Genomic DNA, 144,179 nt, shown 5'->3' on the forward strand with positions numbered 1-144,179 from the left:
TGAAAAAAGCACAGCTCTACCCGTTCATGTGATTCAAGGGCTAAACCAGTCCATTTTTCTATGCTTCCATTTGTAGTGTATTTGCTGATAAGATCAGTAGTTTGACATTTTCTGAGTTCATCACTGTTAACAGATGGGTATGGGGGGATATTACCCTGTGCCAATCCACTCCTTAACTGTGGCTCCTAGTTTTAAGGGAGTAGTAGTTGTAGTGATCATCAGAAACTTGTGGCTGATGGACGTGAATTTCTTCTTTCAAGGGAAAAGAACATCTCCATGTAAGACATACTTGTGTGCACAGGAGAACTCTTTCCTGAGGATGTCATCTTGCTTCTTCCCACCTCTTCCTCTTTTTGACGTGGTATTCTAGAGTCTGCAGCTGGAAAAACAGCAACTGAAATGTGTGCCAGCTTTTCACCAGGGTCATCCTTGAAAAGACAGCAAGCACCTTTCCAATCTGCACCAATACATAATTACTCTTGGTTGGATCCCACATGCCTGAAAACTCACTTCCCCTTCCCTCCTAGACCATCCAATTCCCTGCCCTATACACAGACACTTCATTACAGTTCTGCAGAACTAGGCCAGGAGTTGCATTTGCACAGTGAAGCTACATGATTTTGTGGACCTGGGTGAGCATGGAGCAGCTCTCCATGTTAGTCACTGCAGACACGGAGCAGAAACAGCTGCTTCACTTCAGCTCTGATACAAGTAACACCTAGGGCAGAGGCAACCACATGCAAAGCAAGCAGAGCCTCACTGAGCCTCAGCCTCCCTGTTCCTGTGAGGTCTGAGGAAAGGAGTCCCTCATCCCAGCTAGAGGGTAACAGAGGCAGAACGAGATCTAAGTGCTGCTCCAGCCTGTGATCACAAAGACCAGAGGGCAGCATGTAGAGGTGCTTTCTCATGTGACTAGGATGTAAATCACCTTGAATTTTACTCTGGATTCTGTTTACATCAATCCTGAAGCACTAAGAACAACACACAGAATGTTTGAATAACTCCAAGCCACTGCAGTGTGAGAAATGCAGGCCCAGCTATCACACGGGTATTCAGCAGCAGCCCAAGGCACAAAACGATCACAACACTTGTGCCCCCTTTAGACCTGCTGCCTGTGCCCTGCTCCCCAGAGGCCTCGCCCACCTCTGCAGCCAGCTGGCTCTCAGACACACCTAATGCTCTCCCAGCTGCAGGAACCCCTGGCACTGAGACAGCCAGTGACACCTGGTGAAGACAGAGATGAGTTATCACCACGTGCTGAACACACACCCAGCCTGTGGCTCCTTGCAGTGAGTTACAGCAACACAGCCTCAGGGTGTATCTCTGTAGCAGTCAGCACTGAGAGCAACAAACTACAGTTGTCAAAAGCTATACAGTGCCCGAGTCAAGAACAGAAAACTGTATTGAGAACACTTAGTGACTGAAGAAAACTGAGGCCATCTGCACAATCTGACCATTGAAATTTAAGTCACAGCAGTGTAGCTGTGTCAACTTTTAAGGTTTTCATAAATGCACATTTACATTTTAAACGTGGTACATGATGACACAGGGTTGTGGTTTTTTATTTTTAATGCAGTTCAGTAGGGATAAAAAGTATTAGGGAAATAGTCCTTAAGCAAAGACTTGAGCTGCCATGTGATTTTACATATTTGAAATGAACAAATGACAAAGCAGTCTGTTCCTCCAGTACTCTTCATGTGAGGTTTGAAATAGTGGAAAACTTAAATTTCATACATCTCTGCTTTCCCAAACCCCAGGATATATTCAGGGACCTCTCTTGGAATGCAGATGCCATTGTAAGCCTGTCTTCTCAACAGAAAAAGCAAAAAAATGTTTCTGCAAGGCAAGTTATGACTAATAGCGAGACAGTCTTCAACTTCCTCTGCTATTCTGGGCAAGCCTCCCACACCCCTCTACTGCCCCCTCAGCTGTTAAACTATATATGGTGCTGAGGCTTGCAGATGAAAGCCACCTCTCCAAGCAGGATGGATACTAGCTGAGACCTGGATGTTACTTCTAGCAGTATTGAAGAAGCATCAATTCAGATAATAACAATGGCACAGACTTTTTGATGTTAGCTAATTTAGCCCTCTGCAGCCTTCCTGGGTTACATCCAGTCCTTGCCCACAGAAACCTCTTCCTCTGCAAACTCAAGTATATCAAAAAAATAAACACCACATTGCTTGGAGTCTGTAGAGGTATTAGGTTTACAGTTGGACTCAACGATCTTGGCAGGTATTTTCCAACCTATATTACTTTATTACACCTCTGTAGGGAAATGGGCAGTGATGGCAAGCTAACACAGATCTTTTGGGAGTGCTATGAAGGTCACACATGGTTCTGGAGACCCAGCTGCTCTGCAGGTTTCTCTCAGTGGTCTGATCTCAGCTGAGCTGAAATGAGCTGATGCCAGAGCAAGCTCTGTGGTGTGATTAACCCCTAATGCAGATGCCATTGTGAACCTGTCTTCTCAACAGAAAAAGCAAAGAGCTGAGAAGTTACCACATAAAACTGTGACACTGTAAGGACCAGAACTAGTACTACTCTCCTTTCTGAATGCCCCAAGAACCAATCCTGAGTCCCATTCCCCTTTTCCAGAAATCTCCCATTTCTGCCATGTAACAGAAGGGAATTAAGGAGCAGCCAATGCCCAGCAGTGCCTCCAGCCTCATGGACAGGAGCCCTGCAGGGATGAGGACCTCTGCTGGCAGAGAAGTGCTCCAGTAATATTGTCTGTGCAGCTCTGGTCATCCAACCACCTTCCACAAACGGAGTTCCCAGTTTCTCTTTCATGAAAGCTGAGTATTTACCCTTTTATTTTCCTGTTAGCTCATGCCTAACCTATAAAGAAATGATCTCTCCCATGCCTAGTTAAGAATGCACTCAGAGGAAGATCAGCAATCAAACCAGTGTCACCAGACAAAGGCTGGACCAGATGTGCAGTAAAACCAATTGAGCATGTAGTGAGTTTGGAGCAGGTTTCTGAACTAAAACTCAGTTGCTCAATGTCCCACATTGCAGTAGGTCCTACAAACTTCTTCCCAGAGTGCTGTACAATGTGACATGGCTGCAAAATCTGGTGTGGCTGTAGAAGAATGGTCCACACTTGAAAAAGGATTATCAGAAGCTGTTACATGAAGTTCGAGTGATTTTAGTACTTTTTTAACCATAGGATAAAAACATTTGAAACAAGGCACTCCTTCGGGCACTGAGTTCAGCCAATCCTACAGAAATCTCCTTTTGTATCACTATTAAGTGAGAGGGTAAGGGGAGGCACTCTTCACTGCATTCCAAAAAACAATGGGCACAGATATTTGCTTCCTGCTACACAGCCACAGTCAATAAATTATATAGATAAGCCTACTATAAATAAAAAGGTTTTCTAGCAATTCCTTTAGGTTCTGTGGTAATGGTTATTCCCCTACAGCAGTGACAGGCAAGATACAAGTTGCAACATAAACCCAACAAGAATTACTTTGAAATATTTTAATTCTAAATGTGAGATCTGAGAGTATTTTTCTCACACACACACAAAGGCACAAAGCAGCATGCATACCCTTGAATAAAGATACCAGAGAGGGTGACAGCTTGGAGTTACCATCTTGGAATAAAAAATACATACATACAGCAATAAACAGAAAAGCATGTATCTTTTGCTTACGTGTATATACACACACACACATTCTGTATGGCTGTACATACATTCTGTAAGTACTGTCATTGTCGTATGTGATTAAGTTATCATGAACATGGAGAACACATCAATTCTTCTATGCATCTTCATTTGTGGCATTCATTTTCTTCATTGTGTCCACAGGTTCTGATGTCACACCGTCCTCTATATTCTGTTACATCTTCTTCTCCTCTCCAACCCTTTCCCAAAGGCTGAATTTAGAATTATGATACATTTTAAATACAGCTGAAAAGTCAGTAGAGGATTAATTAGGTATCCCCTTAACTTACATGTGTTATAAAAAAGTGATTCAGGTACGATCACTGGGTCAGTGATAAAAACCTGCAGGTACTCAGGAGTAAAACACAGTTCTGAAAAAGGTCCTTTCATTTCCTGCCTTCTTTATTATAGACTACATAGACTGTTAAAAAACAGTCTACACTGAGCCCTGCAACAAGGGATTGATCCCTGCAACAATGGGGATTGAGATACAATTTCAGTTCTTGGTGTGGTCAGTCTAATAGAGTCAGTTTTAGAAAGGAAAAACCTAGAAAATATGATTTATCTCCACAGCATCATAACAATTAAAGAAAAAGATTTTAATGTCAGAGCTCAGTCAGCACTGGAGTGTGGCTGAAGAGAGAAACTCTGTGGAAGGAACCAAGAGCTTAGCATCAGGGCAATGCATGAAGCTGTTCTGGATCAGGCCACACCCCTGTGCCTCCCCCATCTAACTCATCCAATACGGCAGCTGAATCTTAAGAAGGAAAGGCTGATGTCTAACATGCTGATTATTACAATGCTCAATTACAAGAGCTGCTAGGGGTCATGAACTTCATACCAACCTAGCACCAAAGGAAACTGCTCCAAATTGTGACTGTCTCAGGCTTTCTTACTCAGAAATAAAAGCAACATGCTGCTTTATCAACGTGCTTCATGCATCTGTGCTGATTGACATTATTCCTATTTGCTGCATCCTCTTTTCAAAAGATTTTAAACAGCACAGGGAAGCCAGAATCTGTTCTTGTGTATTGAAAGTCATCACATTTTATCCATTTAACCCCTGAGCCCAATTCCTCTTGGGTGTCCTGATCAGTTAAGATATCAATCTTGATGTGAAGGAACCAGAGATCCAGTTTCATGCTTGTGACATTCCCACAGATGAAAACTGATGCCTCCCATCCACTCAGCTTCCTGATTTCAAGAAATTGAGTTTTATGTGCCAGAAACTGGAGATTATTAAAAGTTTCTCCATTACATCGCAAGCACTTCAATATTAAGTACTCTGTTCCTGTTATTTATTGGCCATAGTATGATCACCATGTTGTCCCCTCTGTGCTGGGGAAGTCCTCTGTCCTTCACAGGTAAGCTTGATAACCTTTAGAGCTGTGCAAACTCATACTGCACTACAGCCCACCAAGGGAAGAGATAAATAATCCAGCAGAGGAGGAGACAGTCCTCTAGCTGTACCACCCCTCAGTGGGATAAAGATCCTCCCATCATTCAGCAGCTGACCTGGGATTTGCTCAACACATTCTCAGGACCCCTAACTGCAGCACCAAACATCACCATTACCATCTGGGTAATGCATTTTACCTTTTTTTGTTCCCAGTCCTTAATAAACCAAAATGTTCTGTTCTACAACACAATTTCCCAGTCCCAGTCTCACTAATCAGACCTCTAGTCTCCAACTCGTGAGAAATAATTCACTAAGGAACTCACAGCTGTATATTAAAACAAAGAAACAAAAAATTAGGAGATGCTGGCAAGGAAACAAACAGAGTGCTAGAAAATACCATATAGCCACCTCACTTCATTGCAAAAAACAGTTTCCTCCCAAGGGAACAAGAAACCATCCAAACAGAAGCTGCAATAACCTTGTAAAATCTCCAGTGATGGGAAACACCTTTCCACTGTGCACACACTAGTAACTTCTGAGCCTCTGCTGCTGCTTAGATGCATGCATCCTTGTTCAAAAAAGAATTATGACCCTTAACCTAATTTACACAAGAATCCAGGTCAAACTGCTTCACCCATGTAAATCTACTTATTGCACATCTTTTTCTGACAGAACTTCTATCCCTTATCAGGGAAATACAAAGCAGAGCTGCTAAGGGAAAGGCAGCAGATGGTGACAAGACAGCAAAGGTTATAATGAGATCTCTCAAAGTAAAAAAGAGCGTCTATCCAAAGCCTAAGACTGCATTTTTTTCAGCCTCTTTTCCTAGCATTGGCATGTAAAAGATTTCAACAAATTCCAGTAGTAAAGAAAAAAAAAATCCAAATATATGCATATACATGAAAAGTTCTGAAAAGGCAGGTTTTGGTGTGGAGTTTGGGTTTGGTTGGTTTGGTTTTGGGTAGTTGTTGGGTTTTTCTTTGAGTATTACAAGCACCTGCCCATTAGCCACCTCTGGTGACAGCTCTTGCCAAGACAGCATGCTGCTGCACTGCTGCTGCAGCACCCAGTGCCTGTCAGATTTCTTTCATGACTGCAGTAAAGTGTCGCTTCCCATCTAAATACAACATGGACTCTGAAATGAAGTGGAGAAAAGAGAGAACCACATTAGTACCTTAGTATCAATACTGGGCAACTGCAACTAAACAGACTGGCAAAATTAAGAAGTAATCCACACTGTCACCAAAGTACAAAATCTATGCAGTTTGCCATGAAATCCTGTTAAATTATTTAAATGCCAGTGTTCCAAGAAAAAGAAATTAATCTTTTTTACAGAGTTATGATGACAACATATTAATGGAATACTTGCCTCCATATGTCTTAGGTACAACTTGTGGGACCTCATTTTCTGATATAAATGTAAAATGGAAAGTATTGGTAGTATGGTGCTCTCTGGTATTTGCATTGTAAACTTCACTGTGTACTCGAACCTGGATGTAATTTTTTTCTGTGTAACAGACCTACACAGTTAAAACATGAGTTAGAGCTTGAAATTTGTCATCAATACTGAAAACTGTCACAGAATTAATTACACCATTTAACAAGAAAAGTCACACACTCTCCTAACACATTGTTAATTATCAGTGACTAACACTGGTGACAGTAAAGATAAGATCTGCTCTTTTTCAAAAGGAGATCAACTCCTACCTGTCCAGAAAGCAGCAGTAAGGATCCAACTTCAACTGGCTTCTGAAACATGATATCATCAACAGATACAATAAAGGGTCTGGAACCCCTGAGGAAGCAAAAGAGAAATTTCTTCTCAAAAATGAAAAGGATGTCTGCAGAAATTTAAACTATCTACTTGTCAGCATTTTAATGAAGGGTTACTGGAGAATAAATCTCTTCCTTAAACAGAGGCTACAGGAAGTGTTAAGGAGTTATGTCATCACTGGAGGAAATCTCTCACACCAATGAAGTACACACTTTCTAAGGATACATTATTGCACCATTATTGTATCATATGGCTTACACTTGCTAGACAATCTTCCGTTTTCAAGCACTGACACAAAACCACTCAACTTTGTATCAGGCTTTGCATACCCCATTAAACTTACATATAGACCTTTGCTGGGTAATGACTTCAGTCACACTTCCTAACCTCAAGCAGTTAATAGAAAAAGTTTAGAACCCATTCCTCTTGTGTACTGAATGCAAAGATGTAATATTTACTTGATAGAATGAGTGTGAAATATGGTTGAAAAGCCCATCTCAATAGCTTGGTAAGATAAAAGAAAACAGAAAATGGATGTATTTTCTATCTTGACAAGTAATGAAACCCAAAGGTCCATGGAGCAAGATGCCAATCTCTTTGTAGATATGATAGATGCTCCAAGGAAAGCAGCACTGTGCACTAATAGTGCATGATTCTACCAGATATCTTTTTTCAACTCAAACTGTCATTTGGTTGGTTAGCTTGGGTTCCCAACCTCTGTGTATCAGCAAAATGCCCTGGATTATATAAATATTGCAGGTCCACAACTCACCCATAGCTGCAAGCAGTTGCCCATCCCAGTTCATATGCCTTTCTCATGAGAAAACCCCCAAAGATCCTATTGAAGATGTTCCGTTCCTGTACATAGAAACAAACACCAAATTCTTTTCACAGGCTTATGTTGAAGTCTGCAGTTCAGTTCACAGTATAACAGAAGTCCCAACACATGAATATAGAAAAAGCACTACTGAAATACGTATGTAAAATTCAAAATGCCCAAGGCAATTTTACTTAATAGGAGCTCATCTGACTAATTTGACAACCTAAGATAACAACTCAAAATTGTATCAGCAAACAAAGGCCAAACATTTTGCAAACATTTTGCAAAGGAATTTCTTTGCACAGAATGAACCGTCTGGTAAGAAAACAAGGTCATTAAAAATCATCCATTTTACAGTGGTCATCCATACAAATAACAAAAAACTAGCAAAAGAAACTAGGCTCTAAATTGCAAAGACAGCAGAAGGCAAACAAAATAATGGTTTGACTAATCTTAGGCAAAAATTCATAGTCATAGAATGGCTTGGCTTGCAAGAGATCTTAGAGACATAGTTCCAACCTCCCTGCTATAAGCAGGGACACCTTGCACTAGAGTAGGCTCTCAGAGCCCCACCCAGTCTGGTTCTGAGTATTTCCAGGGATAAGGCATCCACAAATTTTCTGGGTAATCTGTTCCAGAGCCTTACCACAATCCCAGTAAAAAATTTCTTCCTAATACCTATTCTAAACCTCTCCTCTCTCAGTTCAAAGCCGTTACCACTTGTCCTGTCACTGTGTGTCCCTGTAAAAATTTCCTCTCAAAGTTGCTTACATCACTTTCTGTAATTCATTAATATTTTTCAAAATACCTCAGGATGGCAAATATCCAGGCCTTTTAGCTTTGCATCTTCCATCCACACTGAATTGGGTGGTAATTTACGACTTCGGAAACTCACTGTCCTTTGGAAGAGACAATAAACTTTATAGTCCACAGAATTAGCAGAATTCAGCAAGCCAAAAAAAGAAGCATAAATAGCAAATGCTAAAAAAATCCACAAAATCACAGAACACAAAAATAAACCCAAAACAGAAATGGTATCACTAAACACTGTTCCAGCTGACCTTGAAGCATTATCTAAAGCTGTCCTTTGATTTGCTATTGCAATAAACCTATGCTCCTGATCTTTAATAAGCTTCTGCTAATGTTAAAGTTTATATGAATGAAGAGGCTTGAGAAAGGTACATGAAAGAAAAGATGAATAACAACCACAAAGTACACACTTTGTCAGAAAAGCCTTGCTCTGTTTTTTAAGTCATAATAGGAAATAAAGGCACAAAGTGAGCTAGTAGAATAATTCAACATCAAACATGCAGACAGTTTTTGAAGTTTTCAAACCCAGACAGAATGTGTACAAAGTACAATCGCTAATTTTAAGGGAAAGCAGGTCTGCCTTTGGTAAACAGCTTTAAAAACAACAATTGTATAGGCTAATAAGTTAAAGAAATTATAAATCATCATATATACAATACTGCACTAATGTAATTATATATTATTCTATCACTGTTGCCATCAGATGACTTCACACCAATCTCAAGTGTAAGAGAAGTATACTAACAACTCCCTCAAATAATATTGTCAGGTATTGTATTTAAAACACATTGCAAGGTTATTTGGTTAAAAGATGGCCAGTTCCTGCCCACACAGTTTTTTAAATTAGGTATCATGGCAGAAAACTGATTGTGCAAGTCATGACAGCAAAACTATTCCATTCTCTTATCTGGCTGAACATCATTAACCTTTTTCCTCAAAATTATTCCTAACAGCTTGTTTAGAACAACAGAAGACTGTTCTAAGAGCTGCAGATGTCATATTAAAGTTTGTACCTGCATTTCAAATAAACTGCCACATAATTTAAATGTGCATTTATTCCAGACTACTCTGTTACAAGCACCCACTCAAAAGGCACTTTTCTCTTTCACAAGATGTCAGTTCTTCTTCACCCCTCCCCTTCTTGCCTTGTGTCCAGTGTATTAAGGAATATGTCATGCACAATGTTTCTTTCTTCTGCAGTGGGAGCCATTTTCAGTAAGGAAGCAGTGCTGAATTCAATCCTCTTCAACTTGTTCACTGAATGTTAAAAACAAAAACAAAAACTAAAACATAGTATTAAAGCTCAAAGAAAAAACAAATAATGGCTCTGAAGATTTTAACCTGAAATCAACTCTCTTTCCATTTTCCCTTTCCCTCATAAGTTAAAAGCTGTAACTTCTTGGTCCTATAGATCCAAAGAGAAATTTGGCTTTTGTAATTGACTGCAGTGAAATAAAAATAAAGCAGAAGTTCACTAGTAGCTCACTAATGTGACGAAGAACTTCTACACATATTTTATGACACCCACACACTGTTCTTACAGAAAACTTGAGTACTGCCCTCAAAGTACAGAACACATCTAACAAGAAACCCTACAGAACAATCAGCTCCAGGTTTTGCCAATGGTACAAGAACAGAAGTTTATGACAGAACTCATTACCACATGCTGCAGTGATTGAAATTTTAGCTTAAAAGATCTCCTGTCCAGTTTATACAGTCTTCAGTGTTTTTCTAATTCTCCATTTTAAAACTCCAGCTTGAAACAAATGGGATGGAGCTACATGCTCCTTCCCCTGTTCTCCCACTTTTCTTTTCCTGAATTTCTTTCCAAAAGGAACATGGGCACACAGATAGATGAGGAGCTGTGATATCCTGCAGGCCCACCATGGGGTAAGCAGTTGGCCAGAGCATTAGGAGCCCCTGTGCTGCAATCAGATCCAAAGCAGAAGGAGTATCCTGACAAGGCAGAAGTCCAGAGGGTGTGCAGAGCACCTCAGGAGTGTCTGTCAGTTCAGCCAAAGAGTTCCCAAGCATGCAGAACTTTTAAACTTTTAAACTCTCTTACTCTACTGACTCAAATGAGACAGAACAAAGATCTGATTTAAAACAAATTAGGAGCATTTCTAATTAGCAGAACTCCTGGACTTTGCTTCCTTACAGCTATTAAGTTGAAACTGAGGCAGACGTGCATACTACCAGGAAATACAACATACATTCCCCTTGCTTGAAGACTTCTTCCTCCTCAGGGCTCTCAGGAATGAGTGGATTAACAAATGCTGGCCTATGGAAAGGAAGGTGTTTTTAAGTTACAAACTTCAGAAGAATTTGTCCAGTAAATACACTATAAGAGCCTTCCTTTTTTGCTTACATATACAGTACAAGATGAAATTACATAATTCAGGTTATAGGATAAAAATAAATATGGCTGCCAACAGAATATCACACTAGTTTTAACTCTGAGGAAGCAGTTAAGTGATCCAACCACTAACTAGTGCAATCAGGAAAGAGAGTGACATATCTGTAGTTCTTAAGAAGTTAAAATTGTAGTCATGAATTATGATGAAGATTGTCCAAGAAGAACCACTGAAACTCAATCATTAATTCAAACAACTAGTATAATGCAGGTGGGTTTCTGACAGACTTATTCACTTCTCTGTTCATTCAGACCGGCCACTCAAACACACAGAAAAATCTGTTTTTAAAAAAGGGTCAGATCCCAAGACTAACAGCAATTCCTGCTTAAGTAAGTCTGAAGTTTGTCAGGAAAGTTAACACTTGCCAGCAAAAAGCATCAACTATGTGGTTTATTTACCACCTACATTATATGACTGCTACACATTCAGAGCAAGCTGCCATGTTTGCCATTTTCAGCACAGCAGAAGTCAGGAAACTTTTCCTGTCCTACAAATTACCGTTTATTCTCTGGGTCCCGGGCCACCATGACAAAGGTGGCATCTAACACAGGGTGGTAATTACCATCATGAAGCTAAAAGAGACAGGAGAGAAATACATTATTGAACTCGAAAATTGGAAATGTGCTCAGCAAGCTATTTAGTTGACATAAACTCATACTGTTAATTCTGCTTACTTTCACATTCTGTCATTCCTTCCAACATCTCTCACATTAGGTCAAAGATAAGGAAATAATTAAAACTTTCATTTCAGGAACTCTGCAATGTAAACATTTACCAGGGAATAAAACTTTGAGCTGGGAGGGGAGGAAATCAACACAGTCATTGCAAAAGGACCCACTTAACCTTTACTCTGAGAAATGCCATAGCTTTTTTTTTTATATATGTATATATATATATATATATATATATACACACCAAATTGCCACTAATACCAGCATTGTAAGGAGTTCAGAACAAAAAGGTGTAACATTATCTTCTACATCAGAGACTTTATTTAAGGAGAACAATTGAATAAAAAAATATTTCCTGTTTACCTGAATTATCACAGTATCACAGAATTATTTGGGTTAGAAGAAACCTTAAAGACATCCAGTTCCAATCCTCCTGCCATGGGCAGGGACACCTTCCATAATCAGGTGGCTCAAAGCCCTATCCAAACCAGCCTTGAACACCTTCAGAGATGGGACATCTCTGCTTCTCTGGGTAACTTCTCCTCACAATAAATAACTTCCCACTATCTCATCTCATCTCATCTCATCTCATCTCATCTCATCTCATCTCATCTCATCTCATCTCATCTCATCTCATCTCATTCTCTGTTTGATGCCATTCCCCCTTGTCCTGTCACTACACACTCTTGTAAATTCCCCTTGAAGTACCTTATGCCTGTCATAAGATGGAGAGAAGTCACAGGAACTAACCTGAAGCATGTGCATCTTCACTTCCATGGAGGTCTTCCCAACCCAAGAAACATTGCCTGTGAATTTGATGTCACAATCTGGATGTATAATCTTCTGGCACAAATCTACAAGAACAACATTAGGGGTTACTGGAGACAGATCACTCACAACTAATACCAGACAGGCCAGATTCTCTAGGACCTTTACGTGATTTGAAAGCGGCAACACACACAAAGACAACCCAGAAAAAACAGTTGTTGCAAGGGACCATGCTGCTCATCTGCAGTTTCTGCCTCTGCAGATTTCTGAAGCCAAAACAGGAGTAGGAAGCAGTCACACAGGTGGACAGCAGACCCAAGGGAGTGTTCAGCTGAACAGGCAACACAAGCAAGGTCCAACTCCACCATACCAAACACTGCTCAATAATGAAGCTAATAATCTGCATGCCAAAATAAAAGTAAACACAAAAGTGCAGGAACCATGGAAGTTGCATTTTGAAGGGAAATGACACATGAAATGCTGAAAATCATCTACAAAACCCTCTTCCCACCTCGTGTCAACAAAAGCCAGAAAACTTCAAAGCTAAAACAAGATGAAGTGAACTGAACAGGATTGAAAAAGGTATCCTCAATAACAACCATGGGAAGACAGTAGCTGATGAAAGAGTAAGACAAGCAGATGAAACTATTTTATTAACTGAATTTTCACTTACTGATTTTATCCACCAGAGCTGTAACTATGGATAAAGGAGACCTTTGCTGCATTTCCTGCTTGGTGTGAGTGTAGCAAATAAGAACTGTGAAGAAATCAAAAATGGAGCCAGCTCTTTAACAAAAACATAAGTGGAGCTGATTAAAGTTATCTTTGCAAAGCGTAAGAGGTACCTGGAAAACACAAACTAAAGTATCCCACTATGCAAGAGCACAGCTTCCACATCTTTATGTATATAACACATGAGATTGCTATAAAGGAAACAGCAGCAGTGTCTCAGTTTATGTGGGTATTTACTTACTACAAGGATAAATTTAACTAAGCATTTTAAACCAGCTCATCACTTGACTTCCAATCCCACATAATCTCTCAGCTCTACCTCTGCAGCTCCCTGTCTCAGACTCTTCCTATCTTCTATTTTGATTTCATGAAGGCTGTTCAAGGATATATGCTATCTGAGGACTTTTTAAATACTGATTCCTTTAAAGAGGTAGAGATTAAATAAACTGTGCCTTACAGGCATGAAACCATAGTCAGAGATATTTATCACACTGCAATTACTACTAGCCAAACCACTATTTAAACTAATTAGCTCTGTTCATAAGAGCACACCCAAGTAAACAGACTACTTGGAGTAATTCAAGGCTACAAAGATATGGCTTTTTTCTAGTGCTCATGTAAATTTTCATTCAACTGATCTTCATTATCAAAAATATCTGTCATGTACTTAATGAGATAAGAGAGAAGGAATCCCCATGTGGACCATTCACTTCAGAGTTGGAATTGACAAGACTTGTGGGGCACTTCCAAAGCAAAATGTTCTGTGATCTGTGTTCTGGAAGATCTCTAACCTTCCAAGTAATCTAAGATTTTTTTCCCTATGTTTACTGGAGTCACAATTCTAAAACCTGTTAAGCCTATCAACTTATTTTATCAATATGACCACCCTGAATATTGTTACATTTGGATAGAATCTTGATTAACCCAAAACAATGCATCCTGAATGGAACTGACTGGAGCCCAGTATGCCTGCAGACAAGGAAAAGACATTCTGTCCTTTCATAGGCAAAAAATTATATCTTCACAGATTCCAGGTGAAATTAAACAAGGCACAGAATGAAAAACAGGCTCATCATATCTAACAATGCAAGGTAGCCAACAGTTTGAAGTCTGCTTTCCTAACTTAGGACAGACACTGAAACTAGTATCTTCCACCTCCCAGAAAGAAATATCAGTCATGCAGCCATTTCGTCTATCCTCAATAGATGTCAATAGACATGCATGCATTTCTTTCTCTGCCTTCCTCAATTTTGTCCATCTGGAACTCAGAAGGAACAGAAAAAAAAAGATATTCTATTCACAAATTTCCTTTAATAAGCACTTAATTCTTTGTCAAAAACCTCCATCAAAAAGCTCCCAACAAGCTGTGGAACTTGAATGAAAGAGGAAGTCAGCTGGTGATGTTTTATGAAAAAGTGTCTCCAGTATCTCCAGTTCTATTAATAACCTCACACTTATAATACAAAAGGAAAAGATGGTGAACTTTTCAAGACCACAAATAAATAAAAAAGAGAAAAAAATTTAAAAAGGTAACCCATGGAACAACTGAGTTGGTTTTACCCTTAACAACAATTTGCAGAACTCAAAACCATTTTTTTTCAATTTGTTCTCAATGGATACATTACATGTTTTTCATCTTACTCTCTTCTCCCCAAAGGGAAGATTAAAATCTTTGCATCTCATTAACTACTGGCATTTGTGGCCATTTTTGTTGAGGCTTTTTTTTAAGATTAAAAAAACCTGTAAGTTTTCATTTTCAATATGCACTCTGCAAATTTTCTGTGAGTTCACACTCAATGCAAATTCATAATCTAGGATCACTTTTCAGTAAATCATTTGTGTCGCTGGTCCTTTAAAAATCTGACAGAGGCAAGAAGCTGAACAATTTTGCTTCCATCTGTTCTTTATCATCCTTCCTTCTCTTTCAGTACCAGCATCTTCTTTTTCTCCTTCCCTTCTGAGGTGGCAGAATTATGAGTTTCCCTCAAAGGTCATACTGTGTCATACCAACCAGAGCTCAGTAGTCATCAAACTCATGCTGTGCAGCCTTTACAAGGGCATAGGTACATACCTCCTAAACTGTCAAGATCTTCAAGTATCCTTCCAAACCTGCAATAGAGGGTTTTGACAATTAAATACTTACATACATGGCAAACAGAAGTTAAGAGTTTTCTGTAGGTGTAACATGGTTGCTTTGTTACCTTACGCTGTTGTGTACATTCAGGTACTTTTCTCTTATTTCAGGCTGACTTCCTAGAGGTAGAATAACTTCCAAGTAGCTATCCTTCATTCTCCTAGGAGGGAGATCTTCCTGCTGTTTTGCCAGTAAAGTATGAAGAGCTTTTCTTTCTTGCATTGCTTGCACATGATCCCTGGTAAGAAAAAAACCTTTGTTCTGAAGTACAACAAGAGAACTAAAACCCTAACTAAAAGATGTCACATCAACAACTATCAAAGTTAAAACCAAAAAGTAGTAGAAATAGCAAGACACAGTGAACGTGCCTTTAAAAGAAAGTGAAATGCACAAAATGAGAGATGCTAAGCAAGACTATTGCAGAAATCTTTGAAATAGTTTGTGTACAAGTGGAAAGCACATACTTCACACTAGTGAGATAAACAAAATGCATCTAATTCTGAATGCTACCAAAATCATTCCCCTTGAAAAGAACAAGTCACACATAATTTAACCTATGGGGTTTTGTGCATATTCATGTCTTCCAGAGCTATAGTATCACAGATCTTCCCACACTGCCAATTTTGAAGGACTGACCATCAATTTACAATCTCTCCCAAGAAGTAAAAGATGTACAGTGTTGGCTAGCACTAAGGACAAGAGAACTCATCTGCTAAGATTTGCCATCATCCATAGGGGAGTTCCCCCTTTGCAGCATCAGTTCTAACAGCAAGCTAAAAGACAAAGAAAACTAACCTACTTATCTTTCTTCCTACCCAGACATCTTAAAATCATACAGGAAAGTTACAGAAAGAAACAACGCAGAAAAAGGAGAAAAATTCCTTCAGAGCTGCTTTTCCAGCACCACCAAGTCAGAGGGGCTGCAACTCTCACAATGGAGAAGGATGCAACTTACTGTCACTTCTTCCCAATCTACCAAATTGATTCCTTGCACAGATATCTCCAAGATGTAACAGTCTTGCACAACACACTCTCTTACCTGTTCCAAAGTCCCCTCCCCTTAAAAATGCAACCTGACTGAATACAGCAAGTATTTCATAACATCCCTAGAATCAATACCCTTCTATTAAAAACCCAAGGGTTGAACATGCAACAGTTCTGGTATAAATCCAAGGCCAAGCAGTAAACAAAAATCTATTTCATAGAGCAAGAGAATGCATAAAACACTAAGCAACCAAACTTAATGGTAAATTTCAGGATGTGTGCCATTCCTTCAAGTTGTGCTTGCTCTATTGCTGGGATTTCAGTGACACTGTGTTTAACAAAATCAATAACAAAAAAAAAGGAAAAAGAAAATAAGTAAAGAAAACTACAGAAAAACTTTTCACCAAAAAGAAATTTTGTCTTAAGTTTTGACTTTGGATGAATTCTGGGTATTAACCACTAATTATGAAGGCTTACTTGGCTTGAGTAGTATTTCAGAAAGTCAAGCTTCAACATATTTATATTCCCCCTTTTCTGTTTAATATGTTTCGGGGAAATACAAATAATCCATGACCAAAGAGAGTGAAAGTCAAGCCAAAAACTTCAGTTAGTTTCATTTGTTTATTTGTTTTAAACATGAGATGAGGTTTACTTCATCTGGGCAACATGATTACCATGGAGTTCAGAGGAAACAGAAAGATAACAACCTCCTGCAGAGGGTTAATGTTTAAAGTTATGCCACTGCATAGAAATGGAATATTACTGGATGACTAAAGAAAGATGCAAGGTCCAAGATGATGCATATTCATGCTTTTTTAAAAAGTTTTTTCCAGGTCTTTCAGTGAAAGGCTTAAAATAAATTAATCAGAAAATAAAGCAGAAATTTGTCTGAAAACATAAAGAAACCTAACAACAAAAATGCAACCATATTCTGTTTTCACCAGCTCCATCCTGGCTCCTCTAAGGTCAGCAGCAGAATTCTTCTTAACTTCTACTTCAGAATGTGCTCTTCGATATGCAGAAGTATTAGGCTCAATGCAGACAAATACTGTTACACACTGCAGTACTAGTCATACAGTAACAATAATTCATCTAAATATTAACTAACACCTGCCCTACATTCTAAGGGATGTTTACATATTTCTGAAATGGCCACAACTTCATCTAGACTATATTTAACAATGAACAGATTGATAGTTTTAACTACAGTTTAAGTATAAAACTAAAATAAACACATAAGCAAGATATTTCTTTTTAATAACTAATGCAAAATGCCACTGGTCTTTACAAGAGAAATCACAAACTAGTCTCCTTTTAGCAAAATCAATGGTTAAAGATGTTCCTCCAATATGCATGCCTCCTCTCTCCCAGCATTCCAGGCATGTGCACATCAGTCCTTCCCTAGCTCCCTTTTCAGGACCCCTATCAAGTTGTCCCTCAGATTTGTTCTCTTTAGTCATTCTCTGGCCTAATTCAGTTAAATCCCCAGCTGTTCAGTCTCCACATATATCAACTCATTGTCACTCTATTTTTAAAGTGGGCTCTCAAAGGCTACACAATCCATGTCCACTAAACCTCTCTGTATTAAACCTGTCACTCTCAAGCACTCCCATCTCTGGTCTCCCTGGCTTTACTTCTTCATGGTAGCTAAAGGATTCACTACTCTGCAAACCATTTCTGCTCTATTTTGTACAGCACAAGAGAAGTCCTGTCCAAGAAAAACACTGCTGTGGTGATCCTGGCCTCAGTCTGCCCTCCCTCCAGGATGGAAGCAGTGGAGGAGAAAATAGATGGAAGATCAGATTTGACCAGAGCCCTCTAAAATCTCAATTTTCAAATGGTATTTCCATATGGCATCGTTCTTCCTCAGCTGTTCTAGGACGTAGGAAAGACTTTTTCATACACAATTTCTAGAGCCCTTTCTAGCTGACTTGATGAAAAGTTCAAGCTCCCTCATACTTAGATACTACTCTAACTAAGCAAAAGTCAGCTTCCCAGATTCAGGCATTTTGTTAAAATGCCTAAAGTTGTGTTTAGACAAACTGAGTTAGAAGGCCTGAACACATCAGACGCTTCACCCAGGAAAGCCTATCTTCATTTCCCTATCACTGCACAAAGTGGGAGAAAAGAGCTCACCAAACACAACCAAAATTAACAAAAAACATGGGACCAACCAAACTGCAATGTGTATTCCTCCAGACTGCTTGCTACACTTATTTTTCCAGACTGTAACAGCAGAGGGTTACAGTCAATTCTGGCTTATCCAGTGTAATGGAGGGGGAGGAAAGTAACTTGGATAAAACCAAACCAGCAATTATTTAAAGCACATGTAAGTTAATCAAAAATGAACTTAGAGGAGGCAAAGGAAATGCTGAAGATGTTCCTGATTAAGGAGACCCTAATCCCAAGATGACAATTTTCCAAGAAGACATAGGTGCCATTCAGAATGCAGCCTGCTACACAGTGAACAAGCTCAGCTGCCTCTGCATCCAGTACAGGATAAATCCACCATGCTGGCAATCCACCTAGAGATAAGCAAGAGGTAACAGCAACACAGCATTGACAGCCAGACTCTACAGCTCGTAACTCCCATTGGATTTAAAGTTAGTGGGACAATCCTGTAAGCACCAAGATCAAGTATTTTGTTTTTGCCAGAGAAATCTTAAAAGTTTGTGATCCACAAAGTACCAATTCAGAAGCTTTGTTTTCAATTACCATTTAGTGGGATCTTTTTCTTCTCTTGACAGCAAGCTAACTTTTGGCAACTTCCACTACCACAACCCTGAGCTCCACCTTGGTTTCACAAATGAAGTAAAATACACATAATGCACACTGTACCTCCAGTTGGTAGATGCTCCCACTATATCCCTCAATCTGCTCCGCACTGGAAAAAAAAAAAAATCAAAGCAAATCAAGCTTAGCTCTGCAAGTGATAAACATGAGGTTGCCTGGCTTTAAAGGCACAATCCTCATCCCAGAACAGGAAAATTAAGCAAATTCATGCAAATAGCAGCCCAGAAAAGTTTGGCCAAATTTACTGCTGCTGTTAGTAGGCATATCACAGTAATGGGTTGAGTAACACAATGCCATAGCTTATTGCATATAGTCAACAAAGAGTGTTTGTTAGTGCAATCAGTCACCTACAGTGCTAATTAATAGCTGAGAGACAGCAAGGATCAAGACTAGATTGGGGAATTTTGATGTGAAAATATTACAGCCTAAACACAAACTGTGAAGATAACAGAAATCAGAAAGTCGCTAGAGAACTTAAAAGGCAACGGTACAGCTGGGAAACAAGGAATGAGGAGAATACCAACTAAATAATCCCACCCACGAGGCAGGCAATATCAGCAGACTAGTTCTTGCCAGCATGGTTTCATAGCCCAATTTTTTAGCAGTCTGAAAGAACATAGGCCTATACAATTTATTCTGGCCCTCTTTGCACTCTCAGAGTTAACAGTAGCTCTGCACAAGTTCTTCCTAAATTTCAATAATAATCTGCATAATCATCTTTTCTCAGATGAGATTATTAAGTGTGCTAAGGCCCCATCAAATTTACCAAACTACTCCATGGCTGGTGAATGTTGGCTATTTGGAAATATCTGAAAACAAGTAGCAACAATTCCCAAGCTCAGAATAGAAGTTGAGAATTGTATAGAAGGGATTCCTTGCCTATTTACACAGATTTTTTATACTAGGAGGTTCAAATATTAGGGACATATCAAGGAGAGTAACCAAAAAATATTCAGAATTTCATGGTGAAATTGAAAGAGGCTGCTGGTGAGTCACAAGCTGATCCCTTATCAGGCTTGGCATTTTTCAAACTAAATGACTAAATGGTCAGAGTATTCACAGTGATCAGCAAGCTGTCCTATAAACCGTGGAGCAAGCCTAGCTGAATTCCTAGGATTTAAATCACATTCCACTTTCTCAGTCAGATCCTCTTAGCTCTGCCCCCTCCTCCTCAGTCACTTCAGCTTCTGCCCAAGTTCCCCCACACCACCACTACTGCCATACCCCAAACCTCCCCTTCCCTGTTCCTTCCCTCCAGCACCTGCAGCCCCTGTCCCTGCACTCCCAGCCTGTTTCTGCTCTGCCTGCCTCCTAGAGAAGCACCAGCCTGAGCCAGAGGCAGGCAAGGGAACAACTGCCAGCCAGCACATGGATCCAGTGACTCACCAACAGCCAGCAAACACCAGGGTCCACAGCTGATCCCAGCACCACCTCTGGCACCCTAAGAAATCTCTGATTTGGAAGCAAATTTTCACAAAATTTGTGGAAATATGTTTCTCTTTGAGACTGGTGGCTCATCTATTTTGGGTCACATCAACAAAATGTTCTGGAAGAAGAGAAGAACAAGGAGATAGGCAGGCAAAGACAACTTAGGCCTTATTTCTTTATAAAATTAGGCTAAAACATGTTTTGAAATTAGAAGACTTCTACTACTGATTCTAAGAACAAAAAAATTTCAAGGAAAGAATCTGACTGAAAATCTTGAGAGTTGATTTCTCTTGGAAACAGGGAAGGTTTGATTTCTTTTTCCTTAAGCAGCAGCAGGCTTGCTTACAGAATAGGTATTACTTTCTTGTTACTCATCCTCCACCTGTGAAGCTGCCATAGCATGCATTTGATCAATACAGTGTCAGCAGAAAAACCGTTACAGCTTCCAGAATACAAAACCTCAATTTTTCAATGGTGTGCAGACTGTGCTGGGATGGACAGGGAATAAGAAAGAATAAACAGCACTTGCTCTTTGTTTAAACTAAATTCATCTTCCTTTTCAACTCTAAAGAGGTCAAAAGTTCTGAAAAAAAATCTTAGGTCCAAACCTGCAAAAAGGTATATAAGCTGTTAATCCCATTTAATACACCTGATTTCAGTTTTTGGTATAAAAATAAATAGTATCCAGGCAGAGAACACATTAAAAATTATATCTTAACAATAAAAGGGACAAAGTGTAAAGCCAAATCTAGTCCATTTTACGGCTCATAAATACACAGTTTTTCACTTTTTCCTTTTTTCCTTCCTGTGAAAACTATCTTGCTCTTCTAGATATTAGAAATTTAAGTAAGTAACAACAGAAACTTAAGTAAGAAAATTAAGCACAAAAATCTATAAGCTATTTATTTTCTTATCTGGCAAATGTCTTAAGTGTGCAAAACATTTATAGCAAATGGGACTTCTCCATCATGCTCACGTAGCATATTTCACAGTATCTCCTAAACAGTGATCAGTGAGTCATCAATGCCAGAGCAGCAGGGTATGAGTTTATTTGCACTGTGCTGTGGAAAAGGACATGAGGAGGGCAGTTAGACAAAATCACTGCATTCATCTCTACCAGGGAGATCCATGCCCCTCGTGCTGGTGCCTCCCCAGCTGCATCGAGGATCAGGCAAGATCACCTGCTTTGGTACAGAGCTTGGTCTGGACTTAGGTGAAGAATGCAGACTCAAATGTCTAAAATGAAGCCAAGTACTGCAGGAACTGCTGCCCTGAGAGATTTTGTATCCCACAAGCCTCTTAGAAACGTTTAATCCAGCACTGCAGACAGAGTGTGCTGACAGAGATTTAGTGCAACAACACTGCCACAATTAAGACCAGGGCCATTCACCAAAGGGGCTTTAAGCAAGGCAACAGAGAAGAATTATGGCACTTCATTTTTCATCAATGCTAAAGTAAGGAAGAACAGTAGCTGAATAAGTTTAGTGTTATAGCAAATATTTTAATATGCACAAATTACCACAACACACCATTTTTCACATGAATGGGTGACTGTCCTGTGGAGTACAAAACACAGGTTAGATTAACAATGAAAATAAACAATGCAATTTACATCTATAGCTAATGTTTGATTATTCTACCTGCTTCAGTTCTGTTTAGGCACATGTTCCTTAATTTAAGTAACTGCAGGCAATATATCCTTGCTTGATTTACAGTCTTTTTGTTTCCAACTCAGTTTGTCCTTTCCTTTCAGGCCAGCTTTCCAGTTCCCTGTCATTGACTCTATATGGTATCTGCTTGCAGTAATCCCAAATAGTTCCTCAAACTTGGCACTATCAAGTACGACTGACAAACACTGTTAACTTTGGAAAGACTATCTGGAGAATTTTTCAGGAAGTGGGATGAGAGTTTTTTCAGAGGAAAAGTCCTACTTTGTGTAGCCTTTGGGAGGGCCATGGAAGAAGTGAGGGCGTTCACAACAGGAATCCAAAATTGTGAAAAGGAAGCATGTGAAAAACCAGTAAGAAAAAGTATTTGGTGTTCTGTGAAAGCATGGATACCAAATTGAAGGAATAGTTTACATAACAGTAAAACAGTTTACACATCAGCAAAAGTTTGAATAATTTCAAAACAGAATCTCAAATGTTTACAGTTAGTATAGTCCACAAATTATTAGTACCCCTTGGAGTACTAGGATGACCTCACTATTTTTACTGGCCTTCTAGATGCCATAATTTTCAAATATTCAAATAAACAATCAGGGCAACTTGCAAGTATGCAATATTCTGTATCCTTGTTTCTCTCCTTTAACATCCTAAATTGCCATTTATTAACAACAACGAAAATAAGTTCTCTAACAAGAAATAACCCTCATTTTCTCTTTTACTGGATAACCAGTAACTATTGGTGAGTTCTGTTTAGAAAACAAAGGAAAAAGGAACATCTCAGTAATAAGCAGAACACCATGAAGGATTTATTTGTATCTGTCTCCAGCCTTTTTCCTTCTGCCCTTTTCTCAGTACAAGGGATTAGAATGTAAGAAAACCTTTTTAAGAGCTTCTGAAACAGAAGCATTATGGTTTATTACTACTAGAGCACTGAAACAAACTTTCAACACAAAGCTTTATTGACAAGAGCAATTTCACGAGGCAATGCTGCTGATCTGATTAAAAGATTTCTACAGATTCACAAAATTAACATGATTGATAGATTAGAAGTTCTGTACGGCATTATTTCCACTCAATTCCCCATTTCTTGGCCATTCTCTCCAGTCTCACTGTACCTATCTCCACTACATTGACTTTCTACCAAGACCCAAGTTGAGCAGCAGTCATCCTGTCAGAATAGAACCAAGCTCTGCCAAGGCTGAAGAACCAGAGGAGCCTCTAAACCTGGAGTTTCAATGATTATGCATATTTGTGCCATTCACCTCCAAACACACAGTGATCATCTGCTGCTTCCTAAACACTAGTACCATGAGCTAACAGACAAGGGCCTGTTCATTATCCAAACCATATTAAAACATGAAGGTACACCACCTGAAAAAATAAACTCCTTAGTAAAATCATTAAATCTTCTAGAGCACAGCTATTTTCTTTACCTTCAAACATGTCAGGAAGCCCTGGGGAGGCACGGGTCCCAGAAGTGAGTGTCCTAGCCAGAACAGAAGGAAGCTTTCTCATGATGCACAACCTACAGGCAGAGCAGAAGAATTTAGTGTCATTAAAAATAATCATATGAAAATAATTTAGGATTTAATTTTGGAATTTTGCTGGTGACTTCAGAAACACCAGTCCTTATTTTCAGCTTGAATTTTAGAACTAGATACTATCAGTGCAACGGTTCCAAGACAGTTGAAATTCCTACTAACACCCTTCCTTATCTAAAACCAAGAAAGAAGAATGTTTCAGTGGCAGGAATTGTTCTCTTCACTGACTATTCAGATATCCTGAGACAATCAACTTAGACTCAACACCAGCTTCTACTCTACAGCATCTCAACACAGATGGGGTCTATGTGCTTCTAGGAAACAATCCATGACCCTAACCATACACTTCCCCTGCACTTGGCTGGTGTGCATAGCAGTGGAAGGAGGAAAATCCCAGAAAGGATTTCACATGGTCTAACAAGCAGTCCCATTTAGCTAAGCCCGGTTTTCTCCTCCATGGCTTAGGACTGCAGCAACTCAAAAAACCCTAAAGTGCAGGATATAATCCTCTTAGCCATTAAGCAAGAAGGGACAATCATGAAACCCTTACAGAGAATGTAATCCACCCACAATTTACTAAGTGTTCGGTAAGGTACTAGCCAGCACTACTCTTCTAGGCAAGCATAACTGTGGTAACACAAGAACACACTTATAGGTATATAAAATTCCTTGTGATAGTTCACAGATCATCCTGACAAGGAATATGGATTGCTGGACCCTTAATTTTCTTCCTCTGCGACTGGGGCTCCACCTCAAAAAAGGAAAGGTGGCAGGTCCTCAGGCACCAACAAAAAAGCAAGGCCATTTATACATCTCTCTCTCCTCTTCACGTATATCTACACATATATATCATGTACACACGAGCTTTCAATGCCTGCAGATACACATGGAGGCCTTACGAGAGTAAAAGGGAACACAAACACACGCAGGGGGGAAAAAAACAAACTCTGAAGGGCAGCGCAGTCCCGTATGCACCAGGAATGACGTGAATTGCGATGGTGGAACGCCTCCGTGACTGCTGCAGCCCCTGGGCCCGGCGTGTCACGGCCCGGCCCGCAAACGCCTTCCCGCTGCAGCCGCACCGCCGGGGCCCCTCAGGCCCGGGCCCGGACCGGCCCCGGCGCCGCCCCGGCCGCGCTGCCCGCGGCGCCGCTCAGGTTTCGGGGCGCCCCGCCCTGCCGCGGAACGCGGCGAGACCGCGGGGCGAGGGTCGGGACACGGCCTCCCCTGCCCAGGCCCGGGCCCGCCCGGCGCACCGTGTCCCCACCGCGGGCATGAGGACGCGGGGCCGCCTTACCGGGTGGGCAGCATGGTGCTCGACGGGCTGTCACCGCGGGGCCGCGCCTGCCCCCGCCACACGGTCCTACGCACCAGCGACTCGCGGCTCGACTCCGCGCCGCCCGCAGCTGGGAGCCCTCGCCCTGCCCACCCGGGATCTCCGGCCTGCCCCGTGTGCGTGTGACAGCGCGGCGCGGCCGCTCCCCGGGGCGGAGGTTGGGGCAGGACGCCGTTAGTCGTCGGGCGGTCCCGGCAGAGCGGGCGGGCCCTGCCGGAACTTAAGCATCGTGGTTTTTTGTTGTTAATGCTCCGTTTTCCCCTGTGCCGTGAGGAAGGCGGGCTGGCGGCGCTCAGCTGGGCGCTGTGCCCGGAGCCTGAGGCGCGCCCCGAGCCGTCACACGGCCGTGGGGAGCGCGGCCTCCGGCCCCGGCCCGTCACTTGGGGGCACTGCTAGGGAACGTAACTGAGAGCCTCGGAGTTCTGTAAGGAGAAGAGGCTTCCGATCTTGAAGAGTGACGTTATCACTCTGTACAGTTCCCTGAAAGGTGTCGGCCAGGTGGGGTCAGCCTCTTCTCCCAGGCAACCAGCAACAGGACGAGAGGACATAGTCTTAAACTGCGCCGGGGAGATTTAGGTTGGACACTAGGTAGAGCAATTTCTTCACAGAAAAGATATTTAGACATTGGAATGGACTTTCCCGGGAGGTTCTGGAGTCACCGTCCCTAGAAGTGTTTAAGTAAAAATTGGGTGCGGCCCTCAGTGCCGTGGTGTAGTTGACACGTTGGTGTTCAGTCACAGGTAGGACTCGATAATCTCGGGATTTTTTCCAACCTAACTGATTCTGTTAATATACGGCTGTGTTAAATTAGCTGTGTGCTTCGCAGAGCAAATAATCAACAAGTTCATTAATCAATCTTTTTTATTCCTGGGAGTAGAAGAAACTTAGAGCAGAGACAAGGGGCCTGCACTGGGGTGTGTGGCAGAGGGGCAGCCCTGGCTCTGCACCAAGACTCCACCGAACCCATAAGGACCAGAGCACTCGGCATAATCGTGTCTGCACCCGGGGACTGGGATATGTACACGTGTCCAGGTGCAGCCCCTGGCTTCCACACCACCCACAATGTTTGTGGCTCTCACTAGCCATTTCAGCTTGCCAGCAAAACAGTGTATACAAGAGGTACAAGTTAGCAATGAAGTTGTTAAGCTCACCTTGCTGAAGACTTAGCAAAACACCAGCGATTGGATGAGGTTATGAGAAAACATGTTCTGGCAAACACAAAGTACATTAACCAGAGTATTCATTACATGTAAGGGTAACACCTGAAAACTAGATGGTCTTTAAAGTCCCTTCCAACTGAAAGTATTCTGTGATTCCGTGAAAAAAGCTGAGGGCGCTATTGCAAAGCTTCTCGCTCATCTGGTCGGGGAGGTGGGGAGGGAAGATGTGAAAACCTGGTATGTGTCCATGCTGAAAGTTCAAAAATCAAGGTGCCATGAAAACAATCACCTCTGGGCAGTGCAGAAGACTGTGCCGAAGACAAAACTGTGACTGTGATACATAATAAAAAACACCTACTCATTTCCTGTTAGTTAAGGGAAAATTTAAATTTCATAGGTTTCTTTTTAAAGCCTGAGTTAGTTCCCCCTGATTTAAGTGAACTGCAGGATCAGACTTCTACTGTATCCAAAACTGAGACCTGGCTGGATTCTTTCCCAACATATATTTGTATAATTTCTACACCCCAAATCATTTGCACACATGATATAGGTGATTTTTGGATTTAGGCAGATAATTAGTTATGTCTAAATCCCAAATTCATTAAATTGCATAATTACAAATGACAGATAAGATGTATTAGAATACAGGAAATAGGATTCTACTGATCTAAAATATGCTTTCAAAAATAATAAATAAAAATTATGGTCCTTTTATTGCCAGCATATGGAAATTCATGTAGCTTTATCACATGAAACTGTTAATTTTGCATTTGCCCTGAATTCTGAGCATTGCTCATGCAGTATTTATTTAGTATTTGTACTATTCTGAGAGAGATTAATACTTTTTTTATGTACAGTCTAGTGTTGATAAACTGTACTTTTAAGTGGCTTAAATAAAATATCAGAAGCAACTGTGAACTCATAAATATCAGCACAAGGTCTAAGGATTAGGAAGAAAACATTCAGTTGAAAATGGTAAGAGAATCCCAAATATCCAAAATCATGAAAAATTACAGGTCAATACTGAATATGAATTGCCTTTTCTGTATTTTGCTCCAGAGATTTGACAGGACATATAACTTGGGTTGAAATACTTGGAAATATTTATTAGCACAATCAAAAATCATTAACTCATTACATTTTAATGTGGAATAAGGAGGTTTTATCCTTCTCCACTTACTTATTACAAACAGAGAACCTCTGAGGCATGAGAGAGGCATTCATGCAGGAATGCAAAGAATCTTCCTAGCAAAGGAGGAAATCAAAAATTAAAACAGGGGAAGAGAGTTTGATTAGTTGAACAGCAAAGAAAGAAAGCTGGTGCCCACTTTGAGTCTTTCTGTCCATTCTCCAAGGAAAGAGAACATTAGAAAATTTAGATGAAAATGGAAACATGGTTTTGATACAAGTGCAGATGGGGTCCCATAACTCTCCGAATAAATTGTTCAGTTCCATTGCTGTTGCCTCTCCCACAAGGCAAGGTGACCCGGTCCGAGAAAGACACAATGGCTAACGTACAGGCCGTTTGGGCTAATCACTCGCGGACACCAATATGGTGGATGGTGAAAAGCCTTTATTTCCTCTTTGCACTGCCTTATATAACCCCAGTGCGCTTACACCATCACTATCTTGCTATTGGCTAACATAACTGGAGGGGGGTGGGGCCCTATCTTCCCGTACATCGCGATATTCTTCCGATCGGACTTTCCTGCCTACCCGTATTTCCCCCCCCCTCCATGGTTAAACAAAACTACATAACGTTTAATTCATGCAAAGTATTAACTTGTAAATGCATGTTAATAATAAAAGTATGAAAGCTGCAGATGTAACATAATACGATATATGGCAACATTTTAAACAAAACTGTTAAAACTAATTAAACTAGCTGCTTTTGTTCTAAAAGCATAATATTAATTCTGCTCAAGCAGGCTTTAACAAATTGTGCTAGCTTGTTAAGAAAACAAGGGCCGAATATAAGCACAAGTACAATGATTATAACTGGCCCCATTAGGGTAGATATAATGGTAGCAACTCAAGGAGAGTGGTTAAAAAGTGATTCAAACCAGCTTTGCTGAAGTTGTTCTGTCTTGCGTTGTGCTAGCCTTTCCCGAAGTTCTGCCATTGAATTTCTGATTACACCTGAATGGTTGGCATAAAAACAACATAACTCTTCATTAAGGGCGGCACACAGACCTCCTTGATGCATGAATAAAAGATCTAGTCCGGGTCTGTTCTGTAATACCATTTCAGAAAGCGAGGAGAGGGACTTTTCTAGAAAGGAGATGGAACTTTCAATCCTATGTAGGTCCTTGTCGATGGTAGTGTGAAGTTGTGTTAGGCCTTGTTTTTGGGACACCAAATCTGAGACGCCTGTTGCCGTGCCTGCTGCTCCCAAGCTGAGGATTACTGCGAGGCTAATGCTAGTCACCAGTTCCTGTTTTTGGTGCTGAAGACTTCCTCCGAGGTAACGAATTACCTCATCGTCTGTGTGGTACAGGACTCTGGGGATAATAACAACTTGAACACAAAAGTCGTTAGCCTCAGTAAAGTCTTTGATCGAAATACACGGGGTAATACCTGTGGTATTGCAGGCCCACACCCCTGGAGCTGAAGGAACAGCCCAGGAGTACGTATTGTTTATGGCAACGATAGTTTTACAGACGTGTTTGTTTTGTTGCATTAATTGCTGATTGCCTACACAGACTCCTTGACCGGAAATTTGTTCTAGGGTGATTCCTTTTCGAGGGGTATCCCATAAACATTGCTTAGGGCTGCTATCTTTGGAGTAATTGAATGGGGCATTAAGGGCCACACCTTCATAAAAAGGAGGACTGGCATTATAGCAAAGCCAGCAAGAGTTAGTAAGGTTTGGTTCTGATGCGTTTAGTGATAAAAAAACAGCATCTAACATACGGTGAAATAAATCATAGGAGGTTGCTTCGAGCGCACTATGGGGATATGTCGAGTTAATGGACAGCGAGCTTAAAGAGCCAGGCTTGAGTGTGGCATTAGCAATGCTTGTTACTTGAGGGTTTACTACACCTTTATGTTTGTTTTGCACTTGAATTAAAGCTTTGTTGGGTCCAATGGCAGCATAGGATTGAGGAAGCACCCTAATAATTTGAACGACTGTGCTCCAGTCTGTACCCCATTTGTGAAGGAATACCGACCACATTTTGCCTAAGGACCAATTTTTGTCTTGTGGCTGCAGGACCGTTACTTTTAGGTGAGTACAGCTTCCCCTCTTCTTCACCATTCCATCTGTATCAAAGGTGGGTGCTTCACAATTTTGTGGCCAATAATTTACTTCTAGGAATTCATCTCCTTTAATTGGTGCCCATCTGTCACTAGTTACTATGGTTTCACAACCCCAGTACCCACAAAACCAATAACCAGGATAGGTGCAATAGCTTTTTCCGGGGTTGGAACTGGGGCACCAATATGTTCCCCAATAAACATGTTGACCAACGCCTTGTGGGTAAAATATGTCATTAAGGTTAACAACAAAGCTGGGGTTATTTGATACGGTTTGTGCTATTACTCTACCATCAGTAGGATTGCGGAGCATCCATGTGTCTGGTTGATAGGGATGGTGGTCCGAGTTTGCTTGCCCTGCGGGAAACAAGATTAGGAACAGAAAAACACAGAGGCATGAACATTGCTGAGAGATCACCGGCGTCCGCCTCTCAGGAGCTGCTGGAGTGTTATTCTTTGGTGCTGGAACGCGAAGTTGGCGAGGGAAATCACAGCTCCGGACCTGTTAAAAGAAACTCAGGCTTTAATTAGTTTTGTTACGTAACACTGGCTTTATTGACTTCAGCGGACACCTCTTAATGATATTGTTCTTTTCTACTGCTGCACATCCTCAACCTGTTAGGACCAATTTCCACCCTAGTTCCCATTCTTCCAGTTCGTTTCTAATACTAACTGGTGGGCCTTCTCTTAGTGCTTGAGTGGCCCAGTGTTTTTGAGAGGAACTATGTGCTTGATCCCCCCTGTGAAATTGGTTTAACGCCAGCATGGCGGTGGCTAGCAAACATGGTTGTTCTTTTGGAGGAATGTTTTTGGCGAATCCTTCCGCTTGAGCCAAAGTTAATGACTGTTACATCTGCACCAGTGTCTATTAGGAAGGGGACGCTGATAGCGGTGTCACTTAACTGAGGATGGTTTGAAGAGTTTCTCCAGGGGCCTATTGTGGAGTTGTAGATATACTGTCGGCAAATTCCCCATACTATTGGGGCGCAGCTGCATTCCACTGCCAGGGCCACCCAAGGGTTTCGTTCCCCATGTTGCCTTGCTGCGCCATGGACGTAGTTGATTCTTGTGGGGGCATTGGCTGGGGCAACACTTGCTGCGGGAGCAAGGGCTGGGCCACAAAGTTGGTCGCCTATCATGGGGGCAACGGGTTCGGAAGTTGCTTGCCCCATTTGGGGTTCGCATAGTTGGGCTGTTGGATATCCCAACTGGGAGGGGGCCGCATGTGGCCTGTCTGCCCCATCCCTTGCCCGTTTCCCTGCTTCTTGGACCTGCATTCTCTGGCAATATGTCCCTTTTTGCCACAAGCCCAACATGGCCCTCTGGGTCTGCTTTGGGGTAGAGGAGCAGGCAACGCTGAGCTGTTCGCACCATGGCAGTTCTGCACGGCCATCACATTGGCAATGGCGGCGCTCACTGCAGCTTGAATTGGAGCTAAATGCTCTTCCCTTGCTACATGCTTGATCATCACGGCAATGCTTGAACCGGGTGGTACCGAGCGCAGGATTTCTTTGGTGGCCAGGTTGCATTGTTGGCACAAGCAGTCAGTGACGACTGGGCCTTTGGCCTCTGCCCAGCAGGTTAGAAGAATCTACAGCAGTTTGGAGGCGGTTTATAAACTGGGTAAAGCTTTCGCTTTCACTTTGTTTTGTGGTAGACCATGGGGCTGGCCTAGCGACTACGCTGCAAACCGTACAAATAGCATCTCTGGCCGCACGAGTCGTAGCCGCAACCTCTGGGGCTCTTAGGTTTTGGCCTTGTGCCTGAGGAGTGATCAATGTTGGATCTGTGCCCATTAGCCGCTGCAAGCTAGACCCCTGTAAAGGGTGGTTGTCCTCCCACTCCTGTGTAAAGACTATCATCCCCGCGCCATCGAAAATCATTCTACATGTTTGTTTGATGTCAAAGGGAAGCATATCATCATTTCCAAAAACACTATCAATTAAGGTGGAGACCATTGCGGAATTAATTCCTTTTTCGGCAATCGCTTTGACAATCGCTTGCACATCTTTGGGGCTTACAGGAGAATAAGTTTTTTGCCCGTTTGCCTCCCAAACCGGGAATGCCAGGACTCCAGGTGGGGCCCAATCAGCACACGCAATTTGAATTTTTTTCCAATCTGTGAGGAGCATATCTTTTTGTGAGCTTTTTCTAGCCGTGTACGATGGAGCTAGGCCTTTAGTATTATTAGAGCTTGCTCTTATTTCTTCATTGTCCGAATCAGAGTCTGAGTTAGCCGTTGCCCGACCATGTGACCATTTGCCCCAACTGTCATCCAAATCAGAGGTGGAAGTCGAGTGATAAGACAAACCCAGGCTATGGTATCTTTTTGTTGGACTCCACCCTCTCCTTTTCCCATGGGTGGGTTTCTCCCCTCCCTTCCTGTTTCTCTGCTTCCCTTATATGGGAATGTTTTAGGACGTGCTCCTGATTGGACCTCGAACTCTCCTCCCTCTTGCTATCCATCTTCTCCTCCCACCTCCCTTTGTTTTCCTGCTCGCGCATGTCTGTGGCGGGCAGAAACTCTATGCCCTGCCCTTCTTCTATATGATCAGCGCCATTTTGTGGGGCATAGGGTGGGGGTCTTTCCCAGACATGTTCAGAGTCCATATTATCAGTAGAGTCCCCAGCTTCACCAACGTTATCATCATCTGACTGTTGCCCCTGTTTTGTGGCTAGATTAGGAGTAGGACTGGGGGATTGCAACAACAAATGGGAGTGATCTTTGTCTTTAGGTGGAGAGTCGGTGGACTCGGCAGAGCAACTGTTAGGCACGGTTTGGGTGGCTGCTCCGACTCCCAGTTTTGGAGTGACACGCAGGCAATTTTGAGCTGCTTTCCAAGTTTCCTGTTCTTGCAGTGCCTTTCGCAGCGCCTGGGTCACCCTTCGCCACGATTTGAGGCATTTGCTAGAGCCCGAACACATAACATTGTCCAAGAGCGTTTTAGTACACCTTTCCCAGCACTCTGGGTGAAGGATTTCTACTGGACGATCAATGGTACCCAATTGTAACAGTCGTGTGACTGCGTACTCAAAGTCTGTTGCTTTGCAATCAATGCCCCACTACTTATGCAGTTTCAACACTACCTTGACGAGGGCTTCCATCTCGTCAGTAAGGGAGCGTCCTCCCCGCTGAAGTCAGTCCCGCCGCTCTGGCCGTCTTTCACTCGTCCGGCGTGTTTCCCAACACCCAGCCACACCTCCCTGCGTGGCGAGGGGAGACGGCTTCCCGGGTTTCGGCACCACTTGTTGCCTCTCCCACAAGGCAAGGTGACCCGGTCCAAGAAAGACACAATGGCTAACGTACAGGCCGTTCGGGCTAATCACTCGCGGACACCAATATGGTGGATGGTGAAAAGCCTTTATTTCCTCTTTGCACTGCCTTATATAACCCCAGTGCGCTTACACCATCACTATCTTGCTATTGGCTAACATAACTGGAGGGGGGTGGAGCCCTATCTTCCCGTACATCGCGATATTCTTCCGATCGGACTTTCCTGCCTACCCAAACATTGCTGTGAAAGGAACTGGGGGAACTGATTTGGCTATTTCCTGTATCTTCAGACTAGAAAAGACCTCCATCTCTGGGCAGGATGTGGGGAAACTTGCCTCAGCCACTACATAATGCTCCATGTACTTTTATTAACAGCTGATTATAAAAGTTCCTGTTGCATGTTAAAGAAGAAAGTGCTGCTTGCTATTTTGCCCAAATTCTTCTGTTTCTCTTATGAGTAATATTTAGGGAGAAGATACAGTAAGAATAATAGGAATTATGTACATTTTAGATAGTTCAAACCATTTTACTTTCTCAAACACCAAAGTTCAACCCTCCTGGTGGAAATGCAGATGGATTCACAGTCAGCAGGTTCTGCATGGAAGAAGCTACTGGCTGGCACAGAAGTGAGCTACTTCAGACTTCAGTGCATATTTCATTGTAACAGATTAGTTCAACGTTGATTTACCTTGAACACATTTGCTAACCATCTGCCAGCACACATATCTGCATAATTTAAAAAAATGTTGATCCTTTTCAGGAGAATTGCCACTACTCATTCCTTGGAGAAAAGGGCAGATCAACAGGCTGTGAGCACTGAGGGATAAAATCCAAGCCTTGTGCAGGTAATTAGAGATTTCATTATTGGCCTCAGCTTTGTCAAGATGACATGAAACTGCTCAAAGTCAAACAGATCTGAGACAAAGGAAGAAGGTGTAAAACACAAGCGAAATCAGTCTCATTAATTCATAAACTGAATTCTTTTGGAAAATCTTTTTGTAAAATATTCTCACCATTCTTACTAAACTTACTTATTCTGGAAAAATACCCCTAATAATACATAACTAAATAATTGTACTACAGCGTCCAAGATATAGGTATTTTAATTAGCTATTTTTAATTTTCCTCCTTCTTTTACTAAATTATCTGCATTTCCTATTGTTTCATGAAACTTTTTTTAACACTTCATGAAATGAATATTAAAATAATTTAATATTTTTTCCTTCTGCCTTGTGAATTTGAAAGCTAAATTCAATGAACTGTATTAACTCAGGCAACATAGTATCAGCATATTTCTTAGCAAATTAAAGCAGGACTTTCAAAAACAGTCAAGGGAGAAAATGTTTGGCTGTTTTTTTTGCTGAGACTTCAACTTCTAAATCATGTGACTTTTCTGACTTGAGAAGAAAGAAACCAGGCACTTTGTATTCTTATACTGCAGTAGGTTTCCTGATAATGTGACTTCCTCATTGTGAAATGCAAAACAAAGAGAGTTCAGACAACACAAAGGCTGTTGTCTTTCACAGAGACAGTATTCCCCATTTCTAATCCCAGTCTAATTTTTCTAGGGAATGAAAAAATATGTATTCATTAAAGGTATGCTGTTAGGCTGAGTCTGTTCTTTGGTAGTTTATTCAATTTCATTCTCCCTACTAAACGCCCTGTCCTGAGGGATTTCCAGACTCATAACTCATTAAATAAATTTTAACTTTTCTACTACTAGCCACTGGCAGTTGCTTAGTGATATGGAAACACTCCTGTTCTTTGGGCATCTCTATTCTTGCTCAAGTAGAGGGCAAACTGAGCCAGTTAGGGTGTTTGCATAAATCCTAAATTACTCTCCTAGGCCTTCAGGCACTTTCCACTGTGTGCTAACACCAGCCACCCGAACACACACTTTATACACACTTCTTTATACAATCCTCTTGCAGTATCATGTTCCATGCTGTCTAAGTGAAGGTCAACCTTGTAGCTTGTTGGATGCGTTAAAAAATGGGGTATGTGTTATGAGAGTCAGCAGCATGACTTGGTATCTTCCCAAATCCCAGACCACTCTTAAAACAAGTCAAATTAAGCTGAATGTAAGATAAAGAGCTCCTTTACAGTATCTAAGAATGTACATAATAATGGCACAGCTAATAGAAGAGGATGAAAAGCAAACTGCACATGTGGCAACGACTTGCACTTCTCTGGGTGGCCCATCTGGTAAGTCCATGGTCATCTAGGTCATGATGCAGCTCATTCCTCAGCATACACCAGTATCTCTAAGTAATATCCAGAGGAAGGCAGGGCTCAGGATAATTCCTCCATCTTATCATACTCCAAAGCCATGTTGTTGAGTCTACCCAGATGGAATTTTCCTCATCACACTCCCTCTCTCCTCGGTGACATCGATACCTCCATCGGGATGGCATCACAACCTCCCTCACTGGCAGATCCCCCTGCTTTAAACACACTCCTTCTTGCTTGTCCCACCACAACCCCTTCCCCTCCAGTCAGGCGGCTTACGGTGCGTGTGCCAGCCTGGGAAACGTCCCAGCCCCAAGGTTAAACTTCAGCGGTTCGGACCTTTCTCCATAAGGACGCTCCTGCCCGGGGGCGTCCCTTGGTGCTACACACGCTCCCCCGCGCGCGGAGCTGGGTACGGATCACTGCTCCGCGTTTCCCAAACTCTGCGACTTTTTTTTTTTCTCTCCCTCCCCGCAGCGGTGCACTGAGTGCCCCCAACAGCGCCCCGCGCTCTGCGGCCAGGGCAGCGTCACAGCCCGTAACGTGGGGCCCGAGCAGGGAGAGTCCCGAGCTGAGGGACAGTCGGGCTCGGTTTTCGGGGTCCCGCGGCAGCCGGTGCCGGGAGAAGGGGGACCAGCGGTGCCCGTGTGTCTGAGGGCTGTGCCCGTGTGTCTGAGGGCGGTGCCGGGGAGCCCCTGAGGGCGGTGGCGGTGCCGAAATTCCCGCGGGCCGGTCCCGCCGCCCAGCAAGAGCCGCCGTGGTCTCGCCCTGCAGCGCCGCCCAGCCCCGCCAGGGGGCGCCGCGCGCGGAGGGGGAGGGCGAGTCACGAGACGGCCGCAGCTGTTGCTGGCAGGCCCGGGCAGGATTCCGGGGACGGGCGCGGCCATTGGCTAAGGGCGAGCACCGCGGGCGCTCCCATTGGCCGGTGGGCGGGGAAGGCGGGGCTAGAATATCTTTAAATATGGCGGCCGAAGCCGGTAGTTTGCACTCTCCAGCCGGGGAAGCAGCGGGAGCGAAGAGGGACCGCCAGCAGCCAAACGCCGCCGGGACATGCTCGCAGCCTGACTGACCGCAGGTGGCCGCCGCGCCCGGGACACGAATGAAGAAGCAGCTTCTCCTCCTGTTCACACACCGGGGACTCGTCAGCCGAGGGGGCCGCAGGGGGAAGCGTCGCCGAAAATGGCCTCGTTCAGCATCCGCGCCGCGCGTCCCGAGGACTGTCCCGACCTGCTGCGACTGATCAAGGTGCGGGCGGGGTGCGGGGCGGGGGGGCCGCGCTGCCCGGTGCCGGAGCAAAACAAAGTGTTGCGCAAGGGCGGGGGGCGGGGAGAGGCCGCTCACAACCTCGTTCTCTTCCAGGAACTGGCGAAATACGAGGACATGGAGGACCAAGTGGTGCTAACTGAGAAAGGTACGGAGCCTGCAAGAGCTCACCCGGTTGGCGGCCGAGTGACAGCGCCTGTAGCTCAGGTGCGTGTGTATTCTGCTTTTCTAGAGCTGCTTGAGGATGGTTTTGGCGAGCACCCTTTCTACCACTGTCTGGTCGCAGAAGTGCCGAAAGATCAGTGGTCGTCTAAAGGTGAGACTTCCTGATACTTATTTTTGGACGCTAAATACACAGAAGCATCATTTGCTTAATATTAATGATTGTACATAAGGTTCCATCAGTGGACTGGGGTAGGAGAACTAGGTTAACTGGTAAAATTCAGTAATTTATAGTGATACTATGCTGAAGTGCTTGCTAATCCTGGAAGCATGGGAGATCAGGTATAATATAATGTGCTTGACTCCAATTATTAAATGGCTTTTCTTGTTTGACCCTGACTTACCTTTATGTAATTCTGTTGAATCACATTTTTTTCTTTAATTTGTCCCCAATCTTCAGGTTACAGTCTCTAGCTTCGCCATGTACATGGCCCTTCTGTGTACATGGATGGGCGGGGAGGTAACTAAAAGATCCGTTACACAATAAAGTAGATGATCATAATATGAGGTAAGGTCTACAGGGACAAGTGCTATTCCCAAACCTTTGCCAAAGACACAGTAGATGACAGAAACCTGTTTACACGCTTCTCTTACAGTGTGTGCAGAGTTTTATGGCAGATGTGTAGTTAAAATACTCAGGGTTTATGTTTGAGTGCGCTGTTGTTGGAAGAGTTGGTTTCTCTTCTCCTTTGAGCCACAGAGTTATAATTGAAGCCACAGCTTTATTTACCTTGACTTCCTAATGCTGAAGGTAAAGAAAACAGCATGATGCTCAGTGGCAGCATAACTGGAAATGCTTGAAATGTTGCTGTAAAGGTGGCCTCTAAATAGGCATTCTGGCACAGTAGTTACTGAGGAATATACATGGAAAGACCAATGTTTTCCAGGGTTTGACAGACAATTCCCAAGGAAGCAGAGCTAGGGCAGTCATCTAGATTGTGAGCTGCTGTGTGAAGTTCTTACTTGTCATCCAGGCTGGAAATGAATCAGTAGGGTGTGCATTATTTTGTAGAAAAGGCTATGTTAGCACTTACTTTGACAGTGCTTTTGAGGATTTCAGGGTATGGACACGGCAATATTTTTTTTTATTAGGCTGATACAAATTTGTCAGAATTTGTGTTTTCAATTGTGTGTTTATTTGCAAACTTCATTTTTAATTGTGACCAAGTATCAAATGTTTGCATGTCCCAGAGAAATCTGTATGTTTCAACATGCATGTAAAACTTAGTATTTTTGCCTTTTAAATTCTGACTAACTGAAGTTACACCCTTTGTTTCAGAAACATGCGTCGTGGGCTTTGCCATGTATTACTTCACTTACGATCCATGGATTGGAAAACTGCTGTACCTTGAAGATTTTTATGTGATGGCTGAGTACAGAGGTACGTACCTATTGCAGAGTTAGATGAGTTGCTACCCATAGGGCTTCTGTAGACTTAAACTTAAGTTTGTTTTTTGGTTTTTTAGGACTTGGTATTGGGTCAGAAATTCTGAAGAACTTGAGTCAGGTATGTCTAAGTCTAAACAAGAATTAAAAGAGGTGGCAGGACTCTAGACAGCTTAAAACATGGCCTAGAGTCTGGTAAACTGTGAAATGCTGCAGTGGCTGCTGGCATGAACTCGATGACTTGCTGAGTAATCTGGCCAGTTGTCACTGGGGCTGTCCCTGGGCACTGTGACCGTGTGGCCTTGGCTTTGCAGGTGGCTGTGAAGTGCCGCTGCAGCAGCATGCACTTCCTGGTCGCGGAGTGGAACGAACCCTCCATCAGGTTCTACAAGAGAAGGGGCGCCTCAGATCTGTCCACCGAGGAGGGCTGGAGGCTCTTCAAGATTGACAAAGAGTATCTCTTGAAGATGGCAGCAGAAGAGTGAGAGATTATTCCAGCAAATAAATTCTTTCTGCGAATATATGTGCTCTCTGAATAAAGTCCTTCTTGCTTTCTATGTATGTACAGTTTGTAGTGGAATAAAGTAGTGGATGCTAATAATGGCAGTGCAGGTGTGGTCATAGAGTAATGGTACTGTGATCTGGAGCTGAGGCAGCTGTGAAGTTCAGTATGTGCTTGTGTGCATCCTTTACCAGTGTGGGCTTGTAATCCTTGTATATGGAAACTTCATTCTTGTAAGTGTCATTCAAATGTGTACAATGTACACACTGGTAGGGTTTGTTTTAATTATTGCCTTTTATAAAAATAAAATAGTTTTCACTTCATGGCAGTAGTTTTGGCTTTTATTCTCACATAGAGTTCCCCATCAAATAGCATGCAGATTAATAAAAGACTGGATTGACTTCAACCTCACAAGTAAAATGATATGCGATGGTCCCAGTGGGATAAAAATGCACTTGTGTTCTTGTGGGACCTCATCGCAAGGTTCTGAGCACCTAACTGTTTCAAAGGGTTTTTCAACCCCTGGTCCTGCAGGGCATCCTGGCTTGTGACCTATATTTTCGGGTACCATTGGAGTCCCTAAATTAGGTTGCTGCTCTCTGGACAGCTGTTCCAAAAAGTCCAGCACATGGGACTTCCACTTAGCTGCAGAGCACCTCAGCTGAAAGGTGAGGCATAGCCTTGAAGGGAAAGATGTCATCCTGGTGTGGTTTCAAGGCCTGGCCTAAGTAAAAAAAATTGGTTCTGACTGGTCACGTGAAAGGAAAGTATTTACAAACCCCACAAAAAGCTCCATTATGTGATTCTTAAACCACCAAACTCCAATGCTTCTCATGAAATGTGTTTCTGATCATGATTTCAGATCAGGTTCAGCATTTCTGCTGAGCTGTAAGGACTGTGTTAAGCAGGTAGGATACCAGCCCTTTGTATTAAAGCCTTTGCACAGAAGCAGGTGAAAACAATGCTGCTCATCAATTTTTTAGTTGTCTTTGAAACAAATTAACAACTTTGCAGTACTGTGTTTGCCCTTCTCATAAGTTGATGGTGAAAGTGGATGCATGCGGACTTTGTGCTGCTCTTCTCTCGCTCTCTGGTAACCCTGCAATAAAAGACTTTTTTTGGCCAGCACTGCTTTCACTTCAAAGGAAGGGAAGAGACTCAGCTGCCTTGTAATATAAACTGGTTTAAATAAAACAATGTTTTAAACCTGCTGGTCACTGCATAAATCATGTGTCACATGGAAGGTGTTTCTTCATCCTAGAGAGTAGTGAGTAGTGACTGCTTCAGCCATGGGAAATGCTGAACTAATTGTAGGAATAAGGCATCACTCTGCCCAGAGCCAACAGAGAGCTGTACATGAAACTGTTATTTCTGTTTTTGTTTTTAGCTGATGTGTAGTCAACAGTGTGCCAGCTCTGCCCAGGTGTGAGGTTTGGCTGTCAGCTGTTGCTTCAAGAGTGAGAACACTAATAAAAAACACAGGAGCTCTTGGGAGAGAACAGAAGGTAGCTCTTCCTTGAGGGTGGTGGTGGACAAGAAGCTCAACTTTGTCTTGGCAATGTGTGCTGGCTGCCCAGAAAACCAGCCATGTTGTGGGCTGCATCCAAAGCCCTGTGGGCAGCAGGTCAAGGGAAGGGGCTCTGCCCCTCTGCTCCACTCTGGTGAGACCCACCTGGAGTGCTGCATCCAGCCCTGGGGTCCCCAACATTAGAGGGATGTGAACCTGCTGAAGTGAGTCCAGAGGAGGCCATGAAGATGATCAGAGGGCTGAAGCACCTGTCCCGCAAACATAGGGAGAGTTGAAGATGCTCAGCCTGGAAAAGAGGTGTCTCCAGGGAGACACAGCAGCTTTTCCAGTACCTAAATGGGCTACAGAAAGCTGGAGAGGGACTTTTCACAGGGGCAAGAAGGCTTTAAGCTGTAGGAGGACAGGTTTAGACTAGCTAGTAAGAAGAAATCTTTACTGTGAGGGTAGTGAGGCACTGGAATGGGTTGCCCAGAGTTGTGGATGCCTCATCCCTGAAAGCATTCAAGGCCTGGCTGGATGAGGCTTTGAGCAACCTGGTCTAGTGGGTAGCATCCCTGACCACGGAGGAGGTTGGAAGGAGATGGCCTGTGAGGCCCCTTCCAACCCAAATCATTCTATGGTTCTGTGATATGGTTCCAGTGCTTATCTGGACTAACTCCAGCTGGACTGAGAATGGAATGTCACAAAAATTACCCTTGATTGAGCATGTCAGGTTTTATGTAAGAAACATCCATTTCTGGGACTGCCCTGTCTGTGCAGCACCTCAGCTGCTGTGGCAGCACTCATACTGCACACAGCAGCCTGAGGCTCAATCCCTCTCCTACCTAAGGGGAGTGGAAATCTCTGTTTCTTGCTTGGCCAAAGATGAGACACCAGACTACAAACCTCCCTGCCCTTGCTGAGCCTGTACTCTTCTGGAATTCAGCAGGCTAAAGAAAGAGAGAACAAACATACCCAAGGAACCAGCCCAAGAACTGGTGATGGAGGCAGAATGGGGAAGAGGAGATGGTCTCTAGCAGTTCTCACTGAGCATCAGGGTGTTGTATCTTCTCCCTGGTGAAGATGTAGTAACTTCACTGGTTACTCTGTGAGCTACATTAACCTCCTGCATCTCATACCTACTGCATCTCAGTGCTAGTGCAATCTGTTTTGAAGTTATTTTAAGCTTGTGCTTCTGGCTCTGTTTATCAGACCAGAAGGCGATTGCTAGTAGAGCAGTTTAAGAGTGTTTTTATTTTGAAATTAACAGTTCATTGGATATTTAGGGCAGGCCTGCTTAAATCTCAGGCCCCAGACTTCTGGAGCACAATAAAGCTATCAAAGCTTCATGACTGAATGGAACAAGCTAACTAATTAGGCATTATAATTAGGAAAGTAAGCAGTTTAATCAAATTTTCAATCAATTTAAAATTGTTTATCATATCTTGTTCATCTTCTGCCATTGTGGCTTACCAATTTTCTAAACAAATTCTGATGGAATGGATTTTCAGGGAGTCACAGAAAACAAGTGAGTCAGTGCTAAATGAGACTTTTTCTAGCCAATGGGGATAATTTTAAACATTCACACGTGAAAGGAAATATAAGGATCAACCTTTCAGATACGACTTTTGCTGAGATCTTACTAAGAGGCAGGGTTTTTAAAACCAGCAGAAGTATTCTCACAGTTTTGGTAAGAGAGTCTCCAACAGTGATGTGGTAATGCCATGGGTCAAGAAAAAAACAGTTTTAAATTCCCTCAATAACATCTTCTCAAGCTACAGGAGGACGAAAGCGCCTCTGGAATTACAACTGAAATATACTGCAGAGTGTTTTCTGTGGCTTTAGGTGCTGGAGAAGCCTCACCTGGTGTGACTTTCCTCGGTTCCATGATAATAATCTCACAATGGCCAGGTTGAGTGGCAGCCTATGATGGAGGCTGAGCAATACCAGCTGGCTTTGAGCTGGTCACTGGTGTCCCATCAGTGGGAGTCCATCAGGCAGAGGCACAGGGCTGACCCGCGTCAGCTGTGTGAGCTGTGTGAGCTGTGTGACTGCAGGTCAGCCAGCCTGCGCTGCTCCCGGCTGCAGCAAGCCTGCCTCCGGGGAAGGGCTAGGGAGAGAGTGTTACCAGCGCTGATAACATCTCCAGGGAGCCGAGGTGCAAAGCTCCTCCTCGCTCTCCCTCTCACACTCATGCCCCGGGAAGTTCTCCCCACGCTGAGCCAGCGGAACATTTCGCAATGGCAGATCTTCCACATTCCCATCGGGAGGGGACAGAAGGGTGGCCTTGGGCAGACTGGGCCGGAGGACGCGTCAGGACTGTCCGGCTGCGAGCCGAGGGAGCGCCGGGCCCGCCGCCCTCTGCGCTCGGCCTTTTCCTGTTCACAGGCTCCTGCACAATGATCCGAGCCGTAGCCATAGCGACGGCATGGAAGGAGGCTTTTTTTGCCTACATAAGTTAGAACAAAATTTATGTGAGAAAAACAACCCTTCCCCCTCCCCTCTTCTCGTAAAGAGCCTTCGCTGTCCATGTAATTCACAAAGCCAATGCAAACTTTTCCTGCGAAAAAGCATATGGGGTCTCACTGCGCGGTGTTTTGTCTCGGGAGGGTCGCTGTCCTGGAGCCTGGCCCGGGGGAGCGGAGGTGTCAGCTCAGGGCAAACACTGCTCCGTACGGGGAAAGCTCGGCTAATTCCCCGCCGGGCAGCGCTGCCTCGGGCTGGAGGCCAGCCCAGGGGTGTGTGTCGTGCCTCCTTTCTTTGAGTTGACCCGGAGCTTTATTTCCTTAGGGTTGCTGGAGCTTCCTCCTCACGGCGCTGGCTGGCCGGGGCTGTCCTTCCCTCAGGGAGCAGAGCGGAGCTCGGGGCGCGGGGCCTGGCGGGTGGGCCTGTCCAGCCTGCGGCTTCGGATAATTCACCTCACGCAACGGACTGGCTCTGCCCGCTTGTTCTGCTTGCCTGGGCAGGATTTTTTTTGTTTGTTTGTTTTTTGGGGTTTTTTTTTTTGTTTTTGTTTTTGTTTTTGCTTTTGTTTTTTGTTTTTGTTTTGTTTGGTTGTTGTTGTTGTTGTTTTTTTTTAATCTCAGGTTTCAGGGAAGTGGCTGCAATTTAAACGAAGGCCTCGGCTGCTCTCTGAAACCAAGCAGCAAGCAGCACCCAGCCTGCTGCTAATGTTTAATCTCTGCAAACTCAAAGCAGCCGCTAAACTTCACCATCCAGGAGAGATTCCCTCCCAGGACTCTGCTTTCTCTCACAAGATCTGGCTAACTTTTTTTGCTGTTTTTTGGTAAATACAACCCTGATGGAGAGCTTGGAACCCATCAGGAGCTCAGTCGTGTCCCCACAGGGAGCTTGCAGAGGGTGTGAGGCTGGAGAGAGCGGTGTGGGCTCTGGGGCAGGAGCACAGGGACAGGCGCCTCTCCCGACCCTCAGGCCTTGCCCTGCCGAGCTCTGACATCTTCTGCCATCAGAAACACTCTGTGCTTGGTAACAGTAGGCACAAGTACACAACTGAAAATAGTGAGCGAGGGGGAAGAAATTGCATCTTCAAACAGGTTTCGGTTTCATTTCACAGATTTACTCCAGGGCAAAGCAAGAGACAAAAAGCCCCAGGGGATAATTAGCTGGTGAGGATGGAAAACAAACACCCTGTTCAGAAATGCTCTCAGGTAAATAGTTTTGTTTGTTTTGAACTTTGCATATTTTGATTGTTGATACAGCAGGTGTCAGATGGTCACATCTACTCAAAGGAAAAAGGAACCTCTGTTTTCTTGAACTGTTTCCCTTCTCTCCACTAAAACAGACTAAAAATAACACACTTTGGTAAGGCAAAGCCAGGTTCCCATCTTCTGTAGGTTTGATGTATAGTATGATGAGGTGGCTTTATATCTTCCAAATCACCTCCCAGGAGCCCACTGTGCAGGGATGGGACATGAATCCCTGAAATTCCTACTAGAAACTTTCCTCCACACAGGAAAAAACATGAGAGAGATGGTAGTTTTCCACATGAAAGCCCATCAGTGTTTCCAAGTAATTTTATATTGCAGTGTTATTTTCAAAATACGCAGATAATACTGCAGGGTGAGACTTTGGAAAGCTGGTTACTATAATTGGACACCCAGATACCACTGTGGAGGTATAGATTTTCTTTATTGCTTTTATGATGAGCAAACTCCAGCCTGGACTCTCTGTGATCTCTCTGAACTTCCAGATTTGGCCCACTTGAGTCACTGACACACAAACACCACCACACACCTTGTGCAGGAGGAAACAAGACTCGTAGTTTTGGTCTGTAGTCTCGTGCCTTTTGCAATCAGTTCACATGATAGGATTTGGGTTTCTTCCCCAGCCAGCTTCCTGCCACGGCCTATCACAAATGTACAAGGACATTTCCAACCACAGCCTCAGTGTGTTTTAGCTACAGATAGAGGTCCATGGATCTTTTTCAGAGTTAAAGTAGAGGGATGGATCAAACTCTGCATTCACCACTCCTAAACGTCATAACCTCCACACAGAGGTGTAGCTTTGCCACTGGGGCAGAAAATGTAAATTAAAAAGGAGGCAGGAGAAGAGATCTGCAACACTGAAGGAGGCCAGGTGCAGGGGCTGACCACAGCCTGCCACAGGAAGTCACACACCCAACAGAGGAAGCGGCATCAAGGGAAACAGTTTAGACTTTTTTCTTTCCAGATAATGTAATTAGAACAAATTGCAAGACTTATTCCACAAAATCAGGAGTCTGAGAGGCAAATTCTTGGGATACATTAATAATTTCTGGATTATTTTTACCTTCCATTGATGTCATTGATGTCATTAGCCATAACTTAATGGATTAGCAAGTACTAATTTTGGATTTAGTGGTGTAGGAGCAGGAATTATTTGCTGCTGAAGAGCGACAGGCAGGACTGGCAGATGGAGGCAGCAACAAGTGCTAGGATCAAAGAAACAACACCATATTAATCCAGTTTTTAACAAAAACAAAACCAGATGAAAATTTGAGGGATGGTGACTATTCTTTAGCCAGGCAAGAAAGCACACCCATTTTATGTAACTAGATATCTCTGAAAGCTGTAAAGCTGCCAGACTGTAAAACAGGGTGATAAACCAAAGTCCAGTGCATTACAAAGTACAGCTGGTCCAAACGACAGTGAAGTGAGGACAAGGCTAAAGAATCCCAAAGGAAAACAAAAATAAATTACGTAAGCAAATACTCAGGATTTATAGGCACGAGTTGATTACCTTCTCAGCACAAAGTAATAAAATTATTCTGTATATGCATGCTGACTTTGCCATCACCACAATTTGAAATTTGATTACAGAAGTCCTGCAGGGACTCAGAACCCCAGATCTCCTCTACTTGCCATTTGGGCTTGGTATCAGCAAGCTATTTGCTGCTGTTAAAAGCCAAAACACTTTTCACCCCTGCAGCTCAACATAGTCAGACATCCCTGCTTCACTCCCAGGCAGGGTCAGGTTTGCTTCTAGGCACCCATAGCCATGTGCCTCTCCAGCAGTTTGGGCAGCTGGAGCTTCCCTTACACAGGCTGGTTTCTCAGCTGGGGTATTTTCTGCAATAAACACAGGACTGCAAAAGTGAAATGTCCTTTAACACAGGTCTAAAAGCAAGTAGAGGTGTAGAGGAGAATGTGATATTATCTCCTGTTACTTCTTAAAGACACTGTTGAGCCTTTTGGATCCAAGCAGTGATGGTCTTTTCATTTAAGTTATAAAGCATCAGGTGTTTCTGTTTACAGATGTAAAGGATATTAATCAAATATAAATGCACCTCAGGCATGTGCAATAAAAGGTTTAGAAGCACCAGCGTGCTGTGGGCTGTGCTGGGCCAGCCCTCACCCCTTGCCAGAGTGCAGACACAGCCCCTCAGCTGGCTGGGCTGCCCTGCACATGCAAAGCCCCTGCACCAAGCTCATCACAGGTGCTGCAGGATGTTTCAGAGGAGTTTCTGTGGGAGCTGGCACAGCACAGAGGGGCATGGAGGTGTCCCTGAGCCGCTGAAAGCTCTCAACCCCTCAGTGCCCAAGCACTAGCTCTACACTGAAGGTCGCACCGAGTACCCCACAGGAGAGACAGGTGCCTGGGGAAACGACCACAGACAACTCCAAGTGTCAGATCTTCCTAATGTTGTTTCTGGTGATACTGCAGCCAGCAAAACCTGCTTGGCTGCAGCGTGGGGGACACCTGCAGGCTCAGCACCTGCCAACACACACACACGGACACACACTATGCCAGCCAATGCCAAGACTGCACCCTTTTCCAGGAAGGCTGAGCCCTAGCAGTCTCATGACATCGCAAACAGTGTTTGAGGACAGCCTGGGTTTGACTGAGTCAGCTTCTCTGCAGCAGGGCTGAGCTGGGGCAGTTGGGATTTGGGGACACCACAGCCAGAGTCGCAGCTGTAGCCTCAGTGTGGCCCGTGGTGGGAGCACCATGGAAGAGAAACCCACTGAGGTAAACATGGGCAGATATGGGGGCAAGCGTGGGTTTGTCCCTCCCCAGGCTTTTGGGCATGCCAAGGGCAGAGGAGGGCTGGCAATGAGTCTGCTCAGCTGCTGAGCTCCCCTGAGCAGCTACTCTACATCACAGGGAAAGGAAGCTCAAAGTTGAGACAGGGAAGTGCCTTGTCTGAAGAGGCCTTTGGGGTGGAACGTGACAGGCCAAGGGTGTGTTATGGCGCCGTGGATAGCAGCACGCTTGGCTGCCTGTCTCACAGGCTGTGTCCCAGCACTCTGGGTAAAACATACACTGAGTTTTATAAGTGAAGAAATACAGCACCCTGTTGTGAAGCAGCAAGTGTTCCCAAAAACAGCTTTCTGCAATGCAGCTGGCATGAAACATCAATATTTTTTCCAGAGAGTCTCTTTTACCAAAACACTGCAAACTCAGCCACCACCCCAGACCAGGCAAGCACAACCAGGATAATGTCCAGGCTGAGTTCAAATCAGCCTTCCCTGTGACACCTGAGAACAACCTCCATGGACATCCAGCAGAGTGACACTACAAACTAAATCCCCTTTTTTTCAGAGTAGTTTATTTAATCACATAGTCTCAGAGTTATGTGTGACTCACATTACATGTGAGTGAGCGCACGTATGTGAGTTCCTCTTCTTCTGCCCCGTTAAAGCCATAGTTAAGAGACTTTTCCCACAGACATACAGTGGAGTTTGACTCCATTCATAGCAGATACAGTTAGTCCCCGAGTGATAATGTGCATAAGTCGTGCATGAGTTGCACCTGTTCATGGTAAATTTTTGAGTACTTTCCATTAAAGGTGTAGCAGTGCACTTCTAATGCTCGTGTCCAGCTGTGGGATGAGTGGGATTACAGTGGGCTGGGTGAATAGCTGGCTGAAAAGCAGGGTCAGAGGGTTGTAGTAAATGGGGCTACATGTAGCTGGTCTCCAGTGGTGCTCCTCAGAACTCAGTGCAAGGGCCAGTTCTGTTCAATGTTTGTATAAAAGGAGGCTGAGGGGCAATCTCATTGCTCTTTACAGCTTCCTGGGGAGGGGAAGTGAAGAGGGATGTGATGATCTTTTCCCTGGGATCTAGTGATGGGATGTGTGGGAATTGTTCAAAGCTGCATCATCAGGGGAGGTTTAGATTGAACTCTTTAGCAGAAGGATTGTCAAACACTGAAACAGGCTTCTGAGAGAGGTGGTCAATGGCCCGAGACTGTCAGTGTTTAAGAAGCATTTGGACAATGCCCTTAATAATCTGCTTTGACTTTTGATCACCCTGAAGTGGTCAGACTGTTGGACTAGATTTTCTTTGTAGGTCCTTCCAACTAAAATATCTCTATTCTGTTCTGTATCACAAGGAAGTCTACAGAAAGCATGTTGAAGACACTAAACACTGCATTTTTATATAAAAATTATCTATTCTAAGTGTTTCATTCCTGAGACAACTGCATGACTAGAGAATTAAATAAGAAACTGTTACAACCACCAGTAAGAAGTGTGTAGTACACCCTCTGTTTTGGAAATTGCTGCCCATTGCAGCCAATTGCCATGTTTTGTGTCCTTTGTCCTGCCAAAATATGCATGCTTCACCAGGAGCCCCAGTGTGTCCCTGACTGTGTCCCAACAGGGTGAGGACCTGGTCCCCACAGCAAGGACTGGCAGCCCCAGCTGGTACCTGCTGGCTGCCTCCCTGGAGGTGTTACAGCAGGTTTGGCATGGCAGGAGAGCCCACATCCCACAGAGTCCTGTGGTGGGGCTGACTAATGGCTGAACCATGTCTCTGTGCAATGAGCCCATCTCCTCTCTTTTCCTGGAGGGCAGTGGCTGGGTGCCATTTGGGCTTCTTCCCATGCCTTTTATTTTGTGAAAAAGACAGGAGGTCCTGTGGTCCTCTGGGCTGCCCATGTCACCTGATACATGGGTGTGAGGGGTTAGCATCATCTTGGGACCACCCTCCTTTGGGCCATCTCCTCCCGAGACAGCTCAGTGCAGCCTGACCCCATGAGCTCACACTAGCACTGCCAGCAACACCAAATTCCAGTCAAGCACCCAACACCTGCCAGTTTCTTTTAGTCAGAGGTTCTGCAACACTCGGTTTTGTCTGTGCTTCCCTGCCCTGTGACAACCCCTCATCCCACTGACTCATCTGAAGGTAAATAGTGCCCAGGTAACTTGGTGCTCGGCAGGAAACCCTCACCTCTGCTGGGCTTGATCAAAGGTAACCTTCAAGAATGCCCCAGGAGAAACATTTGGTGCACTTCTCCAGCAAAGTTTAATGACATTTATCAATCCAAAACCACCATTGCACTGGAATATCATGTGACATATTGGTTATGTCTACTTATGTTTTTAGTAAGATAATGATGGCTGAGTCTTGTTAATCTATAAAAAGAATTAAAGCACTGTAATAGCACAGGCATGCTTGGAAAGGCCCTGATAACTACTTTGTTATAAACACAATTTTGCTTGTCTCCTTCCTCCCTTTTTTTTAGGACAAATGAAATAGATTAGATTAATAAATCAGTGCCTAAATCTCCATCCCAGAAGCAGGGACCGCTTTTGATCACCTTGCTACAAGTAAGTGGTTCTCTATGAAATTTATTTTAAATCTCAAATTAATTTCCTTTTCCAGAAGTTTAAATGTCTAAACATAAAAATGTTTAAAGAATATATCAACTTAGAGCAGTCAAAATAAAACTCATTATGAAATATAATAACAAGACTTTGGCATTACTATAGCACCCTGAGTGAAATCAGGGCTGGGAGAGCTGCACCATTGGGTGCCTTCCCACCTCCAGCTTTGTGCATCCTGGAGAAACGGGTTTTCCCCTTACACAGCTGGAAGTCCTCCACAAAAATGTCCCTTGGGCTTTAATCTGGGGAGAAGTGAATGGCCCCCTCCAACTGTACTGCTGATCTGGGAGCAGGAAAGGGGAAAAAGGGATTGGTAAGAAACCAATCCTTACTATTGAGGGAGAAAATCAACACTGGAGAGTGTGTATTAAAAAGTCCACTGTAGGTTTTCACTGTGTCCTTTGCAAACCATAGTGCATGTTTGCTCGCTCTTGTTTTGATGGGTTTTTTTTCTTGTCCCCATCTTGCACTCTGAAGGGCAGATCAGGTTTGAGGAGCTCACCCAGCCAAGGGTGCCACAATGTTCTCCAGTCAGGACAGCTGTCTCCTGCAGCTGCCTTGACGTGAGCAGGAAACTGAATGTTAGAAAAACAAACACAATGCCAACCTCTTCATAAACAAACACTCATAACCTTAGATAGGTCCCTGTTTTTCAAGGCACACCAACACCCTTTCAGGGTGCAGGGCAGCAGAAGTGCTGCAAAGCTGATGTTTCTAGGATTTCAGGGACAGCCACCCAGATCTTCAGCCTTTCCCACAAGGGAGGAGAGGCTGCTGCGGTGTCAGTGTTGCTGGCACAGGAATGATGACCTGCAGGCACCTGTGCCATCACTGGGTGATGTGGGACATCACCCATGGCCCCACACACCATACGTGTAGAAGTAAGGGCTCCAGGAGTGCTCCAGACATGCTGGTGCAGAGCTGAGGTCCCCTGCACTGGGTCAGATGTGGCCACGGAGTCAGCACAGCCACCATCACTAAAAATTAACCTGGCTCAAAACCTTGGCGTTTAAAATAAATTACACTTTAAAAAAGAGTGAGCCTATTGCTTCTCAGCTCTCAAAATAGTAATTCAACAGGTTTTAAGGAAACACTGTTCCATAATCCCAAAGTGATAAAAGCTGCTAGTGATAACCATATATGAGGAACTTGAGCATCTGTATATGAGAAACCTTGAAAACAGGCATGATGTGCCAGAATTCCTCAAGAAAATTACTGAGGTGAGAGAAGAAATGTAAGAAAGACCTCAGCAGGAATCCCAGGGCAGGGAGGTGCTCTGGGCAAAGCCAGGAAAGTCCACCTGAGGGACTGAGAGAGGGATCACAAACACAGCAAGACAAATATGCTGAGAAAACAAACTGATGCAGAGAATTAAGGCAACAAGCAAGTACAAAAACATTACAGAATCTTCTACCTAGGAAACCCTGCCACTGAGATCCTGCATGGATCAGAAAGAGTTCCACTTTTCCAGTCAGGAAGGATGTTGCAGAACTCTCCTGGTCTCCAGGAGCATCCCTCTGGAGCTGGCAGATGAACCAGATGGGTCTCACAATGCTCCTCAGCCTTCCTGCAGGCAGAGCAGTCTTCCAGCTGCAGGCAGAGTGGAGAACTCTTGTGCAAATAAAACTGCTCCTCTTATTTCACTTCACAAGGAAAATACAAACATACAGGAAGTCCCACAGGACTACTAATTAAAATTACCGCCTCACACCTCCTTTGTGGTTATGATTTTATTTATTGCAGTTTACTTACAAGTGGTGGCTATGGGTTTACTCATGGTAGTAGCCTTCCAGGACAAAAATCAGGCTTTGATCACAGCACACCACATTCTTAGTTCAGAGACTTGTGGCCTGAAGTCTGTAGAGTTCTACCTGCATATCTATGTTGCACTGTACCTCACCCACTAAAATCATTTGGGCTTTTTGCACCCATAGTTCTGTTACTTTTGGGTGTGAGTCACCCTGGGCTGGCTAGCCCAGGGCAGAGAGTGCTTTTATACCACTGCTCCTCTAACATTCCTCAAACAAGAGACTCTCCTTAGCAGGCTAACCTCATCTGCAAATAGGATGATACTGAAAATGCAATAATCGTAAAAAGTGACTGGTGAATATCTGTCTTTTTAAGAGTTCAAGAAGGGTTGTGCTACCTCTTTTTTTCCACAAGCTAAGACTTCTTCCCCATTACTGTTTTCTTCTTTGTCAAAACACAGTTGCTGATTTTAGCATCTGTGTATTTTGCTCTCTTGTACAGGGAGAGATCATACTGATCTTACTCCATCGAGGCAGAAGTACAGCCAAAGGTTGTTTGACCCCAGGGACGTGTCCTTGTACAGTTGGATGCTGTGCAAAAGCTGCTAAATGGCACAAGACTCCAATATTATGTATGAATTGGCTCGCCCTCTCTCTTGGCAGGAATAGAGAGAGGCGAGTAGTGCACATTTCTCTCTTCTTTCAGCCAGTAACAGCTCATCCCTTTCATTGTAAGATGAACCCGGAGGCAAGTACAGGAGAGATAAACACAACAGACCGTGCCTCACTGACCTCCCAGTGAACCACAGACAGGAGAGTGAGTTCTGTGCTCGTGGCAGAGTGTTTTCCCCAGCACCTTCACTGGGCTCGGTGTGAGCGCGGCACCGCGGGGCCGAGCCGTACTCTGGCAGCTCCTGATGCCATTCCTCGTCTCTGGCAGGATATGAAAAATGTGTCAAGCCTGGCACACGACAATAGACATAATCCTTTGGGCTGGCTTTGTGCTCTCACCAGCCCGTCTTAGTTTGGGCAGTTTGTAAACGATGCTTTTAAGACAGAAGATCAAAACCCCCCTGGCGCGGCTCCTCAGTAAACGCAAAGATGACTTCAGCGCGCCCTGCGCTGAATTACAAAACTCCTTTTTTTTTTTTTTTTTCCTTTTTGGTCCCACGCCGAAGTATCAGCGCAGTGCTTTGAACTGAGGTTACCTTTATGATTCACGGCATGAATGAGCACTTAGTGTGCGCATACAAGAGCCCTGTACGAATCAGGAAATGGCTCTTTCAGGTCTCCTGACAAAAGGAAGTGAGTCTGAAGCTTGCTAAATTTACAAAGAGGACGTTGGTGAACTTAATCTGGGGCAGGGGGTGGGGGAAAGGGAAGAATCTCTTTTCTTTTTACTGAGGATTGATACACAAACTCCCCATGTTTCTGTACACGGTTTTTAGCAACAATTACAACAAAAATAAAGGGGCTAGAACTGTGGTGGTGAGGGCTGTCTCCAGCTGCTCGCCTGTGAACCCCTGTGAACTAGTACGTGCATACAGCCACGGAGACACTTCTGGCTGGGTGCTTTTGCATTCCCCCCTTGGCCGGGGCAGTGAGAGCTCTCCCCCATCCCTGGGGTAAAGATGCGAGCTGGCAGGGAGGGAGCACCGCGGCGCACCCCGCTCGGGGCATCCTGCCCTCCTCTCAGCCTCCCAGCCAAGCGCTGCATGTGGCTCACTTCCAGTTCAAAGAAACCGATTAAACTTCCTCAGAGGCACGGCTGCTGCGCCCTGGAGTTGAACGAAGGTATTCCAAATAAAGACATGGAAGGTTCAGATGCAGTGGGACACAGAACAGTGGATTTTGAAAGATTTTGGTACAAGACGTACTGGGTCCTGTGGCTTCACACTGTAATGGCCAAAGCAGAAAGAAATTAAGTTCTCCTTCTGAGGTTATTCTTTTATCCGGACATGCAGGGGCTGAACTCACTACTCCCTTAAAATGCACATTGCATAAGCCCCTGGAAAAAGATGAGGTGCTCTCTGGCAGCCCTCCAGTACTTGTCTACACAGCCCCAGTGGGCAAAGGACTGCACCAACAGCCTTCCTGCCACAGCACCTGTCCCCACAGCCAGAAAGTGTGGAGCAAATGACCCATCCTGCTACTTCATTGACTGTCTTATGAACTTCAGGTTAACTTTGCTGACAAGAGCTGGACACTCAGAATAAAGTGCATCCTTTAACCTTAGTCTCTATCAAATTCTTGAGTCTTGTGAATGTTTATTATCACACTAAACAAAAAGAGAAGTTCCCTGACCCAGCTGTCCCATTGTCCCTACTGCTCCTTTTACAGTGGGCACAAAGGCTCTGGGATCACAGCTCAGGCTGTGCCATAGCAATTTCCCAGGCACACTGTAAGCAGTCAGCTGGGATCCTCCTCTCTCCAAAGGGACCTTAAGAAAGCTGTCAGCTCCAGTCAACTTACCCAGTCAAAAATACCAGAATCAGCTAATGGTACAGACTTAAGAGGACAGGCGTTATTGCACAATTAGAGACATACTTTTTTCTGCTAAAACAACTTCTGCTTTGTAGTTTAGATATTGTTAACAAATGTTTTCCTTGTAAACAAGAAGCTTTTGTACCTGTCAAAACCCCCCTGGAAGGGGGTTAATCTAGGCAGCTGCCAGGCCACCCAGGTGCAACACCAACACTGCTGTGAGAGGCTGCATCCAGGAAGGTCCAGTGGGAAGCCATGCAGGCCTTCCCAGCATGCTGAACAGCCAAAATGCTCTTTGTCAACAGCAGTTTATTGTGATGAAACTGGCTTTAGAAGTAGCTCAGAATTCATAGGAAGGCACAGAAGTAATCATAAAACAAAACAAAAAAGGGGAAAAAGAAACAAATGCAGCAGTTTATATTTGTCCGGAAGCAAATGTGCTCACACTGAGGTTTTTCTGCCAATAAACAACAGTAACAAGTCACTGCAACATCCAGGGCACTGTTTTCTTAAGGGGTAAAATGCAATTCCCTCCACATCAATCTCGGTCTTTACCACTCTCCTTGAAGGTGACACATGCAATGACAAATATTTCAACACATTTGAATTATGACTGCTGTGAAGTCTGTGTCTGGGGCCTCCTGCAGTCAGAGCGCTGAGTCTAAACCAGAGTTTTGCAATGAATATTTGTGGCAAAATCCTGTTTGTTTATTGAAGGCTGCAAGACTGTGCACATTTACCCAGGCTACCTGGGTTATTCAGGCTCCTTCTGGCAAACAAACAGAGAGGCTTCATTGTCACTTTTGACATGAGACATGCTGACTACAAAGAATCCTCATCCCAACAACGGGCCATCCTGACAACCTCCAGTTCTACAACTTTCACATGCTGCAGCTGCAGCTGTGTAGCCAAAGATGGTGAGAGAACACTGTTTCAGCTGCACACAGTCCAGTTACCAAGCCAAAATGCTTCAAGTGGAAGGATGACCAAACACAATGGTCGGGTGGGGAATAGACCATTTTTAGCCTACATTGTAATACCCACAGGCAAAGTCTGGCAAAGATAACACATGCATGCACAATTTAGTTCTATATGTGTGCACACACACACATATATAGATATGTATAGACATAACAGTGGTCAGCTCCTCTCCTGTTCCTCATTAGGAAGCTCTGTGCCAAGAGAGTTGAATGTTTACAAACTCTTGGGCTCTTACCAGCATGACATTGTTTTTTTATTTCCTGTAGTTATAAAAACCAGAAGACATAAGGAAAGGATTCCAGCTAAGGCTGTCTTGCTCACATTTTGGAACCATCTCTTTGTCATGTGTCTACGCAGGTGCTTGAAGGCAGTCATTTCCTGCTAGATAAAAGCATTCCGGTTTGATGGCAATCGCTTGGGACATTTTTAAGCAGCAGTGTAAATATGCTGAATGAAGATCTGATCAAGTGAAAAGCATTTAAGTGATATTTATTTAACCCAGGCTTCTTAAAAATGCATGTGCATATGTAAACAAATAACTGAATTACCAAGTAATCATGTCCTTAAATGCCAACGTGGCATATTGAATATTGAAATAATATGAAACTGGAAAAAAACCAGACATCTAAAGCTGTATTCCTAATTCTATGGTAATTATTATCTATGTGATATGAGAATGTGTAAGTGAAGAACTATCTTTAAGGGCAGAAACAAATCTATGCTTGTAGCACAGGAGTGGTGCAACAGAGCAGTTACAGCTCTATTTCCCAAGTTTCCTTTCCACTACTGACAAAAACACTACTTTGATCCTCCCAATCCTGCTTAAACTATGTTGGCAAGTTTAAAGTAAAAACAAAACCACACACACACCTCCCAAACCCCAAGCAAGAACTCTGCTCCCTATATCAACATACATCTTTACAGCCTACAACAATCATAAAAACATGGACTGAACATGTTGGGAGATACTGTTTTTCTGCCTGAGGCAACCACATGCCTTATTGCCTGTGCTAAAAAAGAGCTGGCCTGTTTTATAATGCCCACACAGATTGGCATTCACACTGCCAAGGTCTGTTTGTTTTTCTGTAAAAGTCTGTGGAATATACTCAGCTGGAATACCTAACCATGCAAGAACAGGAATATCTAACCATGCAATAACAAAGATGTTTAAAAGCATATGGAATCTGATTTGCTTTGCATTTTCTTCCCTGCTTTTTTTAGAAAGTTAATGTATGATACAAACATGTATTTCATCTTATCCTCCCCCCACTCATCATATTCACTGATTAATTAAGGAGCATTTAAGGCTCACCAACACAGCTTTAAATACTCTGAGCAACTTGGATTACAGTAATTTAATTACTTGTAATGCATCAAGCCCCAGAAGAGAAACTCATGGAAATGATAACAAATGATGAAAGGGTTTTATTGTGCAAAGATTTCAAAATGCTGGAAATCCTTTTGTATTTTCCTCCACATCACTTTTTCCTCCCCTCCCTGGCTGGGAATAAGGAAACAGCCAAGTTGTTCTATAGCTGGTTCCCACCACGGTAATGTTCTGGTTCCCATTGTGCTGTGCATTCAAGCAAAAACAAGAACAAGCATTAACAGCTCCATTCCCATCCATCCACCAGACAGGAACTCACAGATGCTTCATTACACACCTCCCGCTGGCACTGATGAGGCAGAGGACTTTATAGAAAGGAGGGGGGGACTCAGACAAAACACAAGAGTCATTGTAATTGTTCCCATTCCCAATTCTGTGAGCTCATGTGAGCCAAAACATCCTACTTCTTACAGCTTTCCTTGCTGGTAAAAAATACAGGCACTGTCAACACCACCTCGAGAACCTCTCAGATTGTGCAAACATCACATCCCTGAGTTGAAAGAAAACAGGAGGAGGGGAAAAAATGGACCATTTTCTGTAACTGGAATTTTATTTTATATATAAATAATAAAGAGACCGAGGGATTTTGAGACTTGCTACTTGCAATGTTGATCCTGCAATGGGACAAGCACGGGCAGACTTGAGTCCCACTGCAGAACAGAGGAAGAAGTCTCAAGACTGACCCAAAACATGTAGTGTCCTTTCACAGAAGCCATACCAGAAGCCTGAGCAGCAGATCATCAGACTGTCCTGAGGCAGAAGGCAGATTAGTCACATTCAAAATGGATTCAGATGGTTACAATCTTTTTCTTGAGAAATTGTTGCTCGTATCTATATTTTCACTCACCTATAACCAAAGAAAAGGGACAGAGGTTAAGGGGGAGAGGGAAGGAGGGAGAAAGTAGAATGAAATTTATCACAGGCCTTTTCTTTCCATTTTTAAAATGCAATCAAGACTTTTTTCTTTGATGTGGCAAATTGATCAAAATCTGTTTGAGGAACATTCTCAACACTTGCTTGCAGTAGAGATATTTAAATCTTCTGACATTAGAGCACTAATGATCATGTCTGTTCTAGAGGACTCGATTCTCATAGTTGAACTAAATGGAAAGACAAGAGAGATCACTTCAAACGACTAAACACCAACTGCAACCTTGTATAATACACCAACTTTCTCAAAAATGATTCTTTTAAATTCCCATCAAATGCATATTTTCTTAATCTTTCTCACTCTGGTGTAAGACTAGGGCAATTTAACTCAAATAAATGGACTTACATAAATATAGATCTGGAACAGAATGAAAATGAGATATCCTATCTTCATGGAAAAACACAAAACCCTGTCACTTCCGTGCAATTCCTAAACACAACAGCTGGATAAAATTAAAGCTTGCTTCTTCCACAGTGGGATGTGGTTTGAGCTGAAGTTTGCATATAATTTTTTATGACAAACGAACTATAATAAAGGAGGTGCAATGCTGCTGGTTTTTGGAATAGAGAAGTATGTTGTTGTCTTCAACCCAATATGATTTTGTCCTTGGCTGATCATTCACAGTTCAGAGACCCATGCTGTGGCAAATCATTAAGGAAATGAGACTGTCTTTATTTTAATAACCACATTCAACTAGGAATATTACCAACAGTTGAAAATGCAGTGAGACTTTCATGACTGATCTCATCCGAATAAAAAAATATGTGTCTTCAAAGATCACAGCAATGCTCTCCAACCTTTGGGATCACCCAAATCCAACAAAACATCTGGACTTGGGTATGGAGTTAAATGACTGGATTTGATTTCAAGCACAAGTAACAAACTGCCACCCCCGCAGAACAGCTGAACTTGATACTGAATTGAACTTTTACCATCTGGTTGCCCTAGGTCAAAAATCCAGCAGTTCCCTTCATGTGCCTCCTCCAGAAACAACATGAGGTGAAGCACATAGGTTTCAAAATAAGGAGCATCCAGATACTTCAAGCTCCTGGACAACTTATCTTCACTCTGTTAAAACCTTCCCCAAACAAAACGTGCCTGAAGCAAAAGGCTGACACTTCAAAAAGTGAATAAAGGCTTAACAGAAATTATATTCATAGCAAGAAATTCTGAAAGAAAATAAAACCTATTCATGGATTTCTGTTTGTGATGAACCTTGATATTTGTGCTGTGCCACAAACAAAAGTTGAGTTTTCTTGGTTTTTTATCATTTAGTAGCTCTGTCCTAATTGACAATAAGCACAATAATATTTCAGTGAATTTTGGAGAGGCTTTTTTCCTCTTGGTTTTTTGAGATTCTTTACACAAAAAAAAAATTTAAATCCTCCTACGATTTTTATAGTTTTTATTTTACATGACTATCTTACAAACCACTTGGAAAATATGTATTCTTGAAGACTTTATATTCATAGTTCTAAAGGGAAAGCTAAGGTGCTCAGTACATCAGCCAGTCAACAAGCTCCCATTGCTGTTGTGAGAATTAGCAATAGCAATTAAAAATGCTTTAAGAAAGTCAACATTAAAAGCTAGGTTTTCTTTTAAAGCTGCCCATGTAACAGTGGAATGCTGCTGCTCAGCAGATGGGTGCATTCCACATCTGCAAACATATGTGACTGATGCATGGAAAAAAAAAAATGATGCAGTTTGCCAGATCTGGACTCTATTTACACAGTTGACAGTAAGGAAAAAAAAAAGTTTCTGGTAAATGGAATACTGCATACAAAAATGACAGGCAGTCCTTATAATGCCAGGATTACTTTCTGATGAAAAGTAAGTTTTTAATATGATGCAAAAATAATATAGGGCAAAGAGAAGTAAGTAGAAAACATGTTCAGAAGATACATTCTTTATCAACTGATAACAGAGGGGACATTTGACATTTTGAGCTAAATGATGTCCAATTACATTCTAATTACTTGTAATAAGCCTCAAATACAGAGCAGTTTTTATCCTATGAAACCAAACCATCATAAAAAAGTCAAGAGGATGTTTTTGTTTTGCTTTTCTAGAAACTGTAACCATAGGACTTGCTTTAGTTTAGAACACAGCCCCGAGGCCAAGTCAGAACTGGTATCTCAACTGAGTTTCTGCCTTGGAGAGCCTGGAAAATGCTGCCTTCATTTTCTCCATCTTTTGTTCCCAACAGGAATCATTTGGGAACTGCATTAACATGAAAGGTCAGGCACATCATGAACTTTTACAGGCCGTAAGGCAGTGCTGTACCCTGGCACTCACAAATCTTTAGAGAAAACTTATCAGCAGGGAAGAGGTTTCTTCCCCCACCCTAATACTTGTACATGACAAAGAAGGCAAAGAGGTTTTTGGTATGGGAGGCAGAAATGGGAAGATGAAAATAAAAGGCTAAAACCAACCACCATCACAATCACAAGGCTTTCCTCAGTTAATTCAGAACTCTTCAAGCAGACATATATTTAATTGTTAAGCTCTATGGATGAATAATTTAGATTTCTTAACTTAAACAGTGTTAGGGAGCACATGTATTCTTGATAAATTTTAGGACAAATGAAATTAATGTGCACATTCTCCTAATCATTATGAAGAAAACTACAAGTCAAATTTGAAAATGTTCAGCTTTTCCAAATTACTCTGCTGCTTAGCCACAAATTATTCCCAGTCTTTATCCTTTACCTGTTTGACGCCAGGTGATGTAGCATTCTACTTCTACTTTTGCTCTTTATTTGAAGCAGCATGGACTCCCAGGGGCTTGTCACCCACTGCATCACCCTTGAGGAAGAAAAAATGTGCACAACATTTCAACTGAGGCAATCCATGATTAATGTTTTTACCAGAACAGAAACTCTCTTCAAAAGCTAAAACAAAAATATCTCACAAAATCCAGTGGTTCATGACTAATTCAGCATAATACACTCAAATACGACCCTCTACCAAATACTTTCTAGACTTTAGTCTTACAGTAGTTAGCCAAGCAATTAAAGGATTTGAAAGAACAAGTATTTTCAACAGAAGTGCTTTAATTGAATCATTTTGCCTGTATTAATAACAGAGGATGAATACCCACAGAGTAGCTCCTATTTTGCATTCTCTGAATCCTATGTAGATTTATACAATAGGCCTCTTTTAGCACATATCCTTTCAGAGGGTGTTCTCACACTTTCCCCAACATAAATGAGAGAAAGCAAAGAATGAGGAGAAGCTTGTTACAGGGTCTAGTCTATTTGCCAAGATGCTATAACAAACATGCATTTGATTACAGCTTTAAACAGATATCCATTAAAAATACTTAAAGGGCCACACACATGGCTTGGGGACTGAAGTACATACAAAGACAAGATGAAATGAGGATCTGTTCAGACTTATGAGGACCAGACAAAGGGGGAACCTAATTCCTATCCACAATTTCTTAATGGGCATTTACATATTTGGAAGACCCAGGTTCTTCTCAGAGGTTTACATCCAAAGACAGGGAGAAAAGGACAGAAGAGCATGGCAAATTTCTCTTAGATCAAAGGGCAAAAAATTATAAATGTACTACACCACAGAGAGAGAAGGTTTTCCAGAGAACTTTCTGTATCTCCACCCCTGGAAATATTCAGCACATGACTACATAAGGCCTGAAACACCAAATCTAATTTTGAAACTGTCTCTCTTTTGAACAGGGAGTTGGGTGAAATACTCAGAGGTGGCACCCACCCTCAATTGTTCTTAAATTCTACACATGGAAATTAAATGGCATTTCCTTTTTATTCTAGAAGGCTATTTTTACCAACATGACTTAAATAAAGAGATGACTGGTGACAGCCAACATGGCTTCACTAATGGCAAAATTCGGTGGCCTTTTATAGCAGGGTTACAGCAGTGTGGACAAAGGAAGAATGATGTCATCTATGACTTGTACAAAGCACTTGACACTGTCCTGCAGGACATCCTCACCTCTAAACTGGAGAGACAGTGATTTGATGGATGGCCCACTCAGCAGATAAGGAATTGGCTGGATGGTCACACTCAGAGCTGCAGTCTGAGTGGAGGCCAGTGACGAGTGGTGCTCCTCAGGGGTCAGTGCTGGGAGCAGTGCTGATATCTCTGTCAGCAAGGACAGGGCATCGAGGGCACCCTCAGCAAGTCTGCCAACAACACCAACTTGTGAGGTGCAGTCAACACGCTGCAGAATGTCATCCAGAGGGACAATGACAATGACAGGCTCCAGACGTGGGCCCATGCAAACCTTGTGAAGTTCAGCACAGCCAAGTGCAAGGTGCTGCACTGGGTCAGGACAATTCCAAGCACAAACACAGGCTGGGCAGAGGATGGATTAAGAAAAGCCTGGGGAGAAGGACTTGTTGATGAAAAGCTCAACTTGACCCAGCAATGTGCCCTTGCAGCCCGGAAACCAACCACGTCCTGGGCTGCTTCAAAAGGGCAGCAGGTCTGCTTCGCTCTTGAAGACCCACCAGGAGTGCTGTGTGCAGCTCTGGGGCCTGTGACATATGACAGATGTGGACTTGTTGGAGCAAGTCCAGAGGTGGCCATGGAGATGATCAGAGGGCTGAGCACCTCTTCTACAGAGACAGGCTGAGAGAGTTGGGATTGTTTAGCCTGCAAAAGAGCAGGTTTTGGGAAAACTTCTAGCAGCTTTCCAGTGCCTATAAAAGGGGGCTACAAGGGACCAGGAGAGGGACTTTTCAGAAGGGCCTGTAGCAACAGGACAAGGGGGAATGGCTTCAAACTGGAAGAGGACAGGTTTAGATTAGATATCAGGACGAAATTCTTTGCTGCGAGGGTGGTGGGGCACTGGCACAGGCTGTCCAAAGAAGTTGTTGATGTCCCATCCCTGGAAGTGTCCAAGGCCAGGATGGGTGGGGCTCTGAGCAACCTGGTCTAGTGGAAGGTGTCCCTGCAGTGGTTGGAACTAGACTGTCTTTAGGATCCCCTATCCCAAACCATTCTGTGATTCTATAATGCTAAATGTGACAGAAAATGTAGCAAAAGAAGCTAGAAGAGACTGGAAAATGTTTCAAAGAATGGGTCAAATTTTTATATTATCAATTAAACACAGTAAGGCACCAAGTCTGTGTGATCCTGCATATGCTGTGCTGGAGATATGGACTCAATATACCAAGATTCAATTATGAAGATATTTCTTAAATGTCTTATTCAAAAAATGCCTATCAAGACCTATAAAAGGTAATTCTTTCTTTCAAAAACCCATTTTGTTGTGATTACTACCCTGGATATTTCATAGTAGAGAAAATCACATCCACAAGCCACACCCATTTCAAAATAATAATCTACTCTGTAATTTGCCTGTACAGGAACTTTTAAGTTATGACATTTTACTAAAATTTACAGTGAATAATCTGACTAATGATGCCTCATGTCAGTTTACTCAATCCTGAACAAATGAACTAAAAATAAGCTACTCACAGAGAAGCCTGTGTTTTTCCAGTTTCTTGTTTTAACTTGTAAAAAGTAATTATTGTCTAGGTAAGCTGGTAAGCTTTTTTTTTTTTTTTTTTTTTCAAATGTACTGAGAGAAGAAAACAATCTAAAGTAACACACACACAGAGAAGAGAACAGGGATACTGCTAAATTCCTTTGTTTCTATGAGCTCAGGAGATCTCATCACAAGGCTTGCCTTCAGTAGAATGATTAACTCTGAGTTATTTAATTCAAGCCAATCCACAGATAGACTATCATTCTTCACACAAAGCAATTTGCTGAATTAGCAATTAAGTTTTTACTCCATCCATTGTATATGTCCCCTGTGTAAACAGTGAGCCTAAGTGAGACAACTCAAGCAGTAATGTGAGTTAGTCAGAAAAGGACTTCCTGTGGCACATAATTTTACAAAAAAGTGTCAAAGTCCTCTAGCACACTTAAAACCACGTCAGAAGCAAAAAATGTGTTTAGATCTATGACTCAGAAGACAGACTTCCTCTGTGCCAGGGTCCCCTCTCATAATCAGAAGCAGGCACATATTCAAGACGGTCTTTCCATTTTCTGGCTCAACACAACAACTGCATAATAAATCTGGGTGGCCAGAGGAGTTCACACATCAGAGCTCTATCCCACAGCAGAAGAGGAAATATTTTGCATTCTTGTGTTTCTGTTTCACGTGAAAGGTGACTGATAAGAAATATTCATAATGTATTCATTATCAAATGTTCAATACACTGAGATTCCTTGGAATTAAAAAAAAAAAAAATTATTCAAAACTAAAAATAACACTGGAACTAAGGGGACTGGATAGTTTCAGTACATGAGTGGTTAAAAAACATCCCAACTTAGCTCACACAGTATCTAACAGAGATACATGGAGATCTAAACCTTAAACAACAAACTTTGCAAAAAACCCACAATGGTTACTCTGAAAATTTTCTTTCCATAGAAAGAAAAACACCACAAAGCAAACTAGCTAAATGTCAAACCCCCAATAGTGTGGTGCCTCTTTCCCTTACATTACAGTCAAGCCAGGTGCAGCAGTTTCTGTTGCTACCTCAGAAGCCTTGCAGATCAGGCCCTTTTACACTAATCTTAGAAATTATAACTTCAAAAGTAGGTAAGATAGGCTTTTACTTTTATACTTATGGAAACTCTTGAAAGGGAAAGTCTGGCCATCAGAAAAAAAAACCAGCCACTGCAAAATTAAAAATTAAAACAAAGGCTTACCTGGGCTCACAGACTCAAAATTTACCTTCTGTCCTCTTTTGTTTGCAATGTATGGCTTGGAATAAAGAGAACATCATTGCCTTAACTTATTCATCCTCCCCCAGTTATCAGTAACAACTTCTCTTATTTAAGTTGATCTTGAACTTAATTATCACAAAAATACAAAGTACTTTCAAAAATGTTGAAATGCTGGCCAGAGAGAGATCAACTTTTTGCAGAGTTCATTCTTTCTGCCCATCCCATTTCTATCACATCTAAATTCCCCACTGCCCATACTAAGGATGCATTCCAAAAGAAGTAATATTTCTTACAAATTTCATACTATTTTTGTTCTAGCTACCAAACAATAAAAGGAGGGCATGTGACAGGAAACAGCTTTTTCTGCCAGAAGTAGATATTTTAGTTGAGATGACCAAACTTTTGCCTGCCTATTCAATACCTACCAAAGCCAAACCTGACTAGCATTTTTTGTTGAAAAAAGCTCTCTCAGGTGCTTATGTTATGTTTTAAAAGATGACCAAAATACATGTGACTTAAACACTCTCATAAAACAAAATCTAAGGTTTGTTATGGTGACAATCTGTGATGCTGAAGGTGAGCTGTCAAAACTCTGAGACCACAATTTTCAACAGAGCTTTCAGGTGAGGAAGGTTCTGGCCCACAATTTCCTTGACACTTGTTCTGAGCAAGTACAGGAGATCAGCCAAAGCTGAGCCATCTTTGCACCTGGAGACATTCTGTAACCAGCTAGCACTTAACAAAATACCCAGAGATTACCATAGAGATAGATTTTAAATATATATATATATATATATATATTACATGCATAATAAAAACATATGGGTTTAAAAACTGTATGTATCATATATTAGTATTGCTAAGTCATTGGTGGTGTCCATCAGCAATTTAGAAAACCAAATAATATGCCATTAAAGTTTCTCTCAGTCTCTGAAGCTGAGACAGAAATTAGTTTTCTGTGAGATCTCATTACTAGTTGGGCCAAAGTGAGAAACAGCAAACACCAGAAGAAAGGAACAAGAGCTGAAAGAAGGGTATATTTAGAGCTGTAGTGCTGTTCTAGTTTTACACAATATGGCCACTTCACTAAAAAGAAGATGTGCCCAATTCAGTATTGCTGGAAGAGAGAGAATCTAAAACTGTTAAAAATACAGCAAAAGTTTTGAATGGTATAGAGACAAAACAAAGTGAGAGCTAAGAAAATAAAATTATTTTTCTAAGTGCTTCAGTTTTAGCAGAGGGATTTTATCCTGACATCCTAAAGAGCTCCATCCTTCAATATAGTATTTAAAACATTTATCTGACTGACTTGCTGCATCGAGGGGCTGCAGCCACAGTGTTTTGAAATGTAGGCACAGAAGGTCCCAGAATTCATCTTTCTTGGCAGAACTCAGAATTCAGTTGATATGACCTCAATTTGGCACAGGATTTTGTTTCATAAAACTTTCAGAAAATTAACATACCACATTTATTTTAATGACATACTGCTACACAAACATGAAGTTATGCACAGCTGTGGTACCTATGACTATCAAATTATGAGCAACGTAACCAATTAACAGAAGCCAAGAAGAGCCACCCATATATTGCTTGAGTATTTGCAAGAATCCTTTGTGTAGCAACAGGAAAATGCTGGAGTAAATGTCACAAAAACAAAAATAATGTCTTTTGCTCTGGCATAGTTTCATGAAATGGGTTCCATCTGCTGCAACAACTCAAGAGTAATACTTAGACCTGTCTTCACTAGTTCAGGAATCTAGCTGCCTAGAATGACAATAAGAAATATGTATACAAAAGCAACCAAATTCTTTCATGAGGTTGTCCAATTAAGACAGAAGTCACAGAATTTATCCTAGAATGCTTTGCCAATTTTAGTATATGAGAGTTAAAAGCGTTTTCTTCCATGACACTTCTGTATGAGTAAAAGTCTCGAATAAAAAATGGAACTTAAATAGAAACTCTTCTGCTTGAACAGTTGATACTGATTTGGTGGTGCTAATAATCCATATGATTATTTCCATATGAAACAAACCTGAAATAAACCCCTCTCTACCCACCCAGATTCTCAACTATGTATTTCGTATGGTTTCACCAACCCAGGCCAAAGGAAGCTTCAGGGCAAACTTCTTCCATTAGAATCACTTCTCAGTCCCCATTCTAGACAAAAGCACGTGACTTTTTACAGCTGCTGTTCAGCTTCTCTGCACAACAGGGAGACAAGACCCTCTCTTCAGGAATTTCAGGGGACAAAGCACCACTAAGGCTATTTGCCTCAGTGGTAAGAGATCTCTGAACTTGGGAAATGCAAGCAGTTTCATCAAGTGATCAAGTACTGTTTCTTCATTTGAGTCACAGGGTTTCTGCACCTTGTCTAATCCATCAAGTTACACAGCAACAGTTCACACAGTATCTGAACAATGAGATGATCTTTTGAAGAACACTCATCAATAGGCATTTTGCTCCTTTGTGCAAGTTTTGGCAACTAAGGGGTGTGATTTAAAGATTCTGCAAGGAGGAGGAGAAGGAAGTGAGTTTACTTAGTGGTCTCTGCAATTCTGCATGCTGTTTATTTTTCTGCTGAGGTAGCAAGTGCTTGAATAAGCCTCATAGTAAGATGAAAGTGTCAAAAGTTTTTGCCTTCCAACAACAATCACGTGTACCCTCTTGAAACTTCAGCTATTTTTTACTAATGCTGTCTTCTGAAAATATTTGTCTTCTGAAATATTTTAACATTGCCCCTTTTTTGAGTTTCTTTTTGACAGCCTAGATTTTAGGAAAGGCACAGAACAATTAACTAGCCTTTGTTTATTCAAGTCATTCACTGAAGTGCCCTGTGCCAACACATCAGTGTATCCACTGATGAAAGTCTTCACCCTCAGAGGACTCAGCAACTGCCAGGACATGTGAGCATTTCCCCAACCCAGCCCTACCAAGGGAATTTGGTCCCATACCCAAGGTCTATCCAAGTGCAATTTTGCCTCCAAAACACCTCTCTCCCTGGCACAGTGAGTTTAGAAGTTAATTTAAAACCACAGAAGCTTCACATTACACACTTGAACTTTTATTTCTTTCAGCAGCAACTAAAAAGAACACCTAAAAATATTACAGGCTTTCCCTTGCACACGTTTAATCAACTTGCTCAGCTCTCCAGTCTCTCACACTGTGCTTCACTACATATATTTCCTAGAACTCTGTTTGCTTATCTGTATCAGATTATACTATAGGAAACTTCCAAATAGCATTTCTGAAAGTTTAACTTGAAGTAAGCCTAATGTTTTTCAACAGCTTAGAAAGAAAGAATGAAAAATTTCTCTTCAGAAATAAAGGCCAAGTCACAGTAGAAGAAAAGCACTGTTGTTTCTAAATTTTTTGTCTGAAAAGACAGTGGTAAATTCAGAAATCAAGTTCCTCAGAATTCTTACCTTATCACATTTTTCACCTGATTTCTTCTTCTTAGGATTATCCTTCCAAAGAGCTTCTACAGCAATATATCCTTGAAGACTCCAGTCATATAGCTGTGTGCCAGCAACCTTTGAAATAAAAGTTTTTAAAAAGCATGAACTTAATCATCTGGGGAATACTGCCTTGCTTTTTATTTAAGTGGAAAAAGTCTCAAAACACAAGATGTTTAACTCTTCCTGTTCAAGCTCACGATGTACAGCACTAATAAACAGTTTGGAAAATAATGTGAGATGAGAAATAAGAAAAAATAAGACGCTAAAAAACTGTCTGAAGGCTACCTGAATATAGACCTGTACAAACAGGAGTGGAATTACACTGCATGGAAACAATCCTGGTTTTCTTAGTATTTGACATTTAACATAATTAACATATGCAAAGTATTTATTAATCTGACCATACCCATTTCAAAGACCCTGCACAGTTCACAGTTCTGAAATTTGAGATTTTCTTCTTATTTATTTTTCAGAACTTGCTGACAGATGAGTGTAATGAATAACTAGCTGTCAACTCCCAAAACAGAACACAGCTAGGAAAAACTATATTTGCTATATTACACCAACAGCTATTTTATTACAGGGAAAAGCCCTAAGTCAAATAAACAGTACCCCTTGTCCCTTATGTGACATGGAATTGTAACATTCATAGCACCTTTTAAAACTAAAGAGTGTTAGGTTTTTATAGCTAGGCTCAGGTCTATGCTGACTTTCATATCATTATCTGTTTCTGTATGAAGAACAGCCAAAACGACAATTTGTCCAACTAAACAGCTATTAAACTAAAAAACTTAGGAAATCAAGAACTAAGAATGTATTTTCCTATCTTCTACAGCAGGCAAAGCCACAAAACGCAAAATGTGAGAACAGGGCAAGTATAAATGCTTCTGAAATAGTTTTCTGATGTTTCTGAAATAGTTTCTGAACTACATTTTTAGGTTTCTTCAAGTCTCCATCAACTCACTGTTCTCAGATTTCCTGATTTTTATGTGTGCAAAGAGGCCCAAGGAATTTCCCTTCTATGAACTTTTTGCATGGAGTTCAAGGGGAAGTGCAAATTTTCAGCATCCCTGTGCCAAGTGGTTCTGCTGCTGGGAACACATGGTGTGAAGAGCCACTTCCCCTTGTTTGTCTGATCTGTAATCAGCAAGACTGATTACACCAGTTACTACACAATGGTACAAGGATGTGCTTCTGGGCAGATACCATGTGCTTGCTACCTCATAAAAGAGGCTATTGAATAACTAGAATTAAAAGAAAACAAACCCAAATCAGCAACTATACTTCCAAGTCACAACTAAATCCAAAACATAAGCTGTCTTAAATAGAAAGTGTCCTTTTTATCACCATATCTGATCAATTTCTTTGGTTTAAACAAACCACCACTGGATGCACTCAATTTTCTCTATAGCTGAAAGTGATAAGGGTCATCAGAAAAAAGCACATCAAGTGAACCAGTTATATCTCCAAAACTGCCCAATTTAAATATTACAATTATAGACAGTTACTCTGCTTTTCAGTATCAGAAGTGTTCAATTCTCTAGCACTCCAACAAACTAGCTGGCTAATCTGAAAAGATAGTGGTCCCTTGTGCAAACAGTATAAGCCTACCAGGACTGAAAAATAATCACAATAAACAAAGTACTGGTTTTGTCTACAGTATTACTGGAGACACAGCTATCAACATAAAATGAGAAAAAACAACTCTGTCCGTAAGCTAATTTTTTGTTTCTGCTTAAAAATACTCCATTAAAATATTTAAAACCACACAAAATGTCTAACAGTACAAACCTAAAAATATTCTTATTATAGGAGTCATATGACCAAGTGATTTATGAATTGCATTAAATGAGAAACTGGTCATTCATGTCACTGGATTAAGTGGCTGCATCACAAGGTACAGCAACCCAGACAGTTTAGTCTGCCAAAACCAACCAGTGTTTCACCAGGGCACAAACCTCCCAAGAGCCAGACCCACAGACACTTGCACAGTTGAAAAATACAGTTCTAGGCAGACTGGAAAAGCAAGGTCAACACACTAAAATACCATCATTGTTGAGTGCAGCACTGTAAGTGGGTTTGTATGCTAAAGTTTGAACAAACAAGTTCAAAAGTCAGACTGAGTGGTTCTCAGTAGGGATTCTGAGTGTTTGAGGTGACCATGGGCCACCAACACCCATACTGGGCTACTGGGGTAGCACCAGCGGCCTCCAAGGCCTAATGTGTCATACAACACCATGTGCATTACTGACTATACTGGATGTTACACAGAATTACACAAATGGAATTCTGTTACACAGAATTAACTGGATGTTACACAGAATTCTTTAGTTTCATGCTGAGAAACTAAACTGAGAATCCACTGTTTTTCCTGCACTGACACTGTTAACAAAGCAGTCAAAGGTGCCATTTCATGAGCATTCAGCAGCGAACATGGATTCAGTGACCCCGACTCCTGCTTTCCAAGTGAGTTCCTGGAATCATGTCCTGCCCTCAGCTGTGCCAGCACAGCTCTTTATGCCTTATGGACTGAACTGAGCAAGGGACAAGGTATAGGTTCAAAAGACATAGAAATAAATAATGTAGTTTGCTGTCAAAGAAAAAAAACTCGCATATTGGGAAGCTTTTTTTCCTTTGAAGAGAATGAAAGCATACAAAGTACTTTAGTAAATTTGAAAGGTTCTAATAACAAAGGACAAAATTTAATTCTAATGATAGAGTGATTTAAATAACTGCATAATGGAAAGTTCTTTCCAGATGAAAGATAAGCCACAATAAATACAAAATATTTACAGTATATTATGATTAGCTGGAAAGCAATACCATTTAAAAACACTAAGTAGGTTCCACCAGAATAAAATAAGCTTTAGCATTCAGTTCCCCCACCACATATACAGTCTAATCTTTTGTACAAAGTTATTAAAAATATAGTAATACTGGCAGTGAGAAAATAAATTCCTTACAAATTTATGATTTATTAGAATTTGTGATCTATTATTTATTAGATTATTTACTAAAGCAGGGGAAAAATATTAGCTTATGAATTTCTTTCATCTTCAGTTAGATGATTGGTGTCTGAAAACTGCCTGTCACCAATGATGAATTCTGTTGTTACAACTTCACCTAGGAATTCATACATCTTAATTAAAGAAAAATTCTTACTTCCAGATGAATTAAGTGTTGGACCTCAACTAAAAATACTATTTGCTCTGTTTATTTCCAATACTCCATTGAAAAGTCTTAAATGAAAGTGAGACAGAAACAAAGCCCCCACAAATTAAAAAAAACAGAAACAATACAACACCCAGTAAAGGGAATTATACAACTGTACAAAAGCAAAAGCAGTGATGACATACTTAAGTGTGGAAAAAAAGAGAACATAATATAAAAAATAAATTTATATTCCAGAATATTTTCTATATTGTTTCAATAACTTGGCAAGTGAGCTTTATACTGCAGGCAGTCCTTTCTAGGTTTACACACACTTCTTGAAAGGCCTATGAAACATTTAAAATTAAAGAATAGGAAGAAAGTGTTTCCAATTCCATGTTAAAGCCTAAAAATTACAGATGGTAAGATATGATATATTTCAAACTTTGCTTTTTTAGAAGAAAAGCACAAGATAGATTAGAGGAACTAAAACAGTATCTAGGATATTACTCTCCCCACAGAAGTTTCCAAATTCATACCTCTACTGTCCGGACCAAGTCAACAAAGCTAAACCCATTCCAATCTCCTATCAGATTTTTCATTACAGTCAAACTAAGAACTGTGAATTAATCAAAGAGCAATCATGCACTTCAAAGTTCTCATAAAATAAACTAAGTATTGTGAAGCTGTTAGCACCAAATCCATAGTTAAGCCTGAACTGAGCTTCTTTAAAAACAGTAACATCAGTTTGAACAGTGTTCAATCACTTCCCAGTTCACTGTTCAGAAGACAAGTAGAATTTTAATACACAGTTTCCAACAGAAATGTCTAAGCTTCTTAAATTTTGATGGGTTTTTTCCCTGCCACTTGCATAATTTTCACTCTCTGAGAGTAAGTCAACCGAATTATCTGTATTTAGAGCATCTGAATCCTGGAAGCTGTAAAAAAAGATTCCATCAAAGACCAGAGTACCACCATGCTGACAGAGTTCAAACTCAGCAGTTTTCACTCTCCCTAAGTCAGTGGACCTTTCAGTTTTCAAAGAACATCATATGCTCTTGAGAATATCATATTCCTATTCTGACATCTCAGGATTATTCTCAAGTGGCCAGTAACTAGATAGCAAATTTACCAAAGGCTGAAATATAAAGGATTTCTGAAAGATGCAAGTATGCACAACACTGTGAGTGGTTAAAAGCTGGATTTGAAACACAATGTGGTGGAGAACTGAGGAATCTGCCAGTACCACTAAGTCTGGACAGCAAGGAACATGATCTAACACCAGTAAGGGTTATAAGCAACTCTGTGGTCTCTTTAGTTCTTTCCCTCACAGGAAACTTGTTTAAGCAACTGCAATTTAACATATTTCTTGCATGCCTGAAACAACAAATCCATAAATAGGGAAGGCATCCTGTAAGTTTGCAGCAGAATTCTTACTCTGTTCCAGAATGTGCATGATATCTTTCTTAAAGTTCCAACCAAAAAAAAGCAGAAAATGTCAATAATATTTATCTCAAAATGTTACGATGAGTTGTCTATAGAAACTCTTTGTTTTTTTCTTTCAAACACTGTTTTCACTTGCTCACAAGGTATTTCATGTTTCCTTACTATTTTAAGTAAACACACAAACTGTACTCACTTAGCATATTTATGTTAATTTAGTGGTACATGAGGTTAGATATTGAAAGGAAATTATGTTCCTCTAACTAAAGACACTACTGCAGATGTTAGAAAAAAAGTCACTAAAAGGAACGTCTGATTATCTTTCAGCCCAAACTGCATCTGCTTTGACAAAATAACCATAATTTAGTTAATTGCCACTGACATCACTTTTAAACACAGACGACCAGTTAATCTGAAGCTAAGAGGCAACAATCAAAGAAAGGTATCATCACTGACCTTTGCAATATCAACCGCTTGCTGAGGGTAATACATGGAGGTACCAACACCCATGAGAACTGCAGGATACACCAACTTCTTTATTTTTGAGCCTGTTTTGTAACAAAAAAAATTAAAAACCACAAACCACTTTTAGAGTGTATGTTAAGCAAGTTAGCTGAATGACCCCAACATTTTATTTATAAACAATTTTCTTAAATACATTTTATTGTATTTTCTCTTCCATCCTACCAGTTTCTAAAGAAATAATCACTCTGATCAGTAGAGGCCCTCCTAATAGTTTGCTAAACTTTGTAAGCTTCACTGAGATCATATCATAGATGGATTGTGCATGTAAAATCCTTTGGACACAAACTGCTGACCAAGTCTGGGACTAGGCCTGGACACATCTAGGCTCCTCTGAGTAGGAGTCTAGAAATGAAGGAGGTTGTCTCCGAATTCTGTGACTGAAGTGGATGATCCTCCCCAGACAGGTCTGTCTGATCCTGTCCTCTATGCAGTACCTGATCAAGTGTGCCTTGCCACCAAATCCTTTCAAATCTTTGCTTTATATCAATAAACACATTGCTGCTGCTCTCTTACAAGTGAAGTGCATCACTCCATCTGCAACACGAGTTAAAACTAATTCTCTCTAATGGCATTTTAAACCAAGCTGGATGACTGCACAGGAGTCACATGATTAAACTTTGAATACCATATCCTCTACCAAGTGAGCAGCTATGCATATTCAAGTGTTATGATTGGACCTGGAGGATTTTATCTGTACCTTTCAAGAGGGCAATTTCTCCACAAAGACACAGAGAGGGAGGAATAAAATAAAGATGACTTTTGGTAGTATCAAAATTAAGAGGCACTTCCTTCTATGGTTTGAATGCTTTCTGGAAATAACAGTCATATTTTAAACTATTACCAGAAAAAAAAAAAAGGTCTTAAAATCATGGCTCCCATTCTAAAAGATTCACGAATTTACCATTTTAGTATGAGATATGTTTATTTTCATTACACTTAGGATCGTCTAGTCTTTCAATTCCAGTCTCAAGATGAATGATGCATTAGGGTTTAGCCTTTATATTTTTCAGATCATGTACTGCTTTAGTGTGTAACTCACTTCCCCCTCTTCCCTCATTTTGCTACAGTCCTAAGTGATGGAAGCTGATCTCATTCATGATCACAGCAACTGAGATGCAGGAATTTGAAGAAAAAGGACTTCAAACAGGGAAGTTACCTTGATTTCATTTAAAAAAAAATACACTAGGGGAAAAAAAAAAGTACTGCTTTCACCAGCTTCACTGGAAAATTCAATATTTTGAGGTGCACTTCTAATTTCTACAAAGCCAAGCACATACTTCAATTAATTCAATAGATTCAGGCCCCACAAAGGTTTATTTTTGTCTAAAACATGTCCTCACTGGTATTTAAATTCTACAGCTTTTAAATTATGTTACCTACATTTCACTGCATTAAGAATATCTCAACATAAGCACAAAACACTTCTTCACACTTAACATTTCTTGACTAATGCTTCTTTTTATGAAAGCATGAACATTTCTTCAATCAGTGTGATGAAATTAACTGCATCATTTTTCTGTAGTGCAAAATGTGCAGGTATTTATAGTACACCAAGAGTTCACAAGTCTATTTGCTGAATCACCATCTGCAGTAGCTCTGCCCATGGACACACAGTCCTTTGAAAAAAATCGAATATACAGCTAATTGGACACATATCATAGGTCAGGAACACCTTTTATTCTACCATAATTCATTCCTTTGTTCTTTTCTACAGTAATGTATGTGATCAAGAACTTCAAAAATTAAAAGTATTTTTAGGCTAAAAGATACCAAAGTCCTTTGCCTTTTGTTAAACTAAAATACTACTGGGAAATAATGGAAGACTAGATTTTAGTAACAAATACAGCACAAATAAAACAAAAATTGTTGGTTGTTAAACATCTTTTTCATGAATTTTCTTTATAATTGGAGGAAAAATGCAGAAACACGCTTGTACAGTTAATTCAGATCTCCTTGTCACAATTAAAAATTAGTACGCTAACACTCAGAGAAAAATTACTTATCCAGAATCATAATACAACCAGTTGAAATGGTTTCCACTTACCTCTAGCAAGAAACAATCCAATAATTCCAGCAAAACTTATCACACCAAGTCTTGGATAAAATCCAGCAGGCGGTTTCTGGAGAAATTCATAGCCCTCTGAAAAGAAGCCAGAACAAAGTGCTTTAATGTAATGTGAAAGAGTTTTTGTGATAAGGAGTCATCAATACACACTGGCAATTATTACAAAACACAAAGAGTTATCAAAACACATTTAACTATCATGAGCATTTTAGATATGCTGGCAAAAAATTCAAAGCCTTTGAGATCTTCTCTAGTGACACATGAATGAAACTGAATATTGTATTGTATTCACCAATTTTCACAGGAGCTTTGCCTCTGCTCCTGGGCCATCTGTTTTGTTTTGCTCTTTTGCATCTCAATCATATCTTTTTCAAATTAGTGATAAAAACCTTTGCAAACTGGAATTTTACAGTTACACATTAACAATAACTAGTTTCAGTAAAATATTGTACAAAAACCAATCACTGAACAATGGAAAAACACAGCAAAACCAAAGTGCACTCTAAGATGGGAGTCTGGTGGGGGAATGGAAAACTATGGAAAATCTTCCATGCCAACGAGTTCAAAAGACTGAAACTTGTAAGTTTAAAGAAAAGAGGTGCAGTATCTGAAATGGGCTCTACATAGAATCCTTGCTCAGTCCTGGTAAGCCCAAGTATGAAAGGATGCTCCCAAAAATAAAAACAAATTTATATTATTTTGGATTAATTAAAAAATTTTAGGAGTTCCATGGAAGCAAACCAAAATGAAACAGCTAAACATTACAAACAAAAGACCTAATGTTTGCAACAAGTAATAAACTTCACAGGAGGTTTCAGCTACTAAACTGGGTCAAGCAAATACTGCTGGCTGGGAATAAATTGTGAGGGTTTTTCCCCTTCTCTTCCTGCATAACTAATTTTTAGTGACACTAAAAAACATAAATGCTGGTCTCGGATTCCAATTGTTTAAGTGAGTGAGTGAGTCGTAAGTGAGCCACAAAGGAAATTCAAACAGATACACAGTGGAAATAGAGTAGTCTTAAATGCATTAGAAATTATACATACATTGATGCTTAATGGAATTCCCTTTAAACTGAAGATACAGTACAGTTCTGCATTTTTAATTGCTAGTTAAGAAAACTAAGCTGATTTACCTCTACCATGCTCAACAGCTTTTTCTAACTTGGGCATAGCTTTGGCATAAAGATCCTAAAAAAAAGAGAGAACAAGGGTAAATAGATACCAAGTAAGTAAAATATTAACTATAGACTGTAACTGACCTGACAAAGGAGAAAAAAAAAAACAAGAAAGAAAAAAGTGATGGGAACCTAAAATAACTCATTTATTCCCATTTCCACCCTTCACTTACAGGGCTGTGTTTGCTCAATGTTACATTTAGCATAACTTACAGATTCTTCTCAAAGGAGTCTTTGGACAGAGATAAAATACAATACTTCACAACACAGACGTCAATCTCAGTAATTTACTGAGATCAGGCAACTGAAACTCAGAATTATCTTTGGTTTCTCAGTGTATGCAGGTATTCCAAAAATACCTGAGATGATGCAAAGATGTACAACACTGCAATAAACTCCTTTCTCACACTTTGCAGGGGTATGTGACTCATTCTGCAAGGTAATAAATTCCATTTTCCAGGAGACTGTCTTAGATTACCAAGACTGCATTTTGAAGTGATTTGGAAAATTTGTGTCCATAGATGTCCAAAGTAAATCAAAGACACTACATCAACCCCACAGACCAGTTTTAGATTTTTTTTCGGACTGAGAATATTCAGGAAAAAAATAATGCAGCCTGCATTTTATCAAATTTTTTTTTAAAATCTCAACAAAAAGAACCCTGCTAATTGTTATTTACACTAATAATACTTCAGAGAGACAGTGTAAGGCTGTCTATAAATGAGGGAACAAATTCATAAATATATATGCCCAAAGCTAAAGCAGAGAATAGTGTTGCATCTGTGCAGAAGTGAAAGCATTTGTTTAGGATACTGTATGGGGATATCTTTAGAACTTTCATCTCCTCACTAGCAAGAGTGATGTAAAAAAACCCACCTGTCATGAAAATAAAAGAGTGTTAGCATGTGACACACAACATAACTTTAAATGGCTGTTGGGCTTTTTAAAAGCCAATTTAAGAAGAACTTGCTTTAAAGACCCCAGAAACTAAGTCTGATCATCTGTTACAACTGAAATATAACTGGCTCATTTCTACATCTGAGTTTTGAGCTGCATTTCCACTACAGTTAAGTAATTTTGGAAAAGTAAAATGGATATACAAACATAGCCAATTTAATTCTGAGTATCCTGGGTTATCTGCTTGATTTTAAAGACAACTGGGACACACCTAAATATTTTCTTCAACATAGCAGGGATGGGCAGGGGGTGTAAAACCAAAGCTATCTCTGACTACAGTTAAGCAAGGTTGCACCAAACCCATAAAGTTTACATGCCCACTTCATAAAATGAGTCAGTAAACCACTGCCAGGAAATGGCTTGCTGCGTGTGAGCAGAAGAGCACATCTTATGTCAATGATCAGACAGACAAAAAAATTAAAACAATAGGATGGCAACAGGTCAGGAAGACATCAAGCAAGGTTAAAGGCTAACCTCATCTCCAATTTCACTGCCCAGTTAGGGTTACCACAGGCAACCAAAAAAACCCATGTGTTCATGGGAGGCCAGAAAAATCCTGTGGAAAACCAACCTTCCCCTTCCCAGTTGCAGCCAGTGCTCCTGCTGGTGGCACTTCACAAACACTAGACTGAGTAACTCTGAACAAATGTTTCAGTCCTGTTTAAGGTAGCACCACACTGAACTTCCAGACAGAAAGGACACCCTAAACTGAACAGCCAGGCTTTCCATGAAGAGCTGGGCAAGCAGCTAGCAGCTTAAGAGGCTTCACAACAGGCAGAGGGCAAAGTAGAGAATCACCTACACTTGTCAAGAGACAACCACAGGGGAAAGATGCCCTCACTTCAAAAGTAAGCCTCAACATTTCCTGGGCAGGAAAGGACAAAAAAAACTATCCTGGGTCACTGCAATCTACTACCAACAATTTAGGCCTTGATTACAAAAATCTTGGTTTTACTTTCTGCTACAGAGCCTATTTTTGTATTTAATGACTATTTACTCTAAACATACTACCTAATAAAATACATATGAGAAAGTTTTCGGGGAAAGGTCCGGAGATTAGGTTTTCCACACTACTGAGTGGCCTGGGATTTTCTTTCTTCCAGAGAGCTGTACTTCTTCCCTCAACATTCCAGTTCAGCAAATACTGACTTAATTTTTGCTAAGCTGTGTTTTGTCACAGTTGCAGCAAGGGCAACTTGGTTTTGCTGCTCCAAAACACACTGCTTGATAATTTAAGGCCTCCTTCAGCATGAAAACTGCAAGTATCACTCTATTATCTTCCTCGGCCACAGAACAGTGCCAAATCCAGGTATCCCTACCCTACTTAAGCCTAAAGTTCACTTCAGAAAACAATTCTACGCTTTAGTTAATTTTAATTCTTTTAGAAGGAGAAACCCTAAATCCAGGGTTTAGTTCAGCAAATTGGTATAAAGACACAACTGGTTCTGTAGGAGAAGGGGGTAAACATTATGACCTGAACTTCGGAAAATTTTAAGCAATGCAGAAAACTTTCAGTGATGTCACATTTCTGAAAAACGCTTTTACAGCTATCAACTTTTACTTTGCTGCTGCCTAATTCCAACTCAGAAAAAACAAACCACAATCCCAGCTGGGGCTTTACCCCTGAACCACCAGCAGCTGCAATACAAACCATTATACCTGACACCAGGCTGTATATGGCTCCATAACCTGCCGTAAATGGGAAACCCCCTCTTCCAAGTCCGTTTTGGGATTCTCCACATATTTAGTCTCACGAGCTGGGGAGGAGTACAGTGACAGCTGTGAATATTAGCAAACAAGATGTTATAAACAAAGGTGTAATTGTGTAAGTAGGTCTTCAGGGCATGAACAGTCTAAGCAGAGAACACCTAACACTGTGCTTACTACATAAACAATGCATAATAAAAATTCACAGCTGAGACAACCATTATGAGCAAAGTTTAATTATACAGCACATAATTATGATGAAGATGACTTCTAACTGCTAACAATTCATTCATAGCTGCTATATGACCCAAGTCACAAGTTATAAATTAATATTAAACTAGTTTAATAAGAATACACAACATAATTGTGAAAAATGTTTCTCACCTTAATCAGCACTTCTGGTTCCCAGTTAACATACTGAATGTACTAGAAATCACAGTCAATCATTTTCTATATTTGCACAAGCCATCATTAAAGAGCCTAAGCAGCTTCTAACAAAGGCAACATCCAATACAAATGTGCCTGTTTGTTACTGAGCAGGAAAATGGTACAACCTTTGGTCATTAACCACATGGCACCCTGGCACTGAGCAAAGAGGAATTGTAACGAGCAATGGGCATCCTCACATAATAGATGCTAAACCACCCTGTTTAAGACTTAGAATCTACTACAATTACCTAAGCATATTTGAAACTGTATCCATCAAAAAAGAGAGACCTGAGTTTGTACTGTTGAAGATGAACAGCAAAGTTCAGAGATCAAAACAAAACCTATTAAAATTTCTAGCAGTTTTTATGCTACACAGATGTTTAGTATAAAGAGCTCATATTTTACACTATATTTATACTCCATTTAGTAGTTTATTATAAACTGATTACAAGTTTGCTGCATTAAAATGTAGCTAGCTCTCTTTTCATGATCAGCTGGAAAAGAACTGTGTCTCTGTCATTATCAAAAAAGCTGCTAACCATAAAATTACATCAAATGCACCCAATAATGTGATAACCTGTACAGCTGGATTTCCCATAACACTTTGAAAGACAAGGATTTTCCGTCTCACTTCCCTAGGAAGCCTGGTCATCCCTGGCAATCATAGTCACAAGCTGAACTTTGATCCTGTTGGACAACCTAACAGCAATGTCTGGCACAAGGCCAGAAGCCTTGGAGATAAGGAAATTCCCATATATTTTATGAAACTAGACAGCTGACACAGTAGAGATCCAAACTAACACCCTGTGAATGGCAAGAAAGACAGCCAAAACTCCATGGCTTGCACATTCTGCTGTGCTGGAGTTGATGGCAAGCCCATTACTCAGCTCACATGAACTCCAGGCTGCTGCCTCACGACTGACTCAGGCCAGCAGAGGCTGGGCACGATGGCCCAGCTGAGGCACCCAGTCCAGGAGCCCCCTGCAACTACAGCTCCTCTCACCCTGCACAAGGGAGCTGCCCAGCCAAAACACCTACACCAGTCTGATTCAGTTCCAGTGCTTACGGCACAACACTTTAGCTTGGGTTGAAGTACTCAAAATTTTTAAACAACTGCATGCTCCCATGCATATAAAACTGGATTTAATTATGAACTATTTTTTTTTTTAGTGTTGGAACTTTTAAAAGCCTGTGCAACAATGCTGGTGACTCTACAGTTTGACAGGGCATTTTAAGGCTCTAGTTATAACCAAGACATTTGTAACATCTTAAAGAAATTAAAACATAACAGGTATTTATTACCACTACCTATTGTATTTATTGTTGCTTAGGTCTGAATACTGTGAAGAAAGGAAAACTGATGAAATTTTGTAGGTTATTTATGGTGGATTCTAAGTACTGCCAGACAAGAATCCTGATCATAAAAAATAGACTATTTTTAGAAATAAAATTCTTATTTGCTGTTTTAGTGGAGAACATAAATGAATTTTTATTAGAATTTACCAACAGTACTTACAGCAAAAATTAAGTGGTATTATCTGGATAAAAAGCAAGAAAATTATTTTGGATTTGAAAGATAACCATAAGTAAATCTACAAACATGAAAATGTAATTTCTGAATGAAGAACAGAAAGAAGGCTTTAATGTAGGAAAAAGTTCTTACACACAAGTAGGCCTGGCACTATTAAGTGAAGAACATCAAATGCAATGCCCACGTAAAAACAAAACTATACAGATGTCTCTGTTGTGGAAAACTGAGAAGCAAATTTAAAGGCATGAATACAAAAGGTGACGAGGTGTACCTAACTGCTTTCATATATCAAAACACAATGTTTCCAGAATTCTTTAGATAGAAGAGTACTAAGACTCTAAACACACTTACCTCTTCAATTTTCAGCAACTCCTTTTTGCAAGCCTTCTCTGAAGAAGCAGCATAAACCTGGACAGAGAGCAAGCTCAGGCTGACAGGGGTGGCCCCCAGCCGAATTACCTGGAAACATTACAGGAAGACAAGCACATCATTACGTGCAAACAAAATGGCAATGTGTTTGAGCACACCCAGGTAGACAATGTTTGTGGCCCTCTACATGGTAAAAGGTGATACATTAAGATGCTTGGAAATTAGAAGAAAAGAGGGTCAGCAGTACACAATCGAATGCTCTCACACACTCAAATAGCAACATCTAAATCACCCACATGGCAATTGGAAAAGCCTAAGGCTAGAAGCAGTAGTAATAAATGCTAATCTCATCAGCCTTCTTCTCAAAAAAAAAAAAAAATCTTGTTTCCTCTCATTTAAAATAATTTTAAAACTTACTCAGTTTAAATAGCAAGATTATATTTATATTTTAAACAAATTTGTGAATGCCCATAATATCTCAATTTTCCACAGTTAGTACCAAGAAGTTCAGTTTTATTTCTACTTAATATCTACATCTAGATTTAGGAAAACGATGAGACCTACAGCTATAAATACCAGAACAAAATCAATATTTTCTAAGAATTTTAGAAATGTCTCCCACTTTTCTGTGAGAAACGTTAATTACTTGACTATTTTTAATTCTTTAAATTCAATCCAATCATGGAACATAACCACCATGAGTAAGGTGGATATAATTCTTCAAATATTCAGGACCTACGTGAAACTTAATTTCTTAATGGGAAACTCTGCTTCAACTTAAAAAACAGAAGAGAAAAATTTTTAGTTTCACAGTAGATCAAGAATGCCCAGAGAGCATTTTCCAGCAAATACACATCTTGATTAACAGCAAAGTATAACTCCAGAAATGTCAGTTGAAATGGGAAAGCTTTCAATGTCCCATACTCCTGCTACTGCTCAGGGACATGTGCAGAGTTACAACTGCCTGTGTTTTGCTGGATCAGGTTACAGCACGAGTGGATGGAACACCAAACTGGAGGTGTCTGGCTCCTCTCCAGCACTGGCTCCCAGGAGTCCTGCTGCTCACCTTGCCCTAGCTTTGGTGGCCGGATGCTTCCACCGTGAGGCAATTCACCTCGCCAATTTGGCAAAAGATTAATCCTGAAAGAGAAGTGGAGAGCTTTGTGCAGGCTTAGCAAATGGAACCCTTCCATGAAACAGCCTGACAAGCACCAGAGGAACGGTGTGGGCCAGGGGAGAGGGCATGAGAAAGGAGGAGGCAGCAAGGCCTCCTCCTTTTCACAAATAGCAGGGTCTGCTGCATTGACCTAGCTGCTTGTGAGGCTGAAGCCGTGGCCAAGGCATATCTCCTTCATGCTGTGATGGTGGTAACTGGCCCAGCCACGGCACAATTGCTCTTTCTGTCTGTAGCAGAACTATTAGAAAATAGCTTTAAAATTATCCAGACCACATCACCTTATTGGAGGTAGTCAAGCATTTGCAGCTTAAGTTTCTTCCACTGCTTTGCAGGTGGAATGTTTATTAAATATAACCAAGGGACTCCCCAAATTAAAAATTAGATGATATAGTTGTCAAACTTCCTGAAAATGTTTGTTTAAGTGTAGAGAAACAGCACACAAGAACTAGGTCACAGGATTACTTTTCTGGAAGACGTAAGGGACCTGATGGGTCAAAAGGTATGGAAAAACTTGCTTAAAATGGAAGTTTTTCCTTGTCTGAATTTATGGACTAATTACTAAATCACTATAAATGAAACACCACAGTGACTGGATCAGCTGTTTCACAGCCAAGGAAAGACAAGGATAATCTTTAATAATGTTTGCTTAAACACTCTTCACGTACTTCCATTAGCCAGGACAAAAACAAATGCTACTAACCATTAACAGCTGTAGAGTTTAGTTCGTCAATCTTTCCTTTTTTCTCTGCAAAATTGTTTTGTCACTGAAAAGGCAAAAATCTACATGCATTTTCATTCTGAAATATGTTTTCAAATAGTAAATTTATAAATGATGCTAAGTGTCACCAGCAGAAACAGCAAAACCAAATGCTTTATATATTTGAGATTTTTATATAAAGACACAAACAGCAGAGCACAAGACTGGAAGCACCTGGGTTTCACAAAACAGTACCAGTGATCACAGAACTACTCAGACTGAAAATGTCAACTGTTTGTATTATCAAGATACTGAAGTGCAGACATTTTCCACTGGTTTTACTTTTTAATAAAATTAAACTAACCTCTGAAACTGCGAGTTAAATTTCTTCTTAAATGTGCTGTTCAAGTCATACTGCAAAGGTTCCCTACATCAGCTACCTCACGGGACAGACAGAACTCCAGCTGAAATACTGCATATTTGCACACACAGAACTATTTATTTGGGAATATGAAAGATCAACTGCTGTACTTTTTGTTTCCAAAACTCCCTTTAGGATCTCATTTTTGAATTACATACTAACCACATATTAATAAAACAACTGCTTCAGTAAAACATTTTGACTGATTGAGCTGTGTTTTTAGCCTGCCAGTCTTACAGCCACTCAGTCAGTATCAGAAAAGCACAGCTGACATTCTTTTCTATTGGCAATGCTCTGCAGTTATTCTAAGCAAAAAATATACATTTACTCCTCTCTAGCTGAAGAATTCAACTTTATCTTTAGAAACCAGATAGGAAAATCATGAGCACACTTTTGAGAAGGCTGATACTGGTCCAAATGTATGAAACCATTTCATTTTTTCTCTTCTTTTTCTATTCTTCCTCCTACTTCTCAACCCAAACAATAAAAACACAAAAACAAAATGAAAACTCTTCAACACAACTGTCCCTGAAGCACAAATATCCTGGACAAAAAGCCACCTTCCCCTTTGGCTCTTGGAGGCATAACATGAGGTTGGCCTGAATCCTCAGTGGCTGTATAAAAGTTCTAATATTACGCATAATGCATAAATGCACAGTTCACATATAACATATATAACCCCTCTAATGACAACCCAGCATCAACTATGGAATTCCCCATGATTCTGAGCACAGAATTCCAACATTAAGGCACAAAAAGGAATATGTGACAGGAGAAGAGTAAGTGAGAGCCCAGCACATCAGTACAACAGACTCACAGAACTGTCAGGGTTGGAAGGGGCTTCTGGAGATTATCCAGCCCAACGCCCAGCCAAGGCAGGGTCACCTGGGGCAGGTGACACAGAAACATGCCCAGGGAGGTGACTTTGAATGTCTCCAGAGAGACTCCACGACCCGGCAGCTGTTCCAGTGCTCTGCAACCCTCAACGTAAAGTCCTTCCTCACGTTGAGATGGAACTTCTTGTGTTTCAATTAAATATTAGTATTTAGTATACCCAGTATATTGATATCTAGATATATTACCAGTATTTCACACAGAAAATGGTACCAAGGAAAATGAGTGTCAAGAATCGAGCATCACCAGGTTTTGGTGTTTTTTTTTTTTTTAAACGAGCAGCCGTAACAAGGATCCGACTGGTACACAGAGCTTGCTCTTAACCTGATGGGATCTGGGGCTGCTCTGACCAGGGGCAAAGACCTCTGAGACAGCGAGAGCCGGACCGTGCTCCTCGCAGGTTTCACTGACAACCTTCACGCACCAAGAGAGACTTTTCAAGATCGAATTGACACTTTCAAGCGACAACTGCACGAACCCAAACTCTGCGGTAACACAGCTCCGCGCTGCTGGAGGCAATTTCAAAATAAGCAACTGTAAAGAAGGAACGTGATCTGCACGCACGAAACCAAACTCCGCGGTACACAGCTGGGCGCGGATGCACCCCAGCAGCAATCTTAGCTAAGGAATGCGTCTCTTCTCATGCAACACGGAGGCACGCGGTTCAGAAGCGCTAAAAGGAGCGATTAAGCAGCCGCAAGGAGAGCAGAGCTAAGCGCCTGCAAAGAGTTAAAAGCAGAACGGAGCGGGACAGCCCCGAGCGCTGCGGGCCCGGCCCCGGCGCGGACCCCTCCTCACCTTGAACATGGCGGCGCCGGGCGCGCGGCGACGGGGCGATGGCGTCACCGCGGCGTGACGTCACGCGGTGGCACCGCCCAGCGCCCGCCCGAGGAGCGGAGGGGTTCCAATGAGCGCGGGCTGCCGTGTGGGAATGGCGCCTCAGGGCCCCTGTGGGGCACAACTGAGGTGCCGGCGTGCCTAAAGTGCTCACACGCTAGCCTCAGCCCCGCAGCACGGCTCGGTGTGTTACCCTGAAGCCTTCATAAAGAAGGTTCGGCTCTTCAGACATCACAGGATCAGTCTTTCCCAACCAGGTTGGAAAAGACCTCTGAGGTCGTCGAATCCAACCCGTGACCGAACACCGTGTCAATAAGACCATGGCACTGAGTGCCATGTCCAGTCTTTCCTTAAACACCTCCAAGGATAGTGACTCCACCATCAGCCCATTCCAATGTCTACTCACCCTTTCTTCCTAATTCTTCCTAATGTCCAACCTAAACCGTTCCTGGCACAGCTTAACACTGTGCTCTCATCCTGGCGCTGGCAGAGCAGACGGCCTCACCAGGCTGCTCCTGTCCGGGAGTGCGGAGCGCTGAGGGCACCGAGCCTCCTTTTCCCGGCTGAACGCCCCCCGCTCCCTCAGCTGCTCCTCACGGGAATGCTGCTCCAGAGCCTGCCCCAGTTCATTGCTCTAATGTCTCACTGCCGGTGTGATTTGGATCGGTGTAATGGTTTTGCCTGGGCTAGAATTCATTCTCTTCACATTGGCTGGCAAGGGGCTGTGCATTTGATTAGTGCTGAACACAGAGTTGCTAACACAGAAATGTTTCTGTTATTCATGTGTTGAAGACAGAATATGCCTTTCCTCAGCTGGGGTCACCTGTCCCAGCTGTGCCTCCTCCCACACACTCCCAGCCCCCTCGCCAGCGTGGCTGTAGGAAAAGCAGAAAAGGCCTTGGATCTGTGTAAACCCTGCTCAGCAATAACAAAAAACATCTCTGTATTATCAACCCTGTGTTCAGCACTGACCCAATACATAGCCAATGTGAAGAGAATTACCACCCCAAACCAGCACAATGGGGCTAGTGTATGGTTAGGGTTCTGTGCCTTTTAATCTCATTATATTTAAAAAAAAACCAACAAAAAAAAAAAAAAAAAAAAAAAAAAAAAAAAAAAAAAAACCCGAACCAAACAGCCTTTTCTCAGTATTTTTACACTCTTTGGTCTCTGCATCCCCTGTGGCATCTCCCAGCTCTCATGAGTGAGTTGGACAGGTTCAAGTTTTTTCTGCTCACATCTGCAGCGAGGGTCTGTGTACATCCCACAGTGACTGACTTGTAACTCAGTGGGAGATGAATATCAGAAATGAGGAGTGCTACATTTCTGTCAGAAAATGGACTTGGAACAGCCTGCCCAGGGAGGTGGTGGAGTCATCATCCCTGAAAGTGTTCAAGAAACATAGTTGCTTGGAAAATGTTAATATTGATTTTAGAAAATGAGTAGCAGCATGTTGGTCCTAGAAAGCATTAGTAGAAGAATTTTAATGCAAAAGGTGAATCACCTGAAGAATATGATAGCAAACAGTTCATCAGGAACAGTACTGTGGAAAGACAAAGTATGCACCCTTGTACAATTTTCTTTGTGATGGTAATTTTTGTTGTTCCCTCCTAAAATTCCTACATTTCTTTACTGCAGATTCTTTATACAGAAGCAGATATAGCAGGAAGTTTAACCACTGCATTGCAGAACTGGGCTATGCTCCTTAACAGGCAAATTAACGGGACAGCAAAAATACCATGAACAAATGGTACATTAATTTCCAGTACCCACAGAAAATACTGATATTTTATTATGGACTTGGTTATAAAGATTATAGCATGGAAGAGTTAAACCTAAAATGTACCTAAGTGACCAATGAATGAAGAACACTAATTGCACCATGCTTTGCACAGTTACATTTACAGAATATAAGCAGCCAGAGTGAGGCAAATGCTTATGGAAAACTGATCTTTCAGCATTTTGGGAAGGTTTTTTCAGGATGTGGAGTGATGGCGTAGTTTGCAAAGTAATTACATTTCTTGATGCATTTTATTAATAAATAAATCTCAAGGAGTTTGAGAAAGAAAATGTTCAAAGCTCAAAATTATAGGTGAGCCCACAAGAGGAGAGATGACTTCAAGGTGAATAATGGTGAATAACTTGCTCTGGTGAGTTCTCAACCAAATCTAAGTCGCATACCATGGGTAGGATCAGCTGTTCCTCAATTTCTGCAAGGGGCAGACATAAAAATATTTCAAATACGTTGTCTTTCTTTTTACATTTGGTACATGAACAGTAAAGAAAAATCCATTTTTTTCTGGATGTAAAATGGTGCAAATGTTACAAATATGTATTTTTGTCATCAATTTAGAGGTAGTGTCTATATAACAATTATTAATACAATTATGTAACACAGATATAAATATCTGAAGAACAGATGGTTCTTTTAAAAAATTTAATCCAAATAATTTTATTAGCATCTTCAGTGCACTTTTCCCATTAATGTGGAAGTTAATCTTTAAAACTATTTATATGACTGATTAAAATAAATAGGAAAACCTTTGTAGAGAAGAATACAAATATATTTGCTTTCATGTGAGTGTATTCTTCTCTTATGCTGGAGGAGGTTTTCCCTGCAAAAGGGATAATATATGGATTATATTACAAGGACGAGGATAATATATGCCATAATGGACAATGCACAGTTCAAAACACTGCCAGACAGGCTTAAAAAGGAGCTGAATTTTCTGCTGCTGAGGTCACAGAATAAGGAGATTTGGTATGATTGACTCCTGGCTGTTTCTAACATAAGAACCTCTAGAAAATTTCAGTTTGATTTTGCATGCTAGTAATTTTCTCTCTCCTTGGTAATTGGCTTTTCTAAACACTTGTAAAAGACACATTTTCTCCAGAAAAATGCAGTTCAGAGAAGCTTGAAAGTGTTTCTACACTTCATAAATTATGTCATCACAGGCAGAAATAAAATTTAAGAAACTTGATCTCTAATCCTCTGTCTTAGTCATTATGGTCTGAGCTTTCATAATGTATTAGATTGCTTGTTTAGTTTATTTTTTGATCAGGAAAATAAGATCAGTCCTTTACTACTAATACAGTTCTTTGCCATAGATGTATAATTGTAGGGGGAAAATGGATTTGTTGCACATTAATTTTAAAATATGAGTGTGTAACATCTGCCCATCAAATACCAATGAAGTTACCTACTCACACTGATCACTGGAAAACATAATTCTGGAAGGCTGGTTTATTTTGATGTTCTCCTTCATGTCAAATCTTATTTTAAACAAACAATCCCAACACCCCCCCATGTTTTTCTATGCACCTTTTCTCATTAAAACAATTTTTTTAAAATACCATGACTTATCACTACAGTTTTGCCAGCCTGTTTAGAATTAGGTTTTGATCTTTATAAAATAAACTGCTATTCCGCCTCTCAGAGCTTTTTGTTGTGTCGTGTTTTAAGTGGAAAGAATGCTGTTTGGCAGATCTCTTCAAATTCATGAAAAGATGTAGTTAATAGGAAATACACAACCACGAGGGCTCCAGTAAATTCAGCCTTCCGTTTTTAAGCAGCTTCACACAATGCTGTGAGCCTGGCGCTCTAAATGCCCACAAGGTACAGTGGGAGGGGGCATGTCAGGCACACAGCTTTGCTGGATGGGTCTGCAGAGCACATCATCAATTTCTCAGGTTCCTGTCACTTTTAACACATATTTGTTAGGCAGCAATTGAACTGGCTTTTATTGGGTGGAGGATGACAGACTTTCACAATTCCTTTGTAAAGGGGGAGTAGTTTGCATGTCCATAAGAATACTCCTTCATCCTTTCTACTTTTTTCACTTCCTAAATAAAAACAAAACAAACCAAAATTGAACAGATTTTTTTATTTAATGATACTGTCTTATTTAGAGTGAAACTTACCTTGTGCTTTTTCTTTTCATACTTAAGGTGGGTCGTTCTTTGACGTTTGTCAGAGGCACTTTATTGGCACCTACGAGGTCTGAAGTCCTATAGTCAGAAAGTAATTGAGTGTTGAGAACAGATGCCATTGCAGAGCTATTTGTGCTTTCTCACTGACCTACCTTTAATTGCAACAAAGTCTTTACTGCATTCACATCTGAAGTAAACCAGGACTTGAATTTTAGCACCTGTTGTCTCACCAGCTTTGTCACATTTTGACAGCATCCAAAATACACTCTGTGCTTTCCAAATAAAGATTCTATAATCTAAGACAAGGGATAGGTAGAAGAGAGACATATATAATACAAAAACCACAGTGTAATTCAACTGCATCGATTTCACTGTGATTTTACCATGGTTAAAATCCCAAAAGTTCCTTCCCTAATTTAAATCCTTGGCTTCTCGCTGCAGCCACCAGTAGCTCTGGTTCCACATTTTTCAGCTACTCCTTCCAGCTGCATTGAATAACTCTTCTGTCATTCGACCGTATCACCAACAGAGATGTGTGGATTGGCTAGTCAAGCACAGATAACAGGCTATCAGTAGCAGTGAGAACACAAACAGCTTTTTGATGCCCTTAAGCACCCATCACAACAAAGCCCAACTCCTTTCAAAATTCAAATGCACCTCAGATTTCAGTTGAACATGGCACATTCTGGAAATCAACTGAGGCTAAAAAACAAAAGGTCCTGCATCTGTTGCCCAGTCATAATATATTTTGTGCATTAATTTTTTTCCTTAAAAAATTATTTTCACAATAATCCCTAATTTCATAGCAAGGTGATGTGAAAAGCTCTACCTCATTTGCCTGTAAATTTATTGATTTACATATATTAATAAATATGCATGCATATTAAATGTAGTACATTATTTACCTAAACGAATTTCTAGGTGTATCGAATAATTTTCAATTTAAGGTACACATTCCTTCTGGAAGCAAAATGCCCTTTTTGGGACATAATCCAGTTTCTGTGCAGAGCACTCATTAGTCAGGAAGTCCTTCTGCAGTTCCTTGCTCTCTGGTACCATGGCATTTGTTAAGGCTGGGTTTGCACCTTTGCTTTCCTTTGCCTCATATTCATTTTTGCCTCATATTCATTCTTGCCTCATATTAAGACCCATCATATCTGGAACCGTCCACTACTGCTTCCTTTCTTGGAGCATTTGCCACAAAGCAGTAACACCCAACCTTACATAAGCTTAATCCTGAAGGGCATTTAGGAAACTCTGGAACTTTTTCCAGGGGTCTCTCACAATCACTAATGAAAATTGTCATTCAGACGGTTTCCCCTAATGATCCCTTACCTGTTTAACACACATTTATTCCCTACTACTTGTCCCAATGTGATGCTGTTGATGTCAATCCCCACTCCCTCTGGAGAAGGGCTGTGGCTGGCATGATTGCAGCTCATGGTGTAGGAACTGAGGGGGCACAGGGTAGTGGGGCACAGCCTGACAAGAGTCATTACTTTTAACTGCTTCCATCGAGCACAGGGTTTTAAACTACTTCCTCAGGCTCATAAATTAGTACAATATGGTGCTGGCACACCAAAAAAACAATGCCTTAGCTTGCTTTGGCTGTTGTATAGATGAAAAAAAGGTCACATTTCTCAAGTATAATCACATAGGTTCTCATTCCTCTCTGCATGTAACAATGCAGGGTATTACACAGGCCCAGCAACTGGGTGTTACAAATAGAAGCAACTTCGCTGAACATCAAGAGTGGCAATTTCATGAATTGAAAAGCCTGAGGGATCAATCCATTGTTACAGAAAATGGGAATATGAAACGGGTAAATTGTATGTCTGGTTCCAGACATTATCTCTGAAGGATATTGGATGATTTCCATCCACAGCAGATGCATAAATCATTAAAAGTTAAAGCACTGGAAAATTGCTAACCCATCCAGTCACTTTAATATGTTCTGCCTTGCTTTGAACATGGCTGCAGATCTGAGAGCAGATCTCTCTATGGGTTTCTAACCCAGTTTAACAGGTTTAGCAAAAAATACATTATTGTAATTATTTTTTACCATGGGAAAAATAAAAATCGCTGCACAGCAAAGCTAGGACAAAATTAAAACTGAGAAACTCTGATCACTTTTTAAGGAGCACAAGTTCTGCAAAGTACAGTTGGTTATTATTATGCTGTTAACAATTTTGTACTGAGATTTCCTTGGCTAAGGTACTGAGTTTATTTAACTTACGCAGAGGTCACTCTCGCTCCCCTTGTCTTCAGAGAACAGCACTAAGCCAAAATCCACCTCTTTCAGAAAACAGCTAAAACATTTCCAAGAAAGTTGTTAATTGGATCAGTTCCCAACTTTAAGACCATGAAATGTCATTCAACTAAAAGCTACAGTTCAGTTAATTGTCATCACCATTATTTTCCCTTCTGACTACATAATGCTTTGCAGTGCTTTGGATAATCTGTCAGGAGAAAAATTAGGAAAAGTTATTCCTTGACGGTAACTTCTTGATTGCAATAAATGAACTCCAAATCAGGAGGAGCAGAAATATACAGATTTAAAAAAAAAAAAAAAAAAAACACCAAAAACAAAAACAAAAAAAAAACAGCAGTTTTTGCCCTCTGAAACATCTTCTTCTGAAATTTTGGTATTTTGGATTTCATTAAAGTAAGTTCAAATTCAGTTCTTGGTATCAAGTTGCCACCTGTGTTAGGTGAAAAAAATCCTTGCAGAACCACTGTAGGAGCCAGAGGAAGAAGTGAGAGGATGTGTGACACAAGGCAAATCCCATGGAACATCCTCAGCTGACCAAGGACACCTAAGTAACTTGGACCCTTTCTTGGGCATAAATTTGCCGAGAGGGCTTTCGGAGAGGTGGAGGATGATAGCAGAGCAATTCCTTGCTTTCCAGGAGTGAAAATAAAGGTCATCACTATACCAGCATAGGAGAAGCATTTAAGCCATGACTTCCATTGTCATCAGAAGCACAATCCCATGCATTTTGTATGACTTTGCCAATCTGGGAAGGTAAACACAAGAAGAACCCACTGACAACCTTAAAATTTTTACCCTGAAATGACAGAAATTAAACACAAAGGAAATAAATACTTGGTTTCTGTTGGCATTATGTAATTCCTCTGACAAAGAAAGAATGGGAAAGTCAGAAAGTCTCATCAATAGCATTCAAGTACATATAAACAGACCCATACCATGCACAATTCACCACAGGAACGAAAAGATTCTCACACAAAAAAAAATATTACTTGTATATGGTGTAACTTGAACTTGTGAAATGAAACACACGACAAACTCCAGGCAAGTAAATGTTTAGAACATGCCTGAGGACATTTTGAAAAGGCTGTGGGAAAAGAAGCTGCCAGTTTAAGCCAAAGACAGACACAGCTGTATGGCAAAACTAAATAGTGAAATAAAAGGGTTAACCATTAAAGCCTTCTGCCTCATTAGAAAACAGATATTTTATTCAGCACCACTTATTGAAAAACATTTATTTGTAATACAGGAAAAATGCTACCAAGGATGACACCACCAGGAGATATTTGAAGACATCAGATATACAGCAAAGATTATTTTTTACTTCCTTTAAATACCACATACAATCAATCTAGAATGTTTGGTGCTCAGCATATGATGCTTAATGTTGCCTTTAATTCCAATGGATAGATGACTGACCAGTCACTGCAAGCTTAATGATGAGGTTTATTCTTACCTGTAAATATTGCCCAAAGCATCTATGCCAATAAACATTGCCCAATAGCATAACTATAGAATTGAACATAGAAGTGGAAAATATTAATGAAAACAAGAAACTGAAGCTACCACATATTCCCTACCTTCTTCCTTGGATGAAGGTTTGGCACATGCCAAAGTACCAGGTGGTTCTTCAGTAAAAGGATGACACTGAACCATCAGCAAGATTTGACAGGCTAGAGGCTGGGTAGGGGATCACATATCCACAAGAGTGTTATGAACTCAGAAGGTACAGAACTGATGCACAATCTAACACCCAAAGCAACACTCTGCCTTTCTGTATTATGAAGTTAATGGATTCAAAAAAGAAACAAATAAACAAACAAGAAACCCCAAACTAAACCCAGATCCCCAAAACCCCAATCTACAACAAAGTGGCAGCAGTTGTTGAAATTAAGAATTTCATGCCAACAAGGATAATTTATAGCAAAGACTACAGAAGGCATTCACCAAATAAGCTCTTTGCCAAAATAACATTAATTTCATACCATACAAAACAAGTGAACACAGATTACTAACTACTGCCAAAAAATAAGGCCACATTAAAAAAAAAAAAAAAAAAAAAAAAAAAAGGTGAAGAATTTGGTACGAACCAGTCAAAATGTGAGAGCTCTTAGAGAAATGAAACAATAGGAACTTTGTTGGAGATCTCTGATGAACTACAGAGGTGCTAACAAGTAAAGTCAGGCATTGTGACATCTTGGATAAAAGGCATTGCCAAAAATTCAACCAGGCTCACTGAGAAGGGAAATTAAAAAGGAAAATAAAAAGAAATATAAGTAATATATACAGTGGGAAAAGATTGTCATCTTTTCTTCCACTGTATCAGTCTAATGCATTTGGTCTCCTTTTGAACTCAAAATGGGGACATATCACAATTAAAAGTGGCACTTCCTCCCTTTAATTCATCCACAGCATTCTCCCATTAAACAGTACATTGTGTAGGATGAAGAAAAGTTACTAAAAAGGGAGAGGAAGGAGGGGGGCAAATGAAGTTTAAAATAATTTGAATTATTAAAATAAAGTTAAACTGCTATTTTAGAATTCAATATGGGGGGAAAAAAATAAAGACACCACAGTTATTTTCAAACATTCTTGACAGCAGACTTTTAAACCAAGGGCTTTGATCTGAGAGAGACTTGACAAAATAGTGACAGAGAAAGGAAAAGTGTGGCAGTGGACTGACAAGGAATGCTTTCATTGGACTGCTTGAGAAAATAGGATTATAACCTGTTTTACCTGCCCTCCCACCCTGGTATTGAACGCTGATCTGACACTTTAATCCTGTCATGATGTTTCCCATTCCTGCTACAGGAAATGATGAGAAGTACAAGCTGGCCCTGTGGCACTCTGAAGGGCAGGTGTGTGAAGAGCACACATGGTCTGGCAGCCTTGATTCCCACAAATGGTCTCTCCTGGCTGCTGAGCAGCACCAAGGGCTGCCCTGGTGTTCAGCCCTGGCACTTTCAACTCATAACTTCACACCAGGGACAAATGTAACAACCGGGTCAACTCCAAACATTCCTTCAAATTTGACATGCAGAGAAAACAGATAAACACACTACAGCAATTGAGACTGGGAAGACTGTAAAATACAGCTAAAGAGAAGAGCTTGAAGTTGTTTATGTAAGCACATCCAACTTGATGGGTTAACTTTAACAAGATCTTACATAAACATTGCAACAAGACAGTTTTGAAGAGCTATTTAACTGAGTAATTTCTGAAGTCCTGGAGAAAATAATCCAGATCCACTACATTTTTGAGTATTACAAAGTTTACACAAGAGTGTTTAAAGATTAAAAATATTTTATTTACACTTTTCTTTATACACATTTTATACATTTTTTCAGCTTGAAACCCAAACAGAGCACAAATGCAAGTCTGAGCATACTGCATCCATAGCAAGGGAAAATTACTTTCTGGGAGGAAAAAAAAAGACAAGAAAAAAATGCTTCAAAACAGTTACAAAGAGGCAATTCTTAAATTATTTAGAGAAGTTTATAGCAGCCCTAGAGTAATCGTTAGACAGTTAATCCAAATGTATATATGAGGTCATATACATATAATTTTAATTTTCTATAGGAAAAGTATTTCCAATAGCTAGACACACAGTACAGTTTGAAAATAACTTTTCCTGTTAACTTATCAAATACATTCTTTTCAATACGAACAATATGATATTGTACACTGGAATTGTGGGATATTATAGTGGAATTGCAATCTCCATCATATAATTTATTTTAAAAAGATCTACAAAAATAACAATATATAGGGAAAAATATGTAAAATAAAAACATAATTCACTTTTCCCTTCACGTGCTCCAACACTGACATAAAAGTTAGGTGGGTCCCACTGAGGTAATAAAAGCCCCCCTAATACAGCTAACTTTACAGTCCTACAGAGCACTTCATTTTCTAAACTTACAGTACGATTTTTCTACCAGAGCCATAAATAAAAACTATCTGCAAATAGAAATTATTTTTCCTTAGCTACCAATTTAATATTAATCCAAAGATATTTAAAATTGATTTCTGAAATCTATTTTTAAAAGATTACATAAATTGAACTTAGAGAAGTGTAAAAAAAAAATTAGTAGAGGGACACACAGAAAAGCTGTGCTCAAAACGAATTAGTTTTTCTGCCACCTGCCACATACAACTATGTTTTATGAAGTTTACCCATACAAAGGGAAATTTTCAAGTTACTCACCACCTTTAAAAAATAGAATACAGATGCAAAAGTAGTCATTAGTATTTATTCTAAGTAGCTTTAAGCTGTTTAACAAACATGACAATCTCAGAATGTTAGCTACAGGACACCAGCAAGCTCTGTTTAAATAGATGATGTGTTTTCCAGTTATGTTCTTTCCCACTCTCCTTCAGTAAACCCCTTCACTTGTGACAGATGCTTATTCAAGTAACTTCACCACCTATATATATTTTTATTAGCAGGAGAGCAGGAGGGATGTTTTCCCTGATGGCCCCAACCCTATAAACTGTTAAGCACAGGCTTAGTAACACTCGTGCTTACATGTTTTCCTTTTAAGTACCATACAGTTATCTGTTTCTTTGTATTGGACTATTCACATGTGAAGTCCAGATTTGAAATGTTAAAAGAATCTGGGGCCAAATTCGCTTTTTTTTTTTAAGAAAAAGTACATGAAAAAGGCAAAATACCTCTACAAATGCAACTATTTCTGAAAAAACTTTGACATATGCAGGCTGACACAAACTAGAAGTTTATTTTAAAGAACTGTTAGTTTCCCCACAATGCTTACCCTCCCTTTGCTAAAGAATGGACATAATGAGTTAAGTAATGGGGTTTTATAGATCAGTTTGAATGCAGTACTTGGGATTCTAAGGCAGGAGGTCCTCAAGAATACATAGCTGCAAATCTCAGAAATAAGGGAAATATTACAGTCAAACCCTCAGAGCTAGTTCTAACTGTAATCATACTTCAGGAAGTAGGGCATCCACATTTTTCAAAAGAAAGTAAGATAAAAGAAGGTTGCCAGGTAGCTCATATACTGCCACTTGCTAGCTGTGCTTTCTGAAACAGCAGGACCTCTGTAAAACCAACCTCTGCCTTCTACCAGCTGAGTTCAAGAGGAAAAAGGTTCCTAAATTTTCTTTTTGCCAGCTGATGCCTCCCACAATGAAACTATCAACACTTTTTGGCAGAAAGTGAGCCATTTTTTCCTTATGCAGTACTTATAAAAAACAATCTGCCCCCTAAAAAGAGACCTAGGAGCATGTGAAATGGGAACCTGCAGTAACCAGTCCCCTTACAGGAACATTGTGCTTTTTGTCCATTGTCTTGTTTGAAAAGAAAATTTCCTCCTGAAGATGGTTGCTAAATTAAGAAATTAAGCTGATACCTTTTTTCTATAGATGTGAAAAAAAAAAACCCTAGATTGTAACTCACTATGTCCACCTTTCTAAAAAAAGGCAAGTACACTTGCTTTTCAAAGTCATATGTTGAATTTTAAATATGTGAGTAACATTAGATTTGCTGGTATTCCATTATGGGATGGGAATAGTAGAACCTCCTGAAATCTAATAACCAAAGACCATAACTTACCTTTTTTTGACAAATGAGAGGCATTTAAATGTTTTAAATTAAGATTAAACATCTTAATCTGACCATAATGCTCAAAATTTGATACTAATAGGCATTTCTCATTAGCCATTGTTCTTATTAAGGTACTAAATTATCTGGAGCTAAATATGAAGAGCAAACATTTGAAAAAAAATTCAATTAAAAAAATCCCTCCAAGTAACCAAAGTAACTGTCTCAAAAATTCCATTGCATATAAAAAAGAACAGAAGCTAATTTTTATATTTCAGGTCTGAAACAATGAAAGCACTGTAGATATGTAAATTGACAAAATATTCTCACATATCCCCACCATTCTATTCCTAAGCCAATTCCAACCATCCCCAATGCTGGAAAGGTTACAGCCAGCCTCTCAATGGAGACACAGGTTCAGGGAAGCTGAAACCAACAGTTCAATTATAATTTCACAGAACAATTACTACTACAATCCTGAACAAGGTCTTTCAGAACCGTGCACCGTAAGATAAATACGAGCTTAAAAGTAGAGCACCAGAACTGATCTAGTTCATTTTTCAAGTGTCAGCACTCACCAATGACTTTAGTGGCAGTTGCTGAGTGCACACAGCTTCAGAAGGCGCTTGAATGCAGACTCAAAAATGTAACTTGAGACACCCCTCTCCTTACCATTACTTTTAATAAAGTCTTGGCCATGTCTCTGAGAAATCTGACTCCTGAACACCAGATATCCAGAGCCAGGGCTGCTCCCCACACTGACACTGGCCCCACACAAAGTGAAATACTCTACTCTATGTAAGGTGCCCTTAACAGCTGCCTCACACAGGATTAGCTTGCTGCCCCATTAACTTACTGAGAACTGAGCTGGTGACAAAAAAAAAAAAAAAAATTAAAAAAACCAACAAAAAACCCACCCTCATCCCCAACCTTGTTCTTTTTTTCCTCTTGTGCCCCAATATTCCATAAACTATGTACAGTCAGCACAGAGCCAGCACCTACCAGTCAGTTTATCTGTCCCCATGTAGGCTGATGTACAAACAAGTCTCACAGTGAAACTGAGGTTTTAGTGTAAGCCATATTTCTTTAAGTTAGGCTATCATGAAAGTAAATTAGATTTCTAATTCAGTAAACTGTATTCTTAATAAAAAAGACAAATTTAGCTGCAAACTAGTCTGCATCAGAAGGCTGAATATCAATATTTGGTCCAGTCTCTTCTGGTGTAAATAACTTACCACTACAGCTATGATGGCAAACATTCCCTCTTTCTTTTAAAACACATGAAAATACTCAATAAATCATTTTTAACAATAAACAGACCCTAAAAACCTGCTGACTTGCCATATAGCTCCAAATACTCACATTTCAACCCAGAACATAATTCCTGCAAAGATACCAGAACACAATATGAGAAGTTTTACACATTGTTTTAACTTCTATTATTTCAAATTTCATTTACACAAGTAGGTGTTATTTTCAACACAGAAAATTTAGGGTGATTTTGGTCCCTTTGTAAGTGCATTCTTTTGAACTCCCTGAGTACTGTACATTCCTTTTCTACAGTGAATTCTGACTGGAAGATGCTGAATAAAGTGGTTTTGCATTGCTGCATATAAAGTAAGCTCTATTGCTTAAAATGAAACACAGCAGCATAAGATTTTACAAAATATACAGCTCATGTTTCAGCATCTGAACTACATGTGAGCCTTCAGCTTCCCCAGATCTCTCCTTTGGGTTCTAGAAGTGGCTAATTTACATCCACAAAGTTAGTCAAAATGCAGTTACTGTTATTATTTACATCTTGGCAGACAATTCTTACCAATCTGCTGTCATTTATACCTGCAAGTTAACACAATGGAATAGTCAAAGCCCTCTTGGACCAGCCATCTATAATTCAGGCACTCCAAGGTCAGTAGCCATAGCTGTGTAGACTTTTATAAAAGAAACAGAAATTATACTAACAAACCAATCACCTAACTCCACATTTTCAAAACACAGTAGTTCTTACATTGTTAATAATTAAATAATAATAATAAAAAGATTATACCACTTCAGTATGAGTACTCATATTGAAGTGTGAGTACAAGCAAAGTATTGTCAATAAACTGTAGTATATTCAGTATCCAGTTCCAAAAATAACTGTGGGTCGCAGCAGTGCTGAGCATTTGCTTATTGACGTTTTCTATTTTAACAAAAAAAGAAAACTGGGCAGCACATTGAAAATAAAAAGAAACTCAGGTAAAATGAGTTTACTTTTTAAAAAATAATTTATAAGTTCATTATGTAGCAACAATATAAAGAATTTAATGTTACTGAATCAATCAGTATATACTAAAAGATAAGATACTTTGATACCAAATGAGGCTTCCAGTTTCACTTAAGAACTTTGAATTATTTAGCTCATGAAAGAATACCTTAAATTCAACAGATATGGCTGAATCTGTGCACTAGTTAAAATATTGTAACTGCACATAAAAAGATGCATTTATATACAGTTTTTACAGTGTATGCACATGTGTGAATACATTTTTTTACTCACCAACTAACACAACACAGACAATAGAAGGCAGCATAGAAATAGTGTTTTGAATATAAAAATGCCTTGTTTTCAATTTAGTAGAAAATGTGTAATTTGCATTTTGGCAGACTTACTGGTACAACTATACAAAATCAGGAAAAGGGTCATGCAAAAGGAATAAAATTATTCTCCAAAGTAAATAAGGGAAAACAAAAATGCCTAGTAGATTTGAGAGTACTTCGCAGTTAATGGGAAAAACATGTAAAAGACAACATAAAACACAGAAATGGTTTGGTTTTGTTACTTTATACCTGGTTGTACCCAAGTACTGGTGATGAGCTGTATTTTGATGCTCAATAAAAAATTAAAATAACATCTTTCTTCTCTTCCTTTCACAAATATTTTGTCAAACTCAACTTATTTCAAAAGCATAGTGGTATCATGACCATTAAAATAAAAGAGAACACATTGTGGACATAAACTGCTATAAAAAAAAGCAGACTCAAAAATATATATTTTTTCTCATACTTACAATTATGTTTGTTAAAAAAAAAACCAAAAACAAAGCTTTCACAAGGTCAGACCAACTATCATCTTTTCTAATAAACTTGTAAGTACACTCCCCGTACATCCTGTTTCTCTTGAGCATTTAGCTGTTGTTCTTATACACAAGGAAATGTCTCTGCAGGAATTCAATTGGTTTGCAATTTTTTCAGTATAGCTCTTTTGTATTTGATTGGGTTGTTCATTTTCTTTTAGCTGCAACGTCTAACATGCTCCAAAACATACTCAGGAAAGTGCAGGCTGCAGACCTGTAAGCCATCCAGCTTGCATGGCATCCTTGGATATTCATCTTCTTTCCATTTGTTTTCCTCTGGATCAAAAGTGAGAATTGAATCACTGTAGTGACCATTGTAACAAAGGCCTCCAAGAACCATTATCTGTTTGTCCAGAACAGCTACACCATGACCACTCCTACCTATTGGCATAGAAGCCAATATAGTCCATTGATCAGTATCAGGGTCATAAACCTCTGTAGATGGACATCCTTGAGATTCAAAGGAGGCTCTCAGGATCACACAGACACCACCAAAGACATAAAGCTTACCATTATAAGAAATCATTTTGTGAAAGCATCTTGCATAATTCATTTTGCATTTGTTCTCCCAACAGTTAGTGACCACTTGAGTTCTCCGTGTTCGCTGCTCTACTGTCCCTTCTTTACTGGGATCAAACACACACACTTGCTTAGAAGTTGAAGATGATGTAATTCCACCAGTGATATAGAGCTTGTTACCAAGCACAGTCCCTTCGTGTCCATACTTATTGACTGGATAGGGATCCACAAATTCCCATTTATCTTCAGTGATATCATACCGCTCAGTTGAGTAAAATGTTTCATCCCTGGTTCTCCCAGCCACCGCATAAACATACCTGCCAATCACGCCAACAGCAAACTCAGAACGAGGCACAGACATGTCTGCCATTCGTAACCAAGTGTTCTGTCTTGGGTCATATCTAAACACTTTGGATGAAGCATGGAACTCCCCATCTGGCCCCAGTTCTTCCCCACCTAATAAGAACACAAAGTTATTTACAATGGCAAGGCAGTCTGGTCGTAAAGGTACTTGAGGACCCTCTAGTTCCCACCAGACCCTTGGTTTGTGCAAGAGAAGAATTTTACTGTTTACCATACTGTGTCCTATCATTCCTCTAAATACTGCAGTCTGGGGTTTGGCAGAACGAATTTTGTTCGATTTCATTTCCATCAAAGGCTGTTGGTGAACGCTATGAAAGTAATTCATGGCTTGGTCAACCTCATGTCGCAGCTGCCGGGAGTAGCGATAAAACTCTGATGTTTTTACCTATGAATACATTTAAAATATATTAAAATTCTGACCAAGAGAAACAACCCAGAAAATCTAAATCACTATGTGTCATTAGAAGATTATTTTACTTTGCTTCATTCAGGCAATCTTGAGAGCAATTGCATTTATGCATGAAGGTTTAAACTGATGTATTGTTATCCAAAATCCAGAAGGCAATGTAGTGATTAAGAGCAGTGACTAACATTTTCAGCAGAATAATCACATGCAGATTTTATGCTGGAATTAGGTACAACTGAAAACCTCAAGTCTAGAAATCATTATTCCTTCTCCCAAAAAAACCTTCTGTTCATTTTGTGCTTAATCCATAAAGTACCCAAATTTAAAAAATCCATCTTTTCCTGGGTTTCAAAGATATTCTACACACCCATTCTGTGGTTACCAAGGTCTACTCTAGTCTGGTTTTTTTCTGAATTCTCACAAATGAAGCCTGAGCTCTCAAATGCTAGGCTCTGCTCACAGGGCTATTTAATTGCCCTGGGGTGGGAAGGTACCCAACCACCTTCCTTAAGAATATGTGCTTGCACCAACCACTCATCATGATTATGACCTTATGGTTTCCCCTCCTGAGTCTCCACATGCTTACACATGCCTTTAACACAAGAAAGAAACATCTCAACCTATAATCCTTCAGTTCTGATTTTCTTTGGCAAATTGCAGAAGTAGGTTTGAACTTTCACTTCCCAGGTGAGAGTTAAAACCTAAGAGCCATTCCTGGTCAGTTGTATTGGAGTTGTAGGCACAGGGGAAAATAAGAATTCCTTTCTGGGACCCTTCCTACTATCTAAGCCAATTTAAGTGCCTGAGACTGGTCCTGAGACCATTCCAAAACACATCCCTGTCTTGAACATTTTAATTAATCTAGCCCAAGGCTGTCCTCAGCTCACCGTGGGAATCTCTTCAGAGGCCTCACTCTTCCTGAACAGTCTGGTATAACACAGCATTTTGAATCACACTTCTAAAACAAATAAAAACCTGCTAGATGTTGCCAAATACACAAATCCTCCATCAGATTTGATCCTAAATCCCATTTTCCTTCACATGAAATTGGATTGCTTTCAAACAGTCTGAAAGCCTTTAGTACCCATGAGCTCCAAATAAGAAGCAATGCTCTGAAAAATGTCTGAGGCCACTCTGAAATTTCAAGTGATCACAAGGTAACACTACTATTTTTAAGTATCTTTTACCCCACCTCCTCCTATCCTCTGTCCCAAAGAACAAATGCCTCAGGGATGATGGTATGAATTTTATATGGAAAGAAATTTATAAACTAATGTTCTTTATATCTTGTGAATAAAGTAGCTGCCTGTTCCATAAACACATACCATTAAAATTTTGTTAGCCATCTGTTAATCATCTCTTCCTTGTGTAGTAATTAAGATATTCTGCTGTCAAAGAATTTTTTTACAAAATCTTTCAAACTGTTATTATTGAACACAATTTTCACAGTTTTTGAGACGGTTTGAAACACCAGATTTAAAAAAAAACGACGAATAGTAACCTACCATTTTAAAGCAATGTATAGCGCAAGAGTGACAGTGACTTGATGTTTTTATTTACACGTTTTCTTTCTTCCACTTTAATTTTGACAAGTTCAATTTATCTTTGAAAAAAAAAGGAGGATGGTCACAAGCAGCTCACATATATTATTCTTGCAGCATTGTCCAGCTTCTTTCTACTGTTTTTACCAGAAGTTATTTTGGAGCAAAAAGGTTTACTCAGGTATGGTACTTCCAGAAAACCCAGAGTAAGCCCAGCTCTTCTGGGAGCAATAGCTCTATTTTCTTGTTGCAAATAAACAATAAATCATACAAAGACAGATCTGCTCATATGGCATTTGTTAGAATAAACCATATACCTTGCCTGACTATAAAGACTGTACATAACTTACAGAAAATATGCTGGCAGAAAAATGGTAACATATAAAGATTACAAAAAATGAAAAAGGATGTTAAATTAACCAAGACTCATGGAGGGCTACTTTATCCTTAAAAGGAACTTTCAAATTCTAAACCAGCAGGACTACTTCACTTATTCCCAAACTGGAGCTATCCTCTTTGGAATTAAATAAAAATATAAATTATCTTTGTTACACCTATATGCAGTTCAAGTTTTCTTGGATAATTATGGAAGACAACAGGATCAACATGCTTACAATGTGAAGCATACCAGTAAAGCCTGACAGAGATGGAAAATGTTTTTCTTTCTCCCTCAACATTTACAACTCTGATCTTAGATCTAGAAATCAGAATGCCAGCCAGAAACTGGAATTAAAATAAGCCTACAACCTCATCACTCTACTCCTTCACATAGCCTGAATCTCACCCATGAGAGCATGCTGAAGGACACAAGGAGTATCTCTAATTCCAGAGAGAGACCCTTAAGACCAGGGAATGAATCTATCAGTTTACTACTGCTTATCTCAACAAAGGCACTCATGTCAAAGCAAAGCCTCAACCTCTTACCTTAAATGAAAAAGACATCAAGGAGCAAATGCAACTCCCAGTTATTAACACCCCTCTGTGACTGAAGTTCACGGGGAAACTTTGACAAACACAAGTTTGAAGAGCTGAACATGAAAACACACAAGCACTAGCAATTCTTACAATATGCAGAAAAAAAATCCCACAAAACAAGAGTGATCTACTACCTCACTTCTGGTAAGAAAAGGCATTCCTAGACTTGGCTGTCAAGGAAAAATATCCCTGTTTTAGCCATCCACCTTTCACCAGCATAATCTCTGCCATACAGGAGCAGTTCCTCTCCTGAGGCTCAAATGATAGTCTAAGATGAATGTTAGGATTTGCCTATGGGAAAGTACAGACTGCTCACACTGGCTTGATGCAAATGAAAACAAAGCGAATGTAGGTCACTTGGCCCACTTTCAGTCACACATTATGAAATGTTCCAGAACTATTTGAAAGCCCCGTTCAGCCCCTAGTAAGAAAAACCCTCTGCCTACACTTTCAAATAGCTTGAGGGTAATTTTCATTACTTGTATATATAATCAAAAAAGAGAAGCATTAAAACTGAGGTAGCTTGGTATTTAAAACAACTGTAAGTTGTGAATATCAGCAGATGAAAGCCCATGGGCTTTTGCAGGAATGTCTATCTGACACCCAAAACACGCAGAAGGAAAGCCCTCAGTTTCAAAAGCAGGCTCTGCCACTACCTGTAAGAAGCAACAAGAAGTTGATAAGTAAATATCAAAATGCTTATCAACAGACCAATTTTCCAGTTATGTTCAAATGGAGAAGCTCTGGAAGGAATAAGTCCATAATTACCAACACTCAAACAGAACACACGGATTTTGGCAAAACAGATGGAAATGTACTGGAATTGTCATGAACCCTGAAGTAAAACAAATGTGCATTCCTAAAGAGTACATCACCAACTCTGAATTGATAAAAATATATAAATGCTTCAAAGTATTTTCAAAGTTTTTCTTTAAACTGTTCTGTCACCTTGCTGAAGGGTCTCAAAGACATTTTAAGTTGGACTTCCTTATCAACCCCAGTCATACTGGAAAGGAATTTAATCCAAGTGCTAAAGCTTTGCTCATGTGATTTTTTTTTTTTTTTTTTTTACATTTTTTACATTCTTTCTTTAATCTTCTGGAGAAAACCTCCTTAAAGAGGTTATGCTGGGACACAGCCTAATGTAAGATCTCCAGAGATGGAGAATGGGAACTATCTCAATGTACAAAGTATCAGTGGTTCACAATCAGACTTTCAGCTACACAGACTGAGAATGGCATAAACAAAATCAAATGTGTTATTCCATAATAAAAGATGTACAAATAATTAAAACATCCACCCCACTACTTGTCCCCTAGGGCATCCCTCCAGTCACAGTAAATTTGAGCTTTAATGCATTTTCTCTTCTTCACTTCAAATCAGTGAAACACAGCATAAAAAATGCTGGCTTTCCAAATTAATGCATTGATTGTTCTTTGACCATTTTTCTGCTGCATTGAATGCATACTTTTCTAGTTGTAGCAGCTATGGAAATCTCAAAAATTTCCATTTATATTATATGAAGAAGTAAAACAAAATATTAAGCCATTAATTTCTAATTTGAAAAGTTATCCCCACAAAAGACCAGCTGTGTCCCAGATTATGTTCATCAACCTTCCCCCTCCCCAAAAAACAATTATTCTATTTAATAAGAAGCAGGAAGAGCAAGGAAATGCAAGGTAAATGTTCTGTAACATATTTGACTTCAGTATACAGCCTTTAAAAAAAAAAAAATCCTCATAAAACCATTTACAGCTACTGCTCTATTTGTATTCATTACTTAGGTTTATAAGAAAAAGCTTTCAAAACCAGAAAGAAAGGCTTGTTTTGAGCTGCCCATACTAAACAGCTATTATTTGTGCACTTAGTAATTAAATTTCAGTATGTTATTATATGGGATGGATATTAACTTGCTTCCTTCTGTAGAACAGGTAAAAAAAACCCCAAAGACAAACAAAAACAAAAGCACAGAAAAATCTCAGTGGCTCATAATGTCATTTTATCATCTCTAGTCATGTAAACAGAGAATTGTTTTAAAGATTCTAACTTATTGTGCTTAGATTTCCTAAACCTGCCAATTCTTGAGAAGTAAGTCAGCTACAAGGAGTACAGAAGCAATGCCCCACCTTTCCAATGAACAATGATGGTACCTACATCACACTTCTAAAGACCAAATTCTTACTAAAAAAAAACCCAAAAAAACATATTTTACTAGAGATCAACCTGAATCAACACTGAAGATCCATCAACTCCGCTAACAAAGATCCTCATCACTGTCACATCTACTTATCTCTGGCCATATTCTAATCACAATTATAAGCTGGTATGAGAACTGCTGAGTACCAGTGAAGGGCTTTGAAGGGCTATTCTGCAAGAATAGAAATCATTTAAGTGTTTTCAGCCTAATCACAAAAAGGCACAGCCTCTGTGCAGCAAGGTCAATGCCCTCAAATTGATTACTCAGCTACTCCTTTTTAGAAACTGGAAAAAGAAATTGTCAAAGTCAAGATGGAGTCTAACTCAATCTAATCTCAAATCAGAGTGGAGTCAACAGTCGTTATGCCACAATTAAGAAGCTCAGCATGTGATAAATACTGCTAAGAAATCTATTCAAATCAACAGTAACCTTAACAGCCAAAAACATTAAGCACAGCACCTATTTACAATAAGAGGGGCCCCTAGCTTTACCCACGCTTCTTATTCTACACTTCAGCAAACAAAGCTGTGTAAGTAGATACATATGTATTACCAGACATGGAGGCAAATGTGAAAAAAAAGCAACACATTTATGGAAGGAAAAGTCACAGTAACAAAGTTACAATGACATCTCAAAAATTACTATTTTCTAGGAACAGGACAGCAGATATTCAAAGAATGTGCTATTCACACCTCTACAGCAGAAGCTGATGAACCTGGTGATTAGTAAATTTTTTATTTAAACTGGTAATTAATAAATCAGCATGGGCTAGTCATAACAAATCTTACAGACTGGACATAAAAAAACCCTGGGTTTTAAGGACAGAGATTTCGAAACAACATTTCAATCTGAGTAGTACACAGAAACTAAATGGAGCTTAAACAGTCTGTTTCAGTGAAATCATGACATGGTTGCCTCCAGTAACATGGAAATTAACTCAGTGATCCAGGCAAAAGGCACTCCAACTTCTATCTCCAAACTTCCTCAAGACTTACAGAGCCATGGATATGTTTCATAAAATAGAAAAATACAACGTAGATAGTGAAACTTACATTTTTTCCCCAAACACTTTGCCTTTACTTTCTAACTCACTGATTTAATTTTTAAAACACACACCTCTCCAAAAAAAATTGTAAGGTACAGAATGGCTTAAGAGGACTTGCAAAGTGAAGTTATAAAAGTCATTTATATCCTACAGTGACAGGCATCTGAGAAATGCATATTAGAAAGATTACACAAAAGTACATGACAAGCTGGCCAGTGTAGAGCAAATACAGAGTTTGGTGAACTGGAAGAGTCAACCCCAGACTGTGTTTGGTACATTCATGCATTTAGTATGTGCTGGCTTCAGGAAAAGGATTCTCTTTGTGGATCTCCAAAAAAGGGAGTTTTACCACTATTTCCCCATTCCATACAGAGAAGAAAGAGGGTCTCCCCGAGTTACTGCCAGAACAGTGAACAGACATGCTCTTTTATTAAAAAAATAAAGTGTTCTATATTCTGATGTTGGCTCCAACAGCAGTTGTCCTTTGTCACTTGTCCTGCTGGATAACTTAATACTCTCTAGCCAGGGTAAAACACAAATGCATTCCTAGCTGGAGTAACAAATGACATAATTAGCTCTGCTTCCCTCTGCTGAGCTGTCTCACTCCATAATCTGCACTGGCTTTTCTCTGCTCCCACATACAATTAACAGAAAGGGTATTACCAGATAAAGCTTTTACATGTATATATAGAACCTGGCATGCTGAAAACAACTTCTCTGCTGAATTTTTACCTATTGGGCCATTGGGCAGCTGTCAAGATAAAACTTAAGAAGCACTGTATGCAGAATTTATACCAATGATATCAAAACCAACTGCAAAAGTTGAAGGCCAGCATACACTTTCACTTACAGAAATTTAACTGAGGACAGCTTGATGCTTGAGCTTGCATCCCCAAAACTCATACAGCTGAAGCAGACTCACACAAATCCTGCCTTAATAGATTAACCTCTAAAAAAATGTTGTGAATTTCTGTAAGTTTTATTACTGAAGGGTTTAAATGATGCAATAATATGGTAGAAGTGCTATTTAAAACAACTACACAATATCTTGCAGAGTTCAGCTCTTACTAGTTAAAAATGTTTTAACCCAATATAAACATTACATTAGTGTTCTAAAATACGTTCATGTCTATAGTCCAATATGGCATAATGAATATATTTTATGTATTATTACTTCCTATACTCAGTTCACACACAGAAAAAAAAAAAAAATCCAAAATACTAAAATTCACTAGTCTGAAGTAATTAATAGCTCTTACCATCTGAAAGAATGGTAAGAATTACTGCTTGGATGATCCAGTGGCCCTTAAAACCACCAAAACCTATACAACCTTGTCTGTATATTCATTAAATACTAAAGTAAAAATATATGGCAGATTAACTTTTAAGAAGCACAACAAAAACATGGAGTCTGAACTCCTATTAATTTCCTGAGAGGTGAAAAACACAGAAGCTGAAGTTGTATCTTGTAACACAAAATTCACATTGTTAAAACACCACAGATAAATAATTCCTAACCTGAACACTGCTACTGGCCTGTAAGAGAACTGCTTACAAAGTATGTAATCCTGTACTGTTAACAAATATTCAGAGGTTCTCAAGAACTAGAAAACAATTTTTTGTCTGTTCTTCAACAGAAAAGTAGAAAAGGCAAGTTCTCCTTTAACTCTTGCTACATACAATAAAATACATTTAACTATAAGATCGCCTGTTACAAAGAGTCCTCTGATATTTAAAGTAAATCATTACATTTTATGCCATCAATTTTTGATTGTATTATGTCTTGTATACAACCAAGTGTATGCTTAACTTTGCAGGATCAGGGCTTACTTCTAACTTCTTCTAACTTACTTCTATCTGCTGTGTAATACCACAAGTACTGAAGATACAACAACACTACTGAAGATTTCAGAGCAGATGTTACCTTTCATTTGTAAATAACCCTCCCCTGTACTTAAGCCACATAAGATCTACAGTCACTATTCTTGATTATACTGATAACAATAATCATAACATACACCCTACATATTATGTGCAGGTCTAAAGCCTCTGGAAAGCAAGAAGCAACTTGCAGAAAACAGTTAAGAATGATTGAAATCAAACTAGATACAAGTGACCTTATTTCAAAAGGTTTTTTCCATATAGAGTCATGTATAAACATGGACTGCAAACATACCTGTTCCCCAGCCACTGCAGGTATTATTGTCTAATAACCAAAGACAACACTTCTAGATATTTGAAAGAACTTCTATGCTTTTCTTTATTAGAAAAAAAATTCTATCATTTTGTTCCTTCTCATAGCTTCTGGAATCTTACCTATTTAATGGCATGCTGCCCTAGCTAAATGATGAATCCTGCCTACTGCTTTTCAAATGCACCAACCTTCTCAAAAACACTGGATGGTGTCATCAAACAAAACCTGATGTTCTGAATGATGGTGTCCGTATGTCTCCAGCGTCTTCTATCATGGCGTAGCCAGGCCTGAACAGCTTCATACAGCTCTATCTCTGGAAACCTGCTCAGATGATCATTATCCAAGTAAGACATGAGCTTCTCAAAGCTCAGATATGAAAGAAAGTCAGGTCTGGACATGAGTGGCACAAAATTCTCTAGCAGAAAGGAATCCAATTTTTCCCTGACTCCTTCGATGTTTACACCAAAATCATCCAGAAGTCTCATAATTTCTGCACAGTTTTCTAAGCAGATTTTAGCTAAGAGAAAAGAGCAGCAAAACTTTACCACTTCTATAAGCTGGACATACATGGCAGCCTGAAGGATTTCATGAACAGTGTTCATACTCAGTTCAATAGTTCCATAGTACATGAATTGGAGGACATGACTGAAGCCTGTAGCTGTCAGGCCTTTCAAATGGATTTTGTCCTGATCTCGTTCTCGCATGTCTGCTGTGAACATAATCCTGAAGTAATCACTCTGGGTGGCAAGCAGTGCTTTATGGGCCTGAAATTGGTGGTCTTCAATGACAAGTGTGACATCAAGAAGCAATCCCTCCTCATACAGTGCTCTGAATCCTGCAGAGACACTGGTGTCATGGATGGAGGAGCTAAACCCTTCCACGTCCCCTGCCATGAATCACCTGGGGGGAAGAAAAAAAAATAAATAAAAATAAAAATAAATCATAATTTCTAATAACATATTACAAGCCCACCCTGACCAGATAAATCCTAACTTAGATTGTTTTGATTAGGACTTAAAAGTCTTCATCATTCATTCTGTTTCTCTGCAGCTGAAATATCAACTTAGGAAATAACTTAAATCACAAACTTTAAATATTTCTCCCCAAACCAATATTCTCATTTTAAAGACAGAGTAATGAACAAAAATAACTATGCAATACTGCCAAAATGATTTCTTAACTCCAAGTTAATTCATGGCCATACAATAAAGTAAAAAGGTTGTCATGGTTTTTTTCCTCTCCTCCCTGTCAATCTTTCTAAAGAATTTATCTCAAGGGAGCAATAAAACACCCACTCTTGAATATCAAAGGTCTCAAAAAGGAAGTCAAACTTCCTTAACTTCAGAAACAAGCTTCAGTAATCTGTACATGGTATGATCTAAAAAAAAATAATTATGTTTTAAAATCTATGTCAATTTACTCAAAAGTTATTTGTAGGAAAATTAACATTTTCACAGTTACTATCTGAGATTGTGTGCTTCACTTGTCCTGTAAAAACACAGTCCCATCATGTTGTCCCCCATTTCTTACTCTAGTGATTAAATTTTGAGATCTATGAAGAGGAAAATACTAAGGCAACAAAAAGCACTAACAAGAATAGGTTACAAATATTAATATTCTGTATAGTGGGCTTAGTGAAGCCTAATTGCTCATTAAGCATTTGCAGATATAGTGTTACTTATATGCAAGCTATAATTAAACAGCAAATAAACAAAAAAAAAAAAATCTAAGAGTAGCAGGATCCTACCCTGTTAAAGTCAATTCAATAACAAATTAAAAACCTACTCAAAATCCAGAAATTTCTCAAAATGTTGCTTAATTTCCTTGGGTTTAGGTAGGGTAAAGTTGCACAACACAGCTTGAACCAATTAACAATTCATCAAAGGCACACAGCACACTCCATTCTCCTTCTCTGTCACATTCCAGGACCTGAGCTCCTGCTGCCTACTTTGAGCCATTTCTGGGGTTCATTTGGCTTCTCCCGAAAGTCATATCCACTCATAAACATGACTAAAAAATAAACTAAGAGCAGGAAAGGACAGATATGAAAAAGACACATGATACAAATATGATCACCCCCTCTTCCCAGCACATACAAAACCTCAAAACTAGAAATTTTTCTGCTTCCCAGTGAGCTGACTACTGACTTGACACTGTGAGGTTTGGCACAAGAACCAACCTAATGCAGAGGGCAGGACACATACTTGTGCAGGGAGAGAGAGAAAGAGCTTCCCTATTTGGCATTCATTTACTATTAGGATTGGTTCAGCTACTTTTATTCCACTTCTTCCCACCTTAAATTACACTTCAACTTTCCCTCAGATATTTGTTGCATTTAACTCTGAATTTTCTATAACAAATAAAGCTAATAATGTTTTGGTAGTGGTAACCCACATGAAAAGCTAAATAATACCAACAGATTAGAAAAACCTGCAGATTCTCAAGATCATAAAACTTCACACAAGTATATGGACCCAGAAGTGACTCTAGGCTGGCTCGTGTTTCACGGCCTCAGAGAAGAGTTACCACTTACCCCCACTTCCTCAAGCACCACATTCTGGCTGCTGCCATTGCAACAGGAATGCATTTTATTAGACTGATCAATGGTTAATCATCTCCTCTCCTTCACTCCTCAGCACACATCCTGGAAAACCAAACTGGAGATACCCTTTGTCTGTGCAAAACTAAACTGGTGAGTGGGTGTTTGTAGCCACACCTCATGAAATTAGCACCACTCCCACACTGTTGAAGCCTGATGATGGGTTCTGTGCACAATAAAGTCAATGCTGGGAGTGTTCATTACAATTGAGGCCTTCTCACAGAATTCAAATTCCTGAAAGTAAGAGCAGGAACAAAAGAACTAAGATGACAATCCAATCACTTTCTCAGGAGTATCCATGATAGCACCTTCCCTTCAATGTCACTGAAGACAAAGAGAAACATGCAAACTGCTGTGGAACCTCATATTGTGAGTCTCTTAGTCCTCAACATCAAATGCCTACCAGAAAGAAAAATTACCATCAGATATTTTTTAGTTATTGCCAATTCTTACACAAAAGCAGATGAGGAAAGAACCACTTTACTAATTCTTATCACCTCAAAAAGAAGCAACTAACTGAAGAGGAAGCATAAAGCCTGACTTTACAGGATTTTGCTTTCTAATTGGATTTCTGATATCAAATAAAAGGTAAGTACCAATATTAGATTACTTCCTTCTTTCATCGAAGCACTCAAAACTCCTCTCCTCCCATCCTCAGTTCTCTGATGTTTAATAATAGCTGAGGTCATACTCGGTCCTTCCTGTTCAAGAGATTTAATGATCACTTGCCTTTAAATGGGCCACTCATTTTCATAAAACACACAGCAACTTAAAACAACTCTCACTGCTGTCTGAAATCTGCCAAGAGGTTCAGTGGTTACAAGGACTTTCAGAGAGTACAACTGTGTAAGTTACAGTCCTTTAGAAGACCAACTAAGACTTGGCTCAGCCAATGATCAGGGTTAAAAATGGGAAAGGACAGTTGGAATTTGCAAATGTGAGAATGAGAACAGAATAACACAACAACGTATTATGTGAGAAAAAGTAAAAAATGAAGGAACATTCCCCAAGTGACAGAAGCAATATATATTCATCTGGAAATAACGGGATCTCACATCATACAGAGATCAACACTTGGAAATTATTATTTCTGAATGTTTTAAAAATGTGTTTAAATCACTTAATCCTTCTTTTCACATTCCTGCTGGTATTACTTCTAGTAAAGCTGCAGTTTTCAACATCAACAAATTTTTCCTCCTAAACAGCAGCAAGCATTTATTGGATTACTTAAGTAGACACAAATTCTCCTTACACCATCTAAAGAAGCTTCAGAATTCTATGAGTGAAAAGCAAAAGGACTACTTGTCATCCTGCATTAAATAAAAGGAGCAAATATCCTTTTCTTGGCATAAAGCCATATACATTATCAGCAGATAAATTTTTCTTTAAAACAGAAAAATGTATTGCCAGTGCAAATACACAAATGGGTTAAAATAGCACAAAAACTAGGAAAGTGGATAATTAAATGCATATTATGCTTAACCGGTAAAAAATCTTCAATTCAAAAGCTAACATCTTCCATCAAAAGCAAACAGCAATGTGGTAGTTCAAACATTAAAAAAAGCAATACAAAATACTCTCAAACCAAGTAATTTTTCTAAAGCATAGCTATGCCATTCCTCCCCCACACACACTTGCAATCTTTGATGTAATTCTAAGCACTATTCAAATGCTGCAGTTATTTCCCAGAGGACAATATATAACAATTTTTTTCATATTTCCAATAAAAATGGAAAATTCAGTTAGATTTTCTTCATGCATGCAAATCACAGCAGCACACTTAATCCAAAGCAAAAACATGGAGCCTGCAGTGGTCTATAGGAAAACTGGAACAAAAAAAATTCCAATGTATAAACAATGAAGGGGAGGTGGGGGGCAATGTACATTGACATTTGTTATTGTTCTGCACATATTAGTTGATCAGGGTAATGCAGCACAGGAAGTAAGACTGCTGAAAAGCCAAAAGAGAAATATATTTAACCTTATTAGCTGTTCCTTACATTTTTTCCTCCTTTAGCACATAATGCATTAGATTCTACAGTGCTGTGACTGTAGAACCACTTACTTGGAACACTGATTTCTCATCTTTATTCTGCAGCTGTAATAAAAGTCTGAAAACCCTACTCCAGACTGCTTTTTCTGGCTAAACAAGGAGAACTGCCTTTCCTCAGGGCGTCTGAGGCTCTTACTCACCAGCAGAAGAAATGGAGTCTAAATGCACTGGCTATTGAGAAGCAAGTTATAGCATACCTGCTTTTGACTCATGCCCTCCTGGACTCAAAACCTCTCCAAAAGCAGTACTACCTGAAAAAGGGCCCTTTGAATGTGTGTCTTTATGTAGTATGTAAGCTTATATGCATTTTCTAGGGACAGAAATTTATTATTCTAGGAAAGTATTTTCAATACCCAGTCTAGCACACCAGCTCAAAGGAAAATTTCTGCCTTCCTTTACTGCTGTTCCTTAGTAACTAATTTGGGATGCTAAGACAGAACCAGTAAGATTTGTTTTGTTTACTGATTATGGAGTACTTGTTCATTTTACCTACCCCATAGATATTCTAAGAAATCACCTTTGGGGACAAGCTGAGCAACAAATTTTCACATAATAAAATGCTATTATCTATGAGTTACACCATAAAGACATTTCACCAGACACATAGAAGCATGCTTCAGTTACACAAAGTACTAAAATAGAGCTTAAAAACCAATAATCTCTTCCATCCACCAAATGCACGCATTTAAATGTAAATTTCAAAGCCATTATGCATGATTTATTTGGGGAGGTGCACAGCAAAGGCTATCTAGAGCAGAATTCTTTGACCCTAGTTTTGTTAATACACTTTTCTGCAGGAAAAGGACATTTCTCTATAGTCAAATGTTACACACATGTATGAAAATACAATACAACAAGTATTTGAACACACTAGCAAACACTCCCAACTGCACACGTGGCTGAACCCTGGGCTTTTGAATGCAGTGTATTGTATTAAGCAAGAATGTATAAATACAGTATAATTTCTCCCCCAAATGAAACCTTTGTTTACATGGTTCAAAACTAAAAACATTAAATTTGTGCACCATTTTTCACCACAATCCCCCACTAACAGCAACAGAAGGATTGATGTCACATGGGATAGATCAATAACCACTGGCATCAAAAGCTTCCATTGCTACAATTGCAAACACAGGGAACAAAGAAATACATCCAGTTTCCATGTGTTTTATCTAAAATCCTTTGTAATCAGTACACTCAATTTGGGAAACAATTTATCTTAAATACGTTGGTATGTTCATGTTTAAGACTTCACCCAATCCATCTTGAGAATTCCAAAAGCACTGGATTACTTGAGAAGGTGGAAGTTACCAATCACCACTAGTCAGAGGAACCACATTTTCAGAAATTAAAACTTGGCTACTCCTGAAAGCTGCCACATTCCATTTTTTGGGGGCACAGAGCCGACCAGGACAGCTCCCCTGACGATCTCTGCCTATGTTGCTATCTGAGAGCAAACGGAATAAGCTATCAGCAACAGTGGCACTTTGTATCATTATGGCTGTGTCAGAAGCCTCCGAACTAGTTACAGCAACCCTACTAAAACTGCGTGGATTGTGCCTCAGCTCCGTATGGTTATTCTTCACTCTAAGTGTGCCAAAACCTGTAACTGCACTTCACAGACACTAAGATAGCTTGAACCATCTGTCTAAAAGGTCACTGCATCACACCACCTGTACGGAAAAACCTGCTCCCAAACGGCTCTTTCAATTGCATTTAGTGATACCAGAACAGGTGCCCCGTATAAAACAGTTGATACATCCACAAAAATGAGACTTATCTTAACTGGACAGTGCATTAGTAATTCAAGAAATACTTGTATTACTCATACCTAAAATTTGAATGATGATAGTGTTGAAAACTACAGATTTGTCACTGCTCTCAAAGTTGACAGGACTGCTCTATCCTGAATTATATCAGTCCATATATGTCTTATAGAATAATCCATCTTTTAGAATGTAAGAAAAAGGTACGAATAAAGCCCAGTGAAGATTTTTATTAAGAAAGTTATAGTGTATTTTCACAGAAAAGAAGCAAGCTAAGTATTTGTTAGTAACAAAAAATCCAATATTTGTTAACTGATTTTTTAGCATAAGATGGAAATAAGCTACAAGTAGTATTTAAACTATATTAGTAAAAATCTAAATTAGGATTGCTAAACTACCCTCTCCATTTGTCTTTGTTACCTGTATCTTCACTGCTAACTTAGTAAGTCCTCCCAGCATCTGAGAACATGACATTAATTGTGCCCTTTGTACAAAATGCACAGGATTTGACCTCACTGCCAAATGTTAAACTCACTTATCAAAAACACAGAAATCACAAACATATTTAATTTCTACACATATCCCCCAAACTGGCAGGCAGATGAATGAAAAAGGTCTGATGTGTCCAGTACAAGCTCAATGGTTATCTGCTGTACTCTGCTTGCTGAAAGGCAAATCAACACGTGTGTAAATCCAAACCAGCCACAGGGTATAATTAAGGAAAGTGAAAGGAGATGAGCTTCAGTGGGAAAGTTTATAGGACATGTAGTAGAAATTAAATACATTTGCTAGGTGATGGAAGGAAAAAGACAGTTGGTCCATGATGGTATGCTTAGAGGATCTGAATGTGAACTGGGGCAATGGTGGTGCAAAAGCGGGGTTATTCTACAGGCAAGTTTATATAACAAGTCCACAGGACTTCAGTCCTTCTGTCCTTTTATCCAGTAATAGCTTTATGATTCCCCTATTCCTCTTCTAAATGGGAGGGGGAAAAACCCAAACCCCAAACAATAAAAAGGCAAGAACTTTCAATTTTTAAGTGACATTCCAGTATTCACCAAATAGATCAAAGCTCTAGTACCAACCCTGGGTAGCTCTATTCGTTCAGATCACGGATACTTTTTTCGCGATCACCTACGGTCGGGATGGGGGGGGATAGAAATGGCCATTTTCGGGGCAGGAACTCAGATGACCTACTTCAGCCTGTCTGCTCGCACGCTCAGCCCCGCTCCGCTGAGAGCGGAGCTCGCAGGCCGAGCTCCCCGGCAAGCGGGGCGGGCAGGCCCGGGCTCCGCGACGAGCGGCCGCAGGAACCCGAGGGGCCCGCGGGGCTGTGCCCGCCCCGGACCCGCCAGGCATTCACCGTGCCCGATCCCCGCTGCCGCCCCCCAGCCCGGGAAGCAGAGTCCCTGAGGGCCGGCAGGGCCCCGGGCCGCCCTCGGTGGGGCGGGCGGGCCCGGGGGATCCTTCACCCACCTCTCGGCAGCGGCGGCGCTGAGGACGCGGCTCCTCCCGCTGGAGCGGCGGAGAGGGGCCCTGGCTCCGTGTACCATACAGCCGGGGGCGGCGGAGGGAGGCGCCGGGGGGCTGCGGAGAGGGGCAATGGCTGAGGCGAAGCCGGGAGGAGGAGAAGGAGGCGGAGGAAGAAGGGGGGATCCTGGGCTCCCTCCTCCCCGCCGTCCGCTTGGTGGGGAGGTGGGAGCCGCCCCCGCCGCGCCGCCCGGGCACCGGCGCTCCCGGCCCGGCCCGGCCTCGCCCCCGGGGTCCCCGCCGCCCTCACGCTTGTTTACCTTCCGCGCTGCCCCGCGCGGCCGCGGGCGCCATGTTCCCCCGGCAGCACCGCGCCGGCCGTCACTTCCGCCGCACCTGCGGCCGCGCGGGCGGGCCCGGGGCGAGCGGCGGCACCGGCACCGCGGCACCGGCACCGCCCCGGGCCGGCCCCGCTCCCAGCCCCCGGAGCCCGGGCACGCCCCGAGGAGCACGGCCGGAGAAAGACACATCGAGAAGCATCATCCGCGTCCAGCCCGCGAGGACCCGCATCCACCCGCGCTCGCTTTCGGAGGGTCGGTGTTGCGCTGCTCTCTCCCACCCGCTGCCTCCAGGCTGCGGCCAATTTCCGCGAGGCTATGGCAGCTCCCAGTTTCTTCTGGCAGCTGCCCGGTGCAGCGCTGCATCCCGCCCCGGGCTACAGCAACCCCTGCCCGGCGGCGGCTGAGCTCCGTCCCGGCCGGCCGCAGGTGTGCGGGCCGAGCCCGGCTCCCGCCCCAGACCCCGGCCGGCCGCAGGAGTGCAGGCTGAACCCAGCTCCCTGCTTTCCAGCCGGCCTGGGAACCGGGTCACCGGAGCCCCAGGGGTCAGGGCCGGCAGTGAACAAACTGCACAAAGAGCACAGCCCTGAGTGGGGTGAGCAGGGCTCTGCCTTAGCACAAACAGCCCTTTGCTTTCGCTATTTTGCCTTTGCCTGGCAAACTCTGATTTTATTGTAAGAGATGAACCTGAACCTTTGGTTTGCCACTACCACCCCCAAAGCATTTGCTACCCTTCTATGTCACTCACTGCTTTAAACAGCAGGCCACAGGCTGCCATCCTCTCCCTGTTTACTGCTGTTCCCGTTCCCTTCACAGCCTATTTTCAGTCTCTCATTACCAGCCCCTCCCCATTCTTGATTTATAAAACAAGTGTACCTTCTCTATAGCTGCCACCTCCAAGCTGAATGTCTTTCCCACCTTTCACAGTTTCACACAATGAACCAGCTACTCCATGCTGTGCTTCACAAAGACTTCCCAATGCTATTCCCACTCTGTTCAACTGCCCACCTACTGCTCTCTCTGCTACAATCAACCTCCCATTCACTCCTTCATCCCAATGGCCATACCTTTCTCGGCTTTGCAACTCCTTACTATTCCATCTCATACCCTCATACAGTAAATTTGCCCCATCTCCCCATCACTGTTTTATAACCTGTTATTTGTGCCCTTATGGTGAAAAAAACTGGCCTTTACAGACTAGCCCTGTCAAGGCTGCAGATGTTCCTGCCACCTATGTCTCAAAGGAGAGACATTCCCTCTTTTTTCCATAAGGTACATCTCCTGTTGCAGCAAGCATGTACACACCCAAATCTAATGCTTCAACAAAGAAAAATTAGTAGAAACTAAGTTTCTCATATACAGAAATGATACAACCAAAACTTCATGCATCCTTCTGCATCCCTCAGACTTTTGACCTTCATAGGTCAGCAAGAGTAGAAAAAACTAAGCAAGACTTCCATGTTTTACCTGACTGTCATTTTGCTGTCTGCAGGTTGTGTCAAGCTGAGATGCAAGATGATCTTCAGGTCTTTCCTACACACTGTCACAGAAGGGACCTCAAACCTAGCCACAAAACAAAACCACAACAGCTTTGACATTTAAAACATCTCAATATTTCAAAGCACAAAAAAACCCTCCCATGCCCTTCTCCTTCATATTGAACAATTTGCTACTACCAAAAAATCTAAATATATTAATAATGTCTCAGTTCTATTCACCTAAGCAAAAGTAAATAATTACAATTAGGCCTCTGACAATGATCACTACTGCATATTAATTTGAGATTTGGGTTGACCCCTCTGATTTAGGCATTTGTACAAAGTCAGTTGTACAAGTAAGTAGTTACCACTGGCTTAAATGAGACTATTGCAATGAATAAAATTCTGGATATAGTTTTTTGAGCTATATTAATACACTAGTTAGGATTTAATTCTAATATTTTTAAACTTTATTTATTCATACATATATGTACAATACACATATATTGACAGAAATGTTCTTACCAATTTTAGTTGGGGTTGTTCAGCCTGGACAAGAGAAGGCTCTGAGAAAACCTTATAGAAACTTTCAGTGCTTAAAGGAGGCCCAAAACTAGGCTAGAAAACGGGCTTTCCACAAGGGCATGTAGTAACAGAACAAGGGGGAATGGCTTCAAACTGGAAGAAGGAAGGCTTATCTTAGCTTCTAGGAAGAAATTCTTTACTGTGAGGGTGGTGAGGCACAGGTTGCCCAGAGAAACTGGTTGCCCCAGCCCTGGAAGTGTTCAAGGCCAGGCTGGATGGTGCTCTGAGCAACCTGGGATAGTGAAAAGTGCTTCTGCCCACAGCAGGGAGATTTGAATTCAACGATTTCTGAAGTCCCTTCCAACCTAAACCATTCTATGATTCTACAATAATTAGACATTTGCAGACTTTAGACTTTCTGGGTTTTCTTTATACTACAAGCATTTCCAAATAAGTACATCAAAATAGCAAGAGTACCTCAGAATATGTAAAATGTACAATCTCATTGTTAAAATAGAAGCAACAGTTTGTATATTTTTTCATATTCCTGACAGGGTGTTTGACAAGGATTAAGTACTTTTTAAAGGCTGTTTCAAATATGTCAAAAACTATTTCCATAATTTTACACTGCACTGCATTTATTGCATAATTTAAACAGCTAAGTAACTACAGAGTCCAGTATTTTCAGTTCATTTTCATAAAAGAGGGATTATACATGCATGAACATTAAGGTAACTACAACCAAGTATTGCATCATGCTCCCACTACACCTCGTGTATCTCAGTTGTTTTTCCCAGAAGTGAGGTATTTAATACAAAACTGAAAACACCATGTGGCCTGATAAAAGATTAAATGTGAAAATTTATTTTCCAGACCAATGTCCAACATCACTGGGTTGCAAGACAAAATACATTTTGTCATTGGCAATACCATCATAGATACTGGAAAGTTTCTTACAATGTGTTCCTGTTAATTTCTTCAGATCAAGAACACTGGCAATGTGTTTGCTCTGGGTATAGCCAGCAGAGCTCACTCCTAGTTCTTGTATCAGGAAAGCATGGAAATAGTAGCATTTGTGAAAGTGGGAGGTTACAATCATTGTTAAACCAGGCATACTAGTTTCACACGGATTTCCATCATCACATTTCAATCACGTGGTTGTCTGCCCCAAACCTGCTTTTTTTGACCTGCAAAGCCAGGCAAAAACTGAGAACAAACGTGTTTTCTGACAGACAAAGACACTGTTGTTGGCACAGCACACATATTTGAGATAATTAGTTACCTGTATTGAAACCTGTTTCCCTGACCACGGAGGATAGACGATCAGCAACATCCTCTGTGCCTTTAAGAGGTTCCCATGAAGAAGTCAGTTTGATTTCCCATAGGGAAAGCTTGGGAATTTGGCCTTTACTTTCTGGTGAACCTCTAAACTGGCTCTCATCCCTGGATTAGGGATTTTATTCAATATTTAAAGTATTTATGTCACACCTAACTCTGGAAACAGCAAGGGTTTGGTGGGATTTTTACCTGTTTCATACAAAACATTCAGGTTGTTCGTATGTTGGGGCAGCTCTCACATCCACATGGTCTCCCTAACAATAAGCGCCCAGTCTACAAAAGACAGTAACAAGAAAAAAGGTTGAAATTAGAAAGATCTCCTCATGCCGATGGCCAGCACAGGTTGTAACACATGTACAGTGTCATGTTACTACTACTCGAGCAGACACGGCGGTCGATGTGCTCATTTCAGTACATACACGAACTGTGTTTCTGGCCCCCCCGGGTGCCTTTCTGCATCGCACCCCAAATAAATCCGCACAGCCACAAACCCTGAGCACGGCACGAGCCTCCCGCCTTCGTTGTGTCATTCACCGAGCCCGGTTCGCTTCCCGCAGCCACGGCGCAGTTCCACGCCCGCGCTGTGCGGGGCTCCCGGCGCTCTCTGCCGGGGTTTTCGGGGCGCCCGTCCTGGCGGGCTCCGGGCACGAGCTGCGCGCCCCCGCGCCCGTTACCCGCCGGCCGCGCTCCCGCCCCGCGCACACCGCCCCGCCCGCGCACGCTGCGCGGCCCCGCCGCAGGTCCCGGTTGCATCACCCGGCGTGAGGGCGACCGGGGGTCCTTTACAGGGCTGCCCGCTGGAACGCCTGACTCGTGGTCGCCTCGCTGCGGGGCCGACGCCGGCTCCCCGGCGCTGATGGCAGTTTTTCCTTGAGCTCGTTGTCCGCTGCCGGGCCGGCCGGTGCCGCGCCGTGGGCCGGAGGCCGCCGGCCGGCAGCGGCGGTGCCGAGAGGAGCCGGCGGTCAGGCGGCCGCGCGGGACTCCTCACTTCCTACTCGGGCCAAGATGGCGGGGGACGAGGCGGGAGTGACTCTGGGGCAGCCGCACCTCAGCCGGCAGGATCTCGGCACCTTGGTGAGCGCCGCCCGCGGAGCGCCCAGGAGCGAGATCGGGCTCCCGGGGCTCGGCGGAGGCGTCCCGGGAGCGGAGGGAGAGGGCGGGCGGGCTGTTGGGGGCGGGTGGGGAGTGCGGCCCGAGGGGCTCCGAGCCTCCTGCTGGGCCCCACCGCGGCCGATGCGTTCCGAGGGGGCGCGGGAGGCGGTGAGGCCTCGGGGAGCCGAGTTCAGCGCGCTGGGGGCAGGGGGCGCGGGCGCGGGGCAGAGCGGCGGCGCGGGGAGCAAGTCGTGCCGGTCCTGGTGGGTGTGGGGCGCTCGGGCGAGGCGCTTCTCCTCCCCGTGAGTGCGAGCCTCAGAGGGTCGGTGTCCTGCTGGTGTAGCTGAAGCTTTTATGGCTCACTGGTGGGTGCAGTTTTCCTCATGTAAGGTTTGCCCTATTCTGTGATATTAAAGACTCTTACCTTTCCAAGTAGAACCATTCATTTGAGCTGTGTTTCTCCAGCAAGCTGGAGGGGTTGGCTACCAGCCCTGTCTTGGTTAGTTTCCCAAGAAAATTTTCTTGACTATTAACAGCTACCGAGAAATACCAGTTCTATCTAGCACTGCAACTAGCACTGCGACCAGTTGCAGTGGTCTCCTGCTGTGGCAACCTTGCCTATTAAATATTTCGCCTGGGCTGCCTTACTTATTACACTTACATGTTAGTCTAAGTATGTAATGTATATTTCATATTTAAGTGTATTATTATGTACATGGTCAAAAATCCTGTTGCTATGTCTCCGGTGTTTAAACTGGAACAGCTTATTTGTCTTTATAGTAATAATGTTCGATGTTCCTCGGTCTTGAGCACAGGAATTCCCTCGTGTTACGGCGAGCGTGTCAATTATTTCAGATAGTTTCTTTACTTCCTGTCATTATTGAGCACGGCATTTTCTAGTCGGGACAGGCACAGATAGAGACTAGCTTGAAAGCCAGCAGGAATTACCTTTAAGGCCTGTTCTGCCGGTCCTTGAGTGCTTATGGCTCAGTGGAGCTTCTTGCTGAGCAATAGCCTTATAGCAGTCTTGAGGAAAAAAGTCCATGCGTGCATGATTGTGTGCACCAGGAAGAATTCTCCTGGTGGCAGGAATTGCATCACGCTGAAATTCTGGTCGCCCGGCCACATGGTGCCATCTGCAGGTCACATTCCCATCGCTGGGAAGTCATTTTAAGTTTGATATATGAGAAATATAAATTTAATTGTGTGTCTTAGGTGTTCAAAACTTGCTTTGTATTGAAGATGAACATTTTATTCATGTCATGCTTGAGAAGAGAATGAGTGAGCTTATGTTTTTACAGAGATGTGTTTGATCATTTTGCACAGAACCTTCATGCAACAGTGTAAACAATATATGATTTAATGTTTGTGTTAGTTGTGTCTTAAATTTTGTCCTTCTCCAAGGACTCTTCTGGCATCATGCATCTTTGCTTAAACAGAGTGGCTCATCCATATGAATTCAATGCAGGATGGATATTAGCTTTACAGAGGAACATTTCAGTGCATTTCAGTACTTGTGCGTTATTTGGATAAACATCTTTTAAAAAAACGCAAACAACTTTTTCAGAGTTGTTTCTTTATCTATATAGAGTGAATTTGTGTGGTTTTTGTTTTGCTAGTGGCTACCAATAATTTCACACAACAGACTATTTAGGACAGCAGAATTTCTGTCTGGTACCTAAAGCAGCAATAGCAATACCTGAGAGAAAAAATAGCCATTAAAAAGCATAAAAAGCCATACTGCTAATGAAACCTCTGGACCCACTGACTCAAAAGCATTAGTTGTAATTATTGTAATGGAACCTTATGCCAATTAAACAAGTATTTATTGACAAAGCTTTGTTTTAAAATATTAACGCAATACCATGTAAACTGTTGAAAATTAATTTGCCTGTTATGTGCAATTTAGATTCAGGGGTAGGTAAGGGCTTGGGGTGCTTTGTTAGAAGCTTCTTTTGAGGTTTCTTGTTTTGATCACTTCCATCTTTAGCACTTTGCAGCCAAGACTGATTTACATTCAGGGTTTTGAATTGTAGCCTGTACTTATTCACAAAGCAGGATTTGGTTCACTTTTGGTCATGGTTCACTTTTGGTCATATTTCACACACTTAAAAGATTGGAATGCACATAATCTAACTGGATTTTGATAAATAGAGCTATCAGCTACATTTTAACTTTCTGAACATTTATATACAAGATGAATAAATTCTAAAATCTCCCTTACACAGGATGTCACCAAGTTGACGCCTCTTTCACCAGAAGTCATCAGCAGACAAGCAACAATTAATATAGGTAAAAACAAACTTATTAAAGGAGGGGTGGTGCATTAAGGTGGCTCTTTTTGGTACTTGTGTGGTAGCAGATGGTGCCTATGTCCTAACACTTTCAAGAAAGTTGTACAGAAACAGTTACATAGTAGTTTTAGGGACTTGTCAAGCCCTTTTGACTTGAAAAGCACTAATTTTACTTCAGGAACACAGTTGAATGGTGTAGGGAATAGTTGCCGTGAAATAAAGCATTGAAATGGGTTTCATTAAAATGGAAAGATATGTCCATTGGGAGGACAATTTCTGGTCTTGTTTGTTTAAACAAAAATGATTACAAATTCCATATAGACTTACTCTCTGTGGAGAATTTGGGTAATTGTGTATTGATTGTAGTGGAACATTGCACAGAATTAAACTGTGGTTTATTGACAAACATTTCCTTTAAAACACAGGTACAATTGGTCATGTAGCCCATGGAAAATCGACAGTAGTCAAAGCTATATCTGGAGTTCATACTGTCAGATTTAAAAATGAACTGGAAAGAAATATCACAATCAAGCTGGGTTATGCTAATGCAAAGGTGAGTCATCACTAAATGTAGCAGCTATGTTGCTAATATATTTCGGGGGGGATGTAAGATTGCCAGTAACTAACCCTTAAGGAATTAAACCTTTTTTCAATTTTAAAAAATCACAGATTTACAAGCTGGATGACCCAAGCTGCTCTCGACCAGAGTGTTACCGATCCTGTGGAAGTAGCACCCCAGATGAGTTCCCTACAGATATTCCTGGCACCAAAGGGAACTTTAAACTAGTCAGGTAACTGCTTTAAATTACTGGAATAAATTGTGTTTACTTCCCTTTGTATGAAAAGAGGATTGGACTGTGAAACTCAATAGGTTCAGGCAGACTACACATTCATAGATGAGGCACCCCTGGGCTAAGGCATTGTCTAAACTGTCCTGAATTCATTGGTGATGACGAACACTCCATGGTGCAGCACAGCTGTATCTGCTGTCCTCAGCTACTTCAGGTTTTTGAAGTTAAATATTTCTGCTGTTAATATAAGTGCATTTTAAACCAGCCAATTGAGAACTAATGCGAACCTCATAAACACATCTTTAAAATTCCTTTGGGAAGGGTGATCTTTGTTAAACTTTTTCTTCTTAAGGGCAGAGTTTCCAAAGTTTTTTAAATGAATATATGAAAGCCTGATGCTTAATGTGAGATCACTGGAGCCCAAGTGTTCTTTACTTGATTTCTGAGAAAGTATAGCATTGTCTTCATGCAGTGGTTACATGGGCCTACACAATGATTGCTCAAATGAGAGTACTCATGAAGACTGTAGTACAAGATTTTTAGTTTGTGTTTGTGATAAAATACATGTAGGCTTGTAACTGTGTCTTTCCTTTTCTCAGATTCCCAGCAGAGCACTTGTACTAAGATTAACTTCTGTTGGAGTGTGACAGGCAGGCAGCCATTGTGAAACAACTGGTTAAAAGCTTTGCATTCTTTATCCTACTGGTTATTTGCTTGTAGTAGATTTCTAATATAATCAGCAAAGCACTAAGTTAGTCCCTTGCTTTTTGGTGGCCTGCCACTGAGAACAAGGTTTCTTCACTATGTAGGTTCAGGAAATAATACAGTGAATCAACTCTCTTGGTCTGCGCAATAAAATCATAAAGTTGGAATAGTAACATCATGTCTGTAAACAAATCTTTGAAGTGCAGTTATAACTGTGTAATTAAAGATGTATAATTTCCTGAAATTGAAGAATGAGGGCTGCCTTTTAAAAGAGATAAGAGAAATCCCATGTGTTGTATTGGGATTTAGTTTAGTGGTGGTGGGTTGGTTTGATTTTAGGCTTTTGTCCTGGTGCAATTAACTCTAGTTTATGAGTAAATTGGTGAAATATTGAAGAGGTGCTTAATGTGGGTATGTGGTATTAAATCTTCAAACTCAGATAAGTATTCAGTAGCTGTTCAGTAGTGTTTGTGTTCTTTTAGAACTTTTTTTAAAATACAGTTTTAAGGATGTCTTTAGCTTCCATGTCTGCCGAATGACTGACATAAATCAGTCAGAGGAATTGTTGATAATGGGCTTTTGGATTTCTCTTTCACTTTCTCCCACAACAGGCATGTCTCTTTTGTGGATTGTCCTGGCCACGATATTTTGATGGCTACTATGTTGAACGGTGCAGCAGTAATGGATGCAGCTTTACTGTTGATAGGTAACAATTGCTACCCAAAAGCACAGCTCCATTTCATAGTAGCATGAAGCAGCTTTATGCGGGCTTTAAAATCTCCTGGGGTTTGGGGACAATTTAAACAAATGAATGCTTTTGAGATGTGTTAAAGAAGATAAAATGCTGCTACAATGACAATGTACTCAAACAAGCTGGTTTGTTTTTAACACAGCTATCCATACTCACTAGTCTAGTAGCTGGCCCCATTGATAGAAGATAGGTAATATAAAGCCTTGTAGTAGTATAGTACTGTAAATTTTTTATCACTTGATGGAAACAGATAAGCTGCATTTTGAGTTTCTCTGGAGGTTTAGTTTTCTTTAAATATGCATGTAGTCTTTGCCATGCAATAGAGTTCACAAACAACAGTACAAACAACAGTACAAACAGTAAACCCAGATAAATATAGGCAAAATTTAAGTACAGGAGATTTAATGTAATCCAGACAACTCGTTCTGATTTGCAAGCAATAGAAAGTGAGCAAAACTGATTTTTCTATGTCTGTAGAGCATTCTAGTATTCTGTAGTGATACGTAGCAATTATCTTACCTTGATAGGATATGTCAGCAAAAGAAAAAACAGCTTCAGATATTGTCGTTTAGAATCTGAGATAAATGATGAGCTATGATTGTTTCTGCCTGTTTTTCTTAGAAAGTGTGATAGACTAAACTTCAGACAAGATTAACCACTGTAATGGCACATCAGCCAATTCTGGCTTCTTAGCTGAAATTTAAACCATACTGATAACAGCCCTATTCACACACTTGATAGAATTATAACAGAGTTTGGGAATCTTGATATTTTTATGACTTTACTGATGAGAAAATGTTAAAATATTTATTGAAAGTTAATTTGTCAATTATGCTACAGTCAGCACTGAGGTATCTGAAGAGCTAAAAGATAGAGTAAACCAAGCTAGGTGTTGGTATCTTTGGATATTTTAGGTGGGTGTTCCTAGTGGGAGCAGGTAGAATGGGGGAACCTCTCTGGCAGCCTCTTATCTGTCCTGCATTGTGTGGAGGCTACAGCCAGCAACTATGGGGGAGAATAGGTGCTCATTGACTTGGTTGTTTCATGTGTAGATTACTGAGAGACAAGGCTTTTTTTTTTTTTTTTTTTTTTTCTTACATAGTAATAGTAGATGGAAGTAGATATCCTAATTGTAGGAGTTTTGTTTATCTTTATAGTTTCTATATTCCAGTCACTTCTCTTCTTTCAGCTGGTAATGAGTCATGCCCTCAACCTCAGACCTCAGAACATCTAGCTGCTATAGAAATCATGAAACTGAAGCACATTTTGATTCTACAGAATAAGATTGACTTGGTGAAAGAGAGCCAGGCTAAAGAACAGTATGAACAGATTCTTGCATTTGTACAAGGTAAGTTTTCAAGAGTAGAAATCTAGTTAGTGGTTGGAAATTCACTGTTGAGACATGGCCATAGTGGTTTTCTGTATGTTCATAGAAGAACTTATCTTAGACAATGCTGGTCTGTTAATGTGAAAAGTAGACCCTGGGAGTTGTGTTTCCTGCCTGTTTGAGCCTGCTTGCATACAGTAGTGATACGGCTCTGGGTCAGAGCTCTAGATGTAAAATAAAATCAATCACTCTTACCTAGTAGCTTTCAGTGGATTTGTGAATTCTTCCTGGAGTGCTTCTTTGGTAGAGATTTCACTACAATTTTACTGCAGTGCAGGAGAGAAGGATGCTGTACTTGTTAGGGACACTTTGTAGATTTAAGTATATTAAATTTTTTTTATCAATGACAAAAGATTGCTCTTTCATCTGTCTGTGTAAATACAGTTTGGGCAGTGTTATCCTACTCTGTAAAGGTCTGCTCACCTTTATAGTGCTTTGAGTTTTATCTTTCCCAGGAGCTTCCACTGTTTTCCTTGATTATATGCAGTAGGTGGGTTATGTGACAAGCTGCAGAGCTAGATTGTCACCATCAGAAGTTGCCAGTGGGTCTTCCTCTTTTCCTTTTCCTTCTTTTCCTTTTTTCCTTTTCCTTTTTTCCTTTTCCTTTTTTCCTTTTCCTTTTTTCCTTTTCCTTTTTTCCTTTTCCTTTTTTCCTTTTCCTTTTTTCCTTTTCCTTTTTTCCTTTTCCTTTTTTCCTTTTCCTTTTTTCCTTTTCCTTTTTTTCCTTTTCCTTTTTTCCTTTTCCTTTTTTCCTTTTCCTTTTTTCCTTTTCCTTTTTTCCTTTTCCTTTTCCTTTTCCTTTTCCTTTTCCTTTTCCTTTTCCTTTTCCTTTTCCTTTTCCTTTTCCTTTTCCTTTTTTGTAATTGTTGCCTTGCAGAAGCTGTTCATAACTGTTAGAGTGGCTTGATGTGTAAATTTGGAGTTTGAAAACTGGAGTTATCACAAGAAACATAGATGTAATTAAAACTTATGATGTCTAACAAACCTGGATTAACAAATGTATTCTTCTGTAAAATAAGGATTTTTCTAAAATCCATATTTGTACTGCAAAATTTGAAAAACACAGTTCATTAAATTAATAGGAAATTTAGTCGGTCGTAATGAAATCTGACTGTAAAATTAACACTGCTGTATCCAATACTGAGATATTGACCTCTCTTAGGAAATCTTACAATGTTTCTGATCACAATGTAGGAAGTGAATTCTCCCTTAGAGTGGAAGCTTGTCTTGCACACTTTCAGAATGCTTCAAAAAGAAGGTGTGGCTGATGCGAATGAAAACGTTGAAGGGAAGGATAGATGCTCTGATGTTGCTTTGGGAAATTCACATAGAGCATGCCACAAAAATCATTATAAGGTTTAATGTTGAACTTGGTTTTGTTTTAGGTACAGTTGCAGAAGGAGCTCCAATAATTCCAATCTCAGCACAGTTGAAATACAACATTGAGGTGGTGTGTGAGTACATAGTGAAGAAAATCCCAGTCCCTTTGCGAGACTTCACATCTGAACCAAGGCTCATTGGTATGTAAATGTTCAGGCTTTTGTGACTGTGGGCAAACATTTTGTGAATGTGTCTACACTTAGAATAGCACATGCTGAGTGCCCTAAACAGAGGTGGGTTTAGAAGGAATATTTAGAATGCTCTTTTTTTAAACTTGCATGTCTTTTGAGAGCTGTATTGTTTGTTCAGTATTAATTGCTGTTGGTTTTGTATATATTCTGTGGATATGATGGCACTAATATGCAATGAAAAGTGAGATATTTGTATCTTAAAAATATCCCTTCAGTTGCTATGAATTTAGTTTTGATTTAACAAAATATTGGCAAACTGATGAATTTGATAATTAAATTATTTCTATGGAAATATTTTGGGTAGCTTAGTTAAATCTTTTGTGTTAGTCTCCTGTTTCCTGGTTATAATTGTCAGTTTCAGTTCTTGTCCAGCATACTACGAAATGCAGTTCCTGATTTCCTTAACTTTTTTTTTCAAATAATCCAAGGGAGTCCTACATTGCATAAATGCATAAAATTGATCACATTTCATCAAGGTTACAGTGTTCAACTAAGAGTATAATAAAACAAAGTTCTGGTATTTGCAATTTACATTGTGTATATTGAAGGAGTATTGTAAGATGTTGATCATTGCGTTCTTTTTCAGATCTTTAAGTTACTTTCTGCTTTGCAGAAGTCTTATGAAACATTTAGATATATGAGCAGTTTAAATGGTTTTGAGAATAAAATTTTAAAAATTAATAAAATAAAATTGTCTGCCTAAAAATTTGGAATAAAATATTGATTGTTCTGGTTTTGTAATATTTATAAACACATGTATCCTTTCTTAAGAACAGAGAAGCAAAGTTGCTAAATAAGGACATTGTTTACAAATCTGATAGTAAATATAAACCTGGTTATGATCTCTTCTTTTCAGTAATTAGATCTTTTGATGTCAACAAGCCTGGCTGTGAAGTTGATGACCTTAAGGGAGGTGTTGCTGGTGGCAGTATTCTAAAGGGTGTTTTAAAGGTAACCCTTTCTTTTTCTTGACTGAAATTTGTATGACCGTTTTTTCATGCTTGCTACAAAATGTATCTATGTAATTGATTTTTTTTAAAACTTGAATACTGTCACATGGCACTTTGTCTTTCTGTCTTTCTATCTGTACTTCATTTTCACTTTACAGTTTTAAAATTCCAGAACAAGAAGAAGCATTTTTTTTTAATTTTTAAAATATATTATTATGGTCTTAACTTTTTGCTAATAATGATAACAAATTTAATCCATCACAGAAATGGAAGGAGCTATTTTTTTTCCTGTCCTACCACTTCCATTTACAGAATTATTGTGGGGAAGAAGAGAGCAAAAGAACTTTAAAAGCACCTTGGAAATGTGTATGGGTTCTCACAGGTCCCACTTCCCCATTTAAGTGTTCTATATATTTTGCTTTTTTTTATTTTGCTTGCTTGCCAGCAATAAACAGAAACTTTAATGGATTGCTTTGCTAGGCTGGAAAGCAAACTCTGTCTTTGAACATCTATGCAGCTTGTACTTTCTCTGGTTTGCAATGTATTGATGTCGATCAGTTACACTGATTGAATTAACTCATTTTTTCTCAGTGCTGAAATATTTCTAAATTAAATACAGTGTTTAAAAATTAAACTGAAATATAATTGCTGGAATTATTGCTGATAAAGATCCTTTGCTAAAGCAGTTTTACTGATTGTATTGAAAAGAAAATGAGTTTCTACATTTGCTGTAAGCATTCTTCAATTTGCAGCAAATGGTGAAACAGAAATTCTTCAAGTTCTACAGTAGCCCAGAACACAGAACTTTCATAAAAAGTAGATCTTGGAATATGTGAGTCTTATCTGTGACTTGTCAGCTTTGTGTTCCTGTGAAATAATCAGTTAAACACTTTTTCACTTCTCTCATTAGGTGGGTCAGGAAATTGAGGTGCGGCCTGGTATTGTGTCCAAGGACAGTGAAGGCAAACTCATGTGCAAGCCAATCTTTTCCAAAATTGTGTCACTCTTTGCTGAACACAACGATCTACAATATGCTGCTCCAGGAGGCCTTATAGGTAACAATATTCTCTCATGAAAAGATTCATTTCTTCATGCTTACTGAAAACTCTTGGTTCATCCAACAAAATTCATTCAAAAATTAATTTCAGTGTAATTAACAAGAATACCATGAGCATTTTTAGATAATTCATATATGTAGAGAGGGACAGGGTTGGTGTGAAAAATGGATATTTAAGAATTAGTTTTTCTGAATGTCACTGGCCAATGCAGATCAGCTTGCACTGTTAATTGTACCAGCTTTAACAGCAGAATACTTCTTTATCTGTTTAGACAGAGCTCAGAGTCTTACTGATATTGTGAAAGTGCTGTCCAGGTAATGCGGAATTCCCAGCACATTCTCTGTTTTTTTAGATCATCTTCAAATACTTAGCACATAAAAATGACAGCCACCTTTCAGTTATTCCTTCTGACTTCCCTTGTTGTGTTGTAGGTGTTGGCACTAAGATTGATCCCACTTTATGCCGGGCTGACCGCATGGTGGGCCAAGTTCTTGGTGCAGTTGGGGCACTGCCAGAAATATTTACAGAGCTAGAAATTTCCTACTTCTTGCTGAGACGACTCTTAGGTGTGCGCACTGAAGGAGACAAGAAAGCTGCAAAGGTCTGTGTCCCTTCTTTTGTTTTTCCTGATTTTGCTTTCTGTGCTAGTTTTCATTAATGAATATATTTTTTTGGTCATATATAGAAATTTTGTCTCAGTGTTGATACAAGCTTGTCACAAAACTTACCTGTTTTTTTAATACTGTAGAATAGTGTTCAGAGGAGTAGAAATTCATATCAGTAGTTTAAAGTAGCATAAAGTGTTTATTTGTTATGTATGTATTTTTCTAAACATACTAGTAGTTGTTTTCTTTCACTGTCACCCTATTCATTTGTGCAATAATTAGTTTTACAGTGGTACTGATCTACTTCCTACTGACATGCTTTTTGTAGTTTTTTTCACTGAAGAATTTTTTAAAGTCTAAGTATGTTTTAAATACTCTAGTTGAAAAAAAAAAACTTGAGGCACAGCACAAACTTGTGTAACATGATCTATTTTACACAAATCAACCAAAAGATCATAATTTCCCCTGTTAGCATTTAAGTATATAAACTGCTTCATGCAACTGTGAGTAAAGTGCTTCAGCACTATCTTATCCTGTGAGATTAATTTTTTTTTTTTTGTATGTAGGCATAAGGGAAATGAGAATATACCTTCCTAGTAAATAATCTGTATAACATCACAGTTTGTAACAGTATCTCTGACTGTGTAGTTTATAGAAAATGTAGATAAATATCAAGAACCTCAGAACTACATGTACTACATCTTTATGTATTTGTCCTTTTACATACAAAACTTTTATCTACTGACACTGCTACCTGTAGTTTGTGTGTGTATATTTATAGTATTTCTCAGCTGTATCTTTTTTTGTGGCAAGAAGGTAACAGAAGATACTTGGTACTGTCTATGCAATTTGTGTTTTAGTACTAAAGCTTATGTTTCAGAGTTCTGTATGTCTGTCTTCAGGTGCAAAAATTATCGAAGAATGAAGTTCTAATGGTAAACATAGGATCTTTATCTACTGGAGGGAGAGTCAGTGCTGTAAAGGCTGATTTGGGGAAGATTGTGCTAACTAACCCTGTATGCACAGAAGTGGGAGAAAAAATTGCTCTGAGTCGAAGAGTTGAGAAACACTGGCGGTAAGTTGGTGCAAAGTTGGCAGAGTCTGTGGTTGCTACATTGTTAACAAAAAAATACGTGGATCTGATTTTGTAGAATAGGTAAGTGTATGTCTGTTTTAAAAATTCTTCTGGATTCTCCTAACACATTGGCACCATATTTGTGAAATGCTTCATTTCATTGCTATCCCATTTTTTAAACAAACACTATGATCGGGAGGATATGTATTAGTTAAAAGAGAAGGGAACACCTGAGGTTCCTGTTTGTTGCCCAAACTGCCAAGCTGTAAATTGAGCACAGTAGGGAATCTTGGCAGAAGGTTTAGGAAATTCTCATAATGTTAAGCCAAATAGCCATCCTTATGTAAACCTCAGTGGTTTTTTACCTGTGGAGCTGCATGTGATTTCTCATGTAACCTGGAAATAACAGCAGGGCAAAAGAGGAGGGATGTTTGAGTGTTTTATGTATTATGAGCACAGAGGAAAGAATAAAGTGTCAACTGGATTGACCCATTCAGATTATAAAATGTCTGACTATACAGAAGCATCTGGAGACTGAAAATGATGAACAGAATTGGTTGGTAATTTATTTTATCCCAGTGCCAGACTCTCTTTAGGTGATTACACATACTGTATTTGCCATGTGTTTCATAAGACTGGATTGATAAGAACATAAGAGTATTTAGATTTGTTGGGTCTGCACAGCCCTTGTAGTATGAGAGAGCACAACCATTTTTACAAGAAGTCTGTACTGTATGGAAAGGAGCTGAGCTTTAAATATCCATGGATGCATGTTTCTTTTTCAGATGACAAGAAAATGTAGACAGAAATTTAGTGCTTGCTGTCTCAGAGCAAGATGACAAATTAGGGAAGAGATTATTCTTTGAAAAAAAAAACAAGGCAAAAGATAACATGTCTTGAACAGGAGGAAAAAAAAAAGGCAGGACCCAAATTAAGTCAGGTAAAGCAGAAGGAAGAGGAGAAACTATATTAGAAATTATTCTTTTTTTTCTTTAAGCTGTAGACTTATAGCCTGTGCAAATTGTGTCTTTTGTTGCTTCTGTAGATTCCTTCCCAGTTAAAAAACTTTACCAAATTTTTCCCAAAAGCCCACCTGTCTCTGGATTATTAGGTGGGCAAATAGTGGCAGCCTGCTGTGAAGATGGTTATTGCAAAGTTGATTCCTATACTGTATTAAAAAGTTAAAGACAATGTAAGGAGACTGAAAGTTGAGAAAATGGAAAGAAGGCAAACTGGGGAAACCAGCATAATAAAATTACTTGGAGTAAAGATAATATACAGTTGGTACAGTGAAAAGGAACTTGCAGCCCAAGACAACAGAGTACTGAAAATACAGAAGAAGGTTCATAAAGCGAGACAAAAAAGGGGTATAAAATAAAAAGGAAATATACAGAGGCATAGAGAGAGGTTAAACAGCATATGGGATTCCAAAGATCAGTGAATTCAAAGATGGTCAAGTTATGACCTATGAGTATGGTACTAAAAATTGGGAAGTGCTGCTCTGATACACTTCAGTCCTTTTCTGGTGTCCCACGACAGGCTCTACTGCTTAGCAAGATAAATTGAGATGTACCTTCAGTTTCTCACCAGAAACTGGAAAAGTTTTGGACACAGTCTTACTAATAATATGAAATACCTGCTGACTGTGGAAATTGATGTATTCTGAATTTCTTTTCACAAGCATATTTTTTCTGAGGCAATAGTGGCCTATAATAAAGGCCTTCATTTTCCTTAGTATAAATAGCAGCACTTACCCATGAACTGAGTTCCCATCACAGGCTGCCTGTTCATTGAGAGTTACAGCTGTTTGTAATCTTATGGCATTTTCACTTCTCTTTGAAAATAATGCAGCACTTCAGACACTGGTGAAAGAGATCAAGCTGTGAATAGATTTACCATCCAACAGTACAACATAAGTTACAATATTTTCAGATTTTCGGCTTCTGTTTCAGAAGTACACCCTTAGCTGGTTACAAATGTCCTCTATCCTTCACTCTTTCCTCTTCTGGTTTCCACTAAGCAGGTTTAGTTCTTATAGAATGTTTTGGGTGGGAGACAAGTGTAGAAAATTCAAAATATAAGAACTGAAGGCATGAGAAGGATAGAAGGATGTTGACTTATACAGGGTATTTTTGACTACTAGTAAAAATAATAGAAACCTTTTTTTTTTTTTTTTGCAGTTTAATTGGTTGGGGTCAGATCAGAAGAGGAGTGACAATCAAGCCAACTGTTGATGATGACTGAAGAAGAAAAGAGGGCTTCATTTTTAAAGATGAAGTGCCTATTTCTATTTTGGAGGGGGTGTATTTTCACAGTGGAATTGGAAGCTGTGCAAACAGTATCTTTGAGTTGTATGGCTGTCCTCGTACGTTTTATTGAATTTTACCCTCTTACTAAAATACTAGTCACTATCACCATTAAAAGTGTAAAAGAATTGGCATAGAAGTGGGTTTCATTATCCACGTTTTAGTAGAAATTAATTGTACATGTCTCATGGCATGTCTAATTTATGTTACTTTGTGTTTCAGACATATCTGTTTAATATCAGTGAAACCAGGCCCAGTGTAACACACAAACCATGAATCTGGTATTGAAATAAAATATTGCTTATTTTCATTAATTCATACAGTTTTTCTGAGTAACAAAAGACTGCAGTGGTTGTTCAAGTACAAAAATTAAAAGCAAGCAACCAAACTCTTCTTGGAAGACTAGTACCTTTTCTGCACAATTTGTTTTGTTTAGATGACTGTTACCAACAAAAAACTTTATTCCTTTGTTTCTATGGTTCTGATTTTAGGATTCTAGAGTAATATGCTTTGTAATTAGGATGGCAACATTGACTGACTTGAATTTGTCATTTCTGATATTACTACATGTTTTCTTAAATCCCCAAAGGAAAAACCACAAGTAAACTGGATCTGAACTGGCAGTACTGGTTTTGGCCTATTTTAGTATGGATTTATGAAAAGAATGTGATTAATTGGAATGTGACTTTGTAATCGTGGAACTCTGGGGCGGGGGTGACTTGGGAGTTCTTTATACAATAGGAGTCAATGACTTCAAAATTATATTGAGCAAATATAAAATATTGGAAAGAGGTTGTAGAAAGGAGTAATTTGGGGTGGGGGGGCAGATTAATGGTGGTGGAATTGTGATAGGATGAGGAGAAAAGGTGTAAAACCACTTTTGTTTAGCTACTCTGAATCACATACCTCAGGATAAAACATAATGTAATAAACTTACTGTAGGGTGCTAATACTTTATTCCATTTAGATTTCACTCCTTCATTTGTACTAATATACATAGTTCTAGCTGTTTTATATACTATTTAGCAATTCATGCTACTTAACCTGTTTTGGTACAAAGTACTGTGTGTTTTCAAAGCTTGGTTTTGGTTTTATTCAATATCTTCAAGGGCTTTCTAAAGGTGAATACGATTTCTCTCATCAAATTGGACTTTGATGAAACAGCTTACATTTTTTTCTTGGTTTTGCACTGTACTGTGTTCCCTTACTCTGTCTACGTTCCTGTGCTCAGTTTTTCCATTTGTAAAGTACTACCTCACATGATGTTGAGAGTAAATACATTAGTTTTTGAATAGTGCTTTTCCATTTTAAAAGCAAGAGTCACTGTAGTTCTCACTGACTCTCCAGGTACTTGACCAATCCACAATCATAAATGTGTCTGTTTCAAGGATTGCATCTTCCATGCTTTGGCAACTCCCTTCTGTTACTGAATTCTAGGAACTTAAGCCCTGCCCAGTCTGGTGACGTGAGGGTGAGCATAAAAGAGAATGTAAGCTATAGCAGAGTGCTTAGATGGCACCAGCTCCAGGGTGAAATTTAGTGCAGAGTCCTTTCTCAGTGCACTGCAGCTGTGGGTCTAATGAAACACATGTGGAAAAGCTTCTGAGAAACTGGCTAAGCACCCACAGACATTTTTAGACATTCAGATATTTTGGAGGTTGTGTCTCTCTTGATCTGCAATTTAAAGAGCACCGGTGCCATAATCTTGCCAAAGCTGTGCATTGACCTGCTTTTCCAGGCAGGGTGAGGCTCTCACAAGGATCACTTCTTTCAACACTCTTCTGTCTATCCTGTCACACCAGGATGAGGGCCTGGGGGGCAGATCACATACAGAGCTCTTTTTCTGCCACCAAAATGTTAAAATTCCTCTAATGGAAAGCTTTGACTGCTGACATGAGTGATGAGTAATGGGATTTTGAGACTGCTGAACACATGGAACGTGTCTCTGCAGCGTTGGAGACCCAAGTGTGAACAGTGTAAGTGCAAATACATTGTGTGCTGCTGCGTGTTCCACCCCCTCCTCAGGCACTGAACTGTGATGCTGAGATGTTGAATGACAAGAGAAAGCAATATCATGTACAGCTAAGGAAGTTGAAAATTATTTTGATTTTCTTGGCCAGGATTGCAGATGCATTGTGAGCTTACTCACTTTACTAATGATTTGCTTCAGAGTGATTTGATTTTTTTTACCCTTTTTAGGTCATATTTAGCTACCTAAACATTTGCATTTCAAATTGGTTGGGTGCACAAATATGTAGATATCTTGTGCAGTGGTACAAAGTTGAAGTGTGTCAGTAGCTATTTCTGAGACTTCACTGTGTGTTTGGGAAATGCCATTTCCAGCCAAATACCAGAATTTATTCTGAAAGGGTAAAAAAACCCTTTCAGTTAACATCTTTGCTGATTTGGCCCTAGTATACACAAAATCCAAAAACATTTTAAAATTATGTTTTTATTGCATTCGTTTTGTAGCACTAAAAAGTGCTTCCTTCTAGCTCACTGCTGCAGAAAGGGTTCCTGCTGTTTTTCCATGCTGAGTCATGTGGATGAGCCTCCAGAGTGCCTGCAGGAAAGGTTTAAACTTCTGTCCCGGCCTAGTTTCCCACCAGTGCTTCTGCAGTGTAAAGTCCCAGCCCCGCTGCCCCTGCCGTTCTGGGTCACTTTTTGCTGCCAGGCTGGGGCTAAACATTTATAAAGTTCAAATGCCTGCCCTCCCTTAAGCACCCCCCAAAGCACCGACTGCAGGTTCGCAGCTCCCGCCCCTCCCAGCCGTGGCACGGCCCATGGACATCTGCAAGGTCCAGTTGCCTTTCACTGGCATCACCAGACCCTGTGGGCACCACTCCTTACTCATCAGTTCTTCCACTGCCACCATTCTTTTGGCACAGTTGGCTTAATGGCTGATGTTCACTTACCATAGTGCTAAAATCACTAATGTGCTCTGGTTCATGGTGCTGCTTTTGTTTCTGTGAAGCTCCATCTCTGTGTGCTCACTGAATACATCTTCAGTCCATCCCAGTGGTGTAATAAAAGTGAATATTTCATACTTCTCCAGACTAAAAACCCTGCTAGAATAACCATTTTTACAGAAATTTTGGTTTATGGTGAATAACAGCAGCTGTAACAGTCAAAAACTGTATAAGTGAACAAGTATGTAAATAAATTCTCCATTCTTATCCTGAAAGGATTAAAAACCAAACAAAGAAGTCTCCTAACATGGGCACTACATATGCAATGAAGAAAGAATAAATTAGCAAGAAAATTTTGTTACCAAGGAACATCTTGTTCAAGAAAGTTAGGAATTCCTTTGGTCTCCACAAATTACCTCAAATATTTAAATAAATACATATTCTTCAATGTCTTTTATAAAACTTCTATAAAACAAGGGACTAGAACACTGTGCTCAAACACAGATGAAAACTGTTGAAATATTTTAGTTGAAGTAATGTCAATATACATGATATTTACTTGTGTTGAGGGAGGCTTCATTAAGAAATTGCAGTCTATGTATTTACAAAAAAAAAAAAAACTTTTCCATTCAAACAGTTTCTTTCTAAAGCCTAGTGTACTTTTTTGAATATTTCATACAGCGGGGGGGAAAAAAAATCAAGATTCACTTAATTAAGTCTCATGTTACACAATCCTAAGGATGCAAATGAATCAGGGCACCAGCTCTCCCTTTTTGCTTCTGTGTGGGCATTTGTAAAGAAATCCAACATACTAGAGTGGATTCATTATATTATTTAGAAATCCTCTTCCCCTGCCAAATATTAAATTTTTCTATGTTTAGTTATTTTTGTTTATTTGGTGTTCAATGAAGACCTGAATGGTGTTTTCTCCCACAAATGCGCCGTAAGGTTTTCTGAATTCATTTCTCTTCCCTGTTTTGCTTAATCATCTATTTGATTAGGTAATCTATTATGTATCTCAAAATGCTTCATTTGCAACATTATCCTAACTACCACACAACAGAGTTAAGTCCCAGCTTTTGCAAGTTTTCGTTCAAGCAGCTTTTTTTAACCTTTGTGACTAGCACTGGGCATACAGACATAGAACAATTTTTTGTACTTTTTCTTGACTACAGCCAAAATGCTGTTGATAACGAAGTTTAGCAACAATTATTTCCTTAAATTGTCTCCCATTTATTGGGTTTGTACTAATTGTATACAACTTAATCCTTTAAAAATCTAACATGGAATCATGCTTCACACCAGAAAGAGATATGGGGGTGTAATTAGTCCTTCTACAGCAATCTTAAGCGTTCACATATTCTCCATATGGTTTTGGCTCCTTGTCTCGTCTGTTAGCACACGTTAAACACTGGTAGAGCTCCGTAAGCCATGTACTTGTGTGCTTCAGGCACACAGATTGTCCTGTTAACACTGCTGGGACCATTGTACACTTGAAGGTGAGCTTGTGCTTTAAGCGTTTTGGAAACTGGGATATTAAATCACTTCCATTTTTCTGAAAGCTTAATTCCTCCTTTAAATTCCTTGCTACTTCACACTGTTGCTGTTCTACCAATTTGTGTGTTCATGCTGGGAATTTATTTTTGCAGTTAATAGCTGACATTTTGTCTTTGAAAGCATTTTGAGCCTTATGGGAAGGTGTCTGTTTTGACACATCACAGGAAAGTGGACTCTTGGTACATTCCAGAGCAACCTGGCTGCTTTATGGGCTGGTGAAAACTGCTCCGGGCAGAAGCTGATCACCAGCTCCCATCCATTCAAGGGGAGTACAGTTAATGTAGCTACAGAAGAGTTTTGCTGGAAAGAGACCAAATAATACAGCTTTGAACTGACAAACACTGGAAGTCAGTGTTGTCCCATTAAAGTCTCCCCGAAAAGAAGGTTGGTCCCTCAGTGTAATGGTTTGGTTTGTAATGTCCTGCTCTCGTTAAACGATTTACTAGAGAAACAGGGAGGGGCTGTTTCTGTTTCAAAATACAATGCTTATATAGTCACCGATAACCCTCAGGGCCATCTACAACTGTATCAGCCGAGAAAAGGAACGCTTAACACTTCAAATCTTTTCTACCCTTTCTTTTTCAAGATCCAGCAGTTCTGATTTCTAACAATGTATCAGGTTGAACATTTACCAGTTCTTTTACCTTTGTTACATGTACTCACCAACATGTTTAGGTCTATCTTTGATTCATGGGCAAAAAAGGAAAATGGTATGTGAGCTTACAGAATTATGGAGGAAAACACGGATTTTTTTTTTTACATCTAAGCCCCGCCCCACCCCCAAAACCAATGAGAGTTCAAACTAAGAGATGTTATTTGAAATTGTAGAATAAATAATTAACCGCCCTACTGAATTAAAATTCCTTTAAGCTTGCACAGCACTGAATCTGTGCAATAAAATTGCTTGTGAAAGTCTTCCTTTAACAGCTAAGTGCAATTGAGTATTAAGAAGTCTACTGAATATTTGTAAACCAAGACATGTCAGAGATTTTAATACAGACAAATAACTTACCAGTTCTCCACAGGATGCAAGGGACTCCTGCTCAACACAAGGACCACCCTGATGTTTAAATGTAAAATCTGTTTTCAACATTTTTTAATTTAGCTTTTCAATTAAAACAAACAAACAAACAAAAACTTTTCTTTTTTCCTTTCCTTATTTTCTTTCCTTCTTACTTTTTCTCCTTCTTCTTTTTCTTTCCTTTTCATTTTCTTCTTTCCTTTTCTTCTTCTTTTCTCTACAAGGGCAAATAATGTTCATTTTTATCTGAGGCAGCTGAAAAAACTGTGTCTGGAATCTTCACAAAAAATTCAGTTTGAAGCCAACACCCCTTAGGGAAAATTTCAGACTTGTGAAAGCTGGCAAAGTTTTACGAGCAACTGAAAACCCGTACAATGCAAAATGTCAGACAGCTTCAAAGTAAGTGACACAACGCTGCACATTGCTGGTATTTTTAAGTAGAGAGCTTATCTGAGATATATGCAGCTGTAGAGATTTTATACTGGCCTTATAATATTTTCACCAATTTAAACCTATTATGTCAGTTTCAACCTACTGACTTTGTATAAATGAAACTGAAAAGACAGACTGAATATCTGGACCCTCTTCTGATCTTTCTCTATGACTATCATGTGTAGCACAGCACAGACAGACCAAATACAAGAGCCTTGCATTCCTCTTCTGGGTTCCAATACCATGGGATTTTTTACACTGGACATGGTTATTTAAGATACATGATAATATTGGAATAAAAAGCAGGTCAGTCAGTCATCAGCCTGGTATATCTGAACATATTTTTTAAATACTCTTCTTTTATAAATAGGAGCCATTAGAAAGTTTAAGTTCAAATACAGTTTTCAGAACCCAAGCAACAACTAAGATTCTCTGATGTTTCACTGTTCAGTTTGTGTTTCCCTCCTTTGCTATCAGATATTCCAGCCTTATCATGATGAAATTTCTTCTAATGAACATTGCCATACTTGTTTCACAGATATTCCTCCAATACCTTATTTTTCATGGTTACACAGATCCCAGTAATGCCTATGTTGAGGCTTAGTAAATTATGTCTTATAATGCCATGAAAACCTTATTTGAAAGGTTTTTTCTTTATTTAATGGGCATTTTTAATGTCAATTTCTTCAAAAGAATTTTGAAACACACAATTGTAAAGGTCAATCTTTCATTACTTCATTTGTTGCAACTAGTTTTCCCATCAAAGAAAATATTTCTTACAGCTTCATTAATCTTTCTTTTCCCCCAAGCCTTTGGTCCCCCAGGCATTGTAGCTGCCTGTCTGCACAGGCAGTTCAGTGCACATCCCTACTGGCTGTCTAAATTCACCCTAGAATTGGTGAGAAGTGTGTATGGCACTTTTGTCCCTGTGCATCATGGGCTGAAGCGAGTTGGTGGCTTTGTCTGTTCGTGTAGTGTTGGCTGTAACACATCTCAGTGGCCAGCCATTTGTTCTGCCAGACATCAGGCCAGATGCTACCCAAAACACAGGCACTGTGACAGCCTGGGCCCCTTTCCAAGCCTTGTTTCTCAGAAACTATATGAAGCTTCCTGCCAACACCAAGCTGGTTCTTTCTTCAGCTCTCTCAGGGAGTACCTTGAACACCAGCAGTAACTGGAAAAGTGCAGATGGATGGGTCAAAGCCTCTCCACAGGCTCTCAGGGGACAGTGATGGGCAGCACACCAAGCTGCAGCAGTCTCATGCTCGAGCTCCGTGGTGATGATGCTGCCTGGTGGAGCAGATCTTGCAGCAAAACCAGGACTGGCAGTTGCTGAAGCCAGCGAACACAGCAGGTGACTGTCCTGGAGTTCTGTGTCTTCAATGAGGCAGGTAACTAACAGAAAAGGCTGGGAACAGGGAAGCCCCTACTTGTGAGCAGCTTGCCACCAATAATGATGAACAACCTGGTATAGTGAAAGGTTCCCTGCCCATGGCAGGAGGTTGCATCTAGATGATCTCTTCCAACCCAAACCATTCTATGACTCTGTGAACTGTGCCTTTGGAGAACACAAGGTTATAAAGCACTCACCACTTGGTGCCTATGGATCACATACACTGATCGAGACCTGGGCAGTTTTATAGTCTTGGGATCTCCTACCCACCAGAAAGATTAATCACATACGCCTCTCATTCCTCTGTCCAGCATGAAGGCCAAGCTCTGACTCTTCATAACATCCTTCACAGCTTGGAGCACCTCATGTTCTTCTGGTCTGACTGCACCTCTCCTATGCTGTGATTTTGCTTAATTCCATGATATTGGTTCCTTGGCCATAAGATGGTGCAACACTTCATACCATGGATAAAAAACCCTGTGAAATCCAGATAACTTGGCCAGTCTTCACTTTGCTGCAGGGAATGCCAAGGGGTTCTGCTTCATCCACTGAGATTTTGTGCATGGCCACATTCCTCTGTCACAGTGGACAGCAATAACCAGTGCTGCTTTGGAAGGTTGCACCAACTCTTTTCTCACCATGATTTTTGCCCTAGGTGAGGAGTTAAGAAACCTTCTTTTCAGAGCCATTTTAGGCACAGAGGCGATGATTTAATTATTTCTGCTGCATTTCCTTCTGTAGGTCACAGCCCATTTTTCACTGGTCTTGCATGGAAACCCTTGATACCATCTAGCCTGGAACATTTTGTGTGAATGACCAAATGGGTGCTAAGAGACAATGAAGGACTAGGGGTGGCAATATGTGCTTGTGGTGACCATAGAAAGACCCCTTCCTAAACCATAAGAAAAACCAACCAGGAATAGGGAGTCAGTCTGCCATTGAAGGCTTGCCAATATCTGGAAATATCAATTCTGTAATATCTGAGAATGAAAAGAGAGGGGAGAAACAGGTATTATTGTCTGAGAGCAAGCACCTCAGCATGGACACTAGAGGACTCTACAGCATTCACTGTCTCCACAGGTTTGTATTGTATAATTATAGTAATTTAACTAACAAACACAAATTAATGTCTGGACAATTCTTGAGAAATTCTAAACAGCGCTACAAAGACTACAAAATAGACAAGAAAATCAGTTGTCTATTAAGAGTAACTAGGCCTGGGCATGTCTTGACAGAGAAAAAAAAAAAAAAAAAAAAAAAAAATTAAACTATTCTTAGAAAACATCAGTCTACTAAAAAATAGAACTCCAAGAAATTATATTCTTCTAGATATCTCTACCTGCTTCCACTTGTGAAAGGGCAGGGGAGGATTCTAAAAGATGGCCTAATATCAATTTCTTTGTGGCTATTACATTTCACTCACTCCTTTGTGAACCAAAGGACTTGGGCAGAAATGCTGGGAAGTGCCATCCAATCTGGAGGTGAAGGCATTGAGGGGAGGAAGACCCATCCCATTGATTATGTTTTGCTTGTGGTTGATTTATCATTTAGGAAGCCAAGGTTTTTTGTTGGATTTTTTTGGATTTGTTTGTTTGTTTGTTGTTTTGGTTTTTGGTTTTTTTTTTTTTCCAGATCTATCTTGTTTGAACTCCAGCTATCCATGTCTTTCTTCAGACTGAAATGAATTCCTAGTACCAGGAAAGCACTATATGATTCATGTCTACCTCTTTTGTTCTTGTTGTATTAAACAGCTTTTTAAGCATCCAAATTCTTTTATAATTCTTTTTGGCCTCTCTAGTTTTTGGTCTATTTAAAAAATACAACTCAGTAGATACACCTGCTCCACTGTGAGCATCCCCAAACAGCATTTTTGTTCCCCATGTATATGAGGCTCTTTTTGAGATGTTGTGTGATTGAGTTCCTTTAATCTTTTCTGAAATTTCTGCTTTCCAGGATTCAGAAATATCCTCTAGGTACATGATTTGCATTCATTAATCCTAGACACTTAATTTTGCACTTGGACAGATTAAGACATAACTTATTTAAGTGGTTCAATGTACAGAGTAATCCACTCTGTGTGAAATAATGCATTGTTTCTGAATTATCATCTTTTCCTCATCATCTGTATTTATTTCAGCAACAAATAATTCACAGCCACAAATAAAAACAGGAATGACTCTATGATGACTTCTAGATCACAATGGAAGTGTTGGGCCGTAACTAAGGTTCCACCATTTTGAACAATCCAATTGTTTGTTTATTTCTGTAATGTTATGTATTTCTTCCCAACTGTCAGTCCATCAGCTTTTAAGCCATTTAAGGTATCATATTGAAAGGGAGACTTTGTGTGTGTAGTGTAAAGCACCTTACCCAACTCTGCTCCATCTACACAATTAATGTGCTGAAGTTTCTCACCCACTCATGAAGTTTGATGTGTCTGCCAAGATCTTTTTTCTCTAAGCCACACTTACTGGTACTAGTTACATTTCCACCCTTTTATTCCTTATGAAATAAATACCATGTTTTCTTTTCCATTATTTTGAAAGAACTGACTTTAATACGACAGCCAGCTTATTACTCAACTCAGACAAACGGGCACAGGCTGATATCACCCTTTCTGAAGTGGCTCAAGCCTTTTGAGATTTATTGTTA

The 144,179-nt window shown here is 40.4% G+C and overlaps 6 protein-coding genes across 18 annotated transcripts; 2 read left to right on the plus strand and 4 right to left on the minus strand.

Annotated features, from left to right (window-relative positions):
• Positions 1-3,471: 3,471 nt before the first annotated feature.
• ACOT9 (acyl-CoA thioesterase 9) lies at positions 3,472-27,020 on the minus strand. 6 transcript variants are annotated; one of them, XM_056506102.1, is made up of 16 exons: positions 24,906-27,020; positions 23,501-23,592; positions 21,930-21,956; positions 19,018-19,063; positions 15,263-15,433; positions 15,133-15,170; positions 13,003-13,086; positions 12,312-12,415; positions 11,389-11,462; positions 10,690-10,757; positions 9,622-9,733; positions 8,475-8,565; positions 7,619-7,704; positions 6,780-6,867; positions 6,442-6,592; positions 3,472-6,207 (listed from the first exon to the last, which is right to left on the minus strand). In XM_056506102.1, exons 1-16 carry the CDS (start codon positions 24,917-24,919, stop codon positions 6,149-6,151), a joined length of 1,305 nt encoding a protein of 434 aa, XP_056362077.1. In that variant the 5' UTR covers positions 24,920-27,020; the 3' UTR covers positions 3,472-6,148. The 6 variants fall into 6 exon arrangements, with proteins under 6 accessions (XP_056362077.1, XP_056362086.1, XP_056362095.1 ...); XM_056506111.1 differs by lacking the exon at positions 21,930-21,956; XM_056506120.1 differs by lacking the exon at positions 13,003-13,086.
• A 637-nt stretch (positions 27,021-27,657) lies between these two features.
• On the minus strand, positions 27,658-35,536 carry LOC130260599 (MLV-related proviral Env polyprotein-like). The gene is made up of 2 exons (XM_056506160.1): positions 32,447-35,536; positions 27,658-29,861 (listed from the first exon to the last, which is right to left on the minus strand). Exons 1-2 carry the CDS (start codon positions 32,462-32,464, stop codon positions 28,137-28,139), a joined length of 1,743 nt encoding a protein of 580 aa, XP_056362135.1. The 5' UTR covers positions 32,465-35,536; the 3' UTR covers positions 27,658-28,136.
• Positions 35,537-35,736: 200 nt separating this feature from the next.
• SAT1 (spermidine/spermine N1-acetyltransferase 1) lies at positions 35,737-38,558 on the plus strand. Its single transcript, XM_056506172.1, has 6 exons — positions 35,737-36,107; positions 36,222-36,273; positions 36,358-36,441; positions 37,627-37,728; positions 37,814-37,854; positions 38,048-38,558. Exons 1-6 carry the CDS (start codon positions 36,042-36,044, stop codon positions 38,216-38,218), a joined length of 516 nt encoding a protein of 171 aa, XP_056362147.1. The 5' UTR covers positions 35,737-36,041; the 3' UTR covers positions 38,219-38,558.
• Positions 38,559-55,977: 17,419 nt separating this feature from the next.
• Positions 55,978-83,975, minus strand: APOO (apolipoprotein O). Of its 2 annotated transcripts, none has more exons than XM_056506194.1 (9): positions 83,904-83,975; positions 79,899-80,006; positions 77,540-77,659; positions 74,882-74,936; positions 73,726-73,821; positions 71,613-71,704; positions 66,531-66,638; positions 59,092-59,187; positions 55,978-56,201 (listed from the first exon to the last, which is right to left on the minus strand). In XM_056506194.1, the coding sequence occupies exons 1-8, from the start codon at positions 83,910-83,912 to the stop codon at positions 59,125-59,127; spliced, it is 651 nt and encodes a 216-aa protein (XP_056362169.1). In that variant the 5' UTR covers positions 83,913-83,975; the 3' UTR covers positions 55,978-56,201; positions 59,092-59,124. The 2 variants fall into 2 exon arrangements, with proteins under 2 accessions (XP_056362169.1, XP_056362161.1); XM_056506186.1 differs by having other exon boundaries at positions 55,978-56,298.
• Positions 83,976-93,426: 9,451 nt separating this feature from the next.
• On the minus strand, positions 93,427-120,330 carry KLHL15 (kelch like family member 15). 7 transcript variants are annotated; one of them, XM_056506208.1, is made up of 6 exons: positions 120,122-120,330; positions 119,820-119,903; positions 117,757-117,852; positions 115,958-116,068; positions 108,252-108,963; positions 93,427-100,090 (listed from the first exon to the last, which is right to left on the minus strand). In XM_056506208.1, the coding sequence occupies exons 5-6, from the start codon at positions 108,954-108,956 to the stop codon at positions 98,981-98,983; spliced, it is 1,815 nt and encodes a 604-aa protein (XP_056362183.1). In that variant the 5' UTR covers positions 108,957-108,963; positions 115,958-116,068; positions 117,757-117,852; positions 119,820-119,903; positions 120,122-120,330; the 3' UTR covers positions 93,427-98,980. The 7 variants fall into 7 exon arrangements, with proteins under 7 accessions (XP_056362183.1, XP_056362220.1, XP_056362228.1 ...); XM_056506245.1 differs by lacking the exon at positions 115,958-116,068; XM_056506253.1 differs by lacking the exons at positions 115,958-116,068; positions 120,122-120,330 and having other exon boundaries at positions 119,820-120,004.
• Positions 120,331-120,345: 15 nt separating this feature from the next.
• Positions 120,346-134,838, plus strand: EIF2S3 (eukaryotic translation initiation factor 2 subunit gamma). Its single transcript, XM_056506271.1, has 12 exons — positions 120,346-120,704; positions 122,951-123,014; positions 123,442-123,569; positions 123,686-123,807; positions 125,124-125,218; positions 126,453-126,611; positions 128,036-128,170; positions 129,078-129,172; positions 130,082-130,226; positions 130,661-130,830; positions 131,737-131,909; positions 134,090-134,838. Exons 1-12 carry the CDS (start codon positions 120,636-120,638, stop codon positions 134,151-134,153), a joined length of 1,419 nt encoding a protein of 472 aa, XP_056362246.1. The 5' UTR covers positions 120,346-120,635; the 3' UTR covers positions 134,154-134,838.
• The last annotated feature ends 9,341 nt before the right edge of the window (positions 134,839-144,179 follow it).

Source organism: Oenanthe melanoleuca, chromosome 1, assembly GCF_029582105.1.
Source record: "Oenanthe melanoleuca isolate GR-GAL-2019-014 chromosome 1, OMel1.0, whole genome shotgun sequence".
NCBI classification, from domain to species: domain Eukaryota; kingdom Metazoa; phylum Chordata; class Aves; order Passeriformes; family Muscicapidae; genus Oenanthe; species Oenanthe melanoleuca.

Bases quoted from the DNA above. Each gene is read 5' to 3' on its own strand.
- ACOT9 (XM_056506102.1), bottom strand. The intron at 19,064-21,929 runs GTGTGTTGTGGT...TTTTTTTTCCAG, and splicing joins ACCCATTCATGTGAAAAATG to TGCGGAGCAGATTGAGGGAT. The intron at 6,868-7,618 runs GTGAGTTGTGGA...TTGCTTCCTCAG, and splicing joins GCAACTGCTTGCAGCTATGG to GGGTTCCAGACCCTTTATTG.
- SAT1 (XM_056506172.1), top strand. From the start codon at position 36,042: ATGGCCTCGTTCAGCATCCGCGCCGCGCGTCCCGAGGACTGTCCCGAC. The intron at 36,108-36,221 runs GTGCGGGCGGGG...GTTCTCTTCCAG, and splicing joins ACCTGCTGCGACTGATCAAG to GAACTGGCGAAATACGAGGA. The intron at 37,729-37,813 runs GTACGTACCTAT...TTGGTTTTTTAG, and splicing joins TGTGATGGCTGAGTACAGAG to GACTTGGTATTGGGTCAGAA.
- APOO (XM_056506194.1), bottom strand. The intron at 73,822-74,881 runs GTAAATCAGCTT...GCTTCTTTTCAG, and splicing joins AGCTGTTGAGCATGGTAGAG to AGGGCTATGAATTTCTCCAG. The intron at 66,639-71,612 runs GTCAGTGATGAT...TTTATTTCAAAG, and splicing joins AAGCGGTTGATATTGCAAAG to GTTGCTGGCACACAGCTATA.
- KLHL15 (XM_056506245.1), bottom strand. From the start codon at position 108,956: ATGGCAGGGGACGTGGAAGGGTTTAGCTCCTCCATCCATGACACCAGT. The intron at 100,091-108,251 runs GTTGGTGCATTT...ATGTATTCATAG, and splicing joins CATCCAGTGTTTTTGAGAAG to GTAAAAACATCAGAGTTTTA.
- EIF2S3 (XM_056506271.1), top strand. From the start codon at position 120,636: ATGGCGGGGGACGAGGCGGGAGTGACTCTGGGGCAGCCGCACCTCAGC. The intron at 130,227-130,660 runs GTAACAATATTC...GTTGTGTTGTAG, and splicing joins TGCTCCAGGAGGCCTTATAG to GTGTTGGCACTAAGATTGAT. The intron at 131,910-134,089 runs GTAAGTTGGTGC...TTTTTTTTGCAG, and splicing joins AGAGTTGAGAAACACTGGCG to TTTAATTGGTTGGGGTCAGA.